Genomic DNA, 144,179 nt, shown 5'->3' on the forward strand with positions numbered 1-144,179 from the left:
ATTTCAGATCTTTGGTTTGATTCTTGGGGTACGTTGATCTACAGTTGAGTTTCTGTGTGTTCTTTATTTTAGACAGTGTATGCTTAATTTCTGACTGGTCCTTTTCCACTTTTTTGGCATTCTCATTAAGATCCTTAAAGGTCTCACTAAGATCCTCAGCAGTTTTTAGAAGATTCTTGAGTAACCTTATAAATGTGGTTCTGAACTCTATGTCGTCCAGTAGTTTGCTTTCCTCCATTTCTTTCATTTGTGACATGTTTCTTTGTCTCCGCATTTTGGCTGCTTCCCTGTGTTGATGGAGTGGCTTTGTGTGGTAGGTGACCTATAGGGGCCAGTAGCTCAGCCTCCCCAATCACCTGAGGTGGACGCCTTTGGTACACCCCTTTGTGGGCTGAGTGCAAAGTCTTGGTGTAGTTAAGCCTTGATTGCTGTTGGTACACTGGGAGGAATTGACCTCCAGTCCAATTGGCTGTGAGGACCCGCTGTGTCTATAATGGAAGAACTGCTGTGCTGGGCTGGAGACACGCTTATGGTGCAGGACTTGTTTCAGTGGGGCTTTGGTGCTCACTGAGTCTGCCTCTTGAATGTGTCACTTATGGATGTGAGGAGTTGAAATCTCATGTCTCACACTGACCACTAGGTACACTGGCTTCTGGCTCTCCATTGGGGTGCAGGTCAGCTACTGTCTGAGGCCACCCAGCAGGAGGTACAGCGAGAACTACAGTTTTCTCCTCTTTGCTTGGGGTTTGGAGGTTTTGGAGCTGTCTGACCCGGGCTGCAGGTTAAGCTGCGATAGGGCAGGCCATTCATATGCTAAAGCCGCTGCTTGGAGCTTGGGTGGGTTTGTAGGTTGTGCGGGGCAGGGTCTCAGGGCATCACTAGGCTAGGGCGAGGCAAACAGTGATGGCTGCCAGTTAGCCGGCTCTGCGTCTCCGACCGCATCCCCGCGTCCCATGCCCCAGCGCAGTAAACAATTATTCCTGCGCGCAGCCCTGCAAGCATGCCACCCTCACTTTCTGACCCGATGGCAGACAGTCCAGCTTCTCCCCGTAGGACTTTGGGTCCCCTGCGTCTCCCCAGAAACTGGATTTCAGAGTAATCAGGGGCTTGTCTCCTTTCGGGTTGAAAAAAGCAATGCCTGCCGCCAGCCTGGATCGCGCGCACCTCCGTACCTAAGCTTTTCAGCGCTTGTGCACGTCTCAATGCTCTTTTCTCTTTCCTTCTAGTTGTAGAACTTCCACTCAGCCAGCTTTCCCGTGGTTCTGGGTGATAGACGTTTTGTCTTTTAGTTGTAGTTTTGAAATTGTTGTGCGAGGCAGCAGTTTAGGTGTTTACCTACACCGCCATCTTGGATCCTCCTCAGCAGTACCCTTTTTTTTGGGAAGGGAGAGGGATAGAGAGCCAGAAACATCAATCAGCTGCCTCCTGCACACTCCCTACTGGGCATGTGCCCGCAACCAAGGTACATGCCCTTGACCAGAATCGAACCTGGGACCCTTGAGTCCACAGGCTGACGCTCTATCCACTGAGCCAAACCAGCCAGGGCAGCAGTACCCTTTTTTAAAAATATTTTATTGATATTTTTACAGAGAGGAAGGAAGAGGGATAGAGAGCTAGAAACATCGATGAGAGAAACATCGATCAGCTGCCTCCTGCACACCTCCCACTGGGGATGTGCCGCAGCCAAGGTACATGCCCTTGACCGGAATCGAACCCGGGACCCTTCAGTCCTCAGGCCGACGCTCTATCCACTGAGCCAAACCGGTTTCGGCCAGCAGTACCCTTTTTAGTCTGTATTTTAATTGCTTGTTTTCTCAGCAGAATTTGGAGTTCTTTACCTGAATTAACTCATGTCAACCTTATGAGGTGGATATTGTAATCATCCCCATTTTATAAACAAGGGAACTGAGACACAAAGCAGCAAAATGCCTTGCCCGAGGACACACAGCTGGCCACTCGCAGTGTGGAGACCTAATCCAGTGAGGTCCCAGGCCCACACCTGTGACCACCATGCAGCGTGCTTCTTGCTCAGCATTGTAACCCTACCACCACTGCTGTTAAGTAATTTTTGTTGATCTCCATGAGGGTCCATATAGTTTACTCGTTCGATAAATATTAGATTCCTACTTCTAAGGGTTCCTTTAAGAATTAACTCGAGATAATCAATTGAAAGTGTTCTTTGCCCAGTTGGCGTGGCTCAGTGGTTGAGTGTCAACCTATGAACCAGGAGGTCAGGTTCGATTCCCGGTAAGGGCACATGCCTTGGTTTTGAGCTCGATCCCCAGTGTGGGGCATGCAGGAGGCAGTCAATCAATGATTCTGTCTTATCGTTGATGTTTCTCTCTCTCCCTCTCTCTTCCTCTCTGAAATCAATAAAAAAAATATTTTAAAAAAAGAAAGTGTTATTCAATAGGCTCATTAATTCATAACACTTTCTGAGCACTTACTTGGCATAGTGCTGGAGACTGCCCTCCAGGAGTTCCTAGGTCAGTGGAGAAGAGGTCAAAGACTCATATTAGAGGAAAAAAAGATGGTCATGTCTCCATTCCTCTCTGCTCCTGAGACCTTTGTGGATTATCTGCCTTCTCCTATAAAGAATTCTAGCCAGAATCTACCTTCTCAAGTGATGCTCCTGAGTACCTGATGCTGGAAGCTTCCAGTAGAATGAGGGTGGGGCTGTGGAAGCTGGAGTGCCCCCCAGAGCTCGTGCTGAGGCTGTGCATCTGAAGACAGAAGCTTAAGAGAGGTTGGCTCTTCCTTGGGTGGCGGCCACAGCAAACAGTGGGTGCTGCCATCTGCTGGTGAGAAAGAGGATGCACCCACCGCCATCCATTGGAATAACAGCAGGATGGGGAGGGGAAGGACCTTGTCACAATCTGCTTAGGTTAGACCTGAGGAAACTGACGCAGAGGTCACATAACCAACTGGTTGGTGGCATAGCCGGGGTTCCTGCAAAGCCTGATGCATGCACCTCTGGATGCAGACACGTGGAAGGTTAAATCTTTAATCTGCCCTCTCTCCTTTGCTTGCCCCTTCCTCTGCCTTGTCTCTCATCAGCCCTTGGACTCTCATCCTCGCACTTCCAATGCAGCCGCCCTCTCCACCGCCTCCTCCAGCCACGCCCAGTCTTGCTTTCACTTGGTTACAAGCCAATAAACCAAATGAAAGACGTTTGTGAAGTTTTGGAGGAGGAGAGTTTGTGGGTACCTGTCCTCCCAGCCGCCCCCTCCCCGGTTCCAGCTTCACACTGAGGACTTCATCTCCTGGGGAGCAAGCACTGAACAGAGAGGCCCGGTGACTCTGCTGAAGAGCTGGGAGCCCCTGCTAGAGCCCGAAGCTCGCATTTCCTAGCCTCTTGCCCCCAGCGAGGACAGGGCCCCCGCCTCAGTGCTAACCTCATGGTACCAACAGGGACATCCCACCTCCCTCCTGGAGCTCCGTTACGTTCTCAGGAGGAAAAATGCACAGCTGTGCCCTTCGCAGGAGGACAATGAAATGCTGGCTTGTTAAAAGGACGCTGTGTGGGCACTGCCTATGGAAATGACTGAGAGTCGGGGTGTGCTCATCGGGGGAACCCCCTTCCAGGATCAGAAAGTGACTGGACTCAACAAAGGGAAATCCGTGTGCACCTGCCGGAGGAGGCCACCTGCGTCCGGACGCGAGCTCCGGGGCAGAGCCGGGCTGAACTGGCACGGATTCCAGGGGTCCTCAGAGGCACCAAAGCCAGGAAGAGCTGCTCTTCTGCCCACAGACCGGCGGAGGAGGGCTCGGGGCAGCGTCTCTGACATCTGGGACATGCATGCTCCCACTTTGTTAAATATAAACAGGTGTAAACTCTATGCGTGTAAAAGATGCCCGCATCGAAATGGCTAATAGTTCCACTTAAAAAATGTCACTCCGGTAGATAGTCAGTGGGGCAGGTGGTGAGAGGGCTTTGCGAAATGTGTCTCTTCCAGTCTCGCCCTCGCAAACTGTGACGAGAATTTGCTGTTTGCAAACCTGTGCTACCTACACAAGACTGAACAGCTGGACATTTACAAATAAACATTTTCGGTTTAATAGGTTAACTAGAAACGCATCTGTTGCAACATGTTCCATCTCAGTTTTACTGTCTCCCCATGTGCTAGTCCTGCATGGGCTGGAATAACCAGGGGGAGTGAATACAGCGTGAAAGGCGAAGGCCATGCATGTGGAGCCGGGGGAAGGGAGCGCTGGCCCGCGGCCCTGGTGGACGCTCCGGGCGGAGGAAGCCACCAGGCCTGGCTCTGTGAACAGAAGAGGGAGTGTGGGGCCTGGAGCGTTGGCCAGAGGAAGGTGGTAATGGACGAGTCACTAAAATCTCTTCTCTCTCAGGCAACATTAGAAAGGATTGTCCAGGATGTTCACTCTCATGAGGAACTTGTTTTTCTGAATGTCCTGCATGTTTACCTTGCCGGATAAGATATTTTCCCACGTGGGGAGGTTCAGAGCTGTCTGTAGCCACTGGTCCTTGTTTAGGTCAGAGTTTGAGTACCACCATTCCTGAGAGGGGCAAAGAGAACACAGGCCCGGTCAGTGCTCCCTGGCCAGTGAGATCCGGGCTCAAATAACTCTGGGCTTTTAAAACTATGGGGAGTCATGAAGAATGAATTTTCTGCCCAAACTGCTGACACAGGACTGTAAATAAACATGGTGACGTGTACTCTCATTCATTATTCCACTGACCCCGAGCAGAAGGCACTGTGCTTGGTACTGAGTGTGGTTTTTGCTTCTCAGGGGGAAGAAGAGATATGCACTCAAATGTCACACAAACTGAAAGTGGTGAGGGCCACAAGAGAGGGGCCACGGTCTGGCTCAAGGGCTCTGGAGGAGGAGGGCCCAAGGGAGCTTGGAGGGGAAGAGGAGGTGCACATGCCTGAGCTATGGACATGTCACCCCTCGCAGTAAGACTCCCGAGGCCTCCCACACCCTCAAAACCTCAGCGCTCAGCTCCCAGCTTCTCAGAAGGGTGAGCGTCGTCCCCCCACTCCCCACCCCCCGCCAACACACACACACACAGCCTGCTGGCTGCTGGCACTCACCCTGTTCAGGCTCAGCCAGCACGTCTCCAGCATGTTCCCATGGTTCTCCGCGAGCTGCAGGGCTGTATTCAGGAAGAGGTCACAGTTCTGCCCGTCGCCCATGAGTATGCACACGTAGGCCATCAGGTGGTACATCCTCGGTAAGAAGATGGGGCCCGTGGTGTTCTGAGCCACCGTGCTCTCCAAGTTCTGAGGAAGAGCCAGCATGTCAGAGTCCCGGAGCGGTCCGTGGCTGCAGTGTTCCCTCCACAGACGATTTGGGGACAGTTCAAGGACAGAGCCATCAAGGAAAACATATGCTACCGAGACCGACATGGGAAGGGGTGGAGGTAAGATGACGAATGGCAGGTGGTCGACCCAGACCCAGAGTGTGAAATGGGTGGACTCACGTGGGGACCTAAGCAGAGTCCACTGGATGTTCAAAGGTTCAAGGCCGTTTGCTACCTGCAGGGGAAGGCAATGGCCCGGCGGTTTTCCGGCTCGCACTGTGCAGGTGCACCTTTCTATAGCCCAGATGCTGGTATCACTATTTGGCAAGAAGCCGCTTTAGTCGGAGTTGGTATAAAAGCATGTTTCTGACCAGCCAGTGCGAGGCTGCTTTGTGTTTGCTACTTGTTAGCAAGAACTGCTTTGTCTGAGGGCTCCTGTGTGTGCAATGGCTACTTGGTCTGCAATCAAGTCTCTCCCATCCGCCTCCAGCTACTCATGTCTTCTTCCAATTCCAGGTGTCCACAGAGGTCCTGCCCCTGGCAAAGGGGGTGACCTCACAGCTCATCAGCCCTTCCCACAACACTTTGTAAAAAATAGGTCTTCTTTTGATTACCAAAGCAATATAAGTTGATTGTTTAAGATTTCCGGGGGGAAATGAAAAGAAGAACAAAAAATGTAAGAATCACCCATAACCCTGGCACCCAGAAGGAAATAATTTGGGTTCACACTTTCTCACTATTATACTCTCTCTCTCTCTTTCTCTCACACACACATACACACACACACACAGTCTCACACATATGCTCACTCATACACACTCACACACATTCACACACACTCACACACACACACACACATGCTCACTCACACACACTCACATACATTCACACACACACTCACTCTCACACAGGCTCACACACTCACAAACATGCTCACACACACTCTTACACCCACCACAGTTAGGATCATTCTAATCACATGGCAGGGTAACATTGTTTTTCTCACTTAACATCCTGTTATGAACATTTGTCAATGACATGGTTCCTTTACATCAGGGCTCATGGATTGAAACATTGACAGGAGCCAGGCAGGTGACGCAGGTAAGCAGGCTGATGTCGCTAAGCAGCAGTGGGGGTCACCTCCCCCTGGAGAAAGTGTGCCCTAAGTGTCACCTTGTCAAGTCCAGCCAATAGCTGCCCTTCAGGAGTGAGGGCCTCGGGTTGCCATCTACTCCAGGTTTTAAAAGAAGGATCAGAAATTCGGATTCTTAAAATATGAAATGCCCCATGTTTAAAGGTACCATCCCCAAGGTAATGCATTGTTTTTGAAGGGTGTATGAGTGTTTGCTTTCTCCTAGTGTTCTGAGATCAGCATCTCCATAGATAGATTTTTGTTTGCCTTGGGACAGTTCCCGGAAGCACTGCTGGGACAAATAGTGTGAAGACAGGCAGGCATTTGGCCGGAGTGCTCTCCAGAAAGCTTGTGGGGGTGCTTACAGTATGGAGGTACGTGAGCCATGGTCCCCGGAGGAAGACAGAAACCCGCTCAGGAGACCAGAGGGCAGCCTCACCTTGAGCAGCTCAACGCCGCTGTCCTGCGCGTACTCAGACTGCCCTTCGATTTGCTTCTGAAGGTGCAGGACCTGGGCCTCCATGTACCTGCAGATCCCTTGGAAGTAAAGAGCTGTGGGCGTCCTTCTTGGCACCAGGTTTTTCGTTTTATTGAAAAATATCTGAAAGTCGTCCCACTCCTGGAGTCTGGCATACCTGCGCCGCCACAGAAAGACAAAGAAAGTCGGTGTCAGCCTTGGAATGGGCGCAGTTCTCAAATTGGTCGCTCCTGAGGTGGTCCCAGCACGTGGGCTTCTGGAAGCCCGCCGGGGGACGCTATGTGGTATGGACAAGGGAAGAATAGGATGTTTTGATGGTTTGAGATTAATAGAATCCTTGGGGACACTCTGGCCTTATTAGCCACCATTGATTTAACTCTTTGAACTCTAAGAAGTGAAGCCAATCAGACACTTGGAGCTATAACTTCTAGGGCTTGAAGACATTGCTCCAAACCCATAGAGAGGTGGCCTTAGCCAGTACTACTCAAAGTGTGGGCCACAGATTGGCATCATCAGGGTCAGGTGGATGCTCCGTAGAAATGCAGGCTTTCTGGTCCAATTCAGCTCTGCTGCATCAAGCAGACTGGGGATGGACCAGGACTCTGTGTTATAAGCTCTCCGGGGGATGCCAAGGCCGCAGCTGTTGAAAGAGCTGTGCAGAGTAGAATAATAAATTAGGACGACTTTTGGACTTCAGATTCCTTGAACTTGAACTCATGTAGGCAAGTTAATTTGACTTTGAACTTTAATCTCTTTGGACTTTAATTGGCAAGGGTAATTCATTTGGGGGCTTTAACTTCTCCCCTGGCATTCTGATAAGAGGAGATCGCTATTCACTTTTGGAACAGCTCTAGTTTGTGGCACTTTGCATAGCAATGTCTCCATATTGTCATTTAACCTCTTCCTGGCATCTCTCAATACCGGGCAACATGGCTGCACATGTAATTTGAGCTGGGAAGTGGAGCAGGAATGCCTTCCAGTCTTGGGGATAGCTAGGGAAGGAGTTCCATGATGCTCTGAGCCTTACTAGTCTATTGCCTTGAAACCAAGGCCATGGCTGCAGGCTTGCTGAGCTAGACAATGGGGCAAAGGATCAAGCCTCAGGCTCACTGGATTAGCGGGGTACGGGACTGTTTCTCCCTCACCCCTGAACTTGCCTTGATGTGACGGCCCTCACTGGCACACAGCTCCATGCCCCTTCCCAGCCTCCCTCCCTCCTCCGATGATACGTTTATTGCAGACTTTGGGAGAAGTATGAGGCAGGTGGAGCTCAGTACCCACCCCTCCACCTTGAGAGCCAGTGATGCCCACGGCGAGCGGAGAAACAGTAGCTTTCAAGAACTGCCCACTGCTGAGTTCAACATTAGGCCCACTCGCTTGCAGCTATCAGCCACACCCTCCAACACCAGCTCCAACAACATTTGTCGGCATGATTAGATCTTGGGGAGGGGCAAGTGCTGCCCTTTATTAGTCTCCCTCAACCTCAGCCCTCCTTGGGGGCAAGTGTTCTTTCCTCTGGCTCCAGAGCACCACAGCGTAACACGTGCATAGGCGATGCTGGTTGCCTTGCCTACAACTGAGGCAGCATCTCTTTCCCGCCTTGGGGGAGGGGCACAGACTAGCAGGTGATTCCCTGGTGTCTCAGTGTCAGGCCACTGATGCCTTCTATCTGTCTCAGGGATGATTTATAAATACTTTTACTTTCTTTTTAAAAAAATAAATCTCAAAGAACTCTTCTGCGGGACTGAATGGGTTCAGAGTTGGGGGTTTAGTGACAGGCAGCCCATGGTTACCAGATCGCCACACACGAGTGCAGTCCCAGGAGGATCCCGCTCTGGAACTTGAGGATCCTGTTGTCCTCGTTTTCCTGGATGAATTCCAGACACTCGCTGAACGTCCTGTAAACAAACCCTGAGAGAGAGATGGGAGAGCTCTGCTGAGGGAAGGTTGCTCTCAGGGAACTTCCCACCGTGGAGAGAGGCCGAACCTCCGGTTTCTTTGTGAGTCCAGGGGGACTCGGGTATTTATAAATCGCTACTGACCCAGTGCGCTAGTCACCTGGCCTGACGCCGGGGCGGGGAGTGTGTCTTGAGGTCCCCCGGCCGGGGCCAGGGGGCACACCTTGAGGTCCCCTGTCAAGCCCCGCATGGTGGGGGGCATGGCCTGAGGTCCCCTGTCACGCCCCACCAGGTGGGGAGTGCAGCCTCAGGTCCCTGCTGATTGCTCCTTAAGGCTCGTTACGGGAACTCAGCCTCCACTGTGGGTGCAGCCATCTTGTGTTACGGGATCCCCACATCTGCTGTGGGCGCAGCCATCTTCTATTATGGAATCCCTGCCCGTGTGGGCGCAGCCATTTTGTTACAGAGTGATGGTCAATTTGCATATCCCCTCTTTATTAGATAGGATACCCAAGATCAACAGAAGGTGTCAGAGTGGCCTGACACAGAGACACCTGTGGATTGCCACAGCCACATTGCTGTTCTGCCCGTGGTGGCCGAGCCCAGCTTTCATGTATATGTGTGTAGACATGACTCACTTCCCCAGGGCCAACCAGGCAGGAGCAGGGTACAAACCAGCTCTCCCTGCTCGAGCCCCAGAAGTTGGCTGAGTGCCGCCTGGGTCTGCCTGTCTCCCACCCACCCTTCGGGTCCGCAGCAGTATCTGCTGCACCTTCCAAACCCGGTGAGGAAGCCCAACCCAGGGGCCCCTCTGATTTAACATGTGCCCTGAGCGCTGCCCACTTGGGGGAACCTGCAGGTTATCGGATTTGTTTTCCAAATCACCAGCAGCTGCCAGTGCCCGGAACTCCCACCCTCAGCAATCCTACCCTTCACTCTCAACCTGACATTACTCCGTATATCCTGAGTAATTAAATACCTTATTTAAAGACACATAGCGACACTGTCACTTGTGTGTGAATTGATGGGACACTAACTGGCAGCTTATGGCCGACAGCATCCTCCAGACTGAATTCTCTTCCTTGCTGGCCTCACAATCCTTGCCCCTTCCAGATGGCTCTCACCTCCTAACACCGGGCTCTCCTCTTTCCTATCCTCTCCTCTTTCCAGCCAGAAACCTAGTGACCCGGAGCCCCAGCGCTGACCACTGCCACACCACTCCAACACGAGTGTCACACCCCCACTCCCTTGAAGACCCCAAAGCCAGGCTCACCAGAGTAAAGCATGATGTCCAGGCAGATGAAGTAGAAGAAGGCCTTGCTGATGATGTGCTCTTCCGTTACAGAGAGGTCCCACAGCCACCCCAGCACCTGGATCAGCTGCTTGTGCCTGAGGTCAGATTCAGGGAGAAGAGAATCAAGCCCGGTTCTGGCCCAGTCTCAGTCCTGCCCGGTACTTCAGGACCAAATGCAACCCTAAAGCTTCAAACCCACCCCTAAATCTCCAGTCGACTCGTTCACATTGTGCTTTCGTGGGCCTCCACATTGCGGTGACCAGGCTCAAGCCACCTCGGGCCTCTGGTCCTGGCTGCTAGTCTCTGGGCATCGCTTCCCCAGGAGGCTTTTCCTGTTCCCTCCCTCTGATGCCCACGGTGGGGATGGCTATCTGATCCTCTTCCAGTCACTGGCCAGAGCACAGAGAGAAGCTAAGTGTGGAAGAATTCTGGGGACGAGCATTGGTTTCCAAAGGATGATGAGATAAGTGACGTCATCTTGCTGCACAGCTTCCTCCCTAACCCACCTGATGGCCAGGGTAGTTAGCCCAGAACACTCAATCACTATGGCTTCCTCCCCCTAATTTTGGAAAATGCTTTAAGATAAATACCTGATTTTCAGGCAAAGACTTCTACTGAGCCAGCAGAGGACCCTGTATTGTTTGTAGGGATTCCGGAGCAGTCCCCACATCTTCTGGGCCCGAGAGCCTGAGGAGAAAACAATTTCAGTAGATTTCTCGGTGTCACTTATATTTGCGTGTCCTGTCTGGCTCAGCTAGCCCTTACCTAAGTCAATGGCCAAGTCCAAATGACCCATTAAGAACTTGTTGGCGCCCAGTGTGTCGGCCATGTATGCCATGATCTCAATGCCCTCTGCTTTCAGGGGTAGGTTTAAGATCATCTCCATGGCCATGATTTCGTATTTGTACCACATGCTGTTCTGGCTGGCCAGCTGTTCGTGCAGTGAGTAGTCCAGGTAAGCCTTGATGATCTGAAATGGCAGATGGGGGAGAGAAGGGCAAGACCGAGATGGAGCCCCTGCAGGCAGCTGGGAGAAGCTGCCCAGTATCTGCTGGAGAATGGAACTGGCCACCTGGCCACGCCCTGGGCTTTGGTACAGAAATTAAACTGGGTTTCTGCCACCTCTTCCCCAAACCACCCAGGACAAGCTTGATGGCCCCTCTTGCCACAGAGGCCTTAACAAGAATTTCCACTTTTGTGAAAAAATAAAAGCAATGGCTTATATGTGTGGCTATGTGATCACATGGCAAAGAGCCAGGAAGGACTCACCCCCAAGTGTAAATAGTAATTACCCCTTGTTGGGGCTGGACAACAGATTAGAGGGAGAAGAGAGACTTTACTTTTCACTTTATGCATTTCTGTTTAATGTGTTATGACAGGCACGTACCATTTTTGTAACTTAATAAAAAAGAAAGGCTGGTTTGCTTTATTAGAGCATGTTTCAAATGGCGCTACCAGGAGGGTAGGATGGCCAGAAGTGGTAGTGGATGAGAGAGGGCTGTTGGGCAATGAGAAGTCCAAACTGCAGTAAAGTCTGGGGCTGCCTGGATTGGGGCCAAGAGAACACAGTCCAACTGCTTCACTTCCTGGGAAAATGTCACGCCTGGAGGCACGTGGCTCGCAGGTGGTCACACCCAGGCAGGTGGGTCTAGCTAAGCTCACACTCATTCCTTCTGTGCTGCTGCACTCACCGCCTCACCTGCGTGTGAACACGGGGGAGCACGTCCCCAGCTGTTCTGCCCTTAGGCACAGCCATCTCCTTAACAGTGTCTATTGACTCAGTTTTCAGTTTTGACTTTTCCATCTTACCCTCCACTGCCCCCCAACTCCACCACGTTTTTAGGAGAAAGCCCCAAACCTATCGGAGAAGTAAAGCATTTCATTCAATAAACACTTGTTGAGCACCAGTACTCGGAGCTCAGCACTGAACAAGACAACAGCAAGGCACCCGCTCGCTCTCACAGAGTTGACACACTGGTAGGGGGCACACAGGCCACACACTAACTAAGGAGCGAAAAAGAACGTCAGGCAGTAATGAGCCACTAAAATAGGGTGACAGGCTAGACAGTGAATGGGTGAGGGGATCAAGAAAGGCATCACTGAGGAGGCGACCTTCAAGCTGCAAAGTAGAGAGCCCAGCCAAGGTCACAGGATGAGCACTCCAGGCCAAGGAGACAACCAGTGCAGAGACCCTTAGACGACTGAGCTTAGATGTCTGAGCAACCAAAAGTGGCCCTTGGGGGCCGGGGAGCTAGGAGAGGATTACAGGGCACAGGCAGAGGCCCCAATCTGATGGGCCTTATAAATTCTTGCGTACTCTGGCCTCCTGAAAGGAACTAATGGTGGAATTTAATCATCCCACATGTACAGTGCTCCGCACCATTTCACACAGTAACTGATGGCTCCGAGAAGGGATGACAGTTCCAGGAGCCCAGACTTGATGTACTTTTATAAAGGAACCGGGTCTCTTTGATTAGATGAGCTGGATTTAGCTTAATCAGTTATCTTTTAATCTTTACCCAAGGATATTTTTTCCATTGATTTTTTTAGCGAGAGTGAAGGAGAGGGAGATGGGGAGGGAGAGAGAAACATTGATGTGAGAGAGACACATCAATTGGTTGCTTCCCACATGCACCCTAACCGGGACCAGGGATCAAACCTGCAACTGAGGTACACGCCCTTGATCAGGAATCAAACTCAAGACCCTTCAGTCAGTGGGCCGATGCTCTAACCCCTGAGCTTAATCATTTCTTGATCATGTGACCTGGAGTTTTCTCCATCTAATCAAGGACTTGCCAGTTTATGACCTAGACTAGGGCTTCTCCCTGTGTGGTCCCTGAGACCCTTTCAGGGAGGACACACAGAGGTCAAAGCTGATTTCTTAATATTAAGGCATTTTGTGTTGGGAAAAATAGTGAAAGTTCAAAATGGGCGAGGGGACAACCACGGAACTTAGTGGGTGTCCTGTCCGGCTCCCAGGACTGCTGTCTCTGCTCGTCCCTGTCTCCGGGCTATTGTACAACTCCGGATGCGCAGGAAACTGACGCCAGCGACTTTCTCATGGAAATGGAAACGGAGGTGGAACACAGTGATGATTACCCTTTGATTAGATTTGTCACATCCTTTCATAAATGGAATTCTCCTTGGACCCAGTGGTAACTTTTACTAGCTCTCTCATTAATTAGTGAGTCGGTAAAGTCTTTGACACGTGAGTCATGATTTGGCACTTTCCTTTTGCACCCTCATTCTCTCACAGGTACATAGCGTTTTCCAAGGGAGAGAGGTGTGAGGGAGCAAGGTGGGAGCCTGAGGGAGAATATAGGGGACAACCTGGGAGGGAGGGACTAGCAATCTGAACCTGTGCCAGTAACCAGTATCTTAATGCACATTCTTGTTAGCCTATCATTAAGTCACTGCCCCTTCCTTAGGCAATAATCTGTTTTCCTAAATACTCCCAGTTTACAAGGGCCACAAACCAAGAATTTAACAGCTTAGCCAGAGGGGAGGTCACTGGCACCACCCAGGCCAGGCCTTTGGGTGTAATCTCACTTCCCCCACCCCAACCCACAGAGGGACTGCAAAGCCCGAGAAAAGTTTGGAAGCCTGGTCCGCATTTGGGGGGACAGAGAAACCAAGGGGATACAGGGGAGAGACCCTCCGCATTCGGTGCTCAGGCTTTGGAAACCGACTCCCCTGAGTCACCGTCCTAGTACATCTGCAAATAAAGGGTTTTTCCTGAATCTTCTGAGCACCCACTGTGTGTTTTCCGGTCGCCTGGTAAATTCTGCAACAAGCCGAGTGAGAATCTGTCTTCCAGAAAGTCAGGCATTAAGGTATTTGCAAAAATTTAGCACATGCCACTCTTCTCACTAAATTTTTTGTTTAGAGAAATACTTTTCCCCCCCTATGGAAATGTTAATTGTGTTAATATGTAATGGATTTATTATTTTAAAAATATTTTTAAATATCTGCTTTTGTTTCTTATATCATAATATCATAGCTACAACCCATAGAAATAAAAGCTATTTTGAGGTCCTCGAGAATCATTAGGCGTATAAGGGACCCTGGGAGCAGAGTGCTGAACCGCTGGCCTCAGAGCAGGCCTGCAGGAGGCTGGTATTGGTCCGCGTGATTCTGAGACCCGACTGGCTCGGGCCAGACTTGTCTCGCCAAATGAGATGCAGAAATTTAAAAAGCAGCTACAAAGCCCCCTACCTGGAAGTCATCTTGTGTTTCCAGGGCAGTGTTCATTTCCATCAGAGCTGCCAGGTAGGCGTAGTACTTGTAGTGAAAAAAGTAGTTCAAGCTGTAGATCTTCCATAGCAGGGAGAAGCAGTTGACCTGCTGGTGCAGTTCCGCCAGCTGCTTCTTCCTGCGAGAGGGAGGGCGGGCGGGGGTCACAGAGGAAGGGGTCAGCACCGCCCCTCGCTGCAGGGAGCGCAGGTTCTGGCCGCCCCTCCCAGCAGCACATCAGTGTTCTGAACACACGTTCTTTGCTGCAAAATGGGCACTAGAATACCGACCTTGTGAGGATTAAGGTTATTTATGTAAATCGGCAGTCTGGTCATTGGTATTTAAGGGAAGCTACTTAAAAACACACTTTTATCATTTAACCACATTTGATTCTGATGACAACCAGATGTCATGTACGGAAGGGTGAAGTACAGTGGAACCTCAGTTCTCAAACCTAATTCATCCCAGAAGGCAGTTTGAGAAGTGATTTGTTCAAAAACCGAAGCATTATTTTCCCCCATTAGAAAGAATGTGAATTGAATTCATCTGTTCCAGACCCTGAATGAGTCACCGCTTTAACCTTTCTTACATGCAGTGCATGTCTAAGCTCTATCGTTGTTCTCACAGTTTTCCTTTCACTTTGCTGCTGTCACTAACCTTCTCAGGACCCATGGAAATTTACTGTACGTATCTACACTAATAAAAGAGAAAGATGCAAATTGACCGTACCTTCGTGACACCCACCAGCCAATCAGGAGTGAGTATGCAAATTAACCCAACAAAGATGGCTGGTTAATTTGCATACACAGGCACCGAGCAGCCAGGGGCGGGGCGGGACGCCTGAATTGTTGCCTTGGTGACAATGCAGGCCTTCAGCACTGCCCCAGATGCTCAGGGCCTCTGGGCAGTGTGGGAAGGCAGAAAGGGGGCTCCAGGCAAGTGAAGGTGGTGCCAGCAGCCAGGGGAAGGAAGGCCCATTCTTGCATGAATCTTTGTGCATTGGGCCTCTAGTTTAATAATAAGCAGCAAGAAAACACAAAAATTTTCACAGCACAATTTCCTGAGATGTTAACAACATGAGATTTATCAGTAAACTAACTCATACTCACACATTCTCTCCTCTGTCTGTCACCTGAGACACATGTCACTGATATATAGGTATCAGCATGAAAGGGCTGTCTGGTTGAGAAGCAAGTTGTTTGAGATGGGAGACGTTTGAGAACCAAGGTTTGACTATAATTAACCCCATTTTACATAAGCAGAAGGTGAGACTCAGAGTCACACAGCTAGGACCCACACTCATCCACCTCCAGCCCAGCCCGTCCAGCATGTCATTTCCTCCACTGCATGCTGCTCTTGGTGGCTGAGTCTCAGCTCAGTGGAGGAACTGCCTAATTTTAACAACTACATTCTGCCATGGTCTGTATGCATCCCCCTAAATTCATCTGTTGAATCTGAACCCCATGAGGGTGGAGCCCTTCTGGAGTGGGGCTCGTGTTATTATGAGCTCCACAGAGCCCCCCAGCCCCTTCCACCACATAGGGACACACTGAGAAGTTTGTGACCCCAAGAAGGCCCTTGCCCAAGCATGCTGGCACCCTGATCTCAGATGTCCAACCTCCACAACTGTTTTGGGGTCTGGCCACTGGTGTATGTGTAGACCTCCCTCCTCCGGGGAGTGAGACAAGAACCCAGCTCTCCCCGGCTCCTTCCCTTACCCTGGAGGTGAGCTCTCTGGGGTTTGCTGATTCATATAATAATGATGTTTGTTTTTCTCAACATGGATATAGAAAAACATGGAGATGAAGCTGAAAGGGAAAGTTCGGTTGAGGAGCTTCAGTGACTTCTTCAGCATTTTCTTGGCAAGTACCATCTGGCCCATGTTAAAACAGACCTACAGGAGAGGAGGGAAAGCAGTGATTCTGGTCTTAGTGGGTTTGTTCCAACAATACAGCCTTTTGGGATTTTAATCAGAAGATGGTCAATTATGGCCCAAGAGTAACTGCCCTGTGCATAGTGGTGTTTCTTGGATGTGTGCGTGGAAGGATGGTTGAATGACTAGCATTTAGCATTTTTGGTGTGAATCATTTACCTCAGAGAATATGTTTACCCATTCATGCCCATTTTGGGGGTCTGTTAGGACATTTCATAACAATATCAAGAAAGACAAGGAAGACCTTGCTGCTGGCAAGTGATGGTGAGGTTTGAGTCCTGGCGCTTGGGGTTCTGGAGTCTTGGAAAAGGAACTGGGGTAGAGGATGGGGAGGTTGTACAAAGTACAGGGGTGGTGTCTACTTCTTCTAGGTACAGCACCAATGGAAAATCACAGAAAAATTATGTTTTTAATGGTTTCTTACCTGACCTTTGAGGCCATAGAAGGTGGCAGACTCAAAAGTATGACTCCAAGACTTTTCCTTCTTGAGGATTTTCAGCAACCTCTCTCCCTCATTCAAATATGTATATGCCTGCAAAGATCGGAGGTGCTGAGTCATCAGGGACCCAGACCACAGAGGGGCCATCACCCCAGACTCCACTGAAGGGGGAGAACCGGGGGCCACTTCAGGTCTCCCCTCCACCTCCACCCCCACTCCTGATTAGACAGGGCCTCCAAAGTCTAGACAGGAACAGGATGGGTAACACCAGCTGAAGATAGGGGCCACTTTCATGCCCATCTCTGTTCACTGGATCACTCATTCTAGAGGATGAATCTAGAAATCTCTGCATCTTCAGGTTGTCACATCAGTCCCCTTACCTGAAATTTCTCCTCTGAGTACTTCCATCCCCAACCTCCCTTATTTCCAACAACACATTCATGGCCCTGACGCAGCCCCACACCTGCGAGAAGCTGGTCTGCTGTTGGGACCAGTTATGCCTCATCCCCATGTCCCTTTCCAGGGCCATCTTTGGGGAAATGGAAGAGGAAGGAAAGGCCTGAGCAACTCTCCTCACTTCCTCTTCAACCTCTTACGACATCGTTAGACAGGGGAGTCCTGGCACATGTGACCACCAAGGCAGGTCAGACTAGAAGAGGTGAAGCACGAAAGCTCCTCTCCCCAAGTCTCATGCAGCTGAAGGGACGTGAGTGGGAGGCAGGAGGGAGACAGGAGTGTGTGGCCAGCCCTGGTCTTACCAGACTTTTGGAGAGAAGGATGCGAATGGCACATTCTGGAACCTTGCTCTGAGCTCAGCATCCTATCCTTGTCTTCCTGGCATTTCACTCCCTACAGGTTTAGCAAGTTGGTCCCAGGGCTCCCCAAACCTTGTCTTCCTGGGACTCACTGGCCATGTCCCCCCGGCCTACATGTGTGTATCAAGTGTGCCGAGGAGACTTTCATTCTTAACATACATACTTGAGAGAACTGGGGCTTTCTGACATTGGGAAGGGTTTAATTTTAAATGTTAGGCAAATCTAAGGTGCGAGGGTTGGTTGGCCTGCTGTGGCAGACAGCGGCTGGCTGCTGGCTGTAAGCTATGGGGCAGGCCACCTGCGGGCCAGAGATGCAGGCCTGGCTCCTCAGGGCTGTGAAGCTGGCCGATCCGGGGAGTCTGAGGCAGAGACGCCATGCGTCCTCTCTGCATCCTTTTGGGAGTTACATATGCCCACCCTCCACAAATATAGATAGACAATTCACGGCAGGTTTCTACAAATGACGCATAATGCTATTTGCAATTTGTCCTCACTATTTTTTTAAAAATATATTTTATTGATATTTTGCAGAGAGGAAGGGAGAGGGATAGAGAGTTAGAAACATCGATGAGAGAGAAACATCAATCAGCTGCCTCCTGTACACCCCCTACGGGAGATGTGTCCACAACCAAGGTACATGCCCTTGACTGGAATTGAACCTGGGACCCCTCAGTTCGCAGGCCAGTGCTCTATCCACTGAGCCAAACTGGTTAGACAACTTTTTTTCTCAATTTCCTGTCTGAGCAATTGATTGTCAAAGGAAGGGGTGCTGGCGGGTAGCAGGAACATGAGGAGTGGAGCGCTGTGCTCCCCTCTGTTCCCACTCCGCTGCCTCGGGCTCCCGGAGGAGAGCGGGGTGGGAGCAGCTTACCATGTAGTTATCCTCCAAGATGAGATACGCGGACGCGGCCTCGAGGAAGTAATACAAGGCTTTGCTGTTTTCTCCCAGAGCCAGAAAATGGTAGGCCAGCGGCATGACGGCCACCTCCAGGATCTCCTCGCACTGGCACGACTCCAAGGGGATGATGTCTTCCTGAGACGGCCTCATTTTTGCTATAATGATGTCAAAGAAATTCAGCATCTTTTCTCTTATTTCTTCGAAACTGTCCAAATGCAGAAATAAAGAGGAGTAATTACACGCAGACACAGAATAGCTTTTGTTGTTGTCGCTGTTAATCTTCACCCGAGGATATTTTCCCACTGATTTTTAGAGAGAGTGGAAGGGAGGGGGAGAGACAGAGAAAGAGAAACATCGATGTGAGAGAGACACATGGATTGGCTGCCCCCCGACTGGGGCCGGGGATTGAGCCTGCAACCCAGGTAGGTGCCCTTGACCAGAATGGAACCTGAGACCCTTCAGTCCTCGGGCCGACACTCTAACCACTAGCACACCAGCGAGGACCAGTATAGCTTTTGAAATGAAAACATCTTTACAGACTAAGAAAAGAACAAGATAAGAAAACCTAATGTAGATCCAACTGACCAAACCTCCCCCACACCCCCCCACCTTTCTCCACTTTGCCTCAGAGGCCGGAGGTGCTGGCCAGACGGATGACTCTAGCAGTCTTTGGAACTGAATGACAGTCGTCTATGCTGTACCCCCTACACACTGATATACATGCCTGTACCTGGTATATTCTGAAAATATCTCAGACTTCCTCATAATCTCTATTTTGGAAAAGATGTCTTCTTCAGCTAGAACATAAACAAATGAGTTGTATGGGTCAGTGAACTATTCTGCCCGGCACAGATGTCTTGTGTTTAGTTATCAGGAGCAGGGAACCTTGACTTCAAACCTGCAGTCACCCCTGGCCAGGTGGCTCATTTGGTTGGAGCATAGTCCTATTCACCAAAAGGTTGTGGGTTTGATTCCCAGTCAGGGCACATGCCTATTTTGTAGGTTCGATCCCCTGTCAGGGCGAGTACAGAAGCCAACTAATCAATGTTTCTCTCTCTCTCCCTTCCTCTCTTCTCTAAAATCAATAAACATATTCTCTGGTGAGGATTAAAAAAACAACACAAAAAACCTTCAGTCCAGCCTAACTTAAATATGTTAGAAAATTCCATGATGACCTTAAAACAGAAAACAAATGAGGATTGTTTATTCTAGCCACTTCTCTATCTCAGGAGAAGGAAAACTCCCAGATCAGGAAAGAGACTTGTCTCAGTTCATACGTCTGCTGGCTTCAAGGCAAACGCTTTTCTCTGCAGATCTTTTAATTTATAAAAGTACAATTGAAGCCCCTCATCAACTTCTTCTGAAAGACTTCTGTGCCCCTGCTCCCACAGAATTAGTGCCCATCGACCTCTGTATAGGCCTCTCTCAAGGTCCTTATCAGATGAGAGAGGGTTGGATTGCCCACCTCCCTGCCCCCTGCTCCGAAACTGCCATCTAGTGTATCTCAGGGGGACTGGGAGCTGAAGGAATTGAATGATGCCTCTATCTTCCCCCTTAAACTGCTCTTGTCAAGGTTACCAGTGGCCAACCATGTTGCTGAATCCGAAGGCTACATCTTTGTAACCTTTTCAGTACAATGGACCACTCTCCTAAATGGTTTTGGTGACACCCATCCCATTGCTTCCCTCCCTCGTGGCTCCTCTGCCTCTGCCAACATTCCAAATGTTGGTAAGCCCGGTTTGGTCCTGGACTCCCTTCTCTATCCAATTTTTTTTCTCAGTAATTTCATCTGCCCTTGACTTAAATTCCATCCATATGCCAACGATTTTCAATTGTTTATCTCATCTACCCTTAACTACAGATCCGTGAAAACCCTGCAATATCCTCTCCCAAATTCTAGGAGGGCAGTGCAATCCCAGTGCAGCCACAGGCTGCTCCAGCTCCCTAGGGTGGGGTAGGCCTCGTCTTCGGTGTCCTGGAACTGATGCTAAGGAAGACACCTTACTAGGGCTGAGATAATGACACGGGGAACCTTGTGGGTTCTCACCAAGGACATCTCTTCACAAATCTAGGCCCTCTCCACACTCTTCCTCGTGTTTATGTCTTGCAGCTGGAGGAAGGCTCCAAGATTATAACTGATTCTCAGTGATTTCCTTCATAAATTCTGTTTATTCATCTATTTACCTCACTTTGGTTGGCAGCATCCATTGTATTTTAGTGCTTGGTACAAATTCAATTTCAATATCATGTTACACATATACTACTTTTATAATAGTCATTTAAAAACATGTTTCCAATTTCTCAAAACTATAACGCATGGGGGGAAATGTAACATACTATAATAAACACTAGATTCGGCGATGTGTATGTTCCCTTGACGTCTTCCTTGTCCCAATGGGGTGAAACTACTAAAGGCTCATCATCTTTGTGCCCAGATGGGGACTTGAAACCCTCATGTACAGACTCGATATATATAGACTCACAAGCTCTTGACCTGATTTCTCTTTTAAAAAATTTTTTTTTTCTGATTTCAGAGAGGAAAGGAGGGAGGGAGAGATAGAACATCAATGATGAGAGACAATCATTGACCGGCTGCCTCCTGCACACCTTCTGCCCCTTTTTCTGTGGCATTACACAGCTCTTTCATCTTCCAGAACCTCAGTTTCCTCCTGTATAAAGTGAAAATAGCCCTCCACCTTCAAGCGTTGAAATGAAGATCCAATGCTAATGCATATAAAATAGAGAACAAATGAGAATAAGGACTTATTTTGTTCCTATGAGCTAGGCACTTCACATGCATTTCTTCCCAATTTTTAATATACGTATAACATAGGAATCCTCCACTGGTGGCCTCTGCTTTTCCACCACAAGGGGGGCTGGAGTGGGCGTGGCTGCCCTAAGTCTGACACCCATGATGCCTGCGGGAGCTGAGTCCCTGGGCCCATGAAGTCTCCACCCCCGAACCCTCCTTTGTGTGCTCCAGATGTTTGGCTGGTTTGCCTTATCAGTTTGGCTTCACGAGTGGCCTTGAATCCCAGCCCTGAGCCGGAGCTCTGTTCTCTGGAGCCTTGACCAGCTGGGCCCTGCACAGTTCTCCCCCACGCATATTCTTCAGCTGGAGCCTTGTTTCAAACGCCACCAACAAAACAGCAACGTTCTTATCTCCCTTAGGGACCTTGTTCTTGCTCCCACTTCCCCATGGCAGGCCCCACCCCCACCCCACCCTTAGGGTTCCATCTCTGGTGTGAATGAAGCTGGGTCTGTTTTATCCTTTGGACATTTCAATTTGAACTCTGGCCACACCCTGATCTTACCTGTCTGTCTGTCTTGCAGGGAGACTGGTTCAGCCAGACTCCACCACACACGTTCCCAGCTCCCCCTGCTCGCCCCTCTGCTGCTGAGGTTTCATAACTCAGTGTGCCCATGCCCTGGGGGGAATTGAAACCTTCACCTTTCCAGGAATGGTTAGAGCTAATTAAGAAAGAAGTAAGTTTACTTTTAAATCCCTGGGATTTGGCCATCTTCCTGATGGAGTCCATGTCCAAAGAGTTGAGCCGAATGTCTACCGTGAAATGGTGATAGGGGATGAAGTCCCCGCTGTGGCATTGGTCGCACCTGTGGGCATTTTCTTCTAAGAAGCGGGCACATTTCAAGTGCATGTCCACCTTCTGGTCCTTCAGCCACAGCTCATAGGCTGTTTTCTGCATCATTGGCCTGCAGAACCGAATGATGTGGCACTCGATGACCTCACTCTCCAGTTCACGAAGCGCTTCGTTCTCCCTGTGAGCTAGAGGGAACAGAAGGTTTTTCAGCCAGGTGGGGAATCAGGGGTACGAACCCACTCCCGCTACTTACCGTGGGTCAGCTCTGACTCAGCTGTGCCTTTAACTAAGAGGAAATATGGGTCCCTTCCAGGCCCTACTCACCCCGTCCTTCAATGGGCTTCAGAGACAAGGAGCGATGATTCACCTCAAACGAGGCCGAATTCTGCTTTAGAGCCTTCCGGAGTTCCTTGCCATTCCGGAAACAATCAAAGATGTTGGATTCCACAAGAGTCGCCAGGGCGTTGATCATCCTCTTCATGTTCCAACATGGGAGAATCTCAAACAGCAATTCCGTAGTGAAGGTCAGGCCAATGATGGCTGCACATCTGACCAACATCTGGTGGGAGAGGCTCATGCTATCCAGCTGGACCAGAGAGATTTCTGCAAGTGCAAAAGCCACACAGTAGGGAACTGCTCATCTGTCTTTACCAAATAGTTTCTAGAGACAGACCACTGTCCTGCTCTACAGCTCTTGTTCACAGAAACCCCACCAATGAGGCCAAAAGAAGTGTTTGCTTAGTGCCTACTTCACAGAATGCTTGCGCTGACAGCACGAAAAAATGCATATGCTAGGGTCTACAAATGCGCATGGCACGAAGGCCAGGCAAACATCAGACGGATTTCAAAGTTCTGATTTTGTGTTAAAGTGTGACAAGGATGGGCCACAGCAGGCGAAGGAACAGGGCCTGCCGTCTGTATTCTGTAGCTGGTCCTCTATCTTCTTCACTGGCTATTCTTTCTCCTGGAATCTCCTAGAAATCAGGCTTCCCACTGTCCTCCCCAGAGATTCTTTTTTTCCGGTGACACTCCATTACCATCTCTATGTTCACGACAAAGTGTCAGAGGGTTCCCAGCACCAATCCCACCTTCTCTTCTAAGCTCAGTGTCAGAGCTCACATGTCTTCCTGGACATCAGACCAGAATGCCATCACCTCACCCTCATCAGGGACAAAATGAGAACTTCTCAGCGTGTCCACAGACCACTATAGAAGCCACGCTAGGCCACCTTCCTATGCTGGCAGACACAGCGAATGAAAGCACAGAAATGAGCTAGAGGCTCTTTTGGAGACTGAGAACCTTGAGGTACCCCTCGGTCATCCTTTGAAACATTTGAAGTTCTTTATAGCTAGCATGAATCGGAGCTAAGTATATACAAGGACGTGGCTGGAAAATGGTTTTCTTTAAAAGAACAGTAACACATCTCTGATATAAATTCTCCTCTTTGCTATCTCTTACAAAAACAAATGGCAGAGAACTTTCATTATTACCTTCTCTCTCTCCTTACTTGGTTTCTGTTTAATTGAGAATGTACTGTACCTCATTCTTGCATGCAGCTGAAGAAAACTTTGTTCAAATTAGACTCCAGAATATGCACAGGAGGGAGGTGGCTCCTAATCAGAAGCAGAAAAGTCCCACCTTCCTGGAGCCTCCCCAGTCCAGGGTGACGCAAAGCAAGCCACGCCAGGGTGCCGATCTTATCAACTTTTCAGATCCTTGTCCTAGAGGAAGCAGAGGGTGCCCAGGTTCTGGAGAAGGAGCACCAGGTCGAGTTGTCTTTACCTTTCAGTGATGCTGGTGGTGACAAGTTCTTCAATCTGACACCACTAGCGAGTTTGCAGACTTCCTCACTTCCACCATCACCACTGAGAGTAAATGGTTTTAACAGCTCTGTTGGCTTAGCAACATTCTCTATCAGGAGGTAAAAGGCAAGAAAAGTGGACAGTCACTGTTCTGTCATTATCCTGATTTTCTGATGCACTTTGAGGTAGTCTCACATGAGGAAGAACAGGCAGATGTGTATGTTGGCTCACCAAATAGTTTGGAATATTGTTTTTAAGTAAAAATGATATATCAAAAATCTAAATTTATTTCAAAGATCTTTTGTCCTCCCCTTGGTCAATGTCGCTCAATGATTAGAGCATTGCCCCATGTACCAAAGGGTACAGGTTCAATTCTTGGTCAAGGGTATGTACCTGGGTTGCAAGTTCTGTCCCAGCTCTAGTTGGGGAGAGTGCGGGAGGCAACCAATCAATGTCTCTCTCACATCTCTCTTTCTCTCTCTGTCTCTCCTCCCTCCCTCCCTCTCTCTCCAAAAAATATTGATGGAAAAAATACCCTCAGGTGAGGATTAACAACAATAACAAAAAAGATGTTTTATCTCCCTACCCCCCCCCCAACAAAAACTATTGGAAGTACATGCAGTTTTACAAAATTTTTATTCAAAGATTATCACAAAGTATCTTATAGTATATATTTTAGAGAACCAAAATGGTGGCATAGGTAAATGCCAGTATTTGTTGCCTCTCACAACCACATCAAAATTACAACTAAAATACAAAATAACCATCATTTAGAACTGCCTGAAATCTGGCTGAATGAAAGTCGTACAACTACAGAAGTAAAGAAGAAAGTACATCAAGACTGGTAGAAAGGGTGGAGGTACAGAATGGGCTAGTTGACACTGACATGTGGTGTGTGTGTGTGTGTGTGTGTGTGTGTGTGTGTGTGTGTGTGTGTTTAATTGGGAGGGATATCTTCACTGTAGAGGCCTCTCATGAGAATCAAGGAGTCTCAGCCCCACACCAGTCCCCCAGCCTAGAGTTAAAGAGCTGGGAAGAGAAGTCCCCATAATTTAGGGCTATAAAAACCAGCAGGGGTTGTGGCTGAGTGACACAGAGGCTGCTGGAGCCCCAGGCAGATCCTCTTAGAGGGCCGGCACATGACCTTACATGGTCCGCTTCCTGTGAGCAACGGCTGGGGGGGAGCCAGGGCCATAGGGGGAGGAACTGGATTGTCCAGCATTGGGGCAGGAACTTGGAGGCGGCTTTCTCCCTGACCACAGTGCTTGCAGGGGTCATTGTTCCTGTGCTGGACCTCCCCTGTCCCAGAGCTGACTGGCAGCCATATCTGAGTTTCCATCAGCATGGCCCACACTGTTTGTTCCATGTTGGTGATTTCCTTAGACCCTGCCCCATCCAATATGCAATCTAACCCAAGCTGTTTGCAGCAGCTTTTCCAGATGAATGGCCTGTCCTGGTTCAGGCTTCAGACTTTGCTAAAATCTCTCAAACAAGCAGCCTTGCCCAAATCTATCAATGAAAGGCCCAAGACCTGGCACTAGCATCAGCCTGCCTTGCTTCACAGCTTGACACTTCTAAGCCCAATACAAGTAGCAGCCACCTGCAGATCTCTCTATAGCTCCTGCCAGGTGGCCCCAGGCAGTGGCTGATTTTAAAGCCCTAGAGCCAGTGCACCAGGTGAATAGCTTCAGACCACACCAGATTACAACTCTACACATTCACAAGTGACATACTCAAGGGGAAGACTCAGTGAGCACCAAAGCCCCAGTGAAGCAAGTCCTGCTCCATAGGGGTGTTTCCTGCATAGCAGCTCTTCCACTGTAGTCGCAGCTGGCCCTCACAGCCAATTGGCCTGGGGGTCAGTTCCTCCCAATGATACCAATAGCAATCAAGGGTTAACCACAATAATTCAGTGCACACAGCTCAAACAGGGGCACACCTAAAGTGCCCAGCTCAGGTGACTGGGGAGGTTGAGCCATTGGACCCTACAGGACACATACTTCACAAGGCCTCTCTACCAATTCCAAGAGACATAGCACTTCTACATAATACAAGAAACAAACACAAGGGAAGCAACCAAAATGTGGATACAAAGAAACATGTCACAAATGAAAGAACAGAAGAAATCTCCAGAAAAAAGAACTACTAGATACAGAGTTCAAAATAATGGTTATAAGGGTGCTCAAGGATCTTAACAAGAGCTTCGAGGAATTTTGTAAGAATTTCAAGGATTTTAGTGAGAATTTCAAGAAAATTAGTGAGAATATCAAAGAAATGAGAAAGGACCAGTCAGGAACAAAGGATACACTAAGAGAAATGAAAAATAATTTACAGGGAATCAACAGACTAGAGTATGCAAAAAATGAAATCAGTGATTGGAATATGAGGAAGCAAAAAACACCCAACCAGAAGAGCAAAAAGAATAAAAACATATGAAGGTAGTATAAAGAGCCTCTGGGACAACTTCAAGTTACCAGCATTTGCATCATGGGGGTGCTAGAAAGAGAAGAGAGAGAGCAAGAGATTGCAGATCTATTTGAAGAAAAAATGACAGAAAACTTCCCCTACCCGGTGAGAGAAATAGACTTACAAGTCCAGGAAGTTCAGAGAGTCCTAAACAAGAGGAACTCAAAGAGGCCCACACCAAGACACATTATAATTAAAATGCCAATGATTAAAGACAAAGAGAGAATCATAAAGGCAGCAAGAGAAAAGCAGTTAGTTACCTACAAGGGAGCACCCATAAGACTGTCAGCTGATTTCTCAACTGAAGCTTTGCAGGCCAGAAGGGAGTGGCAAAAAATATTCAAAATGATGACTAAGCAAGGACCTACAACCAAGATTACTCTAGCCAGCAAAGCTGTCATTTAGAATTGAAGGTCAGATAAAGAGCTTCACAGACAAGAAAAGGCTAAAGGAGTTCATCATCACCAAACCAGTATTACATGAAATGTTGAAGAGTATTCTTGAAGAAGGAGGAGGAGGAGGAGGAAGAGAAGAAAAATATGAACCAAAAAATGGCAATAGATACTTATCAACAATTAATATCAAAAAATCAAAATAAATGAACAAAGAACCTAATGAACAAAATAAACTGATGAATAAAATAGAACCAGAGGCATGGAAACATGGAACATACTGACAAATCTCAGAGGGAAGGGAAAGATTAGCCAAAGATCTTATATGCATGTATGTATCACTTATGGACACAGACAATAGTGTGGTGAAGACCTGTGGTGGGGTGGGCAAGGGCACAGGGGAGCAGGAATGTGGGGAAGAAAGGGGGACATTGTAATACTCTCAACAATAATGACTTTAAAAAAACATATATTTTACACATGTTCAATACCCACACTCAGATGCCAACACATTCATGAGGAGACGGTACTCTGCTTGTGACTTGGTTAGGATCAGAAAGAGATATCAGAAATGGCAAGGCCTGAATAGTAAACTTGCCTAGTAATGTTGTCTTCTGGGACTCAAAAATGCTACGTTCTCTTGCGGTTGGAGGTATCAGGTCCCATAGTCCTTGACTCCCCCAACCCTCTGGCCCTTGTTGAAGCCGCCCAGGGAAAAGCCCACTCTTGCTGCCCTCTCTGCAGAAGGACAGGGAAAGAACTCGCTGTGGGACTCACTGAACAGGTTATTCCAGGTCACGTTTGCCTTTTCCTCAGACTGTATCGGTTGGAAAACAAGCACCCTGTGCTGGTCAAGGTTTTTCAGCAATTCTTCGCAGTAGAATGGGATCCCACAGCTTCCCTCCACTAGGTACCTGTAGGGAACACAAGGCAACCTACTTACCTGGAAGAGCCACCTTTCCGGATGGAACAACATTTGAGTCTTCTCAATCATTTGAAAATAATCTCTTCTCAGACTCGATTGCTTTTCTTTTTTTTTCTAATTACCTACAGCATTTAGCATCTGTCCAAAGCCAAAACTATAAAACAAGGGACATCCTCAGTCTTGCTTCCCTTCCTCACCTTATAAATGGCCATTTTCATTAATTTCTGGTTTATATTTTCAATGTTTCTTGCAGAAGCAAGACATCCTCATTAGAAAGAACGTTGGCAGAGACCAGGTGGGCTGTAAACAGCCAGCTAAAGGTCAGGTGTTGACCGTGTGCTTCAGGGCACTCCTGTTAAGCCCCAGGAGGAGGTGACTGAGCGGCTCAGGAGGCACTGACTAGACAGCCAGCTTTCCATGTGCACCGGCAGCCAACACCAGCACCAGACCACACTGCTGCCTGCCGAGCAGGACCTTGATTAGGTGATTAGGTGCAGGTTGTGGTCTTTCATGTTTACCATTTTGACTTTTGAGTCACTTGCTCATGACAATGTCCTAAGACTTGATTAGAGTAGAACCCACATCCAGCAAGATGAAAGAGAAACAAATTGATGTCCCCACACAGTCTGAGCAGGCACAACAGGGACTATAACAAGGAAAGGAGGACAGCATCCCTCCTACCAGCCTGAGGGATGGCCCCTTTGAGAGGCGGAAATAGCCACTTTAAGCCGCATCTTAAGGAATCTGATGAGGTCTGGACCTGCGCAGTGAATGCAGATGCCTTCGGGACAAAACAGGCTACTCACAAGTCCAGTTCTTTGGGGATGCCCTTGACGTTGAGGTCCAGGCAGACCTTGTTGCGGATGTCGCTGGGCTGCACGGCGCCGATGATGACGTAGGTGGTGTTCCTGTTCTTTATGATGGCGCTGGCAGCTTCACAGGGCTTGTCGAGGAATGGAGATAGGGACATGATGATGAAGATAGGGACGGTCTGGATAAGCTTCTCCAGAAAGGCCCAGGAGGTCACGTCCACAAACTGGGCCTCATCGATGATAAAAATAACCCTTTCCTGTTTCACTGTCTGGACAAGGGGCAGAAACAGGAAGACAAATGCTGTGGGACTTCGGGGTTTATCCACGTGTGGGTCTGCATGAGGACCCCTGGGTTGTGTGGGGCTGAATTAAACATTTTCTTCCTAACAAAGCTGAATTCAGATGCCACTAACTTGGAATTTGTGGCAAATTGGAGAGAGCTGGCTGGAATGGACTCTTACTTGGGCAAATCTTTGTGCAAAGATAATACAAATTTGTAGGAGAGATGGGGTTGTGGCCAAGTAAAAGCACCCATTCCATAAAATAACAGTCGTTTCCTACACGTCATTTTAATCTATTGGCAAATGAAGCCTCCCAGGGATATTGACTTGACATTCATTCCACTCATGCATATCCAGCACACACCGGCCACACGCACCAGCCATGCACACTGGCCACGCACACTGGCCCCGCATACCGGCCACGCACACCGGCTACGCACACCGGCCGCATGCAATCATTCCACCCATGCATATCCAGCACACACTGGCCACACACGCCAGTCACACGCACTGGCCACACGCACCGGCCACACACACCAGCCACATGCAATCATTCCACCCATGCATATCCAACACACACTGGCCACACACACCGGCCACATGCACCAGCCACATGCAATCATTCCGCCCATGCATATCCAGCACACACTGGCCACACGCACTGGCCGCATGCACCGGCCACACGCACCAGCCACACACACTTGCCATACACACGGGGCTGGGCCTGCAGAGGCTGCGCTCAGGGCGGCAGAGCCAGTCCTGCGTCCCAGCACCTGCTGCTGCTCCCGCTGGAACTCTGCATGGTCACACTACAGACAGATCCCATACCCTCCATCTGTCAGACTGCCTTTTCCTGCTGGTCTGAATTATTCATTTGCTCACTATCATTGATTGGGAACCTGTGAGGGTCAGGCGCCATCTAGGTGCTGGGGCACAAGTTAGAGTCAGCCCTCGTCTCGCGGGCCCTCATTTCCACATGGGAGGGATGTAGGGACAAACCTGCCCCCTCTCACTGTCACAGGCTACCCTCCTCTCACTGCCCCAGGCTGCCCCCTCTCACTCCCTCAGGCTCCACTCCTCTCACTGCCCCAGGCTGCCCCCTCTCACTCCCCAGGCTGCCCTCCTCTCACTGCCCCAGGCTGCCCACTCTCACTGCCCCAGGCTGCCCTCCTCTCACTGTCCCAGGCTGCCCCCTCTCACTGCCCCAGGCTGCCCTCCTCTCACTGTCCCAGGCTGCCCCCTCTCACTCCCCAGGCTGCCCCCTCTCACTGCCCCAGACTGCCCCCTCTCACTATCCCAGGCTGCCCCCTCTCACTGCCCCAGGCTGCCCCCTCTCACTCCCCAGGCTGCCCCCTCTCACTGCCCCAGACTGCCCCCTCTCACTATCCCAGGCTGCCCCCTCTCACTCCCCAGGCTGCCTCCTCTCACTGCCCCAGACTGCCCCCTCTCACTATCCCAGGCTGCCCCCTCTCACTCCCCAGGCTGCCCCCTCTCACTGCCCCAGACTGCCCCCTCTCACTCCCCAGGCTGCCCTCCTCTCACTCCCCAGGCTGCCCCCTCTCACTCCCCAGGCTGCCCTCCTCTCACTCCCCAGGCTGCCCCCTCTCACTCCCCAGGCTGCCCTCCTCTCACTGTCCCAGGCTGCCCTCCTCTCACTCCCCCAGGCTGCCCTCCTCTCACTCCCCCAGGCTGCCCCCTCTCACTGCCCCAGGCTGCCCTCCTCTCACTGCCCCAGGCTGCCCTCCTCTCACTGTCCCAGGCTGCCCCCTCTCACTGCCCCAGGCTGCCCCCTCTCACTCCCCAGGCTGCCCCCTCTCACTGCCCCAGGCTACCCACTCTCACTGCCCCAGGCTGCCCTCCTCTCACTGTCCCAGGCTGCCCCCTCTCACTCCCCCAGGCTGCCCCCTCTCACTGCCCCAGGCTGCCCCCTCTCACTCCCCAGGCTGCCCTCCTCTCACTGCCCCAGGCTACCCACTCTCACTGCCCCAGGCTGCCCTCCTCTCACTGTCCCAGGCTGCCCCCTCTCACTGCCCCAGGCTGCCCTCCTCTCACTGCCCCAGGCTGCCCTCCTCTCACTGCTCCAGGCTGCCCTCCTCTCACTCCCCCAGGCTGCCCTCCTCTCACTGCCCCAGGCTGCCCTCCTCTCACTGCCCCAGGCTGCCCACTCTCACTGCCCCAGGCTGCCCTCCTCTCACTGTCCCAGGCTGCCCCCTCTCACTGCCCCAGGCTGCCCTCCTCTCACTGCCCCAGGCTGCCCTCCTCTCACTGCTCCAGGCTGCCCTCCTCTCACTCCCCCAGGCTGCCCTCCTCTCACTCCCCCAGGCTGCCCTCCTCTCACTCCCCCAGGCTGCCCCCTCTCACTGTCCCAGACTGCCCCCCCTCTCACTGTCCCAGGCTGCTCCCCCTCTCACTGTCCCAGGCTCCCCTCCTCTCACTCCCCCAGGCTGCCCCCTCTCACTGTCCCAGACTGCCCCCCCTCACTGTCCCAGGCTGCCCCCCCTCTCACTATCCCAGGCTGCCCCCTCTCACTGTCCCAGACTGCCCCCTCTCACTATCCCAGGCTGCCCCCTCTCACTGTCCCAGACTGCCCCCTCTCACTCCCCCAGGCTGCCCCCCCTCTCACTATCCCAGGCTGCCCCCCCCCTCTCACTATCCCAGGCTGCCCCCTCTCACTGTCCCAGACTGCCCCCTCTCACTCTCCCAGGCTGCCCCCTCTCACTGCCCCAGGCTGCCCTCCTCTCACTGCCCCAGGCTGCCCCCCTCTCACTCCCCCAGGCTGCCCTCCTCTCACTCCCCCAGGCTGCCCCCTCTCACTGTCCCAGACTGCCCCCCCCTCACTGTCCCAGGCTGCCCCCCCTCTCACTATCCCAGGCTGCCCCCTCTCACTGTCCCAGACTGCCCCCTCTCACTATCCCAGGCTGCCCCCTCTCACTATCCCAGACCGCCCCCTCTCATTCCCCCAGGCTGCCCTCCTCTCACCGCCCCAGGCTGGGTTAGCTTCTTGTGGTTCCTTCTGAGAAGAGATGAGGTTACCCATTCTTTTCCTCTATGTTTTTAATAAATAAAAGCAGCAGCCCTAGCTGGTTTGGCTCAGTGGATAGTGTGTTGGCCTGCAGACTGAAAGGTCCCAGGTTTGATTCCGGTCAGGTTAAGGGCACACGCCCGAGTTGCGGGCTCGATCCTCAGTAGGAGGCATGTAGGAGGCAGCCAATCAATGATTCTCTCAATCAAAGTTTCTATTTTTCCCTCCCTCTCCCTTCCTCTCTGAAATCAATATCTATAATAATAAAAGCATAATATGCTAATTAGACCAGAAGACCTTCCGGAAGAAGCCGGGGCTGGGAGGGAAGCTCAGGTCCTGGGCGCCAGCGGGAAGCTGGTGCGGGCAGCTGGGGGAAGGCAGGCCTACTCTTGCAAGAATTTCATGCACCAGCCTCTAGTATATATATAATCAGCAAAGGCTACTTTAACACTGCAAATCTCCCAGACAGTCATTCCGAGTATAACCTGCCTTGTCGCACACCCTTAACAAGTTTACTTTGACAGCCCTTCACTGACCCAGAGAAATTTAATTAATGGTGTTGTCAGTGTTATTTGTGAACCAAGGAGAGTAGAGTAGGAACAAAACAGCATGAATCTGAGAGTCCATCACGGGCCCCAGTTCTTCAATTTTAAGACGAGGACAGTGAATCGGATTCTCTTATGTGAGTAGAAGCAGCATGGGCCATGCCCGCGCTGTGTGTGCTCTTCACATAAACGGGCTGCTGAGTCCTCCGCACGCTCAGGGGAGGTGGGACTGCTGAGTCTCCCTAGGCGCAGTAAATTCAGACAGGGTAGGTGACCTGCCACGGTCACAGAGCAATGATGCACAGATTGTCATCACGGCCCACAGTGAAAGCACATCTTCAGCGGTGGCTTCCAAACTACACTGCGCGTTAGACCTGATGGAGAAGTTTTAGAACAACGGCACGAAGCTGAACAGATCCCTCAGCCCAACCCAAGCTCTTCTGGATCTTTAGGAATGGGACTCATGGGTCCGTCTTTTCTAAGAAGCTTCCTGGATACTTGTGATGCACATGGTCCAAAGCATGGCATTCAGAAACTGCCCAGACTGCCTTGTTTATGTGCCTGGATGGAGAAGGATGGAGAATGGTAAGCCTGAGTCAATGCCACATGTATTATATGCTAGTAATCAGTGATTATGTGCCAGAAGCAATGCCGGACAATAGTGATATAACCAGCAGCAAGTGACTCCCGTCCCTAGAGGCTCACAAACACAGTGGGGAAAATACAAGCAGAAATATGTCCGAAGTGCCACAGAAGCAGGTAGAAGAGGCCTTAGTCATGCCTAGTGATTTGGGAAGCTCTCACCAAAGAGTTGACACTGAAGGATGAGTAGCATTTCTCCAGGTTAAAAAAATAATAATAAAATTTTAATATATATATTTATTTATATTTTATTATTATTATTTTATATATGTATGTTTTGGATTTTATCTTATTAGTAATGGGAATTACTCAGAGAGTATGAAGTGTAGACTGGTTGGATTTGCATATACTCTGGCACTTATATGGAGGATGAATTGGGGTGAGGAGGTGTGAGGTGCAGAGATTGGTTGGAAAGCTATGACAATGGTCCAGAAGGAGCCCAATATAGCAGGGGGCAGAGCATGGGGTATTCCAGAGACCACCCAATGGAGAAAGAGGAGGACTCAGCAACTGAGTAGATGGATGTGGCAACTGGTGAGGAGGGGAGCAAAGTGGAAAGGAGTTAATGATTCATGAAGGAATTTGCCAGGAACTAATCAAGGATCGGGATCAGAATGAGGAAGAAAGGGCACTGGAGTAGGAAACAAATAAATTTACTACCAGCCCCTGAAGTGAGTGGGAGTTACTGCATCGTGTGGAATATTCGCCCTTGGAAGTGCGGTCTGGTTCTTATGAGAGAGGTGGGAACTAGAGTATAGATTTGGTGACCATCAACATACAGAGCGCTAACACTGGCTGAGTGTTTCACTTCAGCCTTACAACCCTGGGAGCTAGGCACTGTTGTTTCCCCATCTTACAGATGATAACGCGAAAGCATAGGCAGGTGAAGTCACTTGCTCGAGGTTCCACCCTTGGTAGCCTGCTGCAGAAGCTACATACAAGCCACTCTTCCAGATGGGAAACAAAGAGGTGGTTTTAAGGAGAGGCCACACTCCCAGGAATAATATTAAGGGATTACGTTCAAGTTTAGCATAATCTGAGCTCACAGCCTGGGGCAGTGAGAGGGGGGCAGCCTGGGGCTACATTCTGAATGGACTCCGAGCTCAAGGTTGGAAGGATGGAGGAAAAAGAAACATTTTAGGATACAAGGTTTCCCACAATTCAAAGCTTCCTGCCCCTTAGGTCGCCCAGCTCTGTGATGCGATGCCCAGTTTTCCTCCCCCCATTACTCCACCCGCAGACGTTCTTACTCTCTCCAAGATCTTCATAAACAATGCTTCCAGCTGCTTCTGCTTTCTCAAGATGCTCATCTTGGAAACCTCTCGTGAGGTAGGGAACTGTGTGAAGAATAATGCGAACGTTAAGTATGGGAAAACAGCAAAGGGAACTAGCTGTGTGACTTTGGGCAAATCACTTTACTGTTCTGTGTCTTCACATCCTCATGTGTTAGATATCCCATAATGTCCTTTCCAGCTTTAATACCCTTTGTCACTGGATCTAGTAGATACAGGGATGAACAGGGCACACTCGGTCCTGCACTGGCAGGCACCACTGGAGTAGAGGCGTGGGCTAGGATCGTATAGCTTTGATAGAAAGGCAAAGAAAATTTTCTTGAGTGTGACATTTCTCGACACCTCCAATATGTCTCAGGAAGGGGAATGCTCATTCAGGGAAGGTTGGGAGGCACTTCCTCACCACACAGATTCTCCAGGTGAGAAAAGAAAAGGAATCACAAGTCAAAGAGAAGCCAGGTCACAGAACATCAGGGAGGACTTGCTCCACCCGCCCCATCACTATTTCTTGAGGAAGTCTAACACTAGGAGGTTACCTGGACATGGAAAATGTCATTAAAGATACAGTGGAATTTCTCATCCAACAGTGTCTTGACTTTATTTTGAATGTTGGTCTGTCGTTCTTTGTAGTGTTTACAAGCATCCAGACCTAAGACATTGGCCATGAGTATCTGGATGGTATAAAAATTTTGATGGAAGCTGATCTTAGTCAAGGCAATAGCAATAGTCCTGTTTATAAGAAAGTCAAGAATCAGAAGGGAGTTTTAAAATATATACACATTTTAAATCTGTTTCTATTGATTTCAGAGAGAGGAAGGGAGAGAGAAACATCAATGAGGAGAGAGAATCATTGATCCGCTGCCTCCTACATGCCCCCCACCCCCCTGACTGGGGATCAAGCCCACAATTGGGGCATGTGCTCTGATCAGGAATCGAACCAAACTGTGACCTCCTGGTTCAGAGGTCAATGCTCAACCACTGAGCACCACCAGCCGAGCTTAAATGTATTTTCTGAAATTAATAAAGGTTGAAGGCAAGCTCTGACTCTTCTTCATATTCAGTTGTCCTAACAGCAACTCCCCAAGCGATCTGCAGGCCTTTCTTAATTCTGCCTCAGACACTCGGCCTTTTCCACTGGGTTCCTAAGCCCAGGTCAGTTCGCCTTCTTCCCCAGGCCCACCACCTCCACCTTGGTGCAGGCCTCATCCTCTCACCCGTGCTACCCAATGGCATGCCTCTTGCCCTGCCTGGCGTCATGACACTGCATGCATTGTCTTCACAGAGGCTACTGTTTCCAGATAGATGCAAAGCTTCTCTCCTACTTAGAATTTTCCAGTGACTCCCACGCTCTAAAGGGATAAGTCTGGACTCCTCTCTGACGTATAAGACTCTCCAAGGCCTCATCATGTACTTTCCTGCCACTCTCTGTCCAGCAGCCTATCCTCCACCACCAACAGACAGCACAGAACTGTCTACGCTCTCCGTGCCTTCCCTTCCTGTCTCCCAGATGGGGTGTGATCACATCCCGCAGCGTCTCCCAGCCCTCCTGCTCCTCTGCACCTCTCCGTGCAGGTGCAGCCTCCTGCATTCGTCCCTGATGTCCCAAGGCTGCGTTACACATGCTTCTCCCTCAGCTCCCACCACACTCTCTAGTATGCCTCTGTCATTGTCCTTTCCGCATCCCATTTCTACTCTCATCTCTATCTTCTGTGAGAGCTCCTGCAGGCCAGGAATCAGATGTTCTTCTTCTTCGGGGCATTGGCACTGGTTATGGTTGACTCATGCCCCACCCAAATTCATATGCTGTGTCTTAACCTCCGTACCTCGCAATGTGACCTTGTTTGGCCACAGGGTCATTGTAGATGTAATGAAATTAAGATGAGGTCAAGCTGGAGTAGGGTGGGCCCTTAATCCAATATGACTGTGTCTTTATAAGGGGAAATTTGGAGACGGAGAATATCATGCGAAGATGAAGGCAGAAGTTGGGGTGGTGTTTCCATAAGCCAAGGAACACCAATAATTGCACCAGGAGCCAGGGGAGGAGCACAGGCAGGTTGTCCCTTGTGGCTCTCAGAAGGAACCAACCCTGCTGACACCTTGCTCTCAGACTTCTAGCTGCCAGTAACGAGAGACGATAAATTTCTGTTGATGGGCAATCCCGTTTGTGGTACTTCGTTACAGCAGCTCTAGCAAATAGATACAGCACTTAACAGTTCCTGAAGCATAGTACTAACTCAGTAAGTGATGGAATGAATGCATGAATGTCTTCTGGTTGTTATGAATTATCTCCTTAACAATGTTAAAGATATTTCAAAACAGGCCTCCCTCAGGCCTGACACCAAAAAGAGTGGCAGCTAAAAATAATACAAGGCCAATAAGCACTTTCCCCTCAGAGCCTTCAGGCTGGGTGGTGGAAGAGGTGAGACATCAGCATCGGCATCTGGTCACCATCACTGCTACTGAAGCCCATGCTCACCTCAGTGAGGGTGCCAGGTGGGTTGTCCCAGAGAGCCCTCACGACATTCAGGCTAGGAAAGGAGGCAAGCAGTATGTGGTAAATACACTAGCTTTGCCTTCCCAAGGAAAACGCAGAGGCCTGTCCTTGTCGCTCCCACTCCCAGACAGAGCTCAACGGTGTGAACCCGTGACTGTCAGCCGGCTGGATAGATGTATGTTCTCGTCCTGCACACCCACCCTAGCCTGGTCTCCACCCCTTGCCGCTGCTCTCAACCTGCCTGCACCTGGGCTTACCCGGGAAGCTCTGACATCTGCGAGCCAAGCTCCACCTGGCATGAAATCAGGGTCTCCAGGGCTCAGCCAGGTCTCATTGTCTTGGTTCAATATGATTATCATTATTTATTTATTTAGCACAAGGGGGCATGGCACCCGTAATGGACAGGTTGTGTGTGGTTTACGTGATGCAAATTATATAAAGGAGAGGAGCTTTAAAATAGATGAAACTTGTAAGGACATCAGGATTCTCTGGGTGGACAAGAAAGAAACGGTCATCGCCAGACACTCACCTGTGGTTCTCACCTTGGGACAGGTACTCAATTTCCATGAGTATCTGGCTTTTTCCGTAGCCCGACAAGCCTTCGTACATGAGGATGCGGCTGCAGTTGGACGTCAGAAATTCCTTCATATTGCACCTGAAGTATTTCAGCTCCTTCTCACGTCCTGCCATTTTTATTTTTTAAAAAGAGAGCAAACCCAGTCAACATAAAATAGTGGAGAGACATAAGAAGCACATAGTGACACGTCACCCAAGGAGACCTGTGGGATTTCCAGGGCATCGTTCATGGACTCTCGCGAGGTCCTGCACACTTTGAAATGTTTGAACATCTTTTTCTAGAGCTTTCCAGTTGTGATTCCCAGTAATGCTCATTATATATGCGACTCTTATAACGCGCATTGAAACGTCCATTGACTTTTAGTGCAGAATAGTGAGGTGCGCTGGAATCACACGACCAGGAAGGAAACCAGGGGTCGCTGACTTCAATTCTGGTTTTCCCTTCCTTTTCCTTTTTTCCTAGGAATTAGCTGTTTGACACACGGTGGAAGTCATCTAAAGATGATTACACTAGCAAATACATTTATTATAGTCAGGGTTCTATATTGAATGATTATGGATAGAATATTTTATTTCTAATTCTGTGAAGGAAACTTGCTCTCTGTGAGTGAACAATTATAGTTATCTCAGGGCTACTAGAAACATTATCAGTGATAAGAAAATTCAGCTTACTTTAAAAAAATCATGTAGACTTACTCCTAAGAACAACCCAAATTTTTAGTAAAAAGGAATGTTAGGGTTTTTATTATTATAAATGTAACAAATGCTCACTGTAGAAAACATGGAAAATGCAGAAAAGGAAAAGAAGAACATCGAAGTCAGCTTGGGTTGCAGCCCTGTCACTACTACTTTGTGTGTGTTTATATATATATAACGGGGGCCCCGATTAAAATCGGAAAGTCAGCCACAGCCTTTGAAACCTGGACGGGAAGGAACAGCCAGGCCTGGGATTCCAAGGGAGCGAGCACATCCTGTCAAAGAGCTGAAGGCTCATTTGGGGCCAAACCTTTTCTGGCCAGCTCCCTGTGCAAGGCCAGTCTTGTTCTCCGTTGATTAACAGAAGGCACGTGTAATTATATATCTTTTCATCAACATGATTTTTAAAAACGGCCTAAGAAATGGAGAGTGTCAGGGTCTTTGGGGGAGGAGGGTGTCAGGGTCTTTGGGGGAGGAGGGTGTCAGGGTCTTTGGGGGAAGGAGGGTGTCAGGGTCTTTGGGGGAGGAGGGTGTCAGAGTCTTTGGGGGAGGAGGATGTCAGAGTCTTTGGGGAGGAGGGTGTCAGGGTCTTTGGGGGAGGAGGGTGTCAGGGTCTTTGGGGGAGGAGGGTGTCAGGGTCTTTGGGGGAGGAGGGTGTCAGGGTCTTTGGGGGAAGGAGGGTGTCAGGGTCTTTGGGGGAGGAGGATGTCAGAGTCTTTGGGGAGGAGGGTGTCAGAGTCTTTGGGGAGGAGGGTGTCAGGTCTTTGCGGGGAGGGAGAGACCAAGCACGTGGGGTGCCCCGAACACTGCTCTTTTTCTTTGTTTGCCTGGATAGTGATCATGGGTTCATTGGTGATGATTCATGACGCTGCAGACTTAGCATTGGCGCACTGTTCTGCATGTTTTGTTATAGTTCACTAGGGGAGTTTAGAAATCAAGGCCCACTACGTACCCAGCAGAGGGTAAGCCTCATTCCTGTTGCAGATGAGGTAGGCCATGCCAAACATGCTGAGGAGAAGAACAGAGATGTTAGAGTCACAGCAGGGCGGGCTGAGGGCAGGCTGGCTTGGTCCCAGGGAGCCTCCTTTCTAGTCTAACCAACTGCCCCAGCTCACGGGCTGCAGATGCCAAGAGGAGGAGAAAGAGGTGTTCTTACCTGGCGACAGAGTCCAAGCGACTTACAGCCGCCTTCTCCGCAGCGCCTGGTACCTTGTTCAATGAATGCTTGCAGAGTCTGCATTGGCAGAACTGACCCGTTTCTAGGGAACCAGACACCCAATATGGGACCAATCAACTTGGATATGGTGTACTGTCCCCCATCCTGGGAGGAGTCCCCCAATGCTCACACAATCCCCGCTCAGCTTTGTTGAGCACATGCTGCATGCCTGGCAGTTTTAAGTACTTTCCATATATCATTTCCTTTGCTCCTGACAAAACCTTATTAAGGAGATACTATGATTCTGTCCATTTTACAAGTGAGGAAGTGGAGGTGCAGAGTGTATCTTGCCCAAGGTCCCGTGTCTGGTAGTGAGTAGGCAGGGCACTCATGCCTGATCACTGCATATTCTCTCTTGAAGGAGCTGTTTGGTCAAACAGCTCATTCCTGGTCTGTATGTCATACTACCCGCTTCCGCCTGGTGTAGCAACGGCAATCTCCCATGGGAGGCCCTGTTCGTATTTGTATGTGTGTTTCTGCACTCTTTTTTTTAAAATATGATTTTAAAAAAATTATTGATTTCAGAGAGAGGAAAGGAGAGGGATAGAAACATCGATGATGTGAGAGAATCATTGATCAGCTGCCTCCTACAGGCCTCCTATTTGGGATTGAGTCCCTGCAACCCCACAACCCAGGCATGTGCCCTGACCAGGAATCAAACCGTAACCTCCTCGTTCATGGGCCAACACCCAACCACTGAGCAACACTGGCCAGGCTCCACACTCTTATTTGCAGAGATGGTAGAGGAAAACCACAAGTGGCAGGCTCTGGGGTCAGGCAGTGTGGGTTTCTGTGGCAGGTTGACCTCTGCATTATCTGTGCCCTTTGCAAGGTAATGGCAGTGCCCTCCCATTCTGGGCTTGGCCGTGTGAATGTCTCAGCCAATAAGATGCCAGCAAACACGACACTGAGCCTGAAAAATGCGTGTGCCTTGGGCTCTCTCTCTTGCGTGAGAGAGGACGAGACACCTAGAGCCGAATTGTCCCATTTATGCCAATCAAACTGCCCAGTTATCCTACCTGCGGTCATCCTGGGTCTGCCCACAACCTGCTGAACCCCAGGCATGTGAGAAGCTGAGGCTAGATGAGCCGAATCCAGCCAAGGTCAGTTGAAGCCACTTATCTGTGAGGTAAGTAAACGTTTGCTGTACCCATAGGTTTTGTGGTTGCTAATGAAGCAGCATTGTTGTGGCATGCTGAACCTGGTCTCCATTGCTTACTAGATTTGTGACCATGAACAAGTCATTTTACATCTTTGAGCCTTAGTTTTAAAATTTGTAAAATGGATATAATAATAGTTTCTATCTGATATGGTTGATATTAAGAATACATTATAGCCTGGCCAGTGTGGCTCCATGGCTAGGTAGCCGGCCCACGCACTGAAGAGTCATGGGTTTGATTCCCGGTCAAGGGCATGTACCTGGGTTGCAGGTTCAATCCCTGGCCCTAGTTAGGACACGTGCGGGAGGCCCTAGTCAGGACACGTGTCTCTCTCACATTGATGTCTCTCTTTCTCTCTCGCTTCCTCCCTCTCTCCCTTCAACTCTACCTAAAATCAATGGAAAAAGAGCCTCAGATGAGGATTAAAAAAAGAAAGAAAGAAAGGAAGAAACATTAAAGTCCTAGCTGGTGTTTCTCAGTGGTTAGAGCGTTGGCCCATGCACCACAGGTCTTGAGTTTGATTCCTGGTCAGGGGCCTCTCTCTCTTCTCTCTTCTCTCTCCCCTTTTCTCTCTTCTCTCTTCTCTCTCTCTCTCTCTCTCGCCCACCCACCCTGCCCTCCCACTCTCTCTAAAAATCAATGGAAAAAAAAATATCCTCAGGTGAGGATTAACAACAACAAGAAGAATACATTGTATATTTTGAGACAAAGTGCCTAATATTTAATAAGGGCTCACAAAAAAATTATTACTATTCATTCACTTATTCAAGCAGCATTTTATTGATGGTCTAAATATGCCAAGTACAGCGCTGAGCCCTGGGAATACAAAGGTGAATAATAAAGTCTCCTTGAATCTACTGCAGCCCCAATTCTGTTATCTGGCCCTTTAAAACTTAGATTCCAGCTGGCTAATACAAAGAATAATACGTTTGCACTTGCCATGCGAGTCATTCCCTCGCTCATCAGTGCTGAGTGCCTTCTGTGCGCCAAGCACTGGGGCTGTAAGAATGAACAAGCAGTAATCACGATCCTCAGAGAGCTTTCAAGGCAGCGGGTGGGCAGCCGTGAGCGTGAGGAGGGATCTCAGAGAAGCATGGGCTGTAGAGTTAGTTGCACGAGGAAGGGAGCGCTGGACTAGCTGGGCTGCAACTGGGTGGTTCCAGAGCCAACCCCACAGAGGAATGGACCCTGAGCTGGATTTCTAAGATTGACTGTGGTTTTCCCAGTGGATGAGGGATGGGGTGGGTGATGGGGAGGACAATCTACTTAGACCCCCAGAGGAGGGGACACGGGAGGAGATGAGGTTGGAAAGGCAGATGGTCACCTTGCATGTCATTGCAAGGAATTGAAACAAATCATGAAATTGACTGGAAGCCATTGAAGGATTTTAAGCCCTAAAGTGACACCCTTGCATCTAGGCTGGGCTTTGGGGGAATATATTTCACTAGAGGCCTAGAGGAGGAGCAGTATCTTATACTCTATTAGTCCTACCAATGCTGGCACCAAGTTGGTATGATAAATAAATACTTAATGGTCGGTCCAACTTGGTCCACAGACATATGCAAATGTGGGGTTCCCTGTTCTGTTTGCACAACCTTTGAGGAATCACCCTCTGATTCTCAGAATGGGGTCTTCCACCATATCCACAGGATGGAGAAAGATGAAGGATTTTGAAATCTGGGCCTTCGTCCAGGGAAGGAATAGATTTCAGTTTCATAAAGTGGATTTGAATCTGAAATGGGTGACTGTTTTGCTGTCGTAATTCTCCCCCTTCTTTACTGCAAAATACTGCAAAGTCAGTGCCCCGCACTCACACTTTCTCGTTAAGGCCCAGACACTGATAGATTGGTCCCGAATCTGCAACACCTTTCATGACTTTCTTCGGGAGCTCTTTGAAAAAGTAGGCTGGTAGGTTGCTGCTATTGTAGGTGACAGAGTCGCAAGTCACGATTCCTGGGTAGTACATCATCATTCTGGCAGCTATGTTGACTTTTTGGCCAATGACTGCAACGGGAAAGAGAAAGGCAAAGGGAGAGAAATGGCCATGGAACTGAATGCAATCTGAGGAATCCTGTCCCCAAGTGGCACTTTAACCCTTTACTCCCTTTGCCTCTCATGAATGACATCAAACTCACCTTCAATACCCATAGTCAGTCAATGGCTATTAAAAATATGCAGGCAGTGAACTCAGTTAGTCACCAGCAAAGTCTCTGCCTCAGCCGGGAGGCCACGGGGACAATCTGCTCAGAGGCAGAGAGGCCTGGAGTGTGGAGAGGGCTCTGTATGTGGGCTCACCCTAGGCCTGCAGGCTCTCGGGTGAGGTACAGCTGGACAAGCACAGCTCGGGCCTGGGACACTGACCTCCAAAGAGGCACAAATTCACGTCTGCATGAGTGTGTAATGGGGTTAGAAGGGGTGTGTGTTTAAGACTGATTTATAAGGGTTGCTTTAAGGGGTAAAGTACTGTAGTGCACAGACTCCGAACCCCAGCTCTACCTCCAACTAGTATGGCACCAAATGACTTTAACCCTGTCATGCCTGTTTCCTAATCTGTAAAATGGGGATAACAGTGCCTATCTCAGAGGGTAGTTTATGAAGATTAATGAGTTAACACATACACATTGCTTTGGATAGAGCCTGGCTGCTAGTAAGCCCTTGATTAATAGTACAACTAATTAGGTACTCAAGGTTGCACTATAACATAAACTTACATACTTCTGATAAAGTTATTCCTTTTTAAAAAACTGTTTATTATGGAGAAATTTGACCATACAATAAGACACAGCCTCATCAATCTTCATGTACCCATCACCCAGTCCCAATAGCCAATAACCAACAGTCAACCCTGGCCCAGCCTCACTCCCACCCACTCTCCACCCTGTAGTATTTTGAAGAAAATCTCAGAAATTGCATCATTTCAGACATAACTATTTCAGTATTTTAGGGGTATTATTTCTGAACAACTGAAACCCTACTAGGATTGAAGAGGGGAATAATAGCAAGAGCAGTGAAAACTTGAGATAACACCTACTTACTACTCTCTTTTGAGATGAGTATTATTCACCAGTAATGCCAATAGTCATAATTTTTAAGAAGCAGTCCTCACCTGTTCCAGGCAGTAGGAAGAGTAACTGTTGAATGTCAACAGGAAATTATTTAGAAAGGGCCCTCCCTCCATGAGCTCACTGCCTCCCCCTGCTCTCTCTCAACTACCGATGCCTATGCACAGCCCCAGAATGCACACGAGGTGGGCATCCAGCTGCCGGTGGGCAAAGCCACAAGGCGTGGCCCCATCTGGGGGACAGCAAGCTTGCTGGGGACAGGGCCCAGGTCTCGATTCTTTCTGTCCTTCCTCCCGCAAAGCCGGGTGGCTGGGCACAGTGTTTGCTAAGGAAAGCGGAGCTAAGCTGGCTCAGCACACCTGTGTACTCGTGCCTCACAGAGTGTCCCACGATGCCACAGAAGACAGTCCCGCTGGCCACGCCGATGGAAACAGTACTGGCGCCCGGCAAGGAGAAGGTTGTGGGGAAAGAGATAAAGACAGTGAGCAGAGAGAACGTGGGAAGGGGGGACGTGGTGAGGAATGGGATGGGAGGGTGGGAAAGGATTGTTAACCAATTACTCTTTCCCCTTTGGACTTAGTTCAGGGCAATTGTACGTGGTCTGGAGGTAGGAAGAGTTTGGGACCCAGAGCCAGGTTCTCAGTAGTGGTTACTCAGTTCACTTTTCTGTACTTTTAAGTATTCGTCTGAGCTACTTTTCTGGAAAATAAGTTCTCATCTCCCCGAATGGACTAGTTGTAAACAACATAACTCTCCCTGTTATTGCTGGAAAGGACAAGTCATTATAACTCAGATACAGTGTGTAGCATCCAACCTGATTTTGCCAATACATCCACCTGTGTCTATAGATGACTAGGGGCTTAGGGGGTGGAAAAATTTAGGGCAGAGGGTGACGCGTTGGAGTTGACCAGAGAGGGCTACAATTGGCACTGGATGCTCAGGCTGGGGAAGCCTGAGGGCACCAGCGGGAGCAGCCAGGGCTGGGGGTGGTAAACCTCACCCTCACAGCTTTACAGAGGCCAGGTCATTCTACACATTTCCACCCCAAGGGCTCATTTGCTCTCCCAGTGATTACAAACCAACTCAGGTCTCCAGCTTGGTGTTGGGAGTTTGAACTCTACCAAGAAGCAAGCCCGAAGCACAGAGACACACCCCGTCGGGTTCTCTTGCAAACCCGGCACAGGCTGGCTTTCCGGGGTGCCCTTTCTCCACCTTGACATCCCATCCCCGTCCCACTGCGGCGGGGCTGGGCTTGCCCACTCTGCTGGTGCTTTAGGTGAAGGAATGCAGGTGGATGGGCATCCAGATAAAAACAGCCCTCACCTGCTTCCCTGACCCTTATCCTGCCCCCCACCCCCATATCCCACAGAAAGGTCAGGGGTCTGGGACCAGAGGATGGGACCGAGGTCAACACTCACTGGATTTTGGGGACCTGAGAGCAGAAGTCGAATATATCCACAGCACTTTCTAAGGCATGAGTGACCTCATCAGGTGCCTTTTCGCCGGGGAAACCAAAGACACAGAGGAAGGAGCAGCCCTGTGAGGGAGAGTCAGCAAGCACAGCGGTGGGCAGGACCTGTTCACTGGAGCAGCCGAGGCCGGGGGTGGTGGCAGCAACGTTCTCTTTCTGATCTCTTCATAATCCCTGTAGCCCCTGTTTCATTCTTAGTAAACTTCGTATAACTTCTAGTGCAGCATCTACAGAATGACTCAAGCCCAGGAAGGGCTGCTTTGGCTCCAGAATAACGGGCCTTGCTGAGCTCTTTGGGGCACGCTCCTGTCTAGCCTCCCGGTGGGCGGGTCATATGCTACAAGACTAAGAAACAGCAGAGAGCGGCGGGAAGGCACCAGCGCGAGTCAGAAAGTCTGTGCAGAAACCTGGACAAGTCGATTACACGCCATGAACTTCAGTCACCATGAAAATGGATATAGCATTGACCTGCGAGGTTGCTTTGGCCACTAAAATGATTACTGTATTTAAAACATTTCATTGTAATGTTATGTGTAATTAATACACACACTTTATGAACTACTTTATGGCACACATATACTTAATAGAGTGCATATAGTACCCTATATATTTCACACTTTCTTATAGCATAGATACTTTATAGTATACGCATATAGAAAGTGTAAGCTTAATGGTATATATGTAAACAGATCAGTCCTGATTGGCACTGGGCTCTGTTTCCAGGTCTGTGTAGGGACTGGAGGGCTCTGTCTGGGGACACTGTGGGTCGGCCTTGCCTGGAAATTTCGCCTAGTGGCTCTGTAAGGAGAGCAGTGGTCTCGCTCTGGCCATGAGACCCGCAGCTCACTGAAGCGAGGGGTGCTACAAGTGCCTCACACATTTTTCAAAACTTGCAACAATCATCTTGAGGCAAATACTCTCCCATTCCAATAATATCCTCTCACTGTTCATGAGCAAACCAAGGCCCAGAGAAATCCCGGGACTGTGCGAGCCACGTCTGCAAACACTAAAGGCTGCTCTTGGGTGCTGTGCTCCTGTCTCATGATCCAAATGGGTGAATGTGGAGGAAAGGGCTGGAGCTCCAAGTTCACCCTCCTTACATGGAGCTGCTTCTTTCTGCTGGGTGTGTGGCAATGTGTGTGACTGACTCCTCTTGGCTGCCCAGTCCTAGCATTCAGCCTTCTGCAAAAGGCTCAATGAATGTTTATGGAATTACTGAATTAGTGTAGCTCAGTTATTAAATGCTCTGATCTTAAGATACAGAAAACACCTAAGAATGGAGCATCCATCGTCACCAGCAATTCTGTGACAATTTGTTTATCACTTCTGGCTTTCTCTAAACTTATTAGGGGTACCCCTCCCACCTACCCATCCCCAGCCTTGTCCCCTTCCCTGAAAGTGACGGGGCTGAAAGGGTCGATATGGCAGGTGTGCATTAAGGGAAACAAACTTCTGGGGTGTGAAAGTTACAGAACACCTGGCCCAGAACCACTGGGAGATGCGCTGTGGGCTGGGCTGGCCAAGCACAGACTGGGAAGGTGCACGACCTGGGCTGGAACCCCAGCCCACCACTTACTAGATACAGTGTGGATGACCACGAGCCAAACCTAAACTTTTCTTATCTCAGAATCCTCATCTCTGCCTCAACATCCTCATCTGTAAGATGGAAATAGTAATAAGAGCACCTACCTCTCAGAGCAGTCATGAGGGTGAAATGAGATCATAGAGGCAAAATGTTGAGAACAATATCTGGACTGCAGTAATGCCACTTTCACCATAGAAGCTGCTATAGTCAATATAAATGAACACTAATGCTTCCAGGTTAAAAGTGTCTATTGCTTTCCTCTCACTAATGTGCCTGGGCACAGATGGTAACATTAAATTTTTGGCAGCTTCCCACCCCTTAGTTCACACTTACCTTGTCAAACATGAAAACTTTATTGATTTGGCCTCGGAAGTCCCTCAGGACGGAATTGATGTGCACAGAGGCATCCTGGATGGACGGGCCTATGATTTCGGCTTTGTCTTGGTCCTTAAACACCAGGTTCACAAACACAATGGTCACCGGTCGGAGCTCAGACAAATAACCCCGAAGCTGTTTGTCATCAATCTGCCAAGTAGAGACACTTCACTTTGCACCTGTCCTTGGCTGTGGATCCTTCCTCCCAATATCAACACAAGCAATTCTTACTGGGTGGGAGTTAGCCTGTTGAAATTCTCTGGGGAAGCTGTGAAGTGATCAGAATGTGTGAGGCGCAGCATGGCAGAGCCAGCCCAAATTCGAGCAGATGGAAATGAATTCACTAAGCAAAATCTCTTGCAATGGGAACTCACACATTTGCTAATTTTTGGAAAGGAACCACTTCCTTGCCCCTACTACTACTCTCTCATGCCAATATTAGCCATCGCCATAAGAGAGAGAACTACCATTTCTTTTGGCTCTCTTACAGTTTAAGGATAAGAATAGCATACTATGGCCCCATACCACTCAATAAGAGTCCCCAGGCCCGGCACTAGCAGCAGCCTGCCTTGCTTCACAGCTTGGCCTCTGCTGGGCACTTCCAAGCCCAATACAAATAGCAGCCATCTGCAGATCACACTTTAGCTCCTGACAGGTGGCACTAGGCAGGGCACAGACAGTGCCTGACTTTGCGCCTACAGGGGGGCCACAGAGCCAGTGTACTTGGTAGACAGCTTCAGACCATGTCCAATTACAACTCTACACATCCAGGAGAGACACACTAAAGGGGCAGCCTCAGTGAGTATCAAAGCCCCAGTGAAGCAAGTCCTGCTCCATAGGGGTGTCTCCTTGCACAGCAGCTCTTCCACTGTAGTCGCAGCTGCTCCTCACAGCCAATTGGCCTGGGGGTCAATTCCTCCTAGTGACACCAACAGCACTCAAAGCTCAACTACAACAAGACAGTGCACACAGCCCACATACCTAGAGTGCCCAGCTCAGGTAACTGGGGAGGCTGAGCCATTGGGCCCTACAGGACACATACTACACAAGGCCACTTTACCAATTCCAGGAGACATAGCAGTTCTACATAATACACAGAAACAAACATAGGGAAGCAGCCAAATACAGAGACAAAGAAACATGTTACAAATGAAAGAACAGAAGAACTCCAAAAAAGAACTCAATGAAATGGAAGCAAGCAAACTACTAGATACAGAGTTCAAAACAATGGTTATAAGGATGGTCAAGGATCTTAATGAGAACTTGAAGGGACTTTGTGAGAATTTCAAGGATTTTAGTGAGAATTTCAAGGAAATTAGTGAGAACATCAAAGACATGAGAAAGGACCAGTCAGGATTGAAGCCTACACTAACAGAAATGAAGAATAATTTACAGGGAATCAACGGTAGAGTAGAGAATGCCAAGAATCAAATCAGTGATTTGGACTATGAGGAAGCAAAAAACACCCAACCAGAAGAGAGAGAGAAAAAAAAAGAGAGAATAAAAAAATATGAAGATAGTGTAAGGAGTCTCTGGGACAACTTCAAGTTATCAACATTTGCATCATGGGGGTGCCAGAAGGAGAAGATAGAGAGCAAGATATAGCAAACTTATTTAAAGAAATAATGACAGAAAACTTCCCCTACCTGGTGAGAGAAATAGACTTACAAGTCCAGGAAGTTCAGAGAGTCCTAAACAAGAGGAACTCAAAGAGGCCCACACCAAGACACATTATAATTAAAATGGCAAAGGTTAAAGATAAAGAGAGAATCATAAAGGCAGCAAGAGAAAAGCAGTTAGTTACCTACAAGGGAGCACCCATAAGACTGTCAGCTGATTTCCCAACAGAAATGTTGCAGGCCAGAAGGGAGGGGCAAGAAATATTCAAAGTGATGACTAGCAAGGACCTACAGCCAAGATTACTCTACCCAGCAAAGCTATCATTTAGAATTGAAGGTCAGATAAAGAGCTTCACAGACAAGAAAAAGCTAAAGGAGTTCATCACCACCAAACTAGTACATGAAATGTTGAAGTGTATTCTTGAAGAAAAAGAGGAAGAAGAAGAAGGAGAAGGAGGAGGAAAAGGAAAAGAAAAAAAGATAAAAATATGAACAATATAATGGCAATAAATACATATCTATCAATAATTGAATCTAAAAATTAAAATAAACAAACAAGGAATCTAATGAACAAAATAAACTGATGAATAAAATAGAACCAGAGACATGAAATCATGGAACAGACTGACAAATCTGAGAAGGAAGCCGGAGGGGGCAGGAAGAGATTAACCAAATAATTTTATGCATAGATGCATTGCCCATGGACACAGACAATAGGGGCGTGAAGGTCAGGGTGGGGCAGGTGTAGGGTAGAGGAGAGCAATGGAGGGAAGAAAGGGGACATCTGTAATGCTCTCAACAATAAAGATTAAAAAAGAGTAGTGTACTATGTAATTCAACCTTCTTAAATATTTTCATAGCCTGGTACCTTCTGGAATATTTTCATAGTCTGACCTACTTTATCCTCAAATGAAATAAAATAAGCATTTGTTATCCCCCATTTTCCTGATGAGATAATGGAGACATGGAGAAATAGCACAAGTTTTCCAGGGTCACCTAGGGAAATAGCAGCAAGCGAGACCCCAAATCTCCAGACTTCTAGCCCAAGGTTCCACCTGCCACACCCCGCCTCCCTGGAGTGGCACCTCTCACTCAGCTCCCCTCTCCTCTCCAAAGACATGTTCCCACATTATCCCTGCCTATCATCACCCTGGAATTGTGTTAAGTGCATAGCAAACCAATGGAGGATAATCATTCCAAATAACACAAAAGTGTGAAACTGTCCATGGACAATGGAAACACCTTGCAGGTGAAAGTGGGCACTGTGGGTGGGGAAGCTCCCTGACTGGGTGGCGGGCCTGCTCCCGTGAAATTTTATTCTTTTCCTAAAAGACAATTTAATTATGTCTAACTAACCAATGTGATGGTTTTCAAACAAATTTATTACATAATTAATGTTAAATACAGGGATAATATTAATTATTAAATATTAAAATCTATCTAACAAATTGATTGAATGATCAAAGATTATTCTAGAGAAACCAAGATGGCGGCATAGGTAAGCACCTAAACTGATGCCCCACACAACAATTTCAAAACTACAACTAAAAGATAGAACGGACACCATCCAGAACCACAGGAAAGCTGGCTGAGTAGAAATTCTACAACTAGAAGGAAAGAGGAAATCTCACGGAGAAGGAGCGGCAAAGAGCTGAGATACGGAGACATGCGCACACAGAGAGAAAGGGCGGCGGAGTGCCTGGCTGGCTTTCTTTGGCGGGAGGGGGAAAGAAGCCCCTGACTGCACTGAACCCCAGTTCCGACTGCACTGAACCTCAGTTCTGGGCGAAACCCTGTGGACCCAGGCTCATACAGGGGGAGTTTGGACTGTCAGGTAGAGAGAAAGGCACATGGAGACTCGGAGACTCAGGGGAGCCGTGGCGGCAGTGATCTGGAGTCGTGAGTGTGCACAAAGACTGACTGCGGAGGTTGCTGCAGGCATTCCCTAGCAGAAGGGAGTCGGAAGCTCCTGACGGCACTGAACCCCAGTTCCGACTGCACTGAACCACAGTTCTGGGTGAGCCCCTGGGGACCCACGCTCTTACGGGGGAAATCTGGACTGTAAGGCAGAAACTCGGGAACTGCGGAAGGCGGAGGTCTGGAGACTCGCGCGCAAGGGCAGGGTTGACGGGAAGCCAAGACTGTCTGCCCCGCCCTGAGACTCCACTCCTTCCAAGCTGAGCACAGAGGCTTTTGCAATCTGGCAAGGCTAATCCTATAAGGCTGTCTCAAGCACCGAAAATCTCCCAGTGTAGACACAGCTGATCCTCACAGCCAACTGGCCTGCAGGTCAATTCCTCCCAGTGATACCAACAACAATCAAGACTTAACTACAACAAGGCTGTACACACAGTCCACAAAGGGGTGCACCAAGTGTGTCCACCTCAGGTTAACTGGGGAGGCCGACCCACTGGGCCATATAGGAAACCTAGCACACAACTCAGGGAAGCAGTGAAAAATGGGGAGATGAAGAAACAGATCACAAACGAAAGAAATGGAGGAAAACAAACAACTGGATATAGAATTCAAAACCACGGTTATAAGGCTCTTCAAGAATATCCTAGAAAAGGCCGATAAATATAACGAGGCCCTCGAAGATATGAAAAAGGACCAACTAGAAATTAAACATACACTGACTGAAATAAAAAATATTATACAGAGACCCAACAGCAGACTAGAGGAATGCAAGAATCAAGTCAAAGATTTGAAATACAAAGAAGCAAAAAACACTCAACCGGAAAAGCAAAAAAAAGAAAAAAGAATCCAAAAAGTTGAAGATAGTGTAAGAAGCCTCTGGGACAACTTCAAGCGTACCAACATCAGAATTATGGGGGTGCCAGAAGAAGAGAGAGAGTAAGATACTGAAAACCTATTGGAAGAAATAATGACTGAAAACTTCCCCCACCTGGTGAAAGAAATAGACTTACAAGTCCAGGAAGCACAGAGAACCCCAAACAAAAGGAATTCAAAGAGGACCACACCAAGACACATCATAATTAAAATGCCAAGAGCAAAAGACAAAGAGAATATTAAAAGCAGCAAGAGAAAAACAGTTAATTACCTACAAGGGAGCACCCATACGATTGTCAGCTGATTTCTCAACAGAAACTATGCAGGCCAGACGGGAGTGGCAAGAAATATTCAAAGTGATGAATAGCAAGAACCTACAACCAAGACTACTCTACCCAGCAAAGCTATTATTCAGAATGGAAGGTCAGATAAAGAGCTTCACAGATAAGAAAAAGCTAAAGGAGTTCATCACCACCAAACCAGTATTATATGAAATGCTGAAAGGTATTCTTTAAGAAGAGGAAGAATAAAAAAGTAAAGAGAAAAATTATGAACAACAAATACATATCTATCAACAAGTGAACCTAAAATTCAAGTGAATTAAAAACCTGAGGAACAGAATAAACTGGTGAATATAATAGAATCAGGGGCATAGAAAGGGAGTGGACTGATAATTCTCAGGGGGGAAGTGGTATGGGGGCTGCAGGAAGAGACTGGACAAAAATCGTACACCTATGGATGAGGACAGTGTGGGGGAGGTAAGGGCAAAGGGTGGGGTGGGAACTGGGTGGAGGGGAGCTATGGGGGGGAAAAGGAGAAACAATTGTAATAATCTGAACAATAAAGATTTATTAAATTAAAAACAAAACAAACCAAAAAAAACACAAAGATTATTCTACCAGAGCGGTGTCCTGGGTTCTGGTTTGGGAAACGCGACCACATATCTCTAGGGCTCTTCACGCTGCAGGGGCGGGGCAGGGCTGGCCTTGGAGAAGGGTAAGAGGCTTGCCTTTTGCCTCCTTTCAGCCCTCAGAGGAAGGAGGGAAGAAACAAAATGGAGCCACCACAGCCAAGCTAGCAAAACGCCTTACATTGGAATGGGCTGAAACATGAGGAATAGACTCCATTTTATCTTATCTGGCCTGAGGACTTGAACTGTGAACCTTTTGGTTGTGCACTGACACCTGGAGAAACACACAAATCCTACAGAATGTTCACGTTTCCAGACCCCTGACGCCTGGAAGATCCTTCTCTCAGACCAATCCAGAGGCTATGAACGCAAGAAGGGCTTTTTACTCTGAGAACTCTCAACTTTTCTCTTTGGAACACTGTGGGTGTCCCCTGGTAGTGCTCCTTGATCTTAAGGCCCTTGAAGGAAACTTTGTCATTTAATCCTAGCTGTGGCTGAAGAAGCTTAAGGCATTATATATCTTGGGGGCAGGGAGGAGAGGAAGGAGAAGTTTGCTCAAGCTTCACAAATGTTGAAGAGGCACTAGAGGTAGTGTTTTCAAATCGGGCTGAGGGTGGAGGGATCCATTCTGTCATCTCTTCAACCCCCACTGGGAAGGCAGGCGTCCACTGCTCATGCTTGCCCCATAGAGATTTCCTCCAGGACACAACTGCATTTTGATGAGATTAAGGATTTAAAGGGGCATATGTTAGGGTATAGAACCTGTGCGCGCGTGCACGCGCGTGTACACACACACACACACACACACACACACACACACACACACAGCAGGTTCAGAGAGAAGAGGGTGTAATTGAAGCCACAGCTCTTCCTTTGCAGCCTCAGGAAAGACCCTGGGACCCTCTGGGTCTCCCCTTCCTCGCATGTAAAATGGAGCTGCAGATACCCACAAGGACTGGAGGGGAGATCATGCCACAGCGGAGCGCCTGGCACACGGCCAGTGCTGAGTGGTGGCTAGAATTCCTATGGATTCATACATTTGAGAGAGCCTAGATCTAAGTGAATAAAAGGAGAAGCGTTCTATAAAAGGGGGTTGGAGGTAGTTCTGAGAGTTTTAATTACCTGTATTGTTAGCTTTCAAGGCTTGGGAATCTAACACAAGTGACTTGGAGAAATGGTGTACCCTGCTCACCCACTTGCTATCTCTCTGCTATGTGTCATTTAGAAAGGGCGGCCATAGGGTCTTTACCCTTGGGACAGTTCCAGTTTGCCCGGTTGGAGAAGGCAGCAACGTCCTAGTTTACACCTGTTGTGTCAGTGTAATAATGAATGATGCCCTTTAATTCTGAAAAGTATCCTGATGGGAATAATACATTTCACAGTCCTCTACACATGGAGAAAGTCAGTCCACCTCTTATTTTAAGGAAACAGGTTACTAGCTATGGGATTTCTTGATCTTTCCAGTTGTCCAAGGTCCCCGATACCCTCCCCGACACAAACAATAAATTAAATGATGAAAATACCTGTTTTGATATGCTTTCCATCACATACTTTTGTAGGGAACACTCCAGTTCAGGGTCGGACTCCAGCATGCACGCAAGCCTCAGGAGGTCTAAGGGATCAGAATAGGAGCAGGCTCAGAAAGAGAGGCCTGGCTCTGCGGTGCAGGAGAGGGGAGCCTCCCAGCCCCAGCCCCTTGGGCAGTGGTCATCCCAGGCCAGTCAGGGGCAGTGGTTAAACAGGGCCAAGGGAAATCCGGGGAGAAGTTCTTAGAGGTTGTGAGTTTATCAAAATGCAATTGCATGTTGCCCAAAGCCCTGTTTTAATTATCTTCACACTGTGGAACTTGGGGAGATTTTTTACATCTAGACTTGAGCTAAAACTATTGCCACAGGTGATGGGAGTGGGCAGGTGAGGGGATGATGATGATAGAGGGAATGATGACAGAATGAAGGAGGTGATAGATAGGGTTGAAAGAACAGCAGGGATAAAATCCAGGCGACTAGATTCTCATCCAGGTTTGATAGGAACTCACTGTGTGAGCCTAAACAAGTCGCCTACTACCCTGGCTGCCATGTGAGCAAACCGAAGCTAAGATGACGTTCTGTCCCTGTAGGAAGTCTATCCAGCAGCCAATCTCCAAATGCCAAGCCAACTCGGGGCCTTCTCACCCCAAACAAGGTCTACTATGTGGCCCCAGCCAATCAAATCTTTTCTTATTTATCTCTTCCTGCTCTTTATTCTCTACGCTATTAAAGCTTCTTGATTTCTGGCCCATTTTGCAGTTCTTTGCAAGGAAACTGTCCATGTTATGTTGAATAAACTGTCCACTTTATGTTAAATAAAGTAAGTTGTTAAATTATCTTCTTTAATCATTTTTTAACATGTTAATGTTGGAAGTGGGGATGGCCCATAGGCAGTTGTTGTATGAGTCTACACTTCAGGACACAAATCGGGGCTGGATTCTGGCAGTTAGCAAGCAACTCACAAGATCCTCAAATTTTGTGCCCCAGGCTCCCAGGCTCCTGCTTTCCGCCCCCTAGTCCCAGCCTTGCTGGGAGTCGCAGGGAGTCGCAGGGAATCAAGCATGGATGAATGTTCTCTAAGAGATAAGCAGGGAAGACTAGAGGGTCAAGGTCACATCCTGGAATCACCAACATTTAAGGGCTGGAAGGAGACTTTGCAAAGGGCACTGAAACCGGGGGCTTGAAGGGGTAAGAGCAACACTCGAGAAGAATATTATTATTTTTTTTTTTTTGAGAGGAAGGAAGAGGTAGAGAGAGATAGAAACATCCATGATGAGAGAGAATCATGGATCGGCTGCCTCCTGCAAGTCCCCCACTGGGGATCGAGCCCACAACCCAGGCATGTGCCCTTGACTGGAATCGAACCTGGGACCTTTCAGTTCGCAGGCCGACGCTCTATCCACTGAACCAAACCAGCTAGGGCTCGAGAAGAATATTCTTGAACATAAGGAAAGAGGCGAAGATAGTGCCCAGAAAAAGAGAGTAACCTAAGGCCAGCCTAGGGTGAGGCCCAAGGAGAGGCCACCCAGGCTGGCAAATTGATGGTCATGAGTGGCCTTGACATAAACAGTCTCAGTAGACAGGAGGAGAAAGGGATAAGAAGCTAGATGTCAAAGGCTCAAGGTCAAAGAATAAGCATATGCCCCTGAGGCGCTTGCAAACAGTGTTTATTGGGCGAATAAATGAATGAGAGGCTGGAGAGAAGGGAGGTGTGGGTGCAAGGTTAGTCTTGCGAGACATTTGGTGGTGAAGACTAGGAAATGGGATTCATGGATGTTTTAGTTTTTTCTTTCATTGTGGGGGTGACGCAATGTTTGGAAGATGGGTGAAAGGAGCCATTGTGGGGACAGGCAGGAGGCCCCTTTGTGTGCTGCTCAGGGCTGGGCGCTCACTGAGGACACCAGCACATTGGATGGGGCCTGGGCATTGGTGTAACACCCTGCTGACCACTGGTAGAGGCAGAAGTGCTTGTCCATGGAGGGTACTTACTTTTGTGGTCTCCAGAAGGATAATAATCCATGAAAGTCATACACTTTGAGAAAAATTCATCAAAGTTAAAAGTAGGGGGTAGTTTTAAGAAATTAACCTAAATTAAAGAAACAGAAGTTTTGGTTATTCTGAGGGTTGGCTGGCCCTTTGAAAGTCATCTCTCAACAGCACGGGCAGGGAGTAAGCTTTGGGACTTCCAGGACATGGTGAACAGAGGCACAAACGATGGCGTTCTTTAATTGGCACGTGATTACATAAAATGTCTCCAATCGCTTGTTAAGATTACAATCATAAGTATATACACCAAAGGCCATTCCAGGGGGCCAACCCACATACTTTTCCACTCTTAGAACTTTCTACTTCTTTTCTTTGGCTTTCATAACATTTTAATTCATATAAAACCTGGCTAAACCATACACCACTTCTTTCCTATACCTGTACAGGGGCTGGTGCCCCATAATGCATTAGGAACATCACCAGTCATGAGATTCGTATCGGGATCATGACCCCATGGCAGGACACGCAGAGAATGGTACAGCCTCGTTCCTGTGTTATTCTTGCCCCAAAATGGACAGCCTTAGTCCAATAATGAAAAAATGTCAGGCAGAACCAAATGGAGGACATTCAACAAAATAACGGATCCATAGTCCTCTTAGGTATCGAGGTCATAAAAGACCAGGAAGCGATGAAGCGCTGTTACTACAGACTGCAGAGGGCTAAGAGAGCGATGGGATGCAGTGTGAGGTCGTGGGCAGAACCTGGAACACTCCACTGAGGACATTGATTGGTAGGGAAACCGGGAACGCCAATAGGCCTTTCATTAGTGAACAGTATTGTCCAGTGTTAATTTTCTGGTTTTGACTCTTGAACTCTGGTTATGAAAGATGTTACCATTTGGGGAAGCTGGATATAAAGAAACTGTTCTTTTTTAACTTTTCTGTGAGGCTAAAATTAATGAAAAATTAAAACCATCTTGAAAGATATAAGGAGTGGCTAAATGGGGACGAGGGCGTGTGGGCGGCCAGCTGGAAGAGCAAGTGGTGGGTGTGAGGGCCACACTGGCCCAGTGGGGGCTCTCACCTTTGCCAGCATCTACGTGGACCCTTCGTTTTCCTTTCTGCCATACAGCCCCTTTCCTGGCCCAGTCAGCACAGCTCTCCTCCCCTTTCCACACTCGGAAGGCACAGCTTCTCTAAGTGGCCATATGCCCAGGACAGCCGTGCTTACAGTCAGCCTTCAGTGTCACGTCACAGTGTTTCCCACCAGGCAGCCATCCAACAGTCCCCCCCCCCCCGCCCCCCCCCCCCGCCCCCGCCCCAACTGCTGCCCTGCTCGCCTCCAGCTCTGGGCGAGGAGGTTGAATAGTGCAGGTGAGGGCCATTGGCAGCCCCAAAACGACAACCCCCTGCTCCCGGGGACCGGCCAGGAGACATTTTCTCTTCCTACAGCAAGGGCACCAGCCCCAGAGGCCTCTGCGCCAGATGCCATGCCCTTCATTACCTCAGGGCCTGGTCATCTCCCCTTGAACTCAGCCGAGGTGTCTCAGACCAAAGCCTTGAGGTGGACCCACACTGACCCCCGCTGAGTCTCCCATCCAGGAGCCTCATGAGGCCCGCCTTCCCAGTGGCTTTTCTGACAGGTGGCCCCTGGCCCAGACCACAGCTTTCTGCGAGCGGCAGCATCCCACGAACCTTCACTGCTCTCTGGTCTGGGATCCTCTCGATCTCAATCATGCTCCGGTCGCAGAGCTGCCAGCAGTTCGGTGACAGAATGACATCGTTCATCTGCGCCATGTTCTGTGCTTGGCGCACGTCATCCACCGTCTGGCCAGTCACCAGGAAGAAGTTGCGTTTCTCGTCTCCGAAGACCAGCATGGTGATGTGGCCTGCAGCCAGTCCTGGGAGGAGGCAAACTGTAGGTTTGCGGAAGTTCTGGGATATTCCCCAGCAGCACGGGTTCTTGGGAAAATCAGAATCGTGGTGTGACTGCCTCTTCTGGGCCCAGGCATTCCAAAACACCTCCTCTCCCAAAGCCAGAAAGCCAGCTACTAGATCTCATCTTTCTGTGACATTTATCTCCTTAGAGGACCCCAGCTGTCTCTCCTTTCTCAAAAAACTTACGTATCTTTTTTTGTTTTGTTAACATATCTTTATTGATTTCAGAGTGGAAGGGAGAGGGAGAAAGATAGAAACATCAATGAGAGAGGATCACTGATTGGTTGCCTCTTGCGCGCCCTCTTCTGGGGATGGAGCCCGCAATCAAGGTACATGCCCTTGACCAGAATCGAACCTGGGATCCTTCAGTCCACAGGCTGATGCTCTATCCACTGAGCCAAACCAGGGCAAAAAGCTTACCTATCTTGACGCGGATGTCCAGGCCTTCTAACTCCTGGGTCCCAAACAGCTCGTGGATCTCCAGGCTACATTTAACTACCACCGTGATCATGTTTTTCAGTTGCTTTCGCTCCACCTTCCACAGGGCAAGAAGCGCATCACCTTGAGGAGACAGACCACAGGGCTCATGACCTGCCCGGAGACCAGTCTGCTCTGTAAGGAATCTGGACACAAGCATGCCTCAACCCAGTCTCCTGGCCGCTGCAGCCTCTGAGACGCCTCCCATACCTGCAAATTTTAAGATGTCTCCTCCAAAAATCAACACCTCTGAGGAAAAAAAAAAAGAAGAAAAGAAAAGAAGTTAAATCAAACTTGAATTGTTTAAAGCTAATAAAAAGAATTCTTCATCCATGGGGTAGAAATTAGGTCAAGAGAACAGCAACTCAGAGAGCAGACTTGTGCTAAAGATGTCATCTCAGCTGTAGCCGGTTTGGCTCGGTGGACTGAGCGTCGGCCTGCAGACCAAAGGGTCCCGGGCCTGATTCCAGTCAAGGGCATGTACCTAAGTTGCAGGCTCCTCCCCGGCCCCGGGCCCTGTTCAGGGCTCATGCAGGAGGCAAACAATCTATGTGTTTCTCTCACATCAATATTTCTCTCTGTCTTTCCCTCTCTTCCACTCTCTCTAAAAATCAATGGAAAAATATCCTCAGGTGGGGATTTTAAAAAAAAGATGTCATCTCAGACAAGTTACTTAAACCTGTCTGGTGTGTTTCCTCCCCCACCGAATGAGGACATTGAACTAGATGGTGTACAGTCTCTGATTCTGTGATTGGGAAAAACCGGGAGAGAAGGAGGTGGGATTTCCAATGAGGTCCGAGGACTCCTACCCTACTCCTGTGACAATGAAGGCTCCTATGCTCAATGTAAGTATTATGAGCTGAGGCTTGAGTGACCCTGGTAAGTGGTGCGTGGCAGGACCCATAAGAAAGAACTGAGAATCAGGAAATTGGGAAACCACCACCATGGTCAACTCAGGCTTTGTTTATTACCAGCTTGCATTTTGTTCGTTTAGGCTTTTTGACATAAAGGAAAATTTTTTCCTCCTATCTATGTTTCATCACAAACTTGTTGAATACTGTTGTACTGAGTGGGATGCAAAAAAAAGACATAGATATAGTTTTTGCTTTTCAGGAGCATCACATGTTGCCTAGTGGGTGATGCTAAGGCATTCCTAGGGGACTTAGAGCCTGATAGAAGATGAGACCCAGAGTTCACCTTAAGAGAGTAAATCCTTTTCTTTTTTCTTTTTTCCCCTGTTAATCCTCACCCAAGAATATTTTTTTCCAAAGATTTTTAGAAAGTGGAGAGAGAGAGAGAGAGAGAGAGAGAGAGAGAGAGAGAGAGAGAGAGATGTGACAGAGACACGTCGATTGGTCGCCCCAGCAAGTGCCCCAACTGGGGCTGGGGATCAAATCTACAACCCAGGTATGCGCCCTTGATCAGGAATAGAACCCATGACCCTTCCATGTGCGGGCCAACACTCAGAAACACTGGCCAGGGCAATCCTTTTCTTCATGAATAGTTCATATTAATAATGCCAACAAGATGGTGGGCAGAGGTTGAAAAGGAGACCAGGTTTTTCAGCCATTTCTACATGTTTCAGAAGCCATCATTAGAAGACAAATTACTGATGAGTTACTTATAAACCACTCATCTCTTCACGCAGCATTCTCTTAATGACTACTTTCGGGTTATACTGATGCTGGCTTTTGGTGTTATTGAATACAGCTAAGAGTATCACTACTACGGTTCTTTTCAAAGTATCTCTCTACCAGTCCTTGAATGAATGCAAACCATCCTTTCCCCCGAATACTCCTTATTAATGAGGTTGGTTTGCATCCCTTCACTTGGACTGACTGCATTGTATTTCAAAAAGACAGGTTTCATGCACATGTCCTGGGGAAACTGAGAATGCTAAGCAATGGAACTATATCAGCTCATAACCAACAAATATGGAAAAACAACGAACTGAAATGGCCTTAGCCAGGCCCCGGGGACACTCACTCTCCACTATGGCGCTTATGTAGTGGTTGAGGATCTCCACCAGCTGCTCAGCCCCTCGGTCCATGTACATGGCTGTGCTGAACTTCTCAGTCATGGCCGTGAAACCTGCAGTAAAGGGCAGGCGGTTTCCCTGGCTGCTTGGAGGAAGCAGCCAGAGCAGGAGGGGGGCACATTGGGGAGCCGTGGGCCCGGCTTTAGCTACTCGCAAGGCTTCTTCAGGGCCTTTGTGGCCGGCAGGTGTCAGCTGCGCAGCCTCCACCATCTGGTGATTATCTCAGAGGTCAGGGGAAAGCACCAGGGACCTCCTCCCTCCAAATTTCTCCACTGTACAGGAATGACCGCAGTTCCTTCAACGGGGTCTAGAGCTTCCATCCCAAGGTAAGGAAAGCACACAAAATTCCAGCACTTCGGAAGCGGTGGCCAGCTTACTGTTACGATGGAAACACCATCTGGAGAGACCATTTGCTGAGGTCACTTTTGCCTGGGATGTGTGTGAAGCCTGGTGGTTGAGTCACTGAAGTTGGGGCAGGGACACTGGAGCCTGAAGTTCCAGGTCAGGGACGTGGGCACCTTGAAGGCTGCCCATGACCTGACATGGTTTTAGTAGGTGAAGATGTTTTCATAAAAAGCTGGGAAAAGGCACCGCTGTCCTGCCACTGAGCTCTACCATAAATGGACACTCTGATGCCAACCTATCACTTGCCCACATTGAACATCCCTGTCGTGCTTGCCTGAAATATCAACAAACATCAAGACTCCGTCAAAATAATCCACAGAGGGCCGCTCAGGACAGAAGTCTCCATAGACGATGAGGTCCGGTAGGTGAGCGGCGATTCTGACGATGGCCCGGTCCTGCAGCTCCTCTCCCTGTGTGCTCATGCTCCACACAAACGTGCAGGTTAGGGTCACAGCAAGCAGCCCCCAAACACACCTTCTGGAAAGAGAAGCTGAGAATGGAGGCAATCTGACTTAGAGCCATTCATTCACTTTCCTATTTCTGTCTCTCCCTTTGCTTTGTTCTAACTGTGGACTACTTATTTAAGCAGCTGGGGGTATGGTGCCTGAGTTGTCAGTCACCTTCAAAAGGGCCAACGTTCTATAAGAGAACTAGGCCTGGCCCTCGGACAGCTGTCATGTGGGTGAGCACCACTGCAAACAGGCTGGGGTGCAGGAGGGGAGCTGAAGGGGTCTGTCCATTTCCATGAAGGGGGTGCCTTCCGGGACACAATGGCCAGGCACTGTTCACTCAGTCTAGGCCCCCTTTCCTCTGTCCTCATGTTTCCTGTTTCCTTCCCCCTCCCTTTTATTTTTTAAAAAATGTTACTTTATTTTTTAAAATTTTTATTGATTTCAAAGAGGAAAGGAGTGGGAGAGAGATAGAACTATCAATGATGAGAGAGATCCATTGATTGGCTGCCTCCTGCATGCCCCATACTGGGGCTAGAGCCTGCAACCCCGGGCATGTGCCTGACCAGGAATGAAACTGTGACCTCCTGGTTGGTAGGTCGACACCCAACCACTGAGCCATGCCGGCGGGGCTCCCTCTCCCTTTTGGTCTGCATCTTTTCTCTCTCCTTTTTAGAAAATAAAAAAATAGTATAGATGTGAGTTTATGTGTGTGGCTGTATAAAGGTGACTAGGGAAGTACAGAATTATATATAAACAAGAAATTAAGTGTATTAATGTACAGCCTTAGAGAGAAAAATTTAAAGCCTGTGTGTGTGTGCATGTGACCATGCATGTGTGCATGTGTATGGCTTTAAACTGTAAGTGGAAGGAAATGTAGATATTTTATTTTTTATTTTTTTAAATATATTTTATTGATTTTTTACAGAGAGGAAAGGGAGAGGATAGATAGCTAGAAACATCGATGAGAGAGATACATCGATCAGCTGCCTCCTGCACACCCCCCACTGGGGATGTGCCCGCAACCAAGGTACATGCCCTTGACCGGAATCGAACCCGGGACCCTTCAGTCCGCAGGCCGACGCTCTATCCACTGAGCCAAACCGGTTCCGGCGAAATGTAGATATTTTAATTTGTTTGTTAGTTTTAGAAAATGAGGACTTCCTAAGGCCTTTCGTTAGCTACTGGGGCAAATTAAATGATCACACTCTACCACCTTAAACAGGAATTGCACCCCCTTCTTTTTCAGAGTAATCCAAGTTCCTAGAATAGGTGATACAGAAAATAAGAGAATTTTTTTAAAAGGAGGAACTATTATTGAGCAACAGGAGGGAACTGGTTAGAAATTCCAACCAGAGGTAGGTCATATTGGGGTACATAAAAGTATTACAAGGAAAAAGTGAGACAGTTAACATGTATCTTAGAGTAAGAAAAGCATTCTTTTAAAATCAGGAAAAACATTATTATATTTAACAAACTAACTTTAAAATATATAGCAACCTCTAAAAATGAGTATTAAATACTAGAGGTCTGGTGCACAAATTCGTGTACCAGTGGGGTCCCTTGGCCTGGCCTGCAGGATTGGGCCGAAACTGGCTTTCTGACATCCCCTGAGGGGTCCCAGATTGTGGGAGGGCGCAGGTCAGGCTGAGGGACCCCACCGGTACACAATCGGGGCCGGGGAGGGACACAGGAGGTTGGCCAGCTGGGGAGGGATTGCAGGAGGGCTCCAGGGCGTGTCCAGCCCATCTTGCTCAGTCCTGATTGGTCGACTGGTCAACTGTCTGCCCCCTGGTGATCATTGCACATCATAGCGAGCAGTTGAGCAGCCTTAGCATATCATTAGCATATTACGCTTTGATTGTTTGAACAGATGACCAGACACTTAGCATATTAGGCTCTTATTATATAGGATTAGGTATTAGATAATTTTTAAAAGGAAAAGCCGTTCCCTAGCTGGTTTGACTCAGTGGATAGAGCATCGACATGTGGACTGAAGGGTCCTGGGTTTGATTCCAGTCAAGGGCACATGCCTGGGGTTGTGGGCTCGAGTCCCAGTAGGGGGCAGGCAAAAGGCAGCCATTCAATGATCCTGTCTCATCATTGATGTTTCTATCTCTCTTTCCCTCTCCCTTCCTCTCTGAAATCAATAAAAAATAAAAGAAAAAGTCGTGGTGAACTTAAATCTTTAACAAAAGATAGAAAAAGTCGTGGTGAACTTAAATCTTTAACAAAAGATAGAAAAAGAAGCATATTGCTAAGGTTTTTGTTCTGTTTTTTTTTGTTTTTGTTTTTGTTTGTTTGTTTTTGAAGAGCAGCATTAAGCCACAGCATGTACGAGGAACAATCAATAGATAATGAGTAAATGAAACAATTTCTGATAGTGCATTTGATAAGGAAAGGTGTGAGAAAACAAAATGCCGAGAAAAACCTAAGATCTAAGAAAAATGCTGACGTTAAGAGAAACTAAAGGGGCTTTTTTAGATTTTACTGAAAGCAAGGTTATTAATAAAAGCAGAATAAGGACAAAGTTTAGATAGGATGTACTACACAATTCTTTTATTTCTGCCTTCTCCACTATGGAGAATTGAAAAGTATAATAAATATTGCTGAGAAAGAATTGAAGTCCAAGATAAGAAAGTGGTGATAAAGCCCCCAGTCATTTAAAATAAGTTCAAGTAGCCAGCCCCAGATAACCTATATCCACAGATATTGAAAGCACTGACAGATATAATGTCTATAATCTCAAAAAATAATGGAGAACAAAAGATGGGCTAAAAAACTGGAGATGTTCTGAATTTTGAAAGGTGAGGCTATCCGCAGACTCCAGAAAACAGACTGGTAAACATAATGTATCAAGCCAGTCAGTATAGGTTAGGTTTTGCTTCATTAACAAGTAATTACAAAATCCCAGTGACTTAAAATAACAAAGGCTTATTCATTGTTCATCTTTTGCTCATGATACATGTCCATTGCAGGTTGGCTCAGGCTCTGCTCTATTTTTGCCTTCACTTTGAGACCCAACCTGAGACATTCTGTCTGCCAAGACAGTGCGGGGAAAGAGTCAGTGGGGCAGACTCATTCCTAAAGTGTTCTTCCAGAAGTGACATATTTCACTGCCACTCACGTGACACTGACCAAAGCAAGTTATGCAGACATGTCTAATTTCAAGTAGGTATGGAAGTGATAGCCTACCATGCGTGCAGTGGGAAAGAGCTGGAATCTCTGTGAGCAGCCTCGTTACCATACCCGACAATAGGTGAGCACTTAGATCAGCAAGAGGTTGATTAAAAGGGGTCAAAATGGATTCAGAGCCAAGAGCAAATTAGCCTAACTTCCTTTTTTGAAGGGTTATTACACTTTTAAATAGAGAATGCTATGTAACTTGACTTTAACATGGCATTTAGCTAAATTTCTTACATCCTTGTGGGTAAGATACAAAATTATGAGTGATAGAAATGTAGTTAGCTGGTTAACCATCAGACCTGGAGGGTATTGGTTTGTCTGTCTACTGTCCACTCAGAGGGGAGCCTTCCTGGTCATGCCTGGGATGGAAACGAAGATAAAACTGGAAGGAGAGCTAATGTATTGAATGACACAGTCAGGATCTCCAAATATCTTAACTGACTAAAATAATCAAATTTCAGAAGAATAAATGCAAAGTGCTGTATTTAGAATCAAATGCATATGCATATGGTGTGAAAAACTAGATTTACTGCAAATTCAATGCTATCTTTAAAAAAAACCTCTTATATTGAAGCATAACATGTGCAGAAAATGCACAATTCACAAGTGTGTAACCTGAGTTAAAGTGAACAGAATCATGTCATCCCTACTCATATCAAAAACGAGACCATTCCAAGCACTACAGAAGCTCCTTTCACGCCATCTCCCGTCACCACCTCACTTGTTCCTAAATGTAACTTCTCTCCTGATTTCTAACACTACAGACTACTTTATACGTTTTTTAAATGTTATATAAATAGGATTACACTGTATACATTCCTTTGTTTTTTTAATCTAGAGTTTGTGATACTCATCATCAATGTTGTTGTGCATTCATCAGTGCTTTTTCATTTTCAGTGCTGTATAGTATTCCTCCACTGCATTATAACACAAAGTATCTATTTCACTACTGACCCACGAATTGTTTCTAGTCTTGGGGTATCAGGATTAATGCTGTTAAGATCATTCTGGAGGCGTTATCAGGCTCCAGGAGTGGTTGGTGGCTAAGTCACCTGTGGAGACATCTGGTCTCTTCAGGGCCGTGGAACACACGCCTGGGACTCGAGACTCATTGGAGGCCCAACCAAAAACCCTAAGAGGACAGAGACCCTAAGAGGACAGAGTTGTTAGGCAGAACTTCTGTGATATTGGAATAGTAACAAGTACTGAAATAGAGAACAAATGTCAAAATGGTGAGGAAGGCAAAAAGTCCGTGTCCTGTTCCTAGAATCTATTTCTGACGAATCTCTCAAGTATAACATATAATATTCTTGTCAGTTGGCTCAGTCAGCAGTCCATCTTGACACTCTGAAGAGCTGATGCAGAGAAAAGATGCTCAAGAGTGATGGGCAGCTGACTGGGAGGCTGAATAAATTATCTGTTTTTCTACACCAGGCAGGGAATCATCTAATTTTTTAATATTAGTCAGGAAATGAAGTAAACTCAATATTTGTGGTAATATCACCACAAAACTAAGACAAAAAACCCCAAAGAATTGGACACTTTAACATGTAAGTAAAAAAGTGAAATGCTTTGATGAAAAACCAAGAAATTACATTGGTTTGACAGTTTACATGTCCTAAAACTCCAACGAGCTGGTTCGCTTTTACCACTATTCACCACATTTCCCAATTGGCTATCCTGCAGAGAGCATGGATGGGCGTTAAGGAAATTCATGATGATATACCCAAAGAACACAGCATTGTGTGTATGAATGTGAACACTTACACAAATGTGCATTCCACTGGATGGATGAGAAGAGGCAGAAATTGATGGACAAATGGCTCTGTGCCCAAATGAAATGAAGAACCACAGAGCTAAGGGAAGCAGCTTAACGAAGAGAAAAAAAACAGTGTTTGAGGCTACTGAGCCCCAGCTCTACATATATTTGTGTGAAGAACTTCTCTGAGACTCCGTTTCCTCATCGGTAAAGTGAAGATGACACCTGCCTCACAGATTGGTGAGGACTAAGTGACGAGCACACCGTCACATACAAGAAAAAGCTGACAAAACAAAAAGCACTGTGCTGTTTCCCAATTTGGGGGGGGAAATGCCAAGAATTGCTTTATTGAAAAAGATAATTGAGGAAATAACACCATAATCATAACTTAAAGCATTTTTTATTTTAAATACATTAAGCTTTAAGAAAAAAGAGAACTTTCTTATACATGTGTTTTGGTGAACATATGTATGCATTTCACTTGGGCATATACCTGAGTGGACTTCGCTGGGGCAAAGGATATTGAACTTCAGTAGAGCCTGGCAGTTTTCTCAAGAGATTGTACCAATTTATACCATGATATGAATTCAGAGCCCTATATCCCAGCTAGCACTTGCTAATGTCAGTCTTTTTCCTTTTAGCCATATTGATAGGTATCTGTGGTTTTGTTTCCCTGGTGGTACTAATGAAATTAAGCACCGTTTCATATGTTTATTGGCCATTTTGCTGCAATATTAAGGCACATAAGCAGTGTTCAAATATGATCCAGAGCATTGGGTTAGTTCTGCTCATTTTATTTGAAGTTCATTGACTATCAAATATAAAGAATGATGGGAGAGTTTGGGAATATTGTCAGGACATGATGACATTTAGGTGAAAACAGTATTTGCCTTCATATATTTGAACTGAAATGTTAGTTAGGAGACCAAGTTCCCTGTGCAAAGTCTAATGTGGGCTCCCACATTCAACAAAAGAACTCCCCTACTTTCTCCCTCCAGTAGAGACTGCATTTGGCTAAACAACAATAAGGTTCATGGGAGGGTTGAAGAGGGAAAGGAAAGTTGGTGTTTTTTTCCTTGGTGGGGGGAGCTAACATATCAAACAGGTGACCTTAAACAGTAGTTTCTGTAGGAAATGATCCTCTGAAGAAGTTTCCACAGAGATGCTGAGGGGCCACAGCACTGAGACAGGACTGAGCAGAACTGAGCAGGGCAGTTCCATTCCTCCTCTCCTGCCCTGTTCACTACCTCAACTTGTTCTCTTTGCCTACCACTTGCAAGACTCCCAGGGTTAGCAAATAAAAATAGAAATATATGACATCTAATTACACTTGAACTTTAAATAAATAATTTAGTATAAATATACCCTCAAGTATTGCATTTTACCTAGCAACCCTACTAGCAGCCCCTTCAGTCTCGGCAATACCACACCCTCCTCACATGCACAGTATGGACTATTTTGCTTTAGTTTTAACACCATGTGGAGAGTGGGTTCGATTTTTCTCTAGAAGGATTGACTAGGATCGATGGCTATCAGTCACTGGGAGGCAAACTTAGAATGTTTGAACTGGGAAGTCTTAGGAAGTACTGGGTTTCCTGGTGGGAGGCTGTCTATCTGCCTGACTGTAAGGCTGTAGAGGTGGTGAGTGGAAAGGTGAATTAAATGATTGCTAAGATTCCATGGGTTTAAAGGGTGACCTGAGAAACTGGACAGCTTTTTCTGAGTTTATGATTACTAGGCAAGAAAAGTAGATGCATTTGGAGATTATGAAGACAAATGAAGATGGGAAACTAGAACAACGAAATTATTTGTTATGGGCTGAAGAGGCAAAGACCTCTAAAATGAGTACCTGAGAGTTCTTCTTAGGAACACACATAAGAAGATAATATAAGTTTTCTATTTTAGAAGATAGTCTTCTGCTTTAAATTCTACAACATCAGAAAATAGTGATGTGGCACATTCCACGTGGTAATTGTAATTTATTAAGACCTTTTTGTGTGAAGCATTTTACATAGTTTGCCTCATTTAATCCTCAAAACAGCACTGAGGCTGCCTACTCTGGCTGAATGGCTATCTCTCCATCCCATAGACACAGACCCTGAAGCTCAGAACCACTGTGTTAGGTCACACGGTTGGAAAGCTAGGTCTTCAGATTTGGAAGTCTATGTGCTTTCTACTGTACCATGCTATATCCCATTTGTATGTTTTACACTTTGGGGATCTTTATGACCCAGAGACAATACATATTTAATTTTAGAGCACTCTCAATGCATGTTGATGGTACCCCCATCAATCATTTGGCCAACTCATTCACAGTCAAGGACAGAGCATGAACAGATTGGGATCTGAGAAAACATGGATGCACCTAAGAATGAGGATCCTGAAGGAGTGAAAGAGCAAGCAGGTGAGCAAGGCCCCAAAGTTGTGCCAACAGACTTTCCGGGATGAAGGAGTGTGTGCAGTTTTTCTGCATAAAGAGAACTCAGCAGGACCCAAAAGTAAACATGAAATTAAAGATCAATTATATCCATTATTGTTTCTGTAAATAGCTCTTCTAGAAATTTCTAACAGATTTCAGTTTCATCCTATTTTACATTAATATGTAAAATAAAGTTTTATGAGTCCAAAAAAAGGAAGTGATCTTAACTTAAGGAATCATCTTACTGCTCAGGAAACCTCGCCAGACCACTCCAGCCAATACAGCTTTTCCTCTGAGCTCTTAGGCACTTAGCTATAAATTCATGTGCCTTATTTTCTATTTAAATAGCCTTAATTATCTATTGATCTGTGTGTCTTCCTCTGCATTGTAAGCTTCTCTTGTACAGATCAGGTTCTACACCTGTGTTTCCTCCATAGCATCTTCCTAGCGCCCGCTTCACAGGGTAGGCATTTGCCATTTGATGACTGATGAGGGGGATATCACGTGAGAAAAGTTGCAGAAGAGAGAGGTAAAGCCAAGTCAGAGCAATGGCACATCCAGGATAAAGAGCACAGGCAACACTTATGCCCTCAAGCTTCTAACCTCACTTAAGACAGACACAGACAGAAGTGGAACCTTGACTCCTAGCCCAAGGCCTTCCCACTTTCAGCTCCAACACCTGTCATCTTCCCAGAGGGTCACCCTCAGCCAGTCTTCCTGCGAGTCTCCCACGTCCACATACCTCCTCCTTCTCCAAGGCTGAGGAAGGCCAGAGCCTAGATTGGGGACTAGATCTTTCAGGAGAGTAGAAGCCAGGAAAGGGGCCTGGGTGGCATTATTCTGAAGACTGTGGAAGTACCATGTCTGTCGATAGCTGACCAGTAAAATGACAGTTTTGTCTAAAAGCCGTTTTCCTGGCCACACCCTCATCAGAAGCTCATTGTTTCACGTGCACTGACTATGCTTCTGATTGGCTGGCACTGCCCAGCCTCCCCTCCCCCGACAGCCCAGGGGGCTAGTGCTCAGACCTGGCCTGGCTCTCAGGTTCTCTGGTCTAGACATGTGGGTTAAGGGTCAGTGAAATGAGGCAACAGTTGGTAGGTGACCATCATAAAGGCGAGTGTCTCCTGAGTAAGCAAACATGACGTTTTGGTCAATAATGATTATGGCTTTTACAAGGCCAAAGGAATTTACCAGTTACAGTGCATTCAGTACTTATTTTCAGGGGCTTTTGTGTGGTAAATTTCTGACTTATCCTTTCTGACTGATCATGTGGATACTTTTAACCAAATTCACCCCTAAGAGAACCTGCAGTCCCATGTGGCACTGGAATGGTGTTTCTTAATTCAATGTGACACTGGCGAAATATTTTAAGAGGGTGACATATTTTCTAACAGCTGAAATTATGGTTTGACTTTCTAACAGTTCATATGTATAACACAACTACACTTACTGACACATGTAAAACTGGAATTTAGAAACACTCCACTGGAAAAGCAAGCAAACATTCTCAAGTAAAGCCCAACCCTGTATTTAAATTTACTATATTTCAAAATGTTGTAAAACACAGTTGTCTTAAGGGAAGGAAAAAGGGGGCTCATTTAATAGTTTCTCAAGTGAATTTTCTGGTGTGTGGAAACCAGTCTTAACATAACTGGACTCACATCTCCTATAATTAAACAGACCCCTGAGGGGCAAAGCCAGTCTGAGTAAGTACCAGTGCTTTCTACTACTGTCACTATATAAACAAACTCCTATAGCAACAGTTATGCTTTATAGAGAGGAACCTGGGCTTTGAGGTCAATCCTGTTAAGATTCAACTTTTCACCATCATTTTAACAACGGAATAAAACAGTCTGTTTACTATGGAGAAACAACAGCATTGACGTACTTAGGACCAATGTTTCCTTGAGTCCAACGCCTAGCCACAAAGAAGATGAGGGTAAGAATCTGCCTCCTACTGAGCGTTCTCCACCCCGCCTCTGTCCCTCATCCCAAGCACTTGTTTTCTGCTTGAACCTGTGAAAGTTTCAAGAGTTCCAACAGTTATTACCTCAGAAGGTATGCAAATAGGTTCACACAGTGTATATATTTTGCAGCTACATTAAAAATTCCTTTGTGTAACAAAGTACTTTTCGAGTTGATCTTCAATCAATAAGCTTACCATTTCTGAAACTTTCTATTTAACACCCATCATGGCCCAAGCACTGTGTTAAAACATTATCTCGATTCATCTTGACAACAATCCTATACAGCAAGTACTATTATTAACCCCATTTGACTCGAAAAGACTAAAGCTCAGACCAAGGTCTGTTGATGTGGGGAAGACCTGGCTGAAACCCAGGCCTGTCAGACTCACACTGAGAAAACACACCTCATGAAGTCACCAGCAAGGGCTCAGTAGAACATTCTGATATAGAATTCAACTCAACTAGTCTGATTAAGTATCTGTACCATGACGAAAGGTATTTTTATAGCGTACACTACTTATGGTAAAAACTTCTAGTATATCAATTCTTCTTCCTAAGTTTTTAAAAATAGCTGTGAAACTTATCACTGGACTATGTGTTCCAAGTGGCAGTGCGAGTTTTTGATTGGACACGTATTAGTCATTTAATCTGTAAGATTCAATAATAGATGGATGAGAGTTTTGGGAAGAAAGGAAATGAGATGATTTGTCTATCAGTGGAACTTCTGAGAACCCAGAGGATTGCCTATGACTGCATTTAAATGCTACAAGTAATTTGACTGGCCAGTGGGGCTCAAAGGAGCCCATATATAAGCCGGATTAAATGAAAAAAGAAAAACCGAAACGCCATTTCAAAATATATTTTAATTATTTTTGTGCGTCTATGCCATATTTCATAATAGATGATTTTCCTAAATGCTTAACTCTAGGAAACACACACACATACCAAACAAATTTAACAGTGTAGCTTATAAAAAGGAAGCAGTGCCAATGTCAAATTCCTTCTCAAAGATGGACCACAGTGAAGGGATATATGAAAAAGTACAGGGTTTTCAATGGCTAATTGCCAAATTTTGATTGTTATAGTATATTATTATTCAACAAGTTCTTTTTTTACTTGCTTCTTCATATTTAGAAATAATTTGCTTGCTGATTCCTCTAACGGCAGTTCTAACTAGGACTGGCTTTACTACAATTTTTAGAAAAAAGCTCCATACGCCAAATTGGAGCTCAAATCCAATAGACTGTTAATTATTTCTAGTATGCAGCAATCTATGCCCAGTCTTTCCTCATAATGGGGATGAAGGTCCCAGACATTTACAGAAAGCCAAACATTTAGAAATCCTTTATTACTCTTGTAGCTCTAAAATAATTTCACACAATATGCAAAATACAATTTTTCAAGTTAAAATCTCTTAAAATAGTTTTAAGTCATTTTGCTAGCCATTCTACCCATTCCTCACCCTCTTTAGATCTATTTCCTTCCACTTTTAGCTACTTCACCATCCTTCACTGAAAATATATTACTTGACATTTCAACTATCTTTCGACTCGCTTCAACGTGTGCACTCTTAAACACACATACTTTGGTGAACTAGAACAGGAGGAGACCAGAGGTATGAATGAGCAAGTATGATTTATTACAGGAAAAGAGTAGGGAAAAAAATGTTACTAATACCCATAGATAAGTCATATGTAGAGAGACACTGTTATTAAAAATTTGCTTTATTTTTCTGCCAAATTGAGCACTAGCTCCTATTTAAGTTAGATTTTTAAAATGCGTTCCAATTATTAGCATAGAGAGCATCACCTTACCAATAACAAATAATAAATCAAACTAGGTCCAGTGGTTATGGCTACATCTAGGTTGTTGGGATGATCAGAACTCCTTTATTTGTTTGCGTTAGCTTTTAGTTCTTGGTTATATCTATGGAGAAAACAGAAAAATAATCATGAATCATAATAGATTAGTATATAATAAGAAGGAAATGAGAATCATATTCCATCTCTTCCCTCTCACTAGTTGAGAGGCTATCTAGTTGTAAATACAATCTTCCCAAGGTCTTGTGGGTACAAACAGGCAGAAGGGAAAGTGACGCAGACTTTATTTGCATCTAGCTTCCAGCTGCCAGAAACTTTTAATAACTTAACTGACATGCAGTTTCCTGTACAGAAGTATTATTTTAAGGACTATTTTCATTCTTGAACTATACAAGAGCATGACAAAACGTGTGGACTGCTTCACTGACTCAGAGTGGAGAACAGGACATGCACAGGAAGGAACTTACTCCATGACGCTAAGCATACCTCCCAGGTCTCTCAAAAGGCCCCGATGCAAATATTCGATATTGTTTTCCTAAATTCTCCAGAGCCCAACATCTGCATCTCTAACGAAATCTCTCAATCTGCTATTATACCAAAAGGTGCCAAAAATTCTTTTGTCAAACTGTATTTTAATTTCTGATATTAAAAATAATATGGCACTTAGTATTATCTTAGCTCTATCATGAGCTAATGTTAAAATGGGATGGTATATGAGAAAAATACTCTATAAATAAAATCACTGTACAAGCCGAAACCGGTTTGGCTCAGTGGATAGAGCGTCGGCCTGCGGGCTGAAGGGTCCCGGGTTCGATTCCGGTCAAGGGCATGTACCTTGGTTGCGGGCACATCCCCAGTGGGAGGTGTGCAGGAGGCAGCTGATCGATGTCTCTCTCTCATCGATGTTTCTAGCTCTCTATCCCTCTCCCTTCCTCTCTGTAAAATATCAATAAAATATATTTAAAAAAAAAAAATCACTGTACAAATTAAAGTTTATATTAAGTAAGTCTTAAAAATGATTGTGAGGCATACTCTATAATGAGTTGTTTATTCACCCATCCATTATATGCTAGATGATTATGAAATGATTAAATTATAGAGATAATCATTAACCTACGGGTGGTAAAGATGAATGAAATGTACTATACTCTATGGAATAGAATGCCTTCTGAAAGGAATGTAAATTATAACTTAACTAGAGGCCCGGGGGCGGGGGGGTTCTTTCAGCCCAGCCTGCACCCTCTCCAATCCGAGACCCCTCGGGGGATGTCCAACTGCCGGTTTAGGCCCAATCCTCAGGATTGGGCCTAAACCGGCAGTTGGACATCCTTCTCACAATCCGGGACACTGGCTCCTACCTGCTCACCTGCCTGCCTGCCTGATCGCCCCTAAATGCCCCCCCTGCTGGCCTGGTCACCCCCAACTGCCCCCCCTGCTGGCCTGGTCGCCCCCAACTGCTCGCCCCCACTGGCCTGGTTGCCCCTTACTGCCCCCCCCCCACTGGCCTAGTCGCCCCATACTGCCCCTCCCCCCGCCGGCCTGGTTGCCCCCAACTGCCCCCCCTCGCTGGCCTGGTCACCCTAACTGCTCCTCCGCTGGCCTGGTTGCCTCTTACTGCCCCCCCTGCTGGCCTGGTCACCCCCAACTGCCCTCCCCACTAGCCTGGTCACCCCTCACTGCCCCCCTCTGCCAGCCTGGTCACCCCTCACTGCCCCCCCCCACGCCAGCCTGGTCGCCCCCAACTTCCCCCCCTGCGGGCCTGGTTGCCCCACAAAGCCTGCTGGTCAGTTGTTTGGTCGCCCTTCACTAACACCCCTGCCAGCCTGGTCGCCCCACGCAGCCTGTTCAGTCACCCGTTCGGTTGCAATGGTCACTTAGGCTTTTATTATTATAGATATTTCTCCTTATTGAGATCATTCAAATTTTTTTTTTCTAGCTAAAGAAAACTGTTATTCATGACACTGTTTTGTAATTTAGAAATGTTCTATGGTCCAAACAAAGCCAGAACCTTCATCTCGGATGAGCTCATTGCAGAATATTAATTGATAGGTGACCAATAATGTTACTGATGGAGTAAACAGTTTAAAAAATTTCCAAAGCTCATGGAACATTTTCTAATGAAACCAGAAGCCTCAATGGAAACATCATTCCCAATACTACATAACTATATGTTTCAGTTCCACTGTATTATATATAATCGAGAGTTCATTCAGAAAACTACTTAGTATATCATAAAGTTTATATGTTATCTTAATGAAACAGATTCTATGAAAGAGCTATACATCCAGATAATATACAAATTTAAAACCTAGGTAACATATTGCTTAACACTTTTTAGCTTAAAACCCGACTTTTCTAGAAGTGCTAAATTTTTGCTTCATACACATCCCATCTTAGTATTATACATGAATCTTACCAAAAAAAGTATTGCCACCTTGTGGCTTCTAAGACACGTTTTATACCCGTGGTGGGCTTACCTCCAAATACGAAAGAGCTGAGAGGCTCCTGCTGCCCCGACGAAGAAATTAACAGCAAACAGACTCCAGTTTTTTGGAATAATTACAAGTGAGTATCTTGACCAAATAAGCCCTGTTGAAACAAAATATATATATTTTTAAAGTATAGGTACTGTTGCAATATCTTATCTGAATATTTAATATTACAGTAAAATACTTCTAAATAAGACTATGACAACATAATGTAGGACAGAGGATAAAGAAAGACTATATTCTAAGTCTTTATTAAGCTGCTATAATTCATTGTTACATAAAATACCCAGTTCTTACATAAAAGGGAGGCAATCTTTATAGGGCAAGTGAATATTTACTGGAATATTTTTCTGACTCATAAAATTATGCTGATGACAAAACGTGAAAAATAAAAACCCATGCAGATACCTATTTACTGCAACCCTCCTCTGCCTTCTCCGTCTAATAACTTCCTAGAGATAACGCCTGAATTCCTTTGTGTGTGTGTGTGCAATGTGTTCTAAACATTAAACTGTTAAGTAAATTGAGGTAGAACAACATACAAATACTGAGTGTCCACATGGAACGTGAAGGGCATTCTCTAATTTACCTGTAGCCATCAAAACAGCAGACTGAGCTGTGCTGAGTTTTTCTGCAGGTCTGGCCATGTCAGCCAACCCAGCACACACCAGCCCCTGAAATACACAGAAAAAGGAAAAAGCATCCTAAGTGTCAAGTAATGGCTCTTCACTTTAAATAAAACACAGAACCGCTTCAGAGAGCTCCACATGATAATAGCGGTAATTTTAGTATCCATGCCTTAAGAAAAATGTGTATCATGACAAAAGCTACAGTGAATTCGGAATACTTTCACAATTAATCTGTATTTTGTTAATCACATTAAGAAACCTGATATATTTGAAAAGCAGTAGTGTGTGTGTTGTATATATATATTTGTTCCACAAATGACACTTTTTTCACATATGAATTTATATATTCTTTATACATGTCAGGAACCACTGACATGGAGGATGCCTGAAAACTAAGGTAATATGTATAGATCCCTCCTTTCAGTTTTTTGTCAATGTTATTCTTTTTTTTTCTAAAGTGAAAGTATCAGAAAAGCTCTGTTAGAATTTTAGTGTCCTGGTTAGACAGTTTTTCTTTAATGTCAGAGGACAGATGGTCATTTCGTCTGCACTCTCTTTGATGGAATTACCCACTTAGGATCAAGGGCAGAAGGTCCATGTTCCTTTTCATCTTTATTCTGAACTTTGTTCATTCAGATAATAAAACTGTATATTCAGAGAGTGCTTAGAGTATACCACAAGATTATATAAGATACTCCCTGACCATACGTAGATCCACAGTGACTTGTGTGAAGGCAGTCATGTTAGTGTTTAAGAGCATCGACTTGAGTCAAACCTACCTGGAGCTTCCAATCCTGAGTCTGCCACTACAACAACATGTGCAGCCAGTTCTCTGAATCTCAGTACCCTTCTCTGAAAAATGCTGATTCTATTTATTTCTCTGATATTTTTTGGTGAAGATTAAATATGAGATAATGTATTTTAAAATCCTAATACAGAAGGCCTGGCATCAGTAAACAAATTTAAAAATGTTTTTCAAATGTCTGAAGCCCAGATTTGTGATGCTTTCAGGCATCTGATTATCTCCACTAGGTGGGATGCTCATCCTATATAATAAAAGCCTAATACGCTAAGTGTCCAGTTGTCCATTCAACCAAACAAAGCATAATATGCTAATGATATGCTAAGGCTGTTCAACCACTCGCTGTGACGTGCGCTGACCACCAGGAGGCAGACAGCTGGCCAGTCGACCAGTCGCTATGACATGCACCGACCACCAGGGGGCAGACGCTCCAACCGGTAGGTTACCTTGCTGCTGAAGTCCAGCCAATCGGGACCGAGCAAGACGGGCCAGACACACCCTGGAGCCCTCCTGCGGTCCCTCCCCAGCTGGCCAACCTCCCATGTCCCTCCCCGGCCCCGATCGTGCACCGGTGGGGGTCCCTCGGCCTGGCCTGTGCCCTCTTGCAACCTGGGACCCCTCGGGGGATGTCGGAGAGCCAGTTTCAGCCTGATCCTGCAGGCCAGGCCAAGGTACCCCACCGGTGCATGAATTCGTGCACCAGGCCTTTAGTAGATAGTATAAAACTAACTTTCTTCCTTTCCTCTTTCTCTCTCTCTCCTTCCTTCCTTCATTATATATATATATACTAGAGGCCCGGTGCACGAAATTTGTGCACGGGGGGTGTGTGTCCCTCAGCCCAGCCTGCACCCTCTCCAATCTGGGACCCCTTGAGGAATGTCCGACTGCCCGTTTAGGCCCGATCCTACTGGTAGGATCGGGCCTAAACGGGCAGTCGGACATCCCTCTCACAATCCAGGACTGCTGGCTCCCAACTGCTCACTTGCCTGCCTTCCTGATTGCCCCTAACCACTTCTGCCTGCTAGCCTGATCACCACTAACCACTCCCCTGCCAGCCTGATTGATGCCTAACTGCTCCCCTGCCGGCCTGTTTGCCCCTAATTGCCCTCCCCTGCAGGCCTGGTCACCCCTAACTGCCCTCCCCTGCAGGCCTGGTCCCCCCCAACTGCTCTCCCCTACAGGCCTGGGTCCCCCCCAACTGCCATTCCCTACAGGCCCTGTTTGGTCAATCTTCATATTAGCCTTTTATTATATAGATCTAGAGGCCCGGTGCATGAATTTGTGCACAGGTGGGGTCCCTGTGGGTGGCCTGCAGGGATTAGGCTGAAACCCACAGTCCAACACCGACTGCAGCTCCTACCTGCCACTCCTGTTCATCCTGGCCTGACTGTGCCTGCCCCGGGCTCGTACCCAATCAGTCCCAATCGGGAGAGGCTCGTGCTGCCACAGCAGCGCTCACCAGCCATGAGCCCTGCATCTGGCACCCTCCGAAGGGGAGTGGCCTGCGGGATTGGGCTGAAACCAGCTCTCCAACATCCCCTGAGGGGTCCCGGTTTGCGAGAGGGCACAGGCCAAGCTGAGAGACCCCACCGGTGCACAATTGGGCCAGGAAGGGACCTCAGGAGGGCTCCAGGGTGTATCCGGCCCATCTTGCTCAGTCCTGATCGACCAGACCCCAGCAGTAAGCTAACCTACCGGTCAAAGCATCTGCCCCCTGGTGGTCAGTGCACATCATAGCAACTGTTCGACCAGTTGACTGTCTGCCCCCTGGTGGTCAGTGCATGTCATAGCGAGCAGTTGAGCAGCCTTAGCATACCATTAGCATATTACGCTTTGATTGGTTGTTCAGTTGTTCTGCCGTTTGGTCTACTAGTATTTGCATATTACCCTTTTATTATATAGGATCTATATAAAACCCTAATATGCAAAGCGACTGAACAGCGGAATGATGGGTGAACTACCGTTGCAATGACATGCAATGACCACCAAGGGGCAGATGCTCAATGCAGGAGCTGCCATCAGCCTACAGGCCCTGACTGGTGGTGGTGGTGGTGGGGGGGGGGAGCCAAGTGGGTGGTGCCAGGCCAGCCAAAGCGGGTGCGAGCGGGGGCCCCCCCAATCGCCCCACTGATTGCCCCACAGAGGGAGGTGACTAGTGGTGGCGGTGGGGTGTGTGGCCAAGCAGGCAGTGCCAGGCCAGCTAAGGTGGGTGCGAGAGGGGTCCCCGATCACCCCACCAGTTGCACTACACATTAAGCTTTGATCGCCGGCCAGCTAGGCCTAGGGACCCTACCCATGTACGAATTTTGTGCACTGGGCCTCTAGTATAGATTATATAGATAGATAATCCTCACCCGAGGATATTTTTTTCCATTGACTTTTTAGAGCAAGTGGAAGGGACGGGGAAAGACAGAGAAACTTTGATGTGAGAGACACACATGGATTGGTTGCCTCCTGCACATGTGCAGACCGGGGTTGGGAATTGAGCCTGTAACTGAGGTATGTTCCCTTGACCAGAATCGGGCCCAGGACCCTTTAGTCCTTGGACCTATGCTCTAACCACTGAGCATAACAGCTATGGCTTCAATATTTTTTTCATTTATTAAAGAAGGTCATATAACACTTTTAGAGGAATGTTTAAAATATGAAATACCACTATTGAATATTCCAATTCCAAAATGCTCATAGATAGCAAAGCCCTCAAACTGTGAATTAATCTATAGAAGTAGTTCCAGCTGAAAGAACAGACAGACAGGTATTAAAAATATGTATGGTTTACATGAAAGTTTGATTTATTCCTAAGGAGGAAAGAAAGTAGAAAATAAAGCTATACCAAATGGCATATTGTTCAAGAATTAATATAACTCAGTCCATACAAAAAAGATTTTGAACAAAAATAAAGAAGCTCTCTTAACTGATCTTCACATAATAATCTCCCCAGTCTGGTCAATGATCTCCATTCCTTCTGTAAACAGGCCAACAGACTCCCATGACATGCTAAATACTCATGGCTAGTGGGCTGCTTACTCTGTATTACATTAGTTGAGCTGTATTTTTATCAATCACTGTGTGTTTGTCCTCAAACCTGTCTATGCCAGTTTTACTTGTTACATAATTTAATGGACTATAGGGTAAACAGGGGAACTACAAAGTGGGTTGCTCTTTCTATGAAAACTCAAGCAACTATTTTGAAACTTAATAACGGCAAGTTGTTAAAACTTACTGTCAAATTTGGCATAAGACAGATACACACAAATTTGAGGGAGAGCCATACAAATCTAGCAGGCTTCTGTTGTCATACTATTATGAAAGTATCTATGAACTTGCTCTGCTTTAAAGAAAACTAAATGGAAATTATATGGGATTCACTATGATATAATTCATCCAAGATAGAAGATGTGGAACTCAAAATCAATGGATCCATACATAAATAAAAGCTTTGGCCTCGTAGTAGATGACTTGCAAATGAATACATATTTATATTATTTGAGTTAAAATAAAATATTTAAGGTATAATCTTTATGATTATTTGGTTTCAATTAAAGTGGCTAAGGTCTCCACCATAGTTAAATGTCTGAAGTATAGTCTGAAATTCTTCAGACAGAACACATATGGCTGGCAGCAGCAATTTTTGTCATGTACAGACTACCACAGATTAATTACCAAATGCTCTGGGACTGTGGTCGGCAAACTGCGGCTCGCGAGCCACATGCGGCTCTTTGGCCCCTTGAGTGTGGCTCTTCCACAAAATACCACAGCCTGGGCGAGTCTATTTTGAAGAAGTGGCGTTAGAAGAAGTTTAAGTTTAAAAAATTTGGCTCTCAAAAGAAATTTCAATCGTTGTACTGTTGATATTTGGCTCTGTTGACTAATGAGTTTGCCGACCACTGCTCTGGGAGAAGAACACACATTTTACATAAAGTAAATAACCAGCAAAAGAAGTCTCTACACCAGCGAACAAGACACAGAAGTTTCTATTGCTATGCAGTCATCAGGAGACTGTGTTGATTTCAACACGAACTTAAAATAGATCTTTTTAAAGGAGACAAAAGGCACTCAGGCGTATCTGATACTGTCAGTGTTTCAAAACACTGGTGGAACAGATCTAAGAAACACAAAAGCTATTAATAAAATAAATAAACTCCCAAACTGTGGCAAATTTGAGGTCAAAGAGGACCCCAAATTTATGGTAAATAGATTAAATCATTCTTATTCTTTTAATAATGGTGTAGAAACAATACTTCAGTAATCAATTCCACTTTATAGATAAGTTATTACTATATAATTTTAAGTGTGGTAGAGAGAGGAGAAGAAGGAAATAATAATATACCTTCCATTAGTCCAGGTTTTTTTTTTTTTTTGGCGGGGGGGGAGCATATCACTATTTGAATGCTTAGAGTGTGAGCATAATCATCAAAGGTCATATATTGAAACTTTAAAAAAAACTAATGGGATCTTTTCTCAATATATAAGTATAAAAAACAACTGCTCTCTAGTTCTCTCTAAAATTCAGCTCCCAAGCACTCATCTAATCTTGCCATTTTATAGCTCAGTATGTAAAATGGCATTCCTCAAAATTTAAATATAGCCCTGCTGGTGTGGCTCAGCAGTTGAGTGTCCACCAAGGAACCAAGAGGTTGCTGGTTCAATTCCTGGTCAGGGCACATGCCTGGGTTGTGGGATCAATTCCCAGTGGGGGCCATGCAGGAGGCATCCAATCAATGACTTCATCTCTCATTGATGTTTCTATCTCTCTATCCCTCTCCCTTCTTCTCTCTAAAAATCAATAAAAATATTTTTTAAAATATTAAATATAGAATTACCATATGATCCAATAATCCCACAAAAGAACTGAAAGCAGGGACTGGAATATACATTTGTCCACCATTGTTGACAGCAGCATTTGGAGTCAGAAGTCCTAGACTCTATCACTAACCAAATGTTAACATACATCCTTGGATAAATCCTACTACTTTTTGAGACTACCTTTCCTTGCCTCTGTTTTGGTGTATCTTCAGTTCTCATACTAAATTAACAGTCACAGTTAATTTGGGGAGGAGGGTTCTAACTAGTTTAATGTTTTTCTTAGTCATAAAATTTTAGAATGAAGTTTCATGTTTCAAGGGCTCACAATTATGGTTTTATTTTCTTTTTAAAAAAAAATATATTTTATTGATTTTTTACAGGGAGGATGGGAGAAGGATAGAGAGTTAGAAACATCAATGAGAAAGAAACATCAATCAGCTGCCTCCTACACACCCCCTACTAGGGATGTGCCTGCAACCAAGGTACATGCCCTTGACCGGAATAGAACCTGGAACCCTTCAGTCCGCAGGCCGATGCTCTATCCACCGAGCCAAACCGGTTAGGGCCACAATTGTGTTTTGATGACAAATATGTTCCCAGGCCTCCTGATCAATGGAGTTCAGAAAAAAACTAGTGAAAACGATACATCTGAGAATCTTGGCATGACATCATTTAGAGGCATACCATGAACATTTCAAAGTACATCCTTCGTAAGAGTTACTTCAAATTAGTAAGTTCTTATCAGATAATTTTTTTCAGTAGCTTCATAAAAACTCAAAACTTACCCATTTCATAATTGGAGCCCAGAAAAAAACTGTTCTGGGACCTGAAACAACAACAACAAAAAATTTAGGAATAAATCAATTATTCAACCATTCCATACATGTCTTTTAATAGCTATCACATTTCAAAAACCTAAAGATTTATCAATCTATTTCTAATCATTTTTTCCATTTCTAATTTTTTTACTATATTTTCTGCATATTTTGTTCATAAGCTAATTTTAGAAAGTTGCCACAATATCAATCTTTCATACAAGTTCTTTTGATCTCCCTATCAATTATTTGTATTTTTGTGACCTGTTAAAAATTAGCTAAAGTGTAACAGAGATGGTTTTGGAAAACATAGAACTTAATGTTAGTTCACTCATGGATAACTTCAAGTTGGGGAAATTACAGATTTGCCTTGACTATGTTTCATACCCAAGGCTAGAGTTTGGTATTTACTCATCTTCAGGGACATCAGGATCCATTTACATCAGGGTTGCTTTAGACTTTCACTCACTACTCTTCTCTTAGACCATGCCACTCCCCTATCTGGCTCCTGAAAATGCTTCCCATGAGTCTGATGCCATGATGTACTGATCCCATAAGTCAACTTTGCAAACTGTCTGGTTATTTTATTTAGCTTGAGCTTCTGGGATTCCTATCATCACACCTGGTTCATTTTTCTTTGTCGTATACAAAGTCTCTGGTCATAGGCAGGATCAATTACTAAGTTCATCTTTTATCCCTGCTTGAAGCCTGGCTTCATCACTAAGGGTAATTTAGCCCATGTTTTAGTCTCTGGCTTTGAATTTTTCAGCAGGCTCCTCTCTTTCTATTTTCAAAACTCATGTTTCCTCTTGTGCTTTCCTGGGCAAAGCCTCTGGTTCTTGACCAGCTTACGTGATTGATACTTCAGGGTTAATGAACAGGCAGGCTTTTCAGTAGGTTTTCCTGGTAACTAATAAATGCTCCGAGCTAGGTGATAGTCTTAAAATATTAACTAACTGCCCCTGTCCCGCCAACCAAACCAAACAAAAAAACTTCAAATATGACTACAGTTACTAGAGCCTGGACTAGGAGCAGTATGAATATTTTAGTGAATAATTTAAAACTACACAACAAACCCTACATAAGTACTGAATTTAAAAATATCAGTAGCAAATAAAAATCAGAGTTGGATATCTATAAATGCAAATCAGTAGTGTTTTCTTCATTGTTTAAAAAAAGGGAATATGGCTATCACTCTCTGTGATCATACAAAAATTTCAAAGAAAACTAATTTTAGCTCACTCTTCCAATTTATCTTATCTAATAATTTTCTACCTTAATAGTAAATAAGCCAAATAAATTTAAACGTGTAAGAATTCAAGTACGGAGGTTGTCTTCCTGAAAAAAGCAATTAACCAATAGTGGACATGGTAATAAGAAAAGATTCCAACTTACTTCAAATTTCTAAAGCAAAGATTTGATAAAAACAAAACTTTTAAAAATAGATATGCTCATACAGTGACAACACAATGTCACATTAGATCTGAGTGTCATTCTAGACCTGGGAAAAACAGGTTTATAGTCTACAGAATGACACAAATATTCTCACAGCTGTTCATTAAAACACAGCAATTCATTAAAAATACGAGATAATTAAATAATTATGATGCCTGAAATGATTATAATACCTTAAGATCAAGATAGGCAGAAGTGTAAACTAATAGGGTACATAGCTAATATTCATTATGAGGCATGAAAAAACTTGATCGGGTGAAATATACTGAATAAAAATCATCTCATATATTTAATTTGGAGTCCAAAATGAGGGAAATGTGTCCCCAGCAGATATAAACGTACATTCTTTTAGACGAAGAATTAAATAACAATTAATTAATATATTTTCATCTTGTTTCATAGAAGTCCACTCCTGGAAGTTGAAAAAGGCCTCAAATGCTGACAATCTGAAAATATCAAACAAGTATTCAAAAAGTATATATACATTTAAAACTATAAACTATTTTCAGGCATAACGGAAAATGCAGAGGATAATACAATGGTCATTTTCTTTTGTGTTGTTATGGGTTTGTCTTATTTTTAAAGTGGAACTTTTTTAGAATTCAAATTTTCATAGAAGAATTTGAGAAATTCTGCAAGGGAATATCACAACCAAATCTGTGACATACATTTTCCAACAAATTAACCAATCTAGCTGCCTTGATAAACTTTGGTGAACCTGTTGATAAAATGACATAAATTTACCTCCTAATTTCCTTATCTGAGAGGAATCACTGTTAATGAAATATATAAATTCTAGCCCTAGCCGGTTTGGCTCAGTGGATAGAGCGTCAGCTCTGGGACTGAAAGGTCCCAGGTTCGATTCTGGTCAAGGGCACATACTTCAGTTGCAGGCTAAGATCCCTGTCCCTGGTTGGGACGTATCTGGGAGGCAACCAATCGATGTGTACCTCTCACATTGATATTTCTCTCTCTCTCTGTCTCTCCCCCATTGGCTCTCTAAAAATCAATGGGGAAATATCCTTGGGTAAGGATTAACAAAAAATAAAAACAAACAAAAAAATAAATAAATTCTACCAAGAAACTATGTCACTTATTGTATGTATGGTTTTCTCCCTAAGAAAAGACTTTCTTCTTGGAACAGAGTACCAGTAAGTAACTTTACAAACAGGCAAACATACACAAACACAAATATTGAGCTGAGGGGCTCAGTATGTCCCAATGTGAAAAATAAAGTTTCTAACTGAAGGCTTAATATTTAAATGGGGATGATTCAATAATATACTATTATGCAAAATAGTATACAAAAGCTTGAAGATTCAATCTAGTAACTCTAGGAACATAATCAGTGTTTCCTTAGATTTTATTCAATACTAATACATCGACAGTTATGTTTTTCATGCTTCTCCATTCCTACATTGGTGTGACTACAACTTTCTAATCAAATCATTTTGCAGTGATACATATTCTTTCCCTGCCTACTGGTTAAAAGCTTAGGAGGGAGAGAACAAACATTCCTTGAAAGTCTAAGTGCAAAGACTCTGCTACATGTTTTACTGACACTGTCATTTAATTTTCATAACAATCCTTAAATGGTGATAATTATTTTCCCTATTTTATAGATTAGAAAACTAAGGCTTTGGGGATTTAAGGCCAAGGTCACACAGTTAAGATTCAAACCTGGTTTGTCTGGCTTCTAAGCTTATGCTCCTTCCACTGTACAGACAAGGGATGACAACTCATCTAATTCAGGAATACCCAGGTGAAATGTACAATCTACAAAGGAAAGGTACTCCTCTCCATTCTGAGAGGTGAATAAAGTATTATAAGCAAGGAAGGTGGGTGGTTAAAGCCAAGGCCTTGGAAAAGATCACTATAAAACGACCCTGTTATTAACGTAGTTTAAAATTGCTCCTGCTCCACCCTGTCCTTGTCCTAGAGCCCAGACACAAAGCTGAAAGGGTCAGAATTGACTACAGAATTCAGGTGACTCTAAAGCCCAGATTATTACAGAAACATTGCCCAACCTCCCTCCTGATATCTTAGCACAAAATGCAGCACAATTCTAAACATTTGAGTATTAAAAGAACTAAAAGGCAAACTAAATAAACTTCAGCAATAAACACCTCTCCTTAAAGATCAAAGATCAATTTTATAATGGGTTCAATATGTACTGCAGTAAACACTATACTCAGTATAATCCCCAAATACAGTTCATTCCATTATCAAACTGGAAATCAGATTTAGTGATAACCAGTTCAGACTCCAGACAACCACTTGGGGCGGGGGCGGGGGGGAGTGAGAGAGGAGATAGTCAACTCTCCAAGCCAAGTGCAGAGAAGAGGCAACTAAAAGGGCTCCTTTGAGGGTTGCACTTCAATATTTCAGTTTATAGCAGATTTTTCTCCTTTGCAAACTCTTAGGCTTGAAAGAGATCTGCTTTTCGTTCCCAGACAACTAAGTACTATTACTGCACATTGTGTAGAGAATTCCGGATCATAAATACAGAGTGGGAGGGAGGATCTTCCCATTTCCTAAAGAAATATATATTTTTTCAACCACAAGAACACTGTGTTCCGACAGGACAAGAGAGAGCGCAAACATTTACTGAGCGTGAATGAACAAACATGCATGTTATATTTAACTCTCACCTTGACCATTTTACAAAAACCACAAGATCTAGGGTTTCACCCAAGGTCACACCTGCAGTAAGGGGCACATCTGGATGAAATCCAGGTGTGTCCACGCAAAACGGTGCAGGGGTGGTTCACCCAGGAATTTCACGAGGGACAGACTTAAACAAGCTAGATCCACGGGCCGGGGAATGACAGACTCTGAAGCTCGGTTTTGCCAGCTGGACGAGAAGGCGGCGTGACCTTTCCGCCAAACCCTCCGGGGCCACAAGCGCTTGGGGCCGGTGGAAATGGAGCAGGCTCCAGCCCAGAAGCCAGACCGGGTTTGAGTCGCGCCTAAGGGAGTGGGTGCGACAAAAGTCGTCAAGGTTGGTGAAAGATGGTGGACGAGGCAAAGAGAACAGCAGGGAAGGCGAGAAAGTAGACACATTCACTCGAGGGTGTAGGTGACGCCTCCGGTGACGGAGGTGTCCGCGGGCCTCGGAGGCGAGGTCTCGGCGGGAGCCATTCCAGGGCATTACCTGCTGGGTGGTTGTACAGCGGCCTCAGTTTCTCAGGCAGCATGAGCTCCACTTTATCGAGGACCCGGTGGTAGGTGGCCCTCAGGCCCCGGACGCCGGCGGCTGACATCTCTGCGGAAGAGGGATCGTGGCCAGGCGGGCGGGAGGGTGGCCGCGAACTTGTCCCTGGCTGACGACGAAGGGCAGCTTGTCACTTTCCCTAGCCTCAGGGCCTCGCGTCCTACACTCCCCTAGGGTGCTCTCCCCGCCGCCGCTCAGCCAGTCCCCCTTGCGAATCACCGTGGGGCCGGGTCCCGGAGAAGGCGGAGAAGGCGGAGAAGGCGGAGAAGGCGGAGAAGGCGGAGAAGGCGGAGAAGGCGGAGAAGGCGGAGGAGGCGGAGGCTCTGCGACGGCCCGCCCTGGGTCGGCCCTCCGCCCGCCCGCCGCCAACTAGGAGAGGAGGCATGGCAACCGGGGTCAGAAGAATTACCTCTGCGATTCCTCCAGAGTCCGGAGCAGCGCGCGTGCGCAAGCGGACTTGCCCACGGTGATTGGCCTGCCCCGCGGAGTGGGCGTGGCCCAGCGCGAACCTCCTATTTCTCCTTCCTGCCCTCGAGGCCATGTTGGAGAAGGGAAAGTGAAGTTGCTCTGAGCACCTTTCATTTTGATTAAGGAGGCCCATAGTTAAAATGGGCTTGTTGGGCCTGCCGTGCCCCAACTAAAGATGACGGCGCACAACTCTCTTGTTTCCTTTGGAATGAAACTCGCAAGCGAGAAACTTCACATCTCAGCTTTCTCGTTTATCCTTGCAGAATGAAGGATTTGGCTGCAGGGACCTGAACCTGCTTTTATGGGATGAAGGCGGCTTTTCCTCGTGGGGCCCGACAGAGCGGCTTCAGTCCCCCGGATGGTCGTCATCTCGCGAGAAAGCCTGCAGGGCGGGGTCGAGAGCGGGGAGAGGGCGGAGTCGCGGCCGCCTCCGCCTCCTCCCCCGCCCCCTGCTGGAGGCCGAGGGAGGGACTGTTGCTGAACTGGACGTTCTGGGCAGTCTGAGGAGAGTATGAGGCGAGCTCCGGCCGCAGCACGTCCGGGCTTCGGGGGCGAAGGCGCCGCCGCCTTCTGAGTCGCTGCGACCGCCCGCGAGGTTCGGCGCGCGGATGGTGCCGGTGCGGCTCGGGGGCTGATCGCACGTCCCCTATCCCGGCCCCTCCCCACGCGGTGGGCTCCCCTCCCACCCGGTGGCGGAGCCATGTCTCGGGGTGGCTCCTGCCCACACCTGTTGTGGGACGTGAGGAAAAGGTCCCTCGGGCTGGAGGACCCGGCCCGGCTGCGGAGCCGCTACCTGGGTGAGCGGGGGCCGCGGGGCGGAGGCGCTGGGTGCCGCCCAGGAGTGGGGGAGGGGGCCGCGGTCAGGGCTGTTGGCGGCGGGACGGCGCCTCGGCCGGGGCGCCCCTGAGACTCGGGGGGCGCTGGGTGGACCCCGACAGACGGACCCCGAGCCCTGCCCTCCATGGCCAAGCCCCCTTGCGTGCTGCCAGCCGCCGCCCTGGCTGGGTTTTCCTCGCGGGGCCGGACGGTACCGGCCAGGGAAGGTGTTGGGGCGGCTTCTGGAGTGGGACTCGGGACACGACTTGTCGGGCCTCGCGGAGCGTTTGGAGCAAAAGTTGGCGCTCCTGCTCTTCTCCAGCGCTGTCCCCGCTCTGCCGAGGACCTGGCTTTTGGCTGACACCCGCGCGCCTTCGGTCTCGGGAGGGCTGAGGTGTCGGCTACGACGCGGTGACCACCCTCGGGAATGTCACGCTCCGAACGGGCTCCGCAGAGAACCCCGGCTCCGAGCCAGAGCCTGAAAGGGGTCGCTGAGCTGTCCCACCCGCGAGCTCTCCGCGACCCGCTGTGCGGTTGGTTCTGACCGCCTTAAGGAGGTGTAGGGTTTCACGTTCCCATTCCCACCCCTGCAAAACACACTTGGCATTTTCTGTTTCTTAGTTCAGCTTTCTAAAAACAGCCTTCAGTGCTTGAGGGAACTGTCTTTTTCCGTTTGGGATAAAGTGGTTTCGTCGGGATTCTGGGTCACGCCTGAGCTAACCAAAAAGTCCACTATCTTAAAAGTGGACATATTGAGTATGGGTCTTTTTGTTGTTTTCTTCTTGTGCAATCTTATCATTTCTCTTTATTTTTCATTTTTTTATTTGAGGATAACATTAAAATTTTATTCTTTCCAATTTTGTCACTTTTACTGGCTAAATCTTTTTTGATGTCATTTGTTTTCGACTTCAAGTCAACAGAGAAGTTGGAAGCATTTTTTTTCTTATTCTTGATGTTGTTTTTTTAGTGTTGCAAGTGACATGAATACATTCTCCTTGTAAAAACTTAATAAAAACGAAGCAAAAATCCCTGTGAGCCTTCCCATTCCAATTTCACACACACACATCATTGGAGGTAACAATATTATCTGTTTCCTGAATATTTGTCCAGACTTTTTTCTTTGCATTCTTACCAGCACATATGTATGCATAGAGATGCTATAGTGTGTGTGCGTGCGTATGTGTGTGTGACCAGCAAATATGTGTTATGCTGTAAACATTGCTTTGCAACTTTCTTTTTCTACACTACATCTTAGAAATCTTAACATGGCAGTGAAAATAGATCTGTTCTTTCTATAGAAACATATATAAGTTTATATATTATTTTCTTCTGGTTCAGCTGTGTCTACGATAGAATCTATTAAAATTAAAACCCTGTATATTTTCCCCCTTCCTATTCTACCTCTCTAATGGAGTGGAGTTTGTGTTGAAGTTAGGGAATAGAACTGTTTCCTCCTGCTTCATAGGTCGAGGGTCAACCACTAAACCATACCATCCAGGCTAGATCCCATTTTTGAGATTTTAACATTTAAACATTTTGATTATTTATCTATAGTATTGTAGGTTAATTACATTTCTAATTTATTTACATTATTTGTATTTCTGATCATCAATTACTACTAAATAACAGTGAAATTGAGATAAAATGAAGTGACAGTTTTCTTGTGACATTTACATTTCAAATTATTTCACCATAGAACGTATCTTTTCAATGGTAGTATTCAAGCTTTATTGTTTATTTTCTTTAAATTTGGTTAATTATCTCTTTTCCTCTCATGAAAGAAAATTACAGTTCACAAAATGTACTTTTACATTGTGGGAATGAAGATAATAATTTGTCATACGTTATTTAGGAGAAAAAGTATATTTACTTATACCAGTAGCCCCCAAGTGGTATAAGTAAAATCTTTAAAATCCAATAGAGCCTGGATTGAGACAGTAGGCCAGGGATTGTCTTCTCTATGAGCCTGATAAAAATTTCAGTGTAAGATTTATTTTTTTAGCCGAAACCGGTTTGGCTCAGTGGATAGAGCGTCGACCTGCGAACTGAAGGGTCCCGGGTTCGATTCCGGTCAGGGGCGTGTGCCTTGGTTGCGGGCGCATCCCCAGTGGGAGGTGTGCAGGAGGCAGCTGATTGATGTTTCTAGCTCTCTGTCCCTCTCCCTTCCTCTCTGTAAAATATCAATAAAACATTAAAAAAAAAAAAGATTTATTTTTTTAAACACTAATTGTCGCCGAAACCGGTTTGGCTCAGTGGATAGAGCGTCGGCCTGCGGACTGAAGGGTCCCGGGTTCGATTCCGGTCAAGGGCATGTACCTTGGTTGCGGGCACATCCCCAGTGGGGGGTGTGCAGGAGGCAGCTGATCAATGTTTCTCTCTCATCGATGTTTCTAGCTCTCTATCCCTCTCCCTTCCTCTCTGTAAAATATCAATAAAATATATTTTAAAAAACAAACAAACAAACAAAAAAACACTAATTGTCAAAGTCCCGAGTTAGAGACACCTATAAGTTTAAGTATTAAGATTTTCTCAATATGTTGTATATGCTCTATCCACTAAGCACATTGGGTGGTTCTTTGGAATTCAGTGATTGTTACAAATTATTAGCCACACATTTTAGTGTATATTTGTTTTGTAAAGATAAGCATTGCTTATAAAAGAAACTCATTTCTGTACATTTCCTCTTTCCATATATCTTTCATTTTAGACAGACTTGTCTACTACTTGAATTAACACTTTCTAACTCCTCTAAAGGATGGTAATTGACAAAAGTAATTTTAAGGAACTTTTTGAGGGAGCTGTTTGCTATAATGCTTAAAATATTTAATATAAAGTGTTTAAGTTACGATTAAGTAGTGTCTTGGTCAGTGTGGGCTGCTGTAACGAATTGCCATAAACTGGGTGGCTTATAAACAAGAGAAATTGATTTATAACAAATTTGGAGGCTGGAAGGCTGAGATCAGATGTCCACATGGTCAGATTCTGTCTGGTGAGGCTTGCTTCCTGGTGCATAGCCATCTTTTCACCATAACCTCATATGGCTGAAGGGCTAGCTACTTCTCTGGGGTCTCTTTTAGAAAAGCCCTAATCCAATTCTACTCGCCTCCCAAAGATCCCACCTCCTTATGCTATCACTTTGGGCATCAGGATTTCAATAGAGGAATTTGGGGATGGGAGGCATATACTAGGCAGCCTGGGACAACTTTATAGTGGAGATTGAAATCTTTTTTGTAAGGGGATTAGGAAGACAATGTCTGAATATTATTAAAGTCAATATGTATTGAAATGGATAATTTTCCGTTTACTCTTTCTTTTAATTAACTTTTATTTTTGAGAGTATTACAGATGTCCCCCATTTTTGGCACATCCTGAATTATATCTACATTCAGATTTACCAAATCCAAGTTACAATATATTATATGAGGGTCAGTAAATTCTGATTTTGCCTCCTTGTTAGCTACTGGGGAAAAGTAAGTGTTTCTTTAGTCTTGAAATCTCTGAAAATTGGAAAATGTCTGATTTTAGTAGTGAAAATGTCAAATGTGAAAATATATCATATAGAATATGCTAATTCTTGAATATAAGACCACCACAGGCATATTTTCAGTCATAAATGTAGATAGCAGGATAGGATCGCTCTGCTGAGGACTTCATACTTCCCTGGTATTGGATGAACGTGTTTAGGAGGGATAAGAGCTTCTGGTAGCACAGAACTTGTGTTACAGTTAGGTATTAGGTCAGTGTTTTCAAATGTTTTGACCACGATCCACAGTGAAAATGCATATACATGGCAACTTGAGATCCACACACACACTGAAATAAAAGGTTCTATGAGTGGGATTTAGCCTTACTAGGTGGGGTACATTTTAATTTAGGTTCTTTATCATATTGAAAATGTTGGTGTTGACCACCCAGTAGAATATCCACTAATGAGTTTCAGCTTGAGGTCTGCAAAACTATTCTAGATGATGTCTATTTTTTTTTAATAACTGTAATTGAATGCTGTTGACTTCAGGGTTAGAGTGGCCGGGGTTTCCAAGTACAGCAGATTTTTAAAAAATGTTTAAAACACTGCTGATGGCTAATATGGAAGATATAAATAATGAAACTTTTTATTTACACCTTGGAAAATAAAACTAAAGCAGGATTCTTTAAAATCCTCATTTATTGGGTAAAGACCTACAGGGAGATTGCTGAGTTGTGTGTGTGTTTGACTTCGCAAGAAATCGCCAGACTATTTTCCAGTAATTGTACCATACTGCGGTGTTTGAGCGCCCTGTTGTTCCACATTTTCATCAACACTTGGCATTGTGAGTCCTCCTAATTTTAGTCTTTCTAGTAAGTTTGTAGAGGTACATTATTATCTTTTTAATAAAATATATTTTTATTGATTTCTGAGAGGAAGGGAGAGGGGGAGAGAGAGAGAAACATCAATGATGAGAGAGAACCATTGATCAGCTGCCTCCTGCACGCGCCCTACTGGGGATCAAGCCTGCAACCTACGCATGTGTCCTTGACCAGAATTGAACCCTGGACCCTCCAGTCCGCAGGATGACACTCTATCCACTGAGCCAAACCAGCTACGGCCATTATTATCATTTTAATTTGCATTTGATTTAATTCCCATGATTAATGATGTTGAGTATCTTTTCATTGTTTATTTGCCACCCATATACTTTGGTTAAATGTTCAGATTTACCTTCTTAATAATTTAAGGATTCTTTACATATTCTTGATGCAGGTCCTTAATTGGATATGCATTTTGCAGTATTTTCTCCCAGTTTGTCTTGTCCTTTATTTTTCTTAACAATGTCTTTTGTAGTTCATAATTTTGGTGTCCTATTTAAGACTCTGCCTAATCCAAGATCAAAATGATTTCTGTTATGCTTTTTTCCTAAACGTTTTCTACTTTTAACTCTTACATTTAGGTTTATGAACAATTTTGAATTACTTATGCTATGAGGTAAGGGTCAAGTTTCAGTTCTTTGCCTATGAATGTGCATTGATTGAGCACCATTTGGAAAAAGGCAGTCCTTTTCCCTTTGTTGAAAATCAATTGACCATGAACATGGTTTTCTTTCTATTTTTTTTAGGTGTTCTTTCTTTTCCCTCAGCAATGTCTCATACAAATCTACACATATTTTGTTCTGTTTTTCCCTATATTTTGTTTTGTCTCTCCAGAGTTTTGTCACCCTTTGATTTTCATTTCCAGCTATGTGGTACGACGCCATGGGGGTTGTTACTTCAGGAAGACAGCAGTCAGTACTGACAGATAATACTAGGAGGTCATGAAAAGTATGTCTTGAAAAAAGACCATTGGATTCACTGATAACCCATGATTTCCAAGAACAAAACCAATAAAGAGGAGGGGACCAAAGGCACAATGTCAGAAAAGGAAGACCTGACCATGAGCTAGGGAGGGCAGCAAATGTAGATGATGGGAAATTTGCATTAAGAAGTTGTTAAAGAGACAATAGGATCAAGAAAAGTGAACATTTCTGCTCAGGCGCTTTCCTTCTCAGTATCACTAGCCTTATTCTTTTCTCTTAACCACTTGAAATTACCTCAGCCCCTCAATAAAGTCTTTTTTTAAATCATTCTTTCTCTTTTCAGACAATATTAACTTAGAACAATCCCACATGTGCATAAGGAGACTACTAATCTTGAGTGTCTACAGTGTATCAGGCACATCTATGAGTTTCCCATATGCTAATTGTGTACTCTCAGCATTAAACCTGTAAAGGTGATGGTATTATTCTCATCAGATGTAAAACTTTTACCGATGTGGAAACTGAGGCTCTTAGAGGTTAGGTTTTGCCCAGAGTATGTGTAGTATGTTCCAAGTTAGATATTTAAACCCAGTTCTGACCTTCCTTGTCTCAAGCATCTGATATTGTAATAAGAGAGCTAGTTATGCAGATACATAAGTCATAAAGCTATTTAGTAAGTTTCACAGCCATTAAAATGAGTAATGGCTCAATATTTATTGTCACTGAAAGATGTTCCTCCCAAATAATTGAAACACATTATAGAACAGAGTGAAGACTTTGATCCCATTCATTGATTCAGCAAATACAGATAGAGTGCCTGCTTTGTGCTAGGCACTGTTCTAGGCATTTGTTCCTTTTTTATGGAGTTTATAATCTATTAATATTGAATGGAATGCTGAGATGGAAATGGAATTATAAGAGGCAGTTTGGGTTGCAGAAAGACTGGAGTAGGAAGCCACAACGATAGGTAAATTCATCCGTAACAAGAGTGTAATTGTTGGAAGAGATTTCCATGGCTTTGTTACATTTCTGCACATCTTGTGAGCAGAGGCACTGGCTGCTTTGTTCTGGACTATCTTTCCAAGAATGTTTACATAGTGTCTCCCTCTGTGGCAGAGGGCAGATTTATTTATTGTCCAGCATAATGAAGACAATGTGTCCCTTTTATCCGGCAAGTTTATTTGATTCAAGATTTGGGTCCCCGCAGTTCAGAGGTCTGTGGCTGTGATTCAGATCAAATGCTTGCACATTGTTGCATCCAGACTGCTCCCCATTGCCCAGTGGGCATTGGGGGCTGAGGAGTAAAGTGTTAACCTGAAGCCCATACCGTTTGCTGTGCCATGAGTAGTAAAATCTTTGCTTCTGGCTTGAGAGTCTTTTTCTTCTGCCAGCTCCCATGAAATGGCAGGTAACTTGTTAGCTTGCAAGTAGGCCAGACTCTTTGCAGGCATGAGTTTATTTTTACTTTTATTTGAGGGGGGTTGAGTTTCTTTAACTTACAGTTCTTATTTTCTGGTGGCTTTCAGTTCCCATTTCTTGGAATCGCATTTAATTGCTGAAAGGGTAGAGGGTGTTGACACTTGTTATTTCTAGAAGCACATTTTATGGGATCTGTGTACATACAACCATCTTGATTTTCAAAGTCAAGTTAAAAAATACTCAGGAGCTATCTACTTAACTATTGTGCTTCAGCGTGTGTTTTATGTACAAATTTCGTAGATGAGCATTCTTGCTGGAACTCACTTTGTCTTCATTTGTCTCATGTGCCATCATTACTGTCTGTAGATAGAAATGGCTGGAGCTGTATTTTCAAAACCAGATTTTTAAAGTTTGGAAAAGTTTCTAGTACATTTATAAAAATATTTTAATGAATTGCTGTCATGTTGTTAATTTGAGTAGTACTTTATTTCTTAATTGTGAATTGGTTACTCCGTGGAATTACCAAGCCTGCCATTGGCCAAAGAGAAAAGAATTTTTTAAAAAGTTATCTATTTGCACCCAGCTGGTGTTGCTCAGTGGTTGAGTGTCGACCTATGAACCAAAAGGTCACAGTTAAATTCTCTGCAGGGCACATGCCCAAGTTTTGGGATCAATCCCCAGGGTGGGGCGTGCAGGAGGCAGCCAATGAATGATTCTCTCTCATTGATGTTTCTATCGCTCTCTCCCTTCCTCTCTGAAATCAATAAAAAAATATATTTTTTAAAAATTTGCTATTAATAATCCTATCTAATAAAAGAATAATATGCAAATTAGCCATCACTCCGCCTCATCCACAAAGCCACGCCCACAAGCCATGCTCACCAGCCAATCAGGAGCAAATATGCAAATAAACCCAACCAAGATGGCTATGGCCACAGAGAGCAGTAGGGAGGCTTGGGTTTCCCCGGCAATGGAGTAATCCAAGCTTTCCGCCTGCCCTTGCTGACCTAGGCCTCCACTCAAGGCTACAAAGTTTCAATGATAGAAGATACATAAATCCCCCAAAAAATGGCTGCTGCCACAGAGCAAGCAGAAGGCTTGGCTCTGCTCCAGGCTACAAAGTTTCAATTGTAGAATATAAATAAACCCCAGATACCAGGGCCTCCGATTGGGTTGCCAGGGGGCGTGGCCGGCCTGCAAACCACCACAGGCCCCTCGCCCAGGCCGCCTCACGCCCCAAGGGAACCCCCACCCTGATCCGGGACACCCTTCAGGGCAAACCAGCTGGCCCCCACCCGTGCACCAGGCCTCTATCCTATCTAATAAAAGAGTAATATGCAGATTGACCATCACTCCAACACACAAGATGGCTACCCCCATGTGGTCAAAGATCCTGCCCCCATGTGGACACAAGATGGCTACCACAAGATGGCCAGCAAGGGAGGGCAGTTGGGAGGGACCAGGTCTGCAAGGGAGGGCAGTTGTGGGTGATCAGGCCAGCAGGGAGGGCAGTTGGGAGGGACCAGGCCTGCAAGGGAGGGCAGTTGTGGGTGATCAGGCCAGCAGGGGAGGGCAGTTGGGAGGGACCAGGCCTGCAAGGGAGGGCAGTTGGGGGCGATCAAGCCTGCAGGGGAGGGCAGTTAGGGGTGACCAGGCCGGCAGAGGAGGGAAGTTGGGGCGACCAGGCCTGCAGGGAAAGGCAGTTGGGAGGGACCCAGGCCTTCAGGGGAGAGCAATTGGGGGAGACCAGGCCTGCAGGGGAGGGCAGTTAGGGGAAAACAGGCTGGCAGGGGAACAGTTAGGCATCAATCAGGCTGGCAGGGGAGTGGTTAGGGGGTGATCAGGCTGGCAGGCAGAAGCAGTTAGGGGCAATCAGGAAGGCAGGCAGGCGAGCAGTTGGGAGCCAGCAGTCCTGGATTGTGAGAGGGATGTCCGACTGCCCGTTTAGGCCCGATCTTACCGGGATTGGCCTTAAACGGGCAGTCGGACATCCCTCAAGGGGTCCCAGATTGGAGAGGGTGCAGGCTGGGCTGAGGGACACTCCCCTCCCCCATGCATGAATTTCGTGCACCGGGCCTCTCGTGTTTTATAACTGAAAATCAGATTTGAAAAGTTAAAGTACAACCCTGTTCAGGAAAATACCTTACTGAATTTCTGTCAATTGTTTTATTCCAACGAGTTTTGGAACCGTAGAGCATTCCCCACACACAAAAAGAAATTATTTTTTAATCCATATGTTCATCCTCTACCTAGCCATCTTGCTGGTTATAAGGAAGGAGAAAGAAAACAATTTGGCTTCAAAGCAGATGCTGATCTTTATGTAGAATGGCGAGAAAACATAATAAAGAAATCTGTCCCTGTGACAGTATACAGAGAGCATAGTCAAATTTAATTTTATCTGAGATTTCATCAGCCTGATTACTTAGCTAATTATCGCTCTTTGTCACATACTCAGCTTCCTTTCATTACAGTTTCTGAATAAACATGAAGCTTTTTGGCCCATCTTTGGTAAAGATGACTCATGTCTTAAAGGGAAACATTTCTTTTTTTCAAAGAAGGGACATACTCTATTTTTGTAGTATTTTAACTGATGGGCAGTTAGGTTGATTTTATTTTTTTTCTGCCACATTTCATCGTTAAATGAGCTTTGAAATATTTTAACATTTCTCAAATTGAGATGTGTTTAAGTAGAGGTGGCATCTAATAAATGTGCGCCACCCTATTTAAATTGAAAACCCGTCCTCCACCTCCAGGCCTCTCTCACCCCTTTCTCTGCTTTACTTTTCCATGTAGCACCTTCACCTTCAAGTATATTGTTTATTGTCTTTCATCCCTCGCTAGAGGGCAGGGATCTTTTTCTCTTTTGTTTTACCATCATATTCCTAGCTCCTAGAATACTACTTGCAACAGAGTAAGTACACTGAGTATTCAATGTATTTGTTGGATGAATGAGTGAATGAAGGGAACCTTGAGTGTTTACTGTGGTCCAGACACTGTGCTAAGTAAGCCCTTTATGTCCTTGAAGTCACCCAATCCTTACAATAACTACAAGAGGTAGGTAGATACTCTAATGAGGAAACTAGGGCATAGGATGAGGTTAATTTGCCCAATATCACTCAGTTTATTAAGTGGAAGAGTTGAAATTAGAGCTTGAATCTACTTATGCCAGATCCTAGGCTCTTAACTTCAATGTTCTACTTTCTGCAGCAGTAAATGGTAGGATATATTTAGTTCTTTCTTTCTTTTGAAACAGGAAGAAGAGAATTTATCCAAAGATTAAAACTTGAAGCAACCCTGAATGTGCATGATGGCTGTGTAAGTAATAGTTGTTTTTCAACCGTGAAGGACTTTAAAACTGAGTATTCAAATGTTTGATAAAATGCCCCAGTCTTGCACACTGAAAGGTTGCTGGTTCGTGCAGGAAGCAGCCCATTGATGTTTCTCTCTCTCTCTCCTTCTCCCTCCTCTCTCTCTAAAAATCAATTTTAAAATCTTAAAAAAAAAAATTCCCCAATTTTCCCTTAAGAGATTGTGACTGACAAATAAATTGGAAGAATAAAGTTTTATATTGAAGTGATTTTGAATTTAGAAAAGTATATGGTATGTGTTTTTTAAAGTAGAGATGGTCCATGCTACTCCATCTTGACTAAAAGTAGAAGTCTAATTAGTTTTTTAAAATTTAGATATAGTTCATATACCATAAAATTCACCCATATTAATGTGTAATCCAGCGTTTTTTTATGTTTTATATTTTTTATATTATTTATGTATCTATTTTATTGACTATATTGGGGTGACATTGGTTAATAAAATTATATAGGTTTCCTCTAATACACTGTATATTGTATTGTGTGTTCACCACCCCAAGTCAAGTCTCCTTCCATCACCATTTATCCCCCCTATAATTTAGTGGTTTTTAAAATATAATCATAATGTGGTACCGCCGTCACCACTTTCTAATTCCAGTATATTTTCAGCATCTGAAATATAAGTTTGTACCATTTATCAGTCATTCCCATGCCCTCCCCACCTAGCTGTTGGCCTTCACTAGTTTACTTTCTGTCTCTGTAGATATGCCTCTTCTGGACTTTTTATGTAAATGGAATAACGTGTGGCTTTTCAGACTGGCTTCTTTCACTATCATTAATGTTTTCAGGGTTTGTCCATGTCATAATATGGGTAATGTGGCTGAATAATATTCCATTGTGCAGATATTTTGTTATAAGCAAACGGGCAGTCACATTTTGTTTATAATATTTGGGTTGGTTTCCCTTTGGGCTATTATGAATGATGCATCTGAGGACTTTTGTGTACAAGTTTTTGTGTGACATGTTTTCTTTTCTCTTGCATATAGACCTTGTTGTGGAATTAATGGGTCACAGAATAACTCTGTGTCAGTTTTTGAGGTGCTGCCAAACTTTTTTCCAAAGAGCTGTGCTATTTTGCATTCCTTCAGCAATGTATAAGGACTCCAGTTTCTTGACATCCTCACCAACTCTTATTTTCTGTGTTTTTGTTTTTTTAATTATATAGCCACCCTAGTAAGTGTGAAATAGTAACTCATTGTGGTTTTAGTTTTCATGAAGATTTACACCTATGTTTTCTTCTAAGAGTTTCATCGTTTTGGCTATTACATTTCAATGTTTGGTCATTTTCAGTTAGTTTTTATATATGGTGTGAAGTAGGAGTCTAAATTCATTATTTTGCCTGTGTATATCCAGTTGTCCCAGCACCATTTGTTGAAAAAACTGTTCTTTCTCCATTGAGTAGTCTTAGACTCCTTGATAAAAATTACTTGACCATGAATGTAAGGGTTTATTTCTGACTATCAGTTCCATTCTGTTGATGTGTGTTTATGGTTATGACAGCACCACACAGCCTTGACCACTGCAGCTTTGTAGTAAGTTTTTCTAATTCCTTTTTAGGTGACCCAGTTTTATGTCTCTGGATATAAAATGAATTAGTTAAAATAATTTAAATAATAAAAGAGAGAGACATTTCATTGTGAATTTTCAGAATATTGTGTTTGCTAAATAGTAGTCAGCATGTACTTTCAGGAAGTAAATTGGTAAATACTAGTTTCCGTACAGACAACCTCATTAGTGATATAAATTTTGAACCATCAGTTAAGTAAAAGATTCATACTTGTTTTTATGTTCAGTTTGCTGCAATCCCTTTTTTGCTTTCTTTTTAGGTTAATACAATCTGTTGGAATGAGACTGGAGAATATATTTTATCTGGCTCAGATGACACCAAGTTAGTAATTAGTAATCCTTACAGCAGAAAGGTAAGTGGTTTATAAAATCTACAATTTCATGGGAGAGAGAAAAATCAAAAAACTAGAAATTAAGAAATTATAATTATCGCCAAAACCGGTTTGGCTCAGTGGATAGAGCGTCGGCCTGCGGACTCAAGGGTCCCAGGTTCGATTTTGGTTAAGGACACGTAACTTGGTTGTGGGCACATCCCCAGTAGGAGGTGTGCAGGAGGCAGCTGATCGATGTTTCTCTCTCATCGATGTTTCTAACTCTCTATCCCTCTTCCTTCCTCTCTGTAAAAAAATCAATAAAATATATTTTTTAAAAAAAAGAAATTATAATTATGGACTGGGCATTTGTAATAGAATATTCTTATTTTGCTCATGTTATATAATTTATAAGTTATTACAGCCAGGTTTCCTAGTTTCCTTAGCAAAAATGTTAGGTTTCATTCTGCTTTTTGATTCTAGAATATTTAAGCATGTTTCATGTTATCCAAGTGGATAACATTGCCAAAAGTGATATTATCTCAATAAACCATTCTTTGGGGGCCAGTGAGGCAATGTGATGTTTTTTTCCTTTCTGCTCAGAGAAACTAATTTTCAGCCAAGCAGTATAAGAAACGGTATTTGTCAGTTTAAAAACAGTGACTAGGTTCTAGTGACATGTTTCTTCAGTTCATAAGCTGGGCTAGGAACTAGGATTGTGTTCTGGTTGTTAGTAGCTCTTCCTGTGACTTCTTAGATAGGAGTATGCAGCCATTTTTATGTCAGTGAGAACATGGTAAATAGGCACCCTTTTTTAATATTACCAATCTTACAGGATCAATACTTCATGTATTTCTTATTTTCCTACAAACAGTTAAGATATTTAAATAAATATTTGTGGTCCTTCAGCCTAAAAAGAAGTTCACATTGATGCTGTCCTTGATGGAAAAGATAGGTCATAATTTTATTTCAGAGACAGCTTTGCTTAATTGTACTGGCTTACCAGAGGGAAACTTGATGTTTTCAAGCTCTACTTCTCGTAGGTCTGTAATTACTAGGACTACCTTTTTCTTACAGAGGAGAAATTTCCTGATCATTAGAATTTCAGTGCTTATACAAAGCACTCATCTAGGTACTGACAAAATTTCTTTAAAAAATGCAGAGCTTTATTTTTTTTAATTGTGATAATATGCACATAACATAAAATTAACCATTTTTAGGAGTTGAGTTCAGTGACATTATATACATTCACCTTATTGTGATACCATCCAGCTACAGAACTCTTCATCTTGCAGAACTCAGACTCTGCCCATTAACCCGGAGCTCCCCATTCTCCCCTCCCGGCAGCCCTCCCACAACCACCATTCTACTTTCTGTCTCTATGAATTTGACTACTCTAAGTACTGCATCTACTTCTAGGTGCAACAGCTAGTGCTGCTGGCCGTAGTTTGATGTTAATGAACTTCACATATGTTTATGCAGCATTTGTCCTGTTATGACTGGCTAATTTTACTCGGCATAATTTTCTCAAGGTTCACCCACATTACAGCATGTGTGAGATTTTCCATCCTTTTTAAAGCTGAATAATATTCCATTGTGTGGATAGACCACGTTTTATTTATCCATTTATCTATCAGTGGACACTTGGGTTGCTTTTGCTTTTGTCTGTTGTAAATAATGTTGCCATGAACGTAAGTGTATAAATATCTCTGCAAATTCCTGCTTTCAGTTATTTTGTGAAAATGCCCAATGGGCCCTAGCTGGTTTGGCTCAGTGGATAGAGCGTCGGCCTGTGGATTGAAGGGTCCTGGGTTCGAATCTGGTCAAGGGCACATGCCCAGGCTTCGGGCTAGATCCCCAGTAGGGGGTGTGCAGGAAGCAACTGATCAATGATTCTCTATCATCATTGATGTTTCTACCTCTCTCCCCATTTCCCTTTCTCTCTGAAATCAATAAAAAAATATATATATTTTTTAAAAGCCCAATGGCATAATTTTTAAAGGATCAGGTGTTTCTCTTTTTTTAAAAAAAATATATGTTTTATTGATTTTTTACGGAGAGGAAGGGAGAGAGAGAGTTAGAAACATCGAGGAGAGAGAAACATTGATCAGCTGCCTCCTGCACACCTCCTCCTGGGGATGTGCCTGCAACCAAGGTACATGCCCTTGACCAGAATCGAACCTGGGACCTTTCAGTTCGCAGGCCGATGCTCTATCCACTAAGCCAAATCAATTAGGGCTGGGTGTTTCTCTTTTAAATGCTTTTTAAAAATATTTTTTTTATGCATGGTTCCTAGTAGATTATATATATACTAGAGGCCCAGTGCACGAAATTCGTGCACGGGGGTGTGTGTGTCTCTCAGCCCAGCCTGCACCCTCTCCAATCTGGGACCCCTTGAGGGATGTCTGACTGCCCGTTTAGGCCAGATCCCACTGGGATCGGGCCTTAAACGGGCAGTCGGACATCCCTCTCACAATCCAGGACTGCTGGCTCCCAACTGCTCGCCTGCATACCTTCCTGATTGCTCCTAATGGCTTCTGCCTGCCAGCCTGATCACCCCCTAACCACTCCCCTGCCAGCCTGATTGATGCCTAACTGCTCCCCTGCCAGCCTGTTTTCCCCTAACTGCTCTCCCCTGCAGGCCTGGGTCCCTCCTAACTGCTCTCCCCTGCAGGCCTGGGTCCCTCCTAACTGCCTTTCCCTGCAGGCCTGGTCGCCCCCAACTGCTCTCCCCTGCAGGCCTGGTCACCCCCATCTGCTCTCCCCTGCCGGCTTGGTCACCCCTAACTGCCCTCCCCTGCTGGCTTGGTCACCCCTAACTGCCCTCCCCTGCTGGCCATCTTGTGGTGGCCATCTTGTGTCCACATGGGGGCAGGATCTTTCCACATGGGGGCAGGATCTTTGACCACATGGGGGCAGCCATCTTGTGTGTTGGAGTGATGGTCAATCTGCATATTACTCTTTTATTAGATAGGATAGAGTCCTGGTGCACGGGTGGGGCCAGCTGGTTTGCCCTGAAGGGTGTCCCGGATCAGGGTAGGGGTTCCCTTGGGACGTGGGGCGGCCTGGGCGAGGGGCCTGTGGTGGTTTGCAGGCCGGCCACGCCCCCTGGTGACCCAAGCGGAGGCCCTGGTATCTGGGGTATATTTATCTTCTACAGTTGAAACTTTGTAGCCTGGAGCGGAGCCAAGCCTTCTGCTTGCTCCGTGGCAGCAGCCATTTTTTTTGGGATTTATGTAATTGAAACTTTGTAGCCTTAAGCAGAGGCCTGGGCCGGCCAGGGTGTGCCGAAAGCTTGGCTTCCTCCATTGCCTGGGGCAACCCTAGCCTCCTGCTCTTTCCAGCTCTGTGGCTTCCGCCATATGTATCTTCTATCATTGAAACTTTGTAGCCTTGAGTGGAGGCCTAGGCCGGCAAGGGTAGGCAGAAAGCTTGGCTTCCTCCATTGCCGGGGGGGCGGGGGGGGGGGAACCCAAGCCTCCCTCCTGCTCTCTGTGGCTGAAGCCATCTTGGTTGGGTTTATTTGCATATTCGCTCTGATTGGCTGGTGGGCGTGGCTTGTGGGTGTAGTGGAGTGATGGTTAATTTGCATATTACTCTTTTATTAGATAGGATTTGAAAAGTAATTGCTCATTACCCATCCTCATTTCCAATTTGATAAATGACTAATCAGATAATACTTCCAGAGATTTTAGGTATAAGAAAACTATCTTTTTCACATAGTGGTTTTAATAGTTCCAAATTTGATATCATACAAATATTTTTATTTTTATTTTAAAAGACTAATGATTCATTACATAGGAAAATAGTTTTTTTATCCTGAGTTAAATCTTTTCTTATAGTTTCACTCTATTTTTAGATCCTGTGAATTCATGGGAAGATTAATTTATGGCTAATGAAAGTTTCAAAACACTGCCTATAGAGTTAAGAGATCAGAGGTGTTTCTTATTAATGGTATATCTTAATCATCTATACTAATAAAAGGGTAATATGCTAATTAGAGCAGACGTCTTCCGGACATCCTTCCAGACAAAGCCTCAGTGGCTGCTGCTGTGAGGACCGGGCCAAGGCTCAGGCAAGCCTCGGCAGCTGGCAGTGGGGTGTTGCCTTCCCCTGATCCGCCCAGTCGCCTCCCACAGAGGGAGGCCAGAGGCAGCAGCAGCAAGGGGGTGATGGGGGCAGTGCCTTTCCCTGATTGGCCGGTCACCTCCCACAGAGGGAGGCCAGACTGCGGCTTAGGCCCGCTCCCCACGGGACATCTCCTGAGGGCTCCCGGACTGTGAGAGGGGGCAGGCCGGGCTGAGGGACGCCCCCATCCAGTGCATGAATTTTCATGCACCAGGCCTCTAGTATATATAATAAATTTCAAATATATTAAAAAGAGAAGTTTTGTTTTTCAAAAATTATGGGCTAGTTTATTTGGACCAATCCTCCCACTGAAGAAAATGAAAAAATGCTTGATTAAATAGTCCTAAAAATAACAAATAACTTTTAAAATAGTCCTAAAAGTAACAGATAACTGCCTTGATAGTGAGGCATTCAGTCCAAAATGATCGTCAAAATTCTTCACATCTCAGAGGGAAAAAAGAAAATATGAGTGATTTTGATTTCTTTTTTTCCTAATTATAATATTTTGAATCAAATGGTAATATTCATTGAGATAAAAATGTTAATTTATTCCTGGCTATGCTTATGTTAAATATGAATGTTTATTTCTAGGAAGTAATAAATTGCCAAGAATTACCTTCTTTGTATGTTTCAGGTTTTGACGACAATTCGTTCAGGGCACCGAGCAAATATCTTCAGTGCAAAGTTCTTACCATGCACAAATGATAAGCAGATTGTCTCCTGCTCTGGAGATGGAGTAATATATTATACCAATGTTGAGCAAGATGCAGAAACTAACAGACAATGCCAATTTACGTGCCATTATGGAACTACCTATGAGGTGCAGTATTATTATGATTATATATGTGATACATATGTGTATGTTTTTGTGTAAGTGTATGTATGGTGCATGTATGTACGTAGTACATATGTGTAGATTTGTGTATGTGTATATACACTCTGTGAGTTTGTAGGCAAAGATATTATTGAAAGAGTATCTAGATTTCAGTAAAGTATTTGAGAGGATGGGTCTTGATATGCTTGGGAATAAAGTTAAGAAATAAGCTATGAGTAATAGTAATAAGAAATAAGCTGTGAGTAATAGTAATTATGTGAGCAACCATACTCTTGGCAAGCAGGTGTCAGCCTTTAAAAGATGCTTCTGTACTGTGCTTCAGGGCTCTCTACTGGGCTTTCACCTCTTAACTACCACTGTCGTGCATGCAGTCTTTATGTCAGTACTGTAATACTGGTAATGTTTTAAATACAATAGCTTTGTAATATTTTTTGAAAGCAGCAAGTCTGAGGCCTCCAGCTTTGTTTTTCTTTGTCCAGATTGTGTTGGCTATTTGTGTCCTTTGAGTTCCATAGGAGTTTTAAGATATATTTTCTGGTCTGTAAAAAAAAAAATGCCACAGGGATTTTGATAGAAATTGTATTAAATCTAGATCACCTTGAGTAGTATGGACATTTAAACAATATTAAGTCTTCCAGTTCATGAACACAGATGTCGTTTCATTTGTGTGTGTCTTCTTTAATTTCTTTCAACAATGTTTTGTAGTTTTTTTGTATATAAGACTTTCACCTCCTTGAATAAGTTTATTCCTAAGTATTTTATTCTTTTTGCTTGTAATATAATGAAGTTGTTTTCTTAATTTCATTTCCAGATTGTTTATTGTTAGTGCTTAGAAGAAACAACTGATTTTTGTGTTGATTTTTTAACCTGCGACTTTGCTGTATTCATTTATTAGTTTTAATGTGTGTGTTTTTTTGGTGTGGAATCTTTAGACTAGTGTACATATAAAACCATGTCATCTTCAATCAGAGATAGTTTTACTTCTTTTTCAATTTCGATTACTTTTATTTCTTTTTTCTTGCTTTAGCTAGAACTTTCAATACTGTATTGAATAGAAGTAATGAGAATAGGCATTCATGTCTTGTCCCTGATCTGAAAGGGAAAGCTTTCAGTTTTTCACCATCCTATATAATAAAAGGCTAATATGCAAATTGTCCCCTTGACCAGGAGTTCAACTGGGAGTTTGACCAGGCGGCAGGGCCAGCCGGCCAACCTCCTGCATCCCCTCCCCCCAGCCGGCTAGGCCCTATTGCCCCGATCTGGGCTGGCTGGCCAGACCCTACCCATGCATGAATTCATGCACTGGGCCTCTAGTTGAATATGATGTTAGCCATGAGTTTCTCATATATGGTGTTTATGTTGAGGTAATTTCCTCCCTTTCCTAGCTTGTTGAGTGTCTTAATCATGAAATTTTGTCAAAATTTTTGAGACGTCAATTTAAATGTTTTAATCAATTCAGCGTCTTACAGTTTTCTTAAACATTATCATAGAAGAAAACTGTGTATATAGTATAATTACAAATTTATATCCAGAAATCATAAAAATTAGTCTTTGAATAGTTCGAACAGGTTTCCTAGGGGAAAAATTTTTCTTGTCAAAGTTGTTACAAGTTTATAATTTTAAAGAACTTCCTATCTGCAGGAACATTCATTTCATACTTCAAAGCAATGAGTCATATTAATTTAACTATTACTTCTTTCATACTTCTATATGTATTTTACTGTTTTGACTTATTTGCTTTTGCCTTAATCATTTTATAAAACAGTAGCAATGCTTCTCAAAGCCATCTGTGTAAGTGTTCAATAAGAATACCTGGACTTTTGCTCTCATCTTCAGATTATGACTGTACCCAATGACCCGCATACTTTCCTCTCTTGTGGTGAAGACGGAACTGTTAGGTGGTTTGATACGCGCATCAAAACTAGCTGCACAAAAGAAGACTGCAAAGATGTAAGAATCAAATTTTTGTATAAATGATGCAAAATATTTAAGATTCTAATTAAAATTGAAACAGTAAGCCGTGGCCGGTGTTTCTCGGTGGTTAGAGCACCGGCCCATGCACTACAGGGTTGCGGGTTTGATTCCTGGTCAAGGGCATGTACCTGGGTTGCAGGTTCGATCCCTGAGGGTCGGGCACATGCATAAGGCAACCAATCTATGTCTCTCTCACATTGATGTTTCTCTCCCTCCCTCCTTCCCTCCCTCCCTCTCTCCTTCCCTCCCTCCCACTCTCTCCAGAAAATGAAAGTTAAAAATATCCTCGGGTGAGGATTTAAAAAAAAATTGAATAGTACCAGTAAGTTATCTCTGGATTATTGAGATTATGGGTCAGTTGTTTTGCAAAAATCTTCAATAGCATATATTTTATAATCAAATTTTTTACATTAAAATGTTAATAGTGAAGTTAGTGAACTTGTATTTTTATTGTACATTTCCAATTATATATATGAGAATTGTTCAGTATATGCTCTAGTATTATAAAAACTAGAGCATTTATCAATATATCCCACTTATGGAGATAATTTTGACTAACCAATAGCCATGATGAAAGCGTGTGGTAGTTTAGTGTCTTCTCTTTGTTTTTACCCTAGATTTTAAATCAACAATTATATGTTCTTTTTTTAAAAAAAATAACAAGATACCATTCTATCAATGTGTTCATTCAGATTTAGCACACTTCTCTATAGGCATAGCTTCACTATCAATTTTGTATTTTTAATACTATTTTAAACTTGAAAAAGGCCTGAGAAATCATGTAATGGCCCCAGACAGCTAACCCCAAATGTTATTTAGAAACAGTGGCTTTTTTCTCAGATCATTTTGAAGTACCAAATGAAATAAGAAAGTATTGCTAAATATATTTTTACTGAAAGTCTCCACCCCCCCCCAAAGAAGAATTATTAGTGATGAGGTTAAATTCTTGCTAATTAAACCAGTTACTATTATTAACATTCTTGGGGGGGAGTGGGAGAGATTATTTTCTATATTGAAACAGAAAAAAACAGAAATTAAGAAATTTTAAATTATGATTTTTAAGTCTGTTTTTATGTTACATATATGTACACACATACACACAACTAGGAAAGCATTGAACTAATATATAAAAGGCAGAATAAGTTTAAAATATCAGATTGTTTACTAGGGTATTTGGTATTCCTATTTCTCAGTAAATGGTAGATAATAAAATTCGTTATGCCAAATTCTTTTAAGACATATTTTAGTGTGCACATAGTAAGATTTAGTTGTGCTTTTATAACCAAAAATCCGGTAAAAATAAAGATGAAAGCAAAGCTAATAAGTGAAAACATTGTTAAAATTTTCCTTAATAAAACTTTTTATTTCTTTATTTATAAAAATGAATAGAGGCCAAAGTATGAAGAAAAACTGGCACCTTAACTACTAAAACAGAATTATAGAAGGCATTTGGTGAACAAATTCGGTGTAATGGGATTAATGTTCTGAGGTCAATAATCCTATATAATAAAGAGGTAATATGCAAATTGACCCTCACACCCTTGCACAAGATGGCCGCCCCATATAGTCAAAGATGGCCGCCACAAGATGGCCAGCAGGGGAGGGTAGTTGTGGGCGATCAGGCCGGCAGGGGAGGGCAGTTGGGGGTGACCAGGCCAGCAGGGGAGGGCAGTTGGGGGTGACCAGGCTGGTGGGGGAGGACACTTGGGGGGGCCAGGCCTGCAGGGGAGGGCAGTTGGGGGGGACCAGGCCTGCAAGGGAGGGCAGTTGGGGGCAATCGGGCCAGCAAGGAAGCAGTTAGTTGTCGATTAGGCTGGCAGGGGAGTGGTTAGGGGGTGATCAGGCTGGCAGGCAGGCAAGCGGTTGGGAGCCTGCAGTCCCGGATTGTGAGAGGGATGTCCGACTGCAGGACATCTAGGGATTAGGACTAAACCTGCAGTCAGACATCCCTTGAGGGGTCCCAGATTGGAGAGGGTGCAGGCTGGGCTGAGGGACACCCTCTCCAGTGCACAAATTTTGTGTACCGGGCCTCTAGTTAAATAAATAAAACATAAGGTGAATGTATTCTAAATACACAGCTGTACTGAGAAGAGTGAGGAGATTGCATCACAGATAAAATAGTATAAAATTAACAGAACACCTTAAGGATATGTGTTCCGGGTCATAACTCTTACATTTTCTAATGCTTATAGAGGGGTAAATAGTGACATTATAGTAAAATCTGACTTTTATAGGGTGTGCGTGTGTGTGTGTGTGTGTGTGTGCATGTGAGAGAGAGAGAGAGAGAGAGAGAGAGAGATTGTACTTTGTATTTGAACTGATGAGAAAGATTTTACAAGTTAAGAAAAGTTTAAAAGTTTAAAATCAGTTAATAATACTTTTGTTATATTTTAGTAGTAAAAGAACTAAAATATTGTAAGTACCATACAAAAGAATTAGTACTTATCATAGACAAAGGTAGATTATACCTCCATCTTTACTGTCCAGTGGACCAAAACAGCAGCATTTCTAATGTGGTTAACAACTTACTGATACATTACATATGTGAGTGTTTTACATTTCTAAAGATGTTCATTAGTCATAAGCATGAGGATATTTAGGGGGCATTTCTGAGAAATAATTCAAGTTGTATTATATCATTATCTGAAGTGCAGCTAGTTTTGAGAAAGGATTTAAACCATGATTAATGATGAGTTTCTTGAATTATTACCAGCTCTTTTATAGCTGCTGTTTGAGTCTTATATCTGGGAACAGTTTTTATTTTTTTCCTCTTCAGAATGTATTTTGCATTACTCAGATGTTGGTTGTTTTTAAATCTCTAATTAAATGTAGTTTTCCATATATGTTTTATTTTTTTTAAAATATATTTTATTGATTTTTTACAGAGAGGAAGGGAGAGGGATAGAGAGCTAGAAACATCGATGAGAGAGAAACATCGATCAGCTGCCTCCTGCACACTCCCTACTGGGTATGTGCCCGCAACCAAGGTACATGCCCTTGACCGGAATCTAACCTGGGACCCTTGAGTCGCGGGCCGACGCTCTATCCACTGAGCCAAACCGGTTAGGGCCATATATGTTTTCTTATTTTGTTTGGTCCATAAGGAAAGCATAAAATTTGTATTAGAAGTCAGTTTTGGAGTTGTATAGCAAACTGTAAAGAAAACAGAGTTTTTCTTAGAGTGGTAAACTGCTGAGGAGCAATATTGACTGCCATGTATTTATCTTCCTTTCACATAAGCTGAATGTGTTAGAAACTTACTGATAGAAAGAAATCTGAAAAATGAAAGGAAACCGCGTTTTTCCCCTTTCAATGTCATACTTATTGAATTAGGATTTCTGAGAAAGATTATTTTCTTCTAAATGAAGAGAACCTTTTTCAATATAGTATCATCTCTACTGTAAAGCTCTATGTAACTACTGCTATTTTGTCTTTTGTAGGATATTCTAATTAACTGCCGACGTGCTGCTACTTCTGTAGCGATTTGTCCGCCAATACCATATTACCTTGCTGTGGGTTGTTCTGATAGCTCGGTTCGAATATATGATCGGAGAATGCTGGGCACAAGAGCTACAGGTACAAAGATATATATTAATGCAAATACAAGATTCTGTCAGTTCAGAAAATAAATATGACACTTAAATTTTTAAAATTTTATTATAATTTAGTATGTAGAATGTGTTTAAATAATATGTATTATAAAAACAGCGTTTCACTAAGTTTTTATGATCCTGTTGGGGTGGTACTTTTGCAGTTTATCACTTTAAAAAGTTGTAGCACTTGATGTATAGTTGTCTTTTACTATCTCCAGGGGATGGTTCCAGGAGCCCTCGGGTACCCAAATCCCCAGATGCCCAAGTCCTTTATACAATGGCTTAGAAAAATGCATATGTTCAGCCCTCCACTGGTGGAAAGTACTGTTTTCCTTCACTGGTGGTTGAATCTGTAGGTTTGAAACCCGAAAATATCAAGGACCCACTATATTAGTTTCCTAGGGCTGTATACTAGGTGGCTTAAAATAACAAATTTATTGTCTCATAATTCAGAGGCTAAAGTAAGGGTTTTGCAGGGTCGTTTTGGGCTGGAGGCTCTCAGAGAAAATCTATTACGTGCTTCTCTTCTTGCTTTTTTTATTTTAAAGTTTTAAAATAGATTTTAGAGAGAAAGAGGAAAGGGGTGGGGAGGAGGAAGGGAAGAAGAAGGAAAGGAAGATTGATTTGTTCCACTCATTTATGCATTCATTGGTTGATTCTTGTATGTGCCCTGACCAGGAATTGAACCTGCAACTTTGGCGTATGGGAACGATGCTCTAACCAACCGAGCTACCCAGCCAGGGCTCTCCTTGCTTCCTTATGGTTGCCACTGGCAGTCCTTAGCATTCCTTGGCTTTTAAGTATATTACTTCAATCTCTGTTTCCATATTTACCTGCCTTCTGCCCTGGGTGTATCTTTGTCTGTATTTCTCTCTTCTGAGAACACCAGTCATACTGGGTTTAGGACCCTAAGCCAGTATGACCTCATTGTATTAATTACATCTACAAAAACCTTATTTCCAAATAGGGTCATATTCTAAGGTTCTAGTGGACATGAATTTATGTGTGTGTGGAGGGGGAACACTATTCAGCCCACAACACTTGGTTTTCCTAATTTCTCTTTGCCATTTTTTTAAATTCAGAGGATAACGGTAAGCATGGTGGAGAGAAAAGTCAGAAAAGAACAGTAACTTGGGTGTGCGTTCATGTATAGCATATGTTTCTGCCTGCTTAGCTGATTTGAAGTGCTGTTATCAGTGATGCTACAGCACTGAACTTGAATCTACCTTCAACTCCTCATCCATTATGGGATCAAACCACTTCTGAAATTCCCAATTCAAAGCCAGCTTCCATTAGTATTTTCTCAGTAAAGGAAGCTAGGAATACTTAAACACTCACATACCCAAACATCAAATATATATTCACATAAATTATATTGCTAAAAATAAAAGTGGACTTGGCCAGAAATGAACACAGTGTCAATCTCATTGTCAATTTATGTCATTAAAAATGGTTATTGAAATGGGGAGGAGAGAGGAAATTATTTTTTTCTCAACTGATTGAGGAGTCTTGTCTATTTGAATATGCACATTTAGGGAAACAGTATTAAATACGGAATTACAGACTTCATTATTGTTTCTCAACAGGTGGGACCCAGGTGACATTTTGGGCGTAAGACCTCATTGTGCAGAATTGTACAACTTGGTGTATAATTTAGATTCTTAGAATTGAACATTCCTGAGTCCCCCAGAACACAAAGTGCCCATTGTACCCTCTCTGTCATATTGCATTGTATTAATGACTACTACAATGAATTAAAACGGGCATAGTATTGCCACTCTGTAGTCTTAGAAGGAAAAAATTTCATGACAGTCAAATTTTTAAAAAACATAAAGAAGGTAAATCAGTTTAAAAAGATACTGCACTCCTTTATCTAGTATATTAATAAATATAAGCTTTCCTATTCTATCTAATAAAGAGGGGATATGCTAATTGACCCTCACACTGTTGCAAAGATGGCGGCGCCCACAGCCAACAAGGAGGGAATATGCTAATTGACTGCTATACCCTCAAAGATGGTGGTGCCCACAGCCACAAGATGGCGGCGCCCAGCCCCCTCAGCCCCGCCTCTGAAGTCCCCCAGTCCCCTCAGCCCCCCAGCCGCCCAGGGCCTGCCTGAGGTGCAGGCAAGCCTCAGATGTCAGCTGCCTAGCCACCCAGGGCTGGCCCAAGGTGCAGGCAAGCCTCTGATGGTGGCTGCCCAGCTGCCCAGGGCCGCCCGAGGCTCAGGTAACCAGGGCCGGCTGAGCCTTGCGCTGCCAGCAGTGGCAGCAGCGGAGGTGTGATGGGGCGTCACCTTCCCCTGATCACCGGGATACCTCCCATCCCTGAGGGCTCCTAGACTGTGAGAGGGGGCAGGCCAGACTGAGGGATCCCCGCTTCAGTGCATGAATTTTAATGTACCGGGCCTCTAGTTTATGTTATAAAAAGTATATTAATTTGGGGATAATTTTTATTATTTTTTTAATTTATTTTTTTAAATATGTTTTATTGATTTTTTACAGAGAGGAAGGGAGAGAGATAGAGTTAGAAATATTGATCAGCTGCCTCCCGCACACCTCCCACTGGGGATGTGCCCACAACCAAGGTACATGCCCTTGACCGGAATCAAACCTGGGACCCTTCAGTCTGCAGGCCAACGCTCTATCCACTGAGCCAAACGGGTTAGGGCAGGGGAGAATTTTTAGAAGATGATTTAGTGTGACTATAATCATAAATTATTTAATTGGTTAAATAACTCATATTTCCAATAAAATATGTAATCTGGAATTCCAGATGATTATGATTTTTTTAAAGGTACGTTTCCTTTGTACTGTATTCTTTTTCATTTTGTTATCAAATCTGTTATTGAAAAAAGAGCCTCTACTTCTAGAAATAGAATGATAGCTTTGATTTCTATTGTTACATTAAATCACGTATCTCCTCGTACAGATTAAGAGTTTTTAAAATGTTTTTCTTCAAAAACATGAATTTTAAACACCTTCCTGTTTTCTTATTCTAGGGAATTATGCAGGCCGGGGGACTGCTGGAATGGTTGCCCGTTTTCTCCCTTCTCATCTTAACAACAAGTCTTGCAGGGTGACGTCCCTGTGTTATAGTGAAGATGGTCAGGAGATTCTCGTTAGCTACTCTTCAGATTATATCTACCTTTTTGACCCCAAAGATGACACTGCACGAGAACTTCGAACTCCTTCTGCTGAAGAGAGAAGGGAAGAGGTAAGTTTACTCAAAACCATCTTCTCTATTTTACTCAGAAAATACTAATTCAGTGACTTCTGGGGCCTGAAGGGCTTCAAAAAATAGAGCTAATTTTCAAGGCACTTGCAGTCTAGGAAACAAGAACACAAAAAACATACATGAAAGAACAGGAGCTAATAATTAAGGAAAGGCTCTAGAGAGAAGTATTGTAAAATATTTTTAAAGAGAAAATATTTAATAACAAAATGCTTCGCTAACTATGAGGTTGTACCATAGCAGCAAGAAATAGCCACAGGTCTAACAGTTACAGAAAAGGTAGTTAAAATAAAAAAATGTGATGTAGATTTCCAGGAAACTAAATGTTTATGGTCACGCACTAATAGGAGTTTAACCTGTTACCATTTACTATTCATATGTGGCCAACAGTCCCCTCTGCTCCAAAGACTGCCTCTCTTTCACAATTATAACCTACTTAGAGGCCCGGTGCACAACATTCATGCACTGGGGGAGGGGGGATGTCCCTCAGCCCAGCCTGTGCCCTCTCACTGTCCAGACCCCCTAGGGGTTGTCTGCCTGCTGGCTTAGGCCCGCAGGGAGTGGGCCTAAGCCAACAGTCGGACATCTCCCGAGGGGTCCTTAGCACTGCCATGGAGGTGGGAGAGACTCCCACCACCGCCACTGCCCTTGCCAGCCGTGGGCCCAGCTTCTGGCTGAGCAGCGCTCCCCCTGTGGGAGTGCACTGACCACCAGGGGGCAACTCCTACATTGAGTGTCTGCCCCCTGGTGGTCAGTGCACTTTTGTGTGTATGTGTGTGTGTGTGTGTATGTATGTGTGTGTGTGTATGTATGTGTGTGTGTGTGTGTGTGTGTGTATATATATATATATATATATATATATGCTATATATAGCATATATATATATATATATATATCCTTTTGTCTTCTTCAGTTTTTTCTCACTTCTCATTTTCCTTTATTATTATTTTTTCTTTTTATTGTCTTTTCTCTCTTTTCCTTTTCCTCTAATTTTTAAATTGAATTTATTGGGGTGACGCCTGCCCCACTTCATTATTGAACTGCTGCATTGAATACAATCTCTCATTTTTTTCCTGGTCCCCATAGTTTGTTTCTAAAATATACATCCCAAATCTGTAGCACTACTCACCACCTTGGCTACCATTGCTACTTGGTGCAGGATGTCAGCATCTCTCTCCTCTGTTATTATGGGGCTTTCTAACCAGTCCCCCTGCCACTCTTCCCATAATCCTCTCATCAGGTCATGCTGCTCTTCTGATCAACTCTCCAAGGAGCTCCCACTTCTTTCAGAGCCAGACTGAGGTCCTTAGTAGTGTAGTTTCAAGACCTACATCATCGGTTCTCATACTCCTCTGCTCTCCCTGCTTCTCTGCTCTAGCACATCTGCTCACTCGGACAGCTAAGCAGGCCTCTACCTGAGGGCCTTTGGCTTCCTCTGCAATATTTCCTTTGCGTCTCTCACTCTTCAGTCTACGTGCGTCCTCAGTACAGAAAGTAGGGGGATGGAGAGAAGCTATTAGATTTGAAGTGTGCTTTAGAGGTGAGCAAACGAGTGTTCTCCTCACCTTTTAGTTACGGCAGCCTCCGGTGAAGCGCTTGAGGCTTCGTGGTGACTGGTCAGATACTGGACCCCGAGCCAGGCCGGAGAGTGAACGAGAGCGAGATGGTAACTATACTTTGGTCATTTTTTTCCTTTTTCTATGGTATTTAAAAATGAGTATTTCACTTGTTTCCATTGTTTTCACTGTTATAAGTGATGTTGCAGCAAGCATTCTGGTACATCTCTTAGCACACCTGTGCAAGTGAGTCGCAGCTAAATTTCCACAAATGGGATGGCGGGGCCACTGGGTTAGTGCCCAAAGAGCACTCCTTTACATTCCCACTGAAAGTGTAAGAATGCTCGTGCCTCATAAAACATCAGGTGTCATCAAACTTCTTAATTTTTGCCTTTCTCTTAGATATAAATGGAATGAGAACCCTCAGTTTCCAACCAGAGTTTTATAATAGCACATAAATTTTTTTACCCTTCTCTCAGGTGCCTTTGACAAGTGTGAGAAACTACCTCAGAAGCTTTCAGATGGCACTTTAAAAAAGAATTAATTTTAATAAGTGGGTCTTTAGCTAAAATGTTACTCTAATGACTTCTGAAATCTTTCAAGATCAAAGGCATATTTCCCAGTGTATTATCTTTTGTATTATTTTATAATATCTAAATATAAAGCTATATAATATAAAGGCAATGAAGTATACAATAAATTCTATTTTCACAGAAAATTGAAGAACAAATGATTTCCATTTTTAATTATATGATTGTAGAATAGAAATGAATTGTCAGTTTTGATGTCATACTTAATTTGAAAATGCTCAAGAAAACTGTGTATTTGAAGGAGGAAAAGCAGGGAGGGAAGAGACGAAACACTTCTAATTTCAAGTATGTGGAATTTGCTTACAGTAAATGATGAAAACAAATTCAGTTTAAGAAAATTTAAGTGAGAGGGCAAACTTTTCTTTTAACCTGAACAGTGTACAATGCACAAGCCTTTCCTAGCTGTGAACTCTTGGAACTAAAGAGGTGGGTTGGGTAGGGGTGGGGAGACCCTAAGACTAGGCAAAGATGTAGGAGCTAAGTCCTGTTCTTGAGGAACTCAAATACACATGGAGAGCCACTCATTTAAACTTTTACTGTGAAATGTGATTATGGCTCTTGTGGATCTGTGTACATTCATAGAATTATTTGGGCAATTGGATTTTTTTAAGTTATGTTCATTTTAAGACCCTGAAATCTGGGTTTTGGCATTAATAAAAGATGCTGACTTATTACTAATTCACTGATACGACCTGTGTTTTCATAGGAGAGCAAAGTCCCAATGTGTCATTGATGCAGAGAATGTCTGACATGTTATCAAGGTGGTTTGAAGAAGCAAGTGAGGTTGCACAAAGCAATAGAGGACGAGGAAGATCTCGACCCACAGGTAAGTGCTCTTATTAATTACAGTCATCAGAAAGCTGGTAAAAACTACTGAGTGGGGTTTATTTTTGCCATCTGATTTTCACCGTGTTTTAGATCGACAATAACACTGGGTTCTTACTGTTGTGTGAAGCAGGAGAGGGAGAGGGCATTAGGTACAGCTGGTCCCTTCAGGTTCCACTAGTTCTAGCCCTTATTTTTTGCTTTTCTCAAAAAAAAGTAAGAGCAACTGATAGTCCATCCCCATTTAAGTCCTTTTTTTTATTAGAGTAGAAATATATAAAACTCTGTAGATAAATAAGTTTTATATAATTGAATAGTTTCTAATTTTGGTTACTTATATACGTTGGTTATTAATTACGTTTCTGGTGTTAGCTGACCTGTTTTCATATCTTTGTTTACTACTTTCTAGCTTTGTGGTCTTTGGCAAGTTTCTTATCTCTATCAAAAGTGAGCATATAAAAGTTAACTCCTAAACATTTTAAATCCCCAAATTAAAGATTTCTATGGAATTTTATCTGTAAGTGGATTTTGTTAAGTCATGCAGATCAATTAACTTTTCAAAAAATTCCTTGGGCCCTAGCTGGTTTGGCTCAATGGATAGAGCATGGATCCATGGACTGAAGGGTCCCAGGTTCAATTCCGGTCAAGGGCACATGCCCGGGTTGTGGGCTCGATCCCCAGTAGGGGGCGTGCAGGAGGCACCCAATCAATGATTCTCTCTTATTAATGTTTCTATCTTTCTCTTCCTTTCCCTTCCTCTCTGAAATCAATAAAAATACATTTTAAAAACACTGGACTGTGGATTTGCTGAAGAGTTACTAAATTTGTGCTTAAATTTAAGAAATATTTAAGTCATGGTGATTAAAAAAAAACACTTGACATTCTGTGGTAGTTGTATCTTGCAAAGCATGAACTTGGTTTGTCCACTCCATTTTTAATAAAATCTAGATTTGAAGCAAAATCAGGAAAAATTTTAATATTTATTGAGTATTAATTAATTCCTTTGCAGATAGCAGGAAGTCTAGCACGGCACATAATGGACACTTAAGCCCTTTAAAATCATGCTTTCATCATGTTAGTTTAGTGGTTAAAACATTATGGCTAATGAAATGGGAATGAAGAACTTAATCCTATTCTGGCCTATTTGTTGTTTTACTCTTGCTAATAAAACTTTTATTAAATGTTTTACCAAGGACATGATGTTATAGAGTGGAAATATCTCAGTAAAAATCCATTATTCTATTATCCAACTATTGCATCGGAATCATGACCTTATTTATTTATTTATTTATTTATATTTTTTATTGTTGACAGTATTACAGATATCTCCCATTCCCCCCCCCCACTTCCCTTCCAGCCCCTACTTTCACCCTCAGATCTTCACTACCCTATTGCCCATGTCCATGTTTTATGCATATAAGTATATAAGTTCTTTGGTTTATCTCTTCTCGTCTCCCCAACCCCACATCGAGGTATGTCAGTCTGTTCCATGCCTTCCTGCCTTGGGTCTTACTTTGTTGGTCAATTCATTTTGTTCATTAGATTCCACAAGGAATCATCACCATTAAATTTGAGGAACTAGGCAGTGCTTCTAGGCATCTCACAAGTTATTTACTATAGTAGCTTTATCTAACTGAAGCTGCCATATGGAGCATTTTGCTTAAAAGAATGATTATTTTTAATAAGAATGTGCTATAGATAGATGTTTACCCCTATTGACTAGCCTAGTCAAATGGACCAAACTACCAGTGGGTGCTTTTGATTTTCCTGTATATTATATATTTCTATGTTTGTGTGTGTGTGTGTGTGTGTGTGTGTGTGTGTGTGTGTGTGTGTGTGCAAGTGTGCCTGAACATACCTCTTCTGAGTGGTTGGTTTTGGAAAGCATTTAGTATTTGAACTTGCATTAACATGTGCTTTTTGAAGGTGGGACGAGTCAGTCAGATGTTTCGACTCTTCCTACGGTCCCGTCAGGCACTGGTTTGGAAGCGGGTGACACTGTGATGGAAGTAGACACTCCAGCTGAGCAGTTTCTACAACCTTCCACGTCCTCAATGGCCCACTCCACAGCATCTCCTGCAGGAAGCCCACCTTCTACTTCTCTGCTGTCCTCTCCAGACAGTGAACACAGGCCATCTGCCGAGGCGTCTGGACAGCACACACACCATCAGTCTGGTGAGGATGTTACTCTTTAAATAGGCAGTGGGTCGTCTGTGATGGTTTCTGATTATGATCATTCTCTAGGGGCTGTTTGGAAAGATACTAAGTCACATTGACTTGTTCCTGCTGGAGCAAATGATCTAAATGACACGTAATATGTGAACATATAACCAAAACATGAAGTTCAAATGTGCCTAACCTGCATGAATTTTAATAAGTAGCAGGGGTCTTCCATTTATATAAGAGAGTTTTATAAAAATATGGGTACCAGGAGATAGTTTAATGCACTTAGTTTAATACACTCTCTTAAAGATTATTTTTATAGGCCATTATAGACCAAAATCTTTCTAAACCTATTTCGTTGTAAGTCTTTATTAAAGTAATGGTAAAAATATAGCACTGATTATTATTGTTTCCATTGTATTTATATTTTTTCTTATTTTTTTTTTCTCAAATCATGAAGCACTTTTAATAATTCTGTATGGTGCATTTGATGTGGTCTGTTGTCAGCAACATATACAGCACAATTAACTAACAGAATTATTTCTTCTATATTTACTTAAAAAAGTTTTTTAAACTATTCCTTGTCTTTTTGGTGCTTGATATTAGGGGGGAAATTAACTTCTAAATTCTGTTAAAATACTATTTCCTCAGTATTATAACTCCTCATGTTCAATTTATTTTTCCCTCAAACTGTGGCCTGTACTATTTATAATAGTAATTGTTAGCAGCTATGTCTGTAGTTACTTGGCATCTTAACTGTATATATGTAATTATAATAACTGGTAAAATGTTTTTCCTTGGGTTTTTCTAAGGAACCATTTTACTTGACATATTACCAAAATATTAGCACCTGAAGGTACAGCTGGCAGGCCTAAGCTGAAACTGATAAAATTTCCAGCAGTCTAACTGCCAAGCTGTCACTGTATTCTTGTTCTCTGGAATTGGATGCTAGATCACCAAATATGGGGTGTTTTAAAATAAAGCACTTTTTAAATCAATATTTCCCATTTTTATGAATTCGTTTTAGGTTTCTATGGGAATGGAAGCCAGAACCAATTATGTAACTGTTAACACTATGCTCACTTTATCTATATTAGTAAGATAAAGCTAAGTTATAAAATCCGGTTTTTCATTCTCTAATCAACATAGTATTCCAACATATGGGAAAATAAAATATTTTAGAGAGTTTGGGAAGTAGGGACAAAATCAGTTAAAAGTTTGCTTTTCAAAGCAGGTAAAATTGGTAAAAAGAATTTTAAAGTGATAGCATTCTTGGAAATATTCTTCAGTATTGTAATCATTTATAAGTTATCAGAAAAACTTAACAAGAAGACTCCTTAGGTCACGTTCACATTCCAGTGCATCTCAACTCATTACAGTTATTTCTGAGAAAAGTACTTAGTGTGGAGTTTTTTTTCTTTTTTGTTATAGTTATTTAACACATCTTAATACTACATTTCATATTGCCAAATCCCTTTTATATTAAATATATTAAATACTGCAGTCATGTGAATCATTGAAATAGAAAAACTTTGTGATGACCATGTGATCACTTGGCCGTTTGCCTATAAATTCTTCAAAGAAAAGTAAGGAAATATTTTTAACTGGTAGATTATTGAAAGAATTTTGGTTGACTACACCATGGAAAATTGGAATATTTTTATGTTATCAAGATAGTTTTGCTATTGAGGAAAGTGTTTGATGTTAGATGTAACATCTAAGGATTATGTTTATAATTGTTTTGACAGGAGGCCTTTCATTACCCCAGAGCCCAACATTTTAACAATAAGGACTTAATGTCTTCCTTTGTTTCCCAATCTCTTATGGACATTTAAGTCCAGAACCAAGGTTTGTGATGGTGGGACTTGTCCATGGAATAGGTGGGAGCATCATCTTGGAGCCATAATTTCTCTTACTGCCCTGCATAGAAATAGAGAAAACGAAAAGCGTGCTTCTTGCCTTGCTGCGGATACCTCTTTCTGTAAAGGTTTATGCTCTTCCTTCATGTCCCTGGCATTTCCTGTCACTTTTGCTGGTGTGAAGGAAAGGGACATTGTGAAAACTTGCCTGGCAAAATTCCTTCTCTGATTTAACCTAATTATTCACTCTCTCTTAGGCTGAGCTGAGTTCTTGAGCAATAGTGAGGAAGGTCATGACCACACATGTCAGTGTGTGCTCCACACTGTCAGGGTAGTCCTTCAACACTGCTGCTCATTCTACACCTTCCTATCTCTCAGACTTTTCACCCTCCCCTTTGCCCTCATCCCACCCCCAGCTGACCACCTTCCAGCATCGGCACTCCCAATGATGTGATGGGAGAAGTGTCTGCTCCTATGAAAGGATGCTCCCATTCCTTCCCAGAACCTCCAGGACTTTTCTCCCTCTCCTGCATCATTATTGCCTTTTCTCCTGAATTATTCCTTTTGGCCTCAAGCATGCTATGTTATTATCCTGTCTTTAAAATTCTTCTCTTAATTATCCCAATTCCCCTCCAGCCTTATAACTTTGCTTCTTTTAAATCAGAGTCTTCAAAATAGTCACTCACACATATTATCTCTATTTTCTTACCATCTTCCACTTATTTATCCACTAATTCCAATCTGCCTTTCAGCCCCCTTTTCCACGGAAACCTTTGTCAGAGTCACCAGTGACTTCCACTTTGCCAAATTTAAAGTCTACTTCTCTGTTAGTACCTTACTCGAACTTTTGACCCAGTTGCATTTAAGTCTGCTGCTCCTTTCTTTCTTGAAACTTCCCTTTCTTGGCATTTTGGCACCACTTTTGCCTATGTAACCCTGACTACCAACTCTCTCGGTGGTTTTCAGTGACCACTGCTGATGTTTCTTCTTCTGTAGAACCCCGTAGTCCGGCTTCTCTTCTCTATCAGTGATCTATTCCTGGACGACTGTGTCAGTTCCCATAGCTTTTTTAATATCTCCTCCAAGTTGATGAGCCCCAGACTCCTACGTGCAGTGGCTTATGGGATACTGCTTTCTTTTTCTTTTTTTTTTTTTTAATATATTTTATTGATTTTTTACAGAGAGGAAGGAAGAGGGATAGATAGCCAGAAACATCGATGAGAGAGAAACATCGATCAGCTGCCTCCTGCACACCTCCCACTGGGGATGTGCCCGCAACCAAGTCACATGCCCTTGACCGGAATCGAACCTGGGACCCCTCAGTTCGCAGGCTGACGCTCTATCCACTGAGCCAAACCGGTTTTGGCTGGGATACTGCTTTCTGACTGTCTTTGAACATCTTTAGTTCAGTGTGTTCAGACTAAAACTTAATTTAGCCCCCGACACTTCCAGTCCCCTAATCTATTCCATCTTAGTTGTTTTACATCTTAGTAAATTATAATACCACTGCCCATTTGCTTGTTTTAACAGCCTATGACTTATTCCTGATTGTTCACTTTCCCTCACGTCCCAGGCACAGTCCACTATCAAGTCCTGTTGTTTTTACTTCTTTTCCTCTCACCACCTTTCTTATCTGCTGATTGCTCTCCCTGCAGCTGTTTTTGCTCCCTTATCATTTATTCTCCAGGCAGCAGCCTTGTATTTTTAAAGTTTTTTAAAATGTTAACTCAGATTATATAACTTTGTATTTAAAATGCTTCAAAGAGACCTGGCCTGTGTGGTTCAGTTGTTAGAGAATCAGCCTGCACACCGAAGGGTCACAGGTTTGATTCCTGGTAAAGGGCAGGTACCTGGGTTGCAGGTTTGCTCCAGCCCCCGGTTAGGGCTTTTTCGGAGGCAACCAATTGATATGTTCCTCTCACATCGGTATTTCTCTCTCCTTTTTCCTTCCTCCCTTCCATTCTCTCTGAAAGCAATGGAAAAAATATCCTCAGGTGAGAATTAACAAAAACAAAACAAACAAAACACACACAAAAAACATAACCTTCAAAGACTTCTAATTGCAATTGGAAATACAACTACAAAAGAAGAAAATCAAACTCCTTACTGTGGACTTGTAGGAACTGACTTGGCCTGGCCCTAGCCTCCCACTCCAGCTTTATCTCATACCGCTTTCTCAGTCCCTAATGATCACTGCGCTCTAGCTGTCCTGGTTTCCTTTCCGTTTCCCAAATGTGCCACTTTCTTTCTGATCCTGAGCCTCTGTACTTAGAGTTGGAGAACAGTAAGTACCTGAGCTGAGAAGCTCTTCCCCTGACTTAAATCATAGTCAACCCCTTGTTTCTTGGGTCTCAGCTCAGATGTCTCCCAAGGGAGGTCTTTTATAACTCCCCTAGCTAGATTCATCTTCTTTTCCTACCCTCCCTAAAATTTTATTCCTCTTATAAATAGCTCTGTTTATTTCCTGAAACGTTCTTATAAAATTTTGTAATTTTTTTGCTCATTTTTTATTGATATATAACTTATTGTCTCTTACTAGAATATATTCTCATGAAGACAGAGAGACATTATCTACCTTGTTCTACGTAAGCCTCCCTCCAAAAATATAGTCACTCTCTAAAGGTACTGTTAAGATTGTTATCTTTAAGCTAGTATAGCTATACTAGTGACCTGGTACATGGATTCGTGCACCTAGAAAGGAAATTAATTAGAAGGTGGCTGGCGGGGCAAGACTGGGTGAGATGGGCCGGACACGCCCTGGAGCCAGTCTCCCGTGGTCCCTCCCCGGAATCAGCAGAGTGAGTGGGGGTCCCTCCAGCAGGTGGGGTCCCTTGGCCTGGACTGCGGGATTGGGCCAAAACAGGCTCGATCATCCCCCGAGGGGTCCCGGAGTGTGAGAGGGCACTCTGCAAAGTTGCTGTTGTATAGGGTGTGGAACGCAAACACAAGTGTGCAGTAAACCAGCAACAACATAACCCACGGCTGAAGATGGAATCACACAGCCCCGTGAGGAATCAGGCTCCCTTCTCTCTGGTTTCAGGGTGCGTCACCCAAGAAACACCACCGCCAAATCACTGCCAGCTCGGCAGCTCCTGCGTTGAGCTTCTGCCCCTGATGGTCAGTGTGTGTCATAGCGACCAGTCAGACGGTCAGACACTTAGCATATTAGCCTCTTATATATATAGATAGATAGATAGATAGATAGATAGATAGATAGATAGATAGATAGGGTATACTGAGCTCTACAGTATGTTAGACTGTATAGTGTCAGCCCACTCCATTCATTCTGGATGTTTCCCATAGGCTCCCCAATGTGATGGCATCTAGGGGAGATGCTGTGAATGGGTATCCAGTCATTCATCATTTTTGGATACACTGTTTGCCCTCAACTATTCAGAACATATAAGACTACATTCTTTCCTACTTTGTTCAAAAATATCTTAAGGTAACTTACAGAAATACTTTTAAAATCATTTTTATAAATGATGGAATTAGGACAAACAGAAATATAAGTAGGAAAAAAGTAAAATTAAGCCATGAGTGAGGTGAACATACCAAATGCATTACCAAGGAAGAGTGTATCTAGGGGACCCGAGTGGACTGTTAATTAGGAAAATAAGTACACTCAAGTGTAATTTGAAATCAGCTGGTAGTACTTTTTGTTTGACTTCTTTACTCTTTGTATACTTGAATTTTATTTTGAGTAGTCAGAGAATTTGAAACCATACTCTATATACATAACCCAGAATTTAAAGAGACATTTTGATTCTCATATTACATGTGTTCCTTTCTTGAATATTTAACAAAAGGCTGGTTATATGATTAGCTAAAAACCAGAAAGGTCTGACTATGAGTTGAAACTATGTAGGTTAAAATGAAATCTTCACTGTTTTGTGTATTTCAAGGCAATTATAAGATACTAGAGGCCCAGTGCACGAAATTCGTGCACGGTGTGGGGGGGTGTCCCTCAGCCCAGCCTGCACCCTCTCCAATCTGGGACCCCTCAAGGGATGTCCGGCTGCCCTACTGGTAGGATCGGGCCTAAATGGGCAGTCAAACATCCCTCTCACAATCCAGGACTGCTGGCTCCCAACTGCTCGCCTGCCTGCCTTCCTGATTGCCCCTAACCACTTCTGCCTGCCAGCCTGATTGATGCCTAACTGCTCCCCTGCCAGCCTGTTTACCCCTAACTGTCCTCCCCAGCAGGCCTGGTCACCCCTAACTGCCCTCCCCTGCAGGCCTGGTCCCGCCCAGCTGCTCTCCCATGCAGGCCTGGTCACCCCTAATTGCCCTCCCCTGCAGGCCTGGTCCCCCCCAACTGCCCTTTCCTGCAGGCCCGGTCGCCCCCAACTTCCCTCCTCTGCCGGCTTGGTCACCCCTAACTGCCCTCCCCTGCAGGCTTGATCACCCCAACTGCCCTCTCGCAGGCCTGGTCCCTCCCAACTGCCCTCCCCTGCTGGCCTGATCACCCACAACTGCCCTCCCTTGCAGGCCTGGTCCCTCCCAACTGTCCTCCCCTGCTGGCCATCTTGTGGTGGCCATCTTGTGTCCACATGGGGGCAGCCATCTTGTGTGTTGGAGTGATGGTCAATTTGCATATTACTCTTTTATTTGATAGGATTTTCTTCTTTTCTTGGTAATGCCAATCAGACATCACTTTTAGTCATTTCTAAACTAAGCCTGGAAATGTCTTCGTTTTGTGTGTTATTTGTAATTTTTTCCCATGGTGATGAGGGAGTGTTACATGAGGCCATCATTCTAGCATGTTATAGCTTTTTTCCTTCAGTTGCATTTTAACCTAAATCAGAGAATATGGTTAGAAAAGGTGGTTTTGGATTGGATGGGTATCTCGGTACGTACAAAATTCAGTGTGGGAGGCTCCCTTTGAGAAGTGAGTCACATCAAGGGCCTCTGTTTTGAATTAAATGGATCACTGAGACCAGGAGGATTTCATTTTGTTAAGATAGTATATGATTTGGACTATGTGTGGATTCCTGCTTACTTACCAACAACTGTGTCTACTCAGATTTACAAATTTATTTAGATCTATCCAGAATCATTATAGCTGAATTGAGCTCTGTAGAAAAATGTCTGGGGAGTTAAGAACTCTATTATCAGAGCACACATGTTAAAGCCCAGACATCCAGATTTCAGTTTCCTTAAAGGGGATCAGGGTCTACTCAGACTAGGTAAGGCCATTTATAGATTATAAACAAGTGGAAATGTTAGGTTAATGGCCACTTTGGGGAAACTAAAGAAGAGGCTAGAGGAACTTGGAAGTCTTAAGTAAAGGAGTGACTAGTTCTAGGAGAAAGAATGCACAAGGACCACCTGGACAAGACACACACAGAGCAGGCAGAGGAAGCACCTTGGAGTCAGAGATAAACATAGCCCAGAGTTCACGACCAAAGACCCTGTGTATTGGAGAGGCAGGACCTGAGGTTAGAACCACGCTGGCCTTGGTTCTCCTGTCTCAGTGGGAATTGAGGCATTAAGGAGACTAGCCTGGCATCTTTGAGAAGAACACAAGAATAGAGTTAGTAGTTTTAGAGATGGAAGTACAAATTTTCCTTTAGCATTTCCTGACACATTGTTGAGGGTTTTTTGTTATTATTTTTTAATTCAACCCAAAGGTATTCGTTTTAATCACTTTCTATTTTGGATTATCTTAGCAAAACTAATTCTAAGCATTCATTTGCATTATAAATTATAAATTATATATGTTTGTGCGTGCATTTTTACAAGGGTATAATATGTGTGTATTTTACCTGCCTTTAATATGTCAAACCCACTAGCAGAACTATTTGTATGTGTGGTTGAAATTTTTAATTCAATATTTGCTTTTCATAGGTGGCTATGTGTTGACTTCTTTTTCTAGGCTAATTTTTTTCTTAACCCAAGGGGGAAAAGAGCCACCATACTATCAGCCTTAAAAGCAGGCAAACAAATTCTCCTTTCTAGAGCACTGGAAGCATTGGCTAAATCTTGATTTTCTAGGTTAGAAACCATCACTGCTTGCTCTTAGGGCTGCTCTTTCTTTGCTACATCACCTCGTGGTCTAGGATGGAGACTTATATTCCCACAAAACATTTGGCACTACAAGAGAGAGGGTTGGAAACAACCATGAAATTGGGTGAATTTTTTGGTGATTTCTTCTGTGTTCATAGCAAAATTTGACAGATATAATCTCACTTCTTATGGCAATTTCTTTTGAAGTATAAAAAGATAGACTTTATGCCTTTATAATGATGCTCTATTTTATATTGTAAAAAGCATTGTTATTATGCTGACAAGTCAGTCCTATATAATAAAACCTAGTATGCAAATTGACTGAACTAGGAACAACTGTTCACTATGATGTTTACTGACCTCTAGGGGGCAGACGCTCAGGAACTGCCCCCTGGTGGTCAGTGCACTCCCACAGGAGGAGCGCTGCTCAGCCAGAAGCCGGGCTCACGGCTGGCAAGTGCAGTGGTGGTGGCGGGAGCCTTTCCCGCCTCAGCGGCAGCACTAAGAAACAGCGAGCCGAGTGGTAAGGAGCAGCAAGCAGGCGGGTGGTAAGGAGCGAGGAGTCTCGGACTGCGAGAGGGATGTCCAACAACCGGCTTAGGCCCGGGGTGGGGGTGGGGGGTGGGCCTAAGCCGGCAGTCAGACATCCCCCGAAGGGTCCTGGACTGTGAGAGGGCCCAGGCGGGGCTGAGGGACCCCTACCCTCCACCTCCAGTGCATGAATTTCAGGCACTGGGCCTCTAGTAAGGTATATGTGTCTACCTAACAGGAAAGCACTATGCGATTGAGCATACAGTTCATTTCTCAGTGAATACTATCCTCTTCAGTACTGCAGAATTCTCCAGGAAGAACTAGCAGTGAGAGACTATGATGGTACTTGAATGGCTTGTGAAATCTTAGCTGCCAATTGGCTAATTGAATAAAACTCTTTATACATAGATGACATAGTAATGAGAGGTTAGTATCTCTGGCATAATGAATTCCCGAAGTAATACATCAGGAGTTGCAGCCTTATAATGTATGTACTCTTAAGAGGCTGAAAGCTGTTATGGCAGTTTGTGTAATTTGCAGCCAGTGTCACAAGAAATAGTGTGTGCTCCCACCATCAAATCTACAGCTATTGACTCTTACCCGTGCACCCCGCCGGCCCTTTGGTTCTGGTGAGTGACGTTTTATGTACCTGCCCAATACCAGTGCCTCCTCTTCTCAGTGCAGCCCATCCCCTTTGGTGGACTCAAGGGTATCCTTCTTGTGTTTGCCACTTCTTTTCATGCATCATCTTTCTGCTCCCAACTCAGCATTGTTCGTTAGCATACAAACAGGGATCATCTTCCAACACAAACCATTCACCCGATTTCTTTGTTCCCCATTAGCAAGACTTGGAGTGTATGAGCCTTTTTTTAAAAAAAAGTATTTTTATTGATTTCAGAAAGGAAGGGAGAGTGAGGGAGAGATAGAAACATCAATGATGAGAGAGAATCATTGGTCAGCTGCTTCCTGTATGCTCCCCACTGGAGATTGAGCCTGTCATCTAGGCATGTACCCTGACCGGGAATTGAACCATAAGCTCCTGGCTCATAGGTCAACCTCTGAGCTACACCTTCCAGGCATATGTGCCTTGATTCTATATCATTACCTCTCCTTTGTCTTGAACCTGTTCCAGTAGGTTTGTCCCCTGTGATTTCACTTCAACACCTCTAATCAAGGTCAGCAGTGATTCCAAAGTGCAAAATCTAATGGGAAGTTCTCAGTATGTTTTTCATTATATCAGCAGCTTTGACACAACTGCTTACTCCAAACTCTTTTTTTAAAATATATTTTTATTGATTTTTTACAGAGAGGAAGGGAGAGGAATAGAGAGTTAGAAACATCGAGAGAGAGACATCGATCAGCTGCCTCCTGCACTCCCCACCCCCCACTGGGGATGTGCCCGCAACCAAGGTACATGCCCTTGACCAGAATCGAACCTGGGACCCTTCAGTCCACAGGCCGACTCTCTATCCACTGAGCCAAACCAGTCAGAGCTTACTCCAAACTCAACACATTCTGTCACTCAGCCTATACAAGTCCCTCACTCAGTTCCCTGTGCTCCTTGCAGGCTTCTCTTTCTCACTCCTCCTCTTAAACACTGGAGTGTCCCAGAGTTCAGTTCGTAGACTTCTCCTCTATCATCACTTACTCTCTAGTCACATCACCAGTGACATCCAGATAACTTGGGGAATTCTAGATTGTCATATTCAGTCCCCGCTCAGCTTCTCTACTTGGATATGTCAGTTCTTTTCTTTCTTCTAATACCGCTTGCTCCTTCTCTGTTGTTCAGTGTTGCAATAAATGGCATTCTCTTTTTCCTGTTACCTAGGCCAGTGGTCGGCAAACTCATTAGTCAACAGAGCGGCAAACGGCGGCTCACGAGCCAACCGCGGTTTGCCGACCACTGACCTAGCCATCAGCAAACTGTGCTTCCATTGCCTACAAGGTAATCCCACATTCCAATGCACTCGCCTCCGAGCATTTGCACTTGCTGTTCCCTCCATCGAGAATGCCCTTCCTCCACACCGTGCGTCCTTGTGGTCTTTGTTCAGAAACCATCTTGTGAGAGAAGCCCTTCCTCATGAACAAACACAAAACAACCCTCCCATTGTCTGTCCCCATTCCTTGTTCTGCTCAATCATTGCATTATCCCACTTGACACATACAGACACATACATGTGTGCTATATACATGTGTGTTCAGTGATGCCTATTTTCTTCTCAGAACATAAACTCCACATGCATAGAGACTATTTTATTTTGTTCACTATTTCATTTAACTCTAGAGCCTAAAGCAGTGCTTCACACATAGTAGGCACTCAGTAAGTATCTGCAGAATTTTGTATACCTTTTTTAAAAATCTATGATCAAGGCTTTAGAGAAAGTTTAGGAAAATATTAAAGATTATGTACATATATTTGAGCATTAAAAAAGCCAAAGGAAATGACAATTCTAACATAAAAAGAAATATTTTAGCTAAAAAATACGGAATTTTTACTTTTTAAAGAGCTCTCCACTAATACATTCCAAGAATTGTTTCCAAATGTCTAACTTTTTCATCATTTTAATTGAATTTTAATTATTATTTGAATAAAATTAGTAACGCTTTGTAGATTAGATAACTGATACTTTTTCGTTTTTCATTTCTTAGTATCATTTTATTGTAAAAATAAATGAAATTAGTGAGGAGTAAGGAAAGGAATGTTTGTTTTAATATGGAGGACTTTATTTTCATTCTGTTTAATTAAATATTCTTAGAGAACTATATGTGTCTAAATCATCAAGTTAAACAGAAGCATTAGGGTTTATAAGAGTGTATACTTTATCTCTTAATGACTGGTAATTTCTTTTTATATGAGTAATTTGTTTTTAGTATTCCTCCATGATACATGTGTTTAATTTATATCCTTCTCTCTTGTATAATCAGATTACTATTTTCGTGTATAATCAGATTCTTGCTATTTTCTATTTTATTACTATCTTTTCACCTTTCTTTTCCTATCTGTGTCAGAATTTTTAAGGGGGCCTGAGATAGCTTTGCTCCGTAAGCGGCTGCAGCAACTGAGGCTTAAGAAGGCTGAGCAGCAGAGGCAGCAGGAGCTGGCTGCGCCTTCCACTTCCGGTCAGGCTTCTCATGAGGGCCCCGCCCAAGACCCTCATGCTGCAGGTTATTAGCATACAGTGTCCTTAAGTAGCTGGTGGAGTTGGTGTTTAACACTGCTACTGTGTAGTAAGACGCTTCCCTCCCCCTTGGAAACAAAAGCTGATGCGCTTGCAGCTTCTCCTCCTTCTTGCCTATGGGGGCGGTGGTCATCCCATAGCTAGAGGACACATTGGCAGCAGTATTTGCCAGAATGGAATATAAAATAATGCATTGTTTTATTTATATTTGGAGAGGGGCTAATGTGTTTTGCTTTTATAGTCAATGAACTACTTTCTAATAATTATCTATTGAATTTTGAGCCTCCATTGATATTTCTATTGAAATTTCCTATACCCTTAAATGGTATCTATGCTTATGGCTCCTAGCTGCTGCTCCTCTTTTTCTTTCCTTTTTTTTTTATTGCTTTAAAAGTTAACCAGTATTCTATTCCCATATAAATGTAGTTATGCTGGATTTTAGAATTATAGTATTGTTTGGCCATACTAGCATACTGACTCAGTCATCCCCTTCTGTAATTATTTGAAATTTTCAATGTCTGCTGACTTATCTCTTCTACACGTAATCAGCTTTCTGATATGTAGGACAGCAGAAGTACTTCACAGTGTTATGTTCCTGTTCTGATGCTCTAAAACTCTGAGATAGTAGTTATGTGTACCTCTCTTTTTCTTGGAGTATTTTACTGGCCCAGTTCTTTTATGGCAAGAAAGCTTTTGATGCTCAATAAGCATTTGTTGAGAGAACTGATGAAAGATAGAGCATAAAATAATTTGTCAACTCTTTCCAGATGGATCACAGGTACTGCATATCCTATATTGTAGGTATTGTCTTAAGTTCCATAAATCTCTGCTTAGGAACTAAAGTGTGTCTACATTCTCATACTAAGAGGTTATTATACTTTATTTTACTACCATAAAGGGTGGTGAGTTTGGGCATTAATTGCTTTGAGAACTCTGATTTAATTACTTGGAGTTAATTTGCATATTGGTAGAATTGGACAACTTCTCTGTTTATTTGTTCCAGTATACGCTCTGATAACAAAAGTACATTATATAATGCCATGGTGGAATAAAACAGATTTAAATAACTTATATAGGTGTGCTCTTTGGAACAAATTCTGGGCCTGATTTTTAATGCAGTCACACACAGATGTCTCTGATTTGTTTTGTTTTTACTATAGAGAAATCTTTTCCTATACTTGAAACTAACCAAAAAAAATTGATTAGGTTACAATCATGGCATTTAATAAAACATTTGCTATGACTTTGTGCTTGTATAAGACTTTAGCTAAATTATTTCAGAAGTAAAAAATAGGCAACATAGAAACCAATAAGAAGACAAAATGTCCGTGTGTGTGTGTGTGTGTGTGTGTGTGTGTGTATCTTAAAAATACAGAAGCTTAATTGAGTTGAGTATAAAACAAAGCTGTCTACATTAGCAGGAAAGCAATTTAAATGGAAGTAGGTTCTTTTTCGAATCAGAAAACTTTAGGGTGATTATATAGTCTCTGTGAAATTAGATGCTATTTTCCCAACTCTTAAGTATCATTTTAGTAAATAGTATCTAGTTTGGTAACCAGTATATTTGTGCTAACTTTAAGAAGCTGAAACTGAGTAGACACCTTTCCAGTTTTGAAGTTGAAAAACGTGTTATCTTTTCTTTGTTATTAAACAAAGTACTTGGGCCCGGAAGCTGCCCACATGCACAGTATCAGAGACCCTTGGTGTTGCCACTTCAGGTGTGCCACTCCCCTCACTTAAAGGTGGGGTCTTCATCTATTTCAAATGCTTTTGACATAGCATATGTCCACTCTGCACATGCCCTGGGCTCCTCAACAGTGCTCCTTCCACATGTCACAGGAACACTTTGGTAATTACAAGAACTGTTAAACTATGGATTGTCACTTTATTCTAAAGGACAACTAATAAAATCTATATATTTTATCCAGTTAATAAATTCTGGAAAATACAAAATTCTTCATTATAGAACACATAAATTATAGAAATAAAGAATAGGAATGAAATTTATGAAATTAAACAGGGAGATGGGTTTTATTGAAAAAAACTATTATTAAAACATTTTGTTATACTTTAGTGATTAAATACAATTTTTGTATGTATATTATGGGCATTAAGGTGTCCATTCTTTTATGCTAGATGTTACTACTAAAGTCTTCTATCAGTAGAGAAAGTATCTAGATTTTAACTTATTAACAATAAGCAATGTGCAATTCTCATATATAAAACCTGTATTTTCTCATTATACCTTGATATCTTTAGAGTATCAGTGAGTGATAATACTGTCAGTAAATGATATTTCTGTTGTCTTCTCACCTATTTAAATCTTATCGATATAAGATGCTCAAGTAGACATTAATGTAATATGGAAACCAAACAATTTTCACAACTGTAGGATTTCTGAATTATTACATTGTCTAGCAAACAGTTTATTCTCTTTTTAAAATATAGGACTGATGAGAATCTTTTGTGAAAGGCTAAGTGTAAGATGAATCTACAGTACCTAATTTCTGTAGGAGAGTGGGATTAAATCATTTGATAGGAATAATCTACGTTTTAATGGCATGGAGCCTCATGCTAGTAAAAGATAATCCCAAATAGAATATATCTGTTTAGTTGCCAGTATTTCTTGGCAAGTAAAAACTAAAACATCATTCGAAGGCACCAAGTGATATCACTTTCAGTTTCAAATTGTTTTAAATGAGCTCTGGAAGATGTTAAAAGGTATTTAAACAGTTATTTTCCTCTTCTTTTTTCCCCCTCTTTTCAACTGTGAACCCTTGTACCAGTCTCACATAGAAGTTCTAAGACAAAATACACAAAAGTAACACCGTTGTGATTTCAGCATACAAAAAGATAAGGAAGGTTACTCACCTGCTGGCCGTTCGTGCCTCCCCCAAGGCACTGCTGCTCCTGAAGCGCATTTTGAAACCACTACTCTTAAAGAATTTTGACACCTATAAATGACAATTCTACATGGCTAATTTTCAAACATTTTACTTTTCAGTCAGGATATATTTTTACTGTATTTAGTGTTTTAAAAAACAGCATTCCCCCTCCCCCTACACTTTTAGGAAATACACCATAACTCATTTCTAGCCTTTTGGTGATTTTTTAAAAATCATACAGAAATGAATTTGCCTTTATCAGATTACTGCCTGGGTATTAGACTTGGCTGAGATCTTGTCCCTGGCTCTATGACTAGATGACCTTGGGCAGGTCATTTGGCTGCTTTATGCCTCAGTTTCCCAATTATTGCTGTATTTAGATAGTGTGACTGGCCATAATTTACAGAGATAGTGTAAGGATGGGTTAGATAACATGAAAAAGTTTTATACTCCTACGTAGAACAGTATACGTAATAATGTACTATCCTAATCATAGTATGTTTCACTTACTACCTCAAACATGCTTTTATCAGGGCCCCATCAGGCTGATAGTATCTGGGGTTTTGAATGAGCTGTGTGTATATTTCTCAGACGAATGCCGCAAACAGCTATGGCAAAGGCCTTCGGCATGTGGCTGATTTTAAACCCAGCTCTTTTTTTCCATTTCAGGTCCCCTGAAGTCATGGGTTGCTGGCTCCTGCTCAGAGTGACAGCACCCTGTGGAGTCTGCTGGTACTGGCCCGACCACCACAGAGCCCCACTGGAGCAGGGAGCCAGCCTAGAGAGGGTCAGGTAGGAACTGTTTTTTCACTTTATGGCACGGTTTTGCTGACTGGAAAAAAGTAATTTTTATACCCCCCCAAAGGGTGTAGAACATTGGTGATTATTTTCAAAAAAAGCTTTTCAAAACTGAGCCATATTGGAAAAAATCAGCACTTACTCGATCCTGGGCAAGCAGGCTCTTTCCATCACCAGATCCCCAGTGTCCGTGATCACAGTCACGTGTGGCACTTCTCAGGTGGATGCACTCCATACACATTTTAGTGTTTATAGCAGAGGCCACAGTAAATTTGATACAGTATTGACCTAGCCCTGCAAGCACTCCTTAATGACCTTGAATGAGAGTCCAAGCAAAATGGTGATGATTCTCCTAGAACTTTAAATATGGGGCTATGCTCCATAGTTTTCAGAACAGCTTCCTGTCATCAGTTTTCATTTAATACTATGTTCCTGAAACACAGGCAAGTGATAATACCATGAATTAACCCTTTTCTGTGAGCCACCTAAGTAGTTTATGTGGATTATCTCATTAAATCTTCCAAGAATAGTGTGTGGTAGCTATCATGTCCATTTTACAGGTGGGGAAACTGAGACTTAGAGGAGTTAAATAACTTGCCCAGCATTACAGTACTGAGGAGAAAAGCCACATTTGAACCCAGGGTACCTGGCTGCTGAAGAGTCCCTGTTATTTACCTGTCAGACTTCAATTCATTATTTTTTTTCTATAGTTGAGAAGATTCTGACATCAAAGGGCTAAAGAACTTTCTCAAGACCAAAGCACAAACTTTTCAGAAACATACAGTAATTGGCATGAGACACCTTGAGTTATTATTAAATAAGCTTTTGCTTAAAGTTTATCTTGACCTTAAAAATAATAATATCATTCTAGACACTTCCAATAATCTGACAGGCCATATTGTGCTTTGTAGTAAATTACTGCTGCACCATACGGTTAGATAATTGTTTTGTGATGGTGCCTTCCAGAAGGTGTCGCACAGAGAGATGGAGTAGAGTGCGGAGACTAAAGCAAGCAGCATTAAGCAAATAAGTGGATTTTTGAAATACAAGCTATTCTGATGGCTTATTGAGTTAATTTTTAGAAAGATTTCTAAGTAGAAGTCATGGGTATGATATTTATGAATACCTAGTGGTATAAAAACTTATCACTTCAAATGTTTACATGATAGGCAAATAATCTTTACAATAACAGCTGCAGGGCACCAGGATTAGAACTAGTAGGGAAGCAATGGACAAGAAGGATTGCTTGTTAAAGGCTGGTCTTCAGGATGGGAAGAACAACAAAAGTTCCCTGAATATACGCAATATCCGTGACAGACTGGGAGACCCTTTTAGTTTTATAGTATCTGTCTTAACATAAACTTTGTTCATATTTTAAATACTTTCAACAGTTCAGAATATACAATTTTATGGAAATGACAGCATTCTAGGTCCTTTATCAAAGTTGTGGGGGTTTTTTTAGAAATTTATTCCTTCCTAAATTTTATTTTAATAATTAAATAAGAGACACTTCATAACATTTGTACGTTCTTTAAGTTTATGGAAAAATTAAAGATTTGTAAAAAGATTGCTTGGAGAGTTAATAAGGATCTTCATCAAGAAATGAGAGCACAATAAAATGTATACTAAATCCAAAGGGATGGAAAATATTTCATAGGAGACATTCTAGGAGGATTTTCCAATATTTATTTCACTCTGACACTCATTTTTATTATGTTTTTCTTCAAAGAATAGAATTTTGTTTTTCTGTAAAAATCAACTTATCTGTTCTTCAAAAACAACATAGGATTGTATCCAACTCTGCAATGGATAAATGAGAAGCAGTCTTGTAAAGGAGAGGAAAGCATGAAGAGTTAGGGAAGCAACTGAAGTTCTGTCATTCCTACTTTCTTTTTTGTGTGTGTGGTACAGATTTGTTGAACAGAATGTTCTGATGAAGAGGTGATAAGTAAGGATAAGTAAAGCTGTAATTCAAACGATGGCCATGCTCTATCAGAATCTAGCAATACAAAAACCTATGAGCAAACCGATTATATCAGAAGGTGGACAATTTAAAGTTGATACAAGTGGTTCTAGCAGCAGGATTCAGACTTTTAAATGTACAGATAGTCAAGTGATATAAAGTTGCTGAGAATCCAGGATATATTGGAAAACTCTTTGCTATCGTGTTAAGGACACTCTTAACTCAGAAGATCTACTTTAGGGGGCATCAGATGCCATTATGAACGGGAACTGGTGATCAGCCACAATGTTAGATCTTTGTTTTTTTAACAGAACTTGCTAAGAACTAGAGCTTAAGAGATTAGAAACTAGGAACCATTCTTACCTTTAAGGGAGAACTGTGCTTATTATCCAAATTTTTCCTTTTCCTGTAGCTCACCTGGAACACTGGAACCCAAGCCAGGAATAGTAGCCACCTCCCACTATTCCCCAGTGCCTTGCTCAGGTTACCAGGTCCCCAGGATGGCCAGGAAGAAAGGAGAAACTTAGGCCTAAAAATGTTGTGACTTGTTCTGTGTCACAGAGCTCATTATCAGAATCAGAATAGAATAAAAAATGACTAACTCCAGCGACTGCTCTTCCATTTTATCACGCTGCCTCCCCTCTATACCAGTGTTTTTCAAACAATAGAGCCCATTTATAAATTCTTCCATAGAAACTCAATGTATCAAAGAAAAAATAAAATATTCTTTTTGGAGCCAAGGTGAACATCAGCATGAAGTCAGACCATTAAGCCTTCTTTCTTTCCCCACCAGGCACCCAAAGAAGCCTGATTTACAGAGTACAAGTGTACTATGCCCAACACATCCCAGAGTTTTAAAGTTACCTATTTCTGCAGTGGGAATGACCTCACGGATATTTCTTACATAAACATTTTCTTGTCTAACATCCTCACTTGAGCTTCTTTTCAGCTCAGGGTATAACGAACAACATCTAGCAAAGTGTAGTGAGCACCTCATTTCATGCTTGAATCCTCCAATCCAGAATAAACTCACCTTAAGGAGCTGGCAAAGGGGTTAAGAAGGACAAGAAGTCTACTGTTTAATGGAAGAGTTAGCCATTTCTGTTTTATCTCCCTTGCCCCTTCTGCCTGCGCTGAGTGAATTTGATTAAAGGTATATGCATGGAAGTGGAAGGATACTTTCTCAGCTCATTCTTAAAGTTGCTACCTGCTTGCCTGGAATAACATATCCTAAGCACATGCCCTGCTTACTCACTGCCTGGGGAACACACCGCAGTCTTACTTCTGTGCCCACCCTGGTCATTTGTTTCTTAAGCTTAGATATGATCATGACCTTGCTGTGCAGTTGTCTGCTGCTTACTTTTAAGTGGAAATCTCATTTTTGTTTCAGATTCTCCTTCTTCTGTGGTTAACAAACAGCTCGGATCCATGTCACTTGACGAGCAACAGGGTGCGTGCAACAGGAGATGTGCTATGCCCGCCATCCATAGTTCTATTGCAGTGCATAGGCCAACCTCTCTCCTTTTCCAGAAGGTTCCATTTTTATTACGGTTTAAGAGTCAGTATTTGTGGGCTAAATTGCCCTAGGTGGTACTGTGCAAGGTGCCTTCTTGACCTATACAAATTATGTTCTGTGTAAACTAAGGTAATTTCTACCTTTGGCCCTTTATGCCAAATTGAATTCTCTTCCTATACCGGTACTGTAGTGGATATAAAGTATATCCATTTTTTATTCTAGGTATCTATCATAAAATTGTGTAGAACTGTGGATGTGAGGTTAGCATATTACCTAGTGGGTAATTTAGAAAAGGTTACTTGAACATGGTAGTACTATATATTACTACATTGCTATAGTCGTGATACTTGGCTTTATGTCTCACTTTTCTGGTGGGTAAGCTCTGGATAGCTGTAATTGTAAGGAATACAATTATGAGCTACAGTCCTGAGGCTCCAAAGCCACAGTCAGAAAGAAAAGGACTTCCACCTCCTGCCTACACTTCGGAAGCAAGAGAGGTGCAGAGTCAGCCTCAGAGCCTGGAGCAGAGCCTGATGAGATAGTCATTACAGACATTTTTCAGAAAGTCATAAAAAACTGAGTTAGAAAGCCCGGAGGCTTACCTGGCCCAGTGTTTCCATACGCAGGATGCCTCACTCATCAGCGGTACTGGGAAAGTGAAATATTGCTGAAGAACCTATTTGGTGTGAAATAATTTTAATTATCTTCTTGGAGAAATACTCAGAAACTAATTTTAAAGCCAATTGGAAAACTCCTGTACTTCTAATCTTAAGTTATTGTTTATACAAGTAGGTTTTATGCTATAGGTTTTTCTGTTCTGATTTTTATTTTTTTAAAATATATTTTTATTGACTTCAGAGAGGAAGGTTGAGAGAGAGAGAGAGAGAGAGAGAGAGAGAGAAACATCAGTGATGAGAGAGAGTTATTAATTGACTGCCTCCTGCACACCCCACACTGGGGATCAAGCCCACCTGGGCATGTTCCCTGACCGGGAATCGAACCTTGACCTCCTGGTTCATAGATTGACTCTCAAACATTGAGCCACGCTGGCCGGGCAGTTTTTCTGTTCTTGAGAACGAATGAATGAATGAATTGGTAAATTAATTTTAAAACTAAGAAATTAAGCATACTTTAACTTTATATATTTATTGTAGTGGTATTAACAGTGAAAAATAATTACTTTGAGGTTAAATACAATTATAGTGGCATTACATTTTATATTTTACTACTGTTTAAAACTGCTCTCTAATCAAATAATTTTTTTGGGTAAATATATCTGAATGTGAAGACTATGTTACTACCAGAGAGTTTGTAGCCAGCTTCATAGTCTATAAAATCACATGGAGTAATTTCCATGGAATTGTATTAAATATCATATTCAATTTAAGTTGGTACTTAATTTACATAAGGTATGGGACAGTGGTCGGCAAACTCCTTAGTCAACAGAGCTGCAGTTTGCCGACCACTGGTATGGGATATCATGGAAAGAGATAAAGGACGATTACATATGTTGAGTTTGAAGTATCTTGGGATGTCCACATGGAGCAATCTCATAGACAGTTGGATGGATATGTGATTCTGGACATCACCAGAGAGGTCAGAGGAGGAGATAAAAACTAGGAATCGCCACTTTCCAGGTGGGAGTGGTGAGGTTGTTGAGGATAAGAGGGTGAGTGAAAAGGAGTCTATACAGGAGCAAGCAGAGAGAGAGTCTAGCTCGGAGATGGGAAGGAGTGATCAGAGAGACAGGAGGGGCAGAAAGGGTGCCATTTCCAAAGTTGAGGGGATCTGGTCAGTGGTGCCATGGGAAGCACCGGCGTTGGCAGTTGGCTGGTTATCGATTGCTTTGGCATTGCAGTTCCAGTGAGGTGGTGGAAAGGTGTTTTTTTTTAAGTGGAGACATTGGTCTGTAGGTGACGCTTTCAGTAAGCTCAATTAGGAATGAAAAGATAGAGGAAATGTAATATTTGGGGGGGGGTGTAGTTTCAAAACTGTAGAATGGAAGAAGTTGTAGATTTAATAAGTTTTCTTTCTGAATATATATCTAACTAATGGTTGTTTAAGCATATTTTAGATTGCCATACTTTTAAAGAAACACTAATGTATTTTTAATTGATAATTCAGCCCAGGTGCTTTTACATGTTTTAATTTAATTTTCCATAGTATTGAATATATTGCTTTATTTGAGACTCAGGACCACGGTGTCCTCTGGGGCCTGGTGACATGAATGCACTGTGATTCTCTCTGCACTGGACAATGGGGCGTGAGAGGTAGCCTCAGTCAGCTCTTAGCTTCCCCACTAATCCTCACTAGAGTGGATTGTAGACTCATGCCGACTAGGAGGCTTCTTTCTCTGAGGGGGCTTGCAGACTCCCTAGACCAGTGGTCGGCAAACTGCGGCTCGCGAGCCATATGCGGCTTGCGAGCCACGGTTTGCCGACCACTGGGATAGGGGCTTAATCACAAGGAACAACAACAGCCTGTAATTATTGGAATCGAGAGTCTAGGTCAGTGGTAGCCGACCACTGCCCTAGACTTTACCCAAGGATGCAGTAACACTTCTCAATGATACTAGGTTTCTATATCCTTCTACTTGGCAGACCCACACTAAGGAATAAGCTGGCACTTGAAAAATATATATATATCCGATTATTTATTTGAGGTGATTACCAAGGATAAAAATGTTCTTAATATTTTTTTTTTTCATTTTAATGGCTTACTTCACTGAAAAAAATGTTTTTCTTTCATTAATTATGTACACATTATTGAACTGGTTGTTTGCAAATAGTGTTTTTGCTTATTTATCTTGAATTTTTAACAAAAGTACAACATTTTAGAAACAAATATAGTCTAAACATTGAGAGTCATACTTTCTCCATAGTTCTTATTTTGTTTTATCAAAATACTTTTTAAGAAACAAAATAAGTGTACAACATGCAGATTGTTTCAATCCTGTTGTAAAATATTTTCAAGTATTCTCCAGAGTTAGGGTTGTGTGTACACACAGTCAGCCCTTCTGAGCTAATTAGAAAATCCATTTGGTAACAATGATATCTGTTGTGTGTTTTCTTTAGTTTGAATAGTATGCCTCAATGAGTAGTTTTTATTTTTTTATATCTCTAATTATGCCTGCAGGAAAAATTCCTCTTCTGACATATTATTTATCTTGCCTATTTATATTATTTTTTAAAATATATTTTATTGATCTTTTACAGAGAGGAAGGGAGAGGGATAGAGAGTTAGAAACATCGATGAGAGAGAGACATCGATCAGCTGCCTCCTGCACAGCCCCTACCAGGGATGTGCCCGCAATCAAGGTACATGCCCTTGACCGGAATCGAACCTGGGACCCTTCAGTCCACAAGCTGACGCTCTATCCACTGAGCCAAACTCGTTAGGGCCCTATTTATATTATTGAAACTAACAAATTTTTCCTCTTAAAAATATTTATGCCAGCAATTTCTCCTTGTTCTATTAAAACAACAGCAGCAAAAGAAGACTGTGATCTTCACATTTAAGTTTTGAGAGGGTATGAGAAAATAATTTGCCTGAGTTTTACATTTCAGCCATGACTAAAGCCACGTGGTTTTGTATTCATCACGGTGACTATCCCTCAGCGGAAGTCAATGATGCTATGAAATGTATAATTTAAGCATGTAGGCAGACACTCACTTTCTATTCCAGGTTTAGAGAGAGATGAATGCTAATTTACAGGCTTAAAAATATAAATGTTAACTATCCATTAGGTACTATTTTACATAAGCAGACTTCTTTTCTAAAAATATATTTTTATTGATTTCAGAGAGGAAGGGAGAGGAAGGGAACGATAGAAACATCAGTGATAAGAGATAATCATTGATTGGCTGTCTCCTGCACAACCAAGGCATGTGCCCTAACCAGAAATCAAACCGTGACCTCCTGATTCATAGGTTGACACTCAACCACTGAAGTATGCCAGCTGGGCCAGACTTCTTTTGATGTTAATAAATATTTACTTATAGAAAGAGACTTGAATGATCAGAACCCAGTGAAACAGATTTACTAGTTTTATTAGGTAGATTGGGAAATTGGAAAATTGGACCTGTCACCAAATTGAAATTTTATTTTAGCAATATCATCTTGACAAGATTGCATCAAATTATATTTTAGATAGCCATTAAATTCACTCTGACAATTCTCATCGTCATTAAATAAATGTCTAATAATTGAAGCCTGCTGTGTTAATGGTAAATATAAGTTCAGTGTTCATCACACTGCACTTTATCTATAGATACTGTATTTTAAATTGAAGAGAAAAATAGTAAAATCAGACTTTACTCTAGATTTTCTGTATTCCTCAGAACTAATTATCACTTAGGTGCTTAGAATGAAGTAATTCAGGCCCTTCTCCCCAGCTCCTAGTCTGGTACGTCCAGGTAGAGATACACAGGTCTCCCGCTCTCTGAAAGAAGAGGTTCCTATGAAACCTTTGTAAGCTGAAATGGAATAAAATGAAGATGCAATTACCATTAATTAATATGGAAAAGTTTGGTAGCGTTTCCAGACCAAATCATACCAAATAACGCATAAAACCTAAAATAACACCAACATACTGTAAAAGCAGGGAAGCATTAATCAGTGGAGATAAAGCTCGGTGCCAGACATGCCCAGTGTAGTTCCGGGACCACGGGGCCACTTGCTGTTTAGGTGCACGCTGCCTCTATCACGGTTCATGCAAAACAAACACCAGTGTCTCTCTTCATGAAAGCAAAAGCCCTCTTTGGGTTTCTTTTGGTTTGGTGAAAACAGGTGCTAATGTAGGTCTTTTGTCAAATGAAGTGGCGGAGCATGGACTTTCAGAGAGCAGGCTCCCTGCGTCTGTTCTTTTGGAGGTTAAGTCCTATTTAGTTTTTCTGCATCTGCTTATTGCTCCACTTGCCTGCTAAACCAAGTCAGTATATCTCAGTTAAATTGTTTCTCACTCAGCATTGTCTGAGATAAAAATAACTGACATTTTTTGAGTTTTTGAATGTTTTAGTAATTTTATATACATTATCGCATTTGTTCTTATTTAATGAGGTAAATGCTAATACTACCTTCACCTTATTGGTGAAGAAACCAAAATGCCAAGAAATGTGTAAAGACAAATGCAATAAATGGTGGGCCATGTTTGTAAATGTCTCTTTCATGAATTCAGCTGATATTTAAATGCCTGTCTACCCGTGGCAAGTACTGGGCTCGGCACTAGGATGCATAAGTGAATAAAGCTAATGCTCCGTGAGCTTGGAACATAGAGTTGATTAACAATAACACTATTATTAACAATAAGAGAGTCAATTAACTGTAATAATAACAATAACATAGATACTTAATATAGCATTTTTTTGTGCCAAATATTACTTTGAGGAATTTTTGTATGGTTACTTTACTTAATCCTCACTACAACCTCATACAGTAGGGAGTGTTATTATCCTCATTTTCCAGATGAAGAAACTAAAGCAAAGAGAGGTTAAGAAACTATTCTAAGTGTGCCTAACGTCACACACAGGAAATGGGTCTAAGTGTTAGGGTTGTGATTCAGACCCAAGCAGCTTGGCTCCAGCATCTGTAATCATTACGACTGTGCTTTGCTCATCCTCTGTGATCATTAAGACAGATGATGAACAAATAAATGTAAGTGTGATGAGTGTCATAAAGAGAAAATAGCAGAGTTCAATGGGGAACATGTAGGAAAGAGTCCTCTGGTAGGGGCCTAGCAGCTGAGTCCTGAAAGAGGGTCAGGCTAAGTCAGGTGAAGGGAGCAGGGACATCATGGGCAGGGCCTGAGGTAACCACATTTGATGACTGAAAGCAACTGGTGTGGTCGGAGCTTGTCATGGTATCAAGAGAGGGGGAGGGCCCAGATGGGGAAGGATCTTTTGGACATTTTCAGGTTTGGGATTTTATATTAAGAACATCAGGAAGCTATGGAGGATGTGTATTATGGAGTGTAGCCTGGTCTGGTTTGTTCCACACAAGTAGGGAGAATTGTCCAGAGACTAACTCATGTAGGAGGTTCTCCTGGTAATAGATTCTGACCCGATGATAGAAGTAAGGTAGGAGAGAGGTGAAGCGATTCAAGAAATATTTAGGATGTAGAATATACAAACCTAGTTTCTAAATAGTATATTTTGTACTACTGTTAGCACACTTAATTTTTTTGGTATGTCTTTGAGCATGTGTGTTTAGAACCACAAATGAATATAATTTCATAGTAGAAATGCACAGATTAAATGGTTTGAAACATGCATTACCAAAAAAAGTTAATTTGTGGTTCTTCTGTGAAAGGCTTGGAAGATACCTAATTAAACAATTAAAGTTGAAGTAAGTTGCTTTCAAATTATATTCCAGCCCATATTGAAATTTCTTTCTGAGCCAATGCATTCGCCCGACAAAAGGGCTTTGTACCATTTCTGGAAGGGATCTTTAAATTTGTCAAGAATCTTACGTTATTGACTATTCACTTCTAACCCTGAAAAATGAAGTCTTTCCAGGACATACATTGTCATTTTTATGTGGTTACTAGAGGCCCAGTGCATGGAATTCGTGCACTCGGGGAGGGTCCCTCAGCCCGGCTGCGCCCTCTTGCAGTCCGGGAGCCCTCGGGGGATGTCCGACTACTACGGAGGTGGGAGAGGCTCCCACCACCGCACTTGCCAGCTGTGAGCCCGCACTTGCCTGCATTGAGCATTTGTCCCCTGGTGGTCAGTGCGCATCATAGTGACGGGTAACCTTTTATAATACAGGATTATTGTGCTTCTGAAGCATGTATTTTAATTAGGTGTCATTCGCCTTGATTGAGAGCATGCTGAGCTACTAACGTCATAGGTTGTTTTTCATAACTGTAGTCACTAAGCAATATAGAATGGCGCCTGAAATCTTAGCAGTGTCGGACAAGGCCAAAGTGACTTCCCCACTGCACTGTCCTGATGCTGAGTGCACTCCAGTTACTTTATTCTCCTCTGATGTCTTTAGAGGAGTAAGAAACAGTGCGGTCTC

The 144,179-nt window shown here is 44.0% G+C and overlaps 3 protein-coding genes across 18 annotated transcripts in view; 1 reads left to right on the forward strand and 2 right to left on the reverse strand.

The window, feature by feature from the left end:
* Window positions 1-4,031: 4,031 nt before the first annotated feature.
* ADCY10 (adenylate cyclase 10) lies at window positions 4,032-60,915 on the reverse strand (the record flags this gene model as incomplete). The annotated part of the gene is made up of 32 exons (XM_080648304.1): window positions 4,032-4,521; window positions 5,061-5,249; window positions 6,841-7,036; window positions 8,673-8,790; window positions 10,051-10,166; window positions 10,662-10,758; window positions 10,837-11,041; window positions 14,287-14,443; window positions 16,023-16,198; window positions 16,662-16,769; window positions 18,363-18,594; window positions 19,120-19,186; window positions 21,886-22,176; window positions 22,316-22,594; window positions 23,774-23,902; window positions 27,429-27,565; window positions 28,383-28,657; window positions 34,129-34,215; window positions 34,707-34,899; window positions 37,194-37,347; window positions 38,889-38,944; window positions 42,127-42,316; window positions 43,734-43,810; window positions 44,793-44,911; window positions 46,764-46,955; window positions 53,648-53,736; window positions 55,640-55,736; window positions 57,331-57,536; window positions 57,994-58,134; window positions 58,261-58,299; window positions 60,037-60,141; window positions 60,768-60,915. The coding sequence occupies 32 exons, from the start codon at window positions 60,913-60,915 to the stop codon at window positions 4,360-4,362; spliced, it is 4,827 nt and encodes a 1,608-aa protein (XP_080504430.1). The 3' UTR covers window positions 4,032-4,359.
* A 10,205-nt stretch (window positions 60,916-71,120) lies between these two features.
* On the reverse strand, window positions 71,121-86,729 carry MPC2 (mitochondrial pyruvate carrier 2). The gene is made up of 5 exons (XM_080647374.1): window positions 86,247-86,729; window positions 81,608-81,648; window positions 75,175-75,259; window positions 74,574-74,685; window positions 71,121-72,202 (listed from the first exon to the last, which is right to left on the reverse strand). The coding sequence occupies exons 1-5, from the start codon at window positions 86,353-86,355 to the stop codon at window positions 72,166-72,168; spliced, it is 384 nt and encodes a 127-aa protein (XP_080503500.1). The 5' UTR covers window positions 86,356-86,729; the 3' UTR covers window positions 71,121-72,165.
* A 496-nt stretch (window positions 86,730-87,225) lies between these two features.
* The window catches only part of DCAF6 (DDB1 and CUL4 associated factor 6), an 82,469-nt gene continuing 25,515 nt past the window's right edge, over window positions 87,226-144,179 (forward strand). For 2 of the 16 annotated variants that reach the window (XM_080647881.1, XM_080647889.1), the window contains exons 1-12: window positions 87,263-87,571; window positions 97,533-97,594; window positions 99,474-99,566; window positions 104,287-104,472; window positions 106,324-106,437; window positions 109,902-110,037; window positions 113,056-113,270; window positions 114,861-114,954; window positions 116,141-116,260; window positions 118,186-118,434; window positions 129,831-129,986; window positions 137,037-137,096. In XM_080647881.1, coding sequence (XP_080504007.1) covers window positions 87,475-87,571; window positions 97,533-97,594; window positions 99,474-99,566; window positions 104,287-104,472; window positions 106,324-106,437; window positions 109,902-110,037; window positions 113,056-113,270; window positions 114,861-114,954; window positions 116,141-116,260; window positions 118,186-118,434; window positions 129,831-129,986; window positions 137,037-137,096 — 1,582 coding nt within the window. In that variant the 5' untranslated portion in view covers window positions 87,263-87,474. Of the gene's footprint in view, window positions 87,572-97,532; window positions 97,595-99,473; window positions 99,567-104,286; window positions 104,473-106,323; window positions 106,438-109,901; window positions 110,038-113,055; window positions 113,271-114,860; window positions 114,955-116,140; window positions 116,261-118,185; window positions 118,435-129,830; window positions 129,987-137,036; window positions 137,097-144,179 lie in introns of all 16 variants that reach the window. The other 14 variants (XM_080647894.1, XM_080647896.1, XM_080647882.1 and 11 more) reach the window with 11 other exon arrangements.

This window comes from Plecotus auritus, assembly GCF_963455305.1.
Source record: "Plecotus auritus genome assembly, chromosome: 12".
Classification (NCBI taxonomy): Eukaryota; Metazoa; Chordata; class Mammalia; order Chiroptera; family Vespertilionidae; genus Plecotus; species Plecotus auritus.

Excerpts from the sequence above, each read along its gene's own strand:
- MPC2 (XM_080647374.1), bottom strand. The coding sequence starts at position 86,355 with ATGTCAGCCGCCGGCGTCCGGGGCCTGAGGGCCACCTACCACCGGGTC. Across the intron at positions 81,649-86,246 it reads GCTGTACAACCACCCAGCAG|GTCCCAGAACAGTTTTTTTC; the intron begins GTAATGCCCTGG and ends TTGTTGTTTCAG. Across the intron at positions 75,260-81,607 it reads GGGCTCCAATTATGAAATGG|GGGCTGGTGTGTGCTGGGTT; the intron begins GTAAGTTTTGAG and ends TGTGTATTTCAG.